The sequence below is a fragment of the Prionailurus bengalensis genome, chromosome A1 (assembly GCF_016509475.1).
Source record: "Prionailurus bengalensis isolate Pbe53 chromosome A1, Fcat_Pben_1.1_paternal_pri, whole genome shotgun sequence".
Taxonomy (NCBI): domain Eukaryota; kingdom Metazoa; phylum Chordata; class Mammalia; order Carnivora; family Felidae; genus Prionailurus; species Prionailurus bengalensis.
Window position 1 is genome coordinate 110008148 of NC_057343.1, and position 144179 is coordinate 110152326.

Here is a 144179-nt window from a genome sequence, read left to right on the forward strand (position 1 = left end):
CGGTCCAAAAAAGTTAGGCTTTGTTGCATGGGGTTTACATGAGTTCCCTTCTCCCACACGTTTATTTTTCACTTGTTCCTTTTCCAGGAAACCACCTCATACAGAGCTATAATTTTCATACGTAAAAGAAGTTTATGTAATTTCTGAGGAGGGTTACAAATGATATAAATTAAACACTTCACCAAAAGTAAAGTGCTTATGAAGTATATAATGCAGCTACATTACTGAGCTCACATCAAAATTTCCTTTGATAGTTCTAGCCAGTAATTTTATTCTGTTTAGAGTAATGATATCACATGTTTAACATTTCATTATGACCATGACATATTTCAAATGCATACAATTTTATTAGAGTTAAAATCGTTTAAATATGTGGAAATGACTATTGATATAGGACAGTCAGTGTATATTTTAATGTCTACTGACCATAATTCTAAAAATATAACCTTAAGTTGGCTAGTATTTTCAGAAAGACATAGAAGTAAGGAAAGCAAAAGATAGTCAGAAGTGAATGGAGACGAGGAGGCACCTCTCACTCAATGTGGAATTCTTCTGGTAAGAACGCCTGACATGAGGCTCTTTGAGATGGGGAACTGACAACATCAAAAACGGCCTGATCCAATTGCTTAATGGATTCTACTTAATATTGTAGAGTCATTCCTAATGCCATTCCTAATGTTCATAAGCACATACATTGGCATCCACACATATAAAAACAAAATAGATACAATTAAACTGTTCCAACGATAACTAATGCTTTATAGTTACAATAGGAAACTTAGTCATGCAATCGTTTTATCAAATCATAATTTAACTTACATTGTTATGTTCAGGAGTAGGAATCATCAGGTTCTGAAAAGGAAAGGAAATACATTCATTTTTAACATATTATAAGGTTCATAACTTGTAATAAAATGCTTGCCAGTAACATGGTTACCAATGATATATTACCAACAGTCATAATTTCATTATTAATAACAGGTCTTTAGAAGTTAGCCAACACAAATGATTACCCATGCATTTTAAAGACCGTAGGAATCAAAAAGAAAATTACCCCGTCGCCTATCAGTAGAGTTCGATGAGTGGAGAGCAGTGCCAAGGTCTCTGCCACCAGCCTATTCATGGGACTTTGTACAGCAATGGCAGAAACATAGGCAGCCCCAAGAGCTAGCAAACTCAAATGCAGAAGCATTCTCATGGCTCTCAAATGCTCAGTGTTTGCTTTGGGCAAAGAAAGTGCATAGTACAAGATTGCATCCTCAACCAATTTATTCTCTATCTTTGAGGAAATGAATAATTTCTAACAATCAGATAGGGAATGCCTAACAATGGCATATCATGAAACTAAATGTTTCCAATGCCTTGTTTCTTAAAAATAATTTTACTTTTATCTTTTAATAATAATAAAAATCCCTATTTTCCCCCTTTAAAAACATTTTCTATTACAAAGAAAATCTTTGGGTGATACATCATTGCCCCACATTTGCATTTCTTAAAATCAGAAGATTGAATTTCCTCTTAAAAGATGTGTGTAAAAAAAGGTATAATGCACACCATTGAGTTTAATGCCAAAATGTATAAATATTGGGAATATGTTTTTCAGGTTGACTAAATTCCATCACCATTGTTACTAGACTGGTCTGTCTTAAAAGGAACTCAAAATACTGGTGGAAAAATGGTAATTAGAGCTGAGACTGTCCAAACTTAGCAGGTTCAGGTTCACTGGAGTCTAAGTTAGGATCCTTTCTGTTGCCAGAGACCAAAAACCTAACCCAAACTGGTTGAACCTAAAAGGGAATTTATTAGATCATAAAACCAAATGGTCCAGGGTAGAGGCTCCTTTATATCTAGCTTGCCTCTGTGATCTTTCATTGGCTCCCTTCTTGGGCAGCTCTCCCACTGTGGTCCCAAGATGATGTCAAATCTCCTGGATCTGTATGTATCCTGTTCCTGAGCATCAGGAGAAACCAAACTGTGCCTTTCTGACTGCTCAATCAAAAGTCCTAGAATTCAGCTTCCTTGTGACAAAGGATCACAGGTTCACCCTTGAACTGTGGTTAGGGATATGGATATACTGATTGGCTTTCCCTGTAGCTAGAAGTAGGCTTCACCCCACCCACATCACTAACTGGCTGTGCAAATTAGTGAAATGCACAAGGTGTAACACAACAAAGGTGGTGAGGCTACAGTAAACTGCAGCATGCAGGACCTTTCTAAAGGCAGCAGGTCTACTCAGCTTCAACTGATTGTTGCCATGGAACACCCTTGGACTTCTGTTGCTAGATCATTCCATTTTTTTAAGAAGTCAGAAACCCTAATTATTATTTATAACCTGTTGCTTTTTTTTTTTTTAATGTTTATTTATTTTTGAGACACAGAGAGACAGAGCATGAACGGGGAAGGTCAGAGAGAGAGGGAGACACAGAATCTGAAACAGGCTCCAGGCTCTGAGCAGTCAGCACAGAGCCCGACGCGGGGCTCGAACTCACATACTGTGAGAACGTGACCTGAGCCGAAGTCGGACGCTTAACCGACTGAGCCACCCAGGCACCCCTATAACCCGTTGCTTTTTACGTGCTGGCAATTCATATTTTAAAAATCTGTATTGAGGGGCACCTGGGTGACTCAGTCAGTTAAGTGTCTGACTCTTGAATTTGGCTCAGGTCATGGTCCCACGGTCATGAAATCCAGCCCTGTGTCAGGCTCTGCGCTGAGTGTGGAGCCTGCTTGGGATTCTCTCTCTTCCTCTTTCTCTCTGATCTCCCCCACTCATCCTCTCTCTCTCTCTCTCTACCCCCCCTTCAAAACAAACAAACAAACAAACAAACAAACAAACAAACATTAAGGGGCACCTGGGTGGCTCAGTTGTTTGAGCGTCTGACTTTGGCTCAGATCATGATCTCACAGTTCCTGATTCAAGCCCCACATCAGGCTCACTGCTGTCAGTGCAGAGCCTACTTTGGATCCTCTGTCCCTCCCTCTCTGCCCCTCCTCTGCTTGCATGCACTCTCTCTCTCAAAAATAAATACACATTTAAAAAATAAAAAAACTGTATAGAGTACCACTGTGCAACCTCTGATTTACAGTATAACTGTGGGTCTAGTTGGAGGGCTTGTTATTAAAAAAATTCTCTATTCAAAATAATATTTCTCCTACAAATATTGTATTATGGTAAAATATACATAGCATAAAATTTAACATCTTACCCAAGATTAAGTGTACAATTCATTAGTGTTAAGGACATTCACAATGTTGTGCAGTCCATCTTCAAAACACCTTTTATCTTGCAAAACTGAAACTCTACACCCGTTAAACAACAGGTCCCCATTTCCTCTCTCCCCAGCTCCTGGCAACCATTCTTCTATTTTGTATCTCTACTAATTAGACTATTCTAGATAACTCATATAAGGGGAATAATATGGCATTTGTCTTTTTTGTGACTGGCTTATTTCACTTAACATAGTATTGTCTAGATTCTTCCACATTGTGGCGTTTGACAGAGTCTCCTTCCTTTTTTAGAGCAGAGTAATATTCCATTGTATAAATTTATCATTATACACACACACACACACACACACACACACACACACACACATATATATATGTAGTAGACTATGGATATGTGGGTTGCTTCCATCTCTTGGCTGTTGTAAATAATGCTACCATGAACATGGGTGTACAAAATTATATTTCTTAAAATGCTGTCACAAGGCATTAATTTTTCCTCAGTGACATTGATGTCCCAAACCTGACTTCAAACTCTCTCATAGCAAAGATTATAAAATAAGTGTTTGAAAGTCCTTTATTAATGTAGAACTCCCTACAAAAGTTAATTATTTTAATGTTCTGTGCAGGAGGAGAGCTCCAAGTAATTTTTGTTGATATTCCACCTTCACAGAAGTGGAGCATAGTCCCCCTGAAGTGTGGGACACATGGTGACTTCATTTTAAAGAATATATTATGGGAAGGAGATTATAAGAAGAGTAACTCTGAAATGGAGAAACCTGGTAAACCTCAACCAGATGACCAGGGTCAACGTTAGTGATAAGTCACGTTAATAGAATCTACCCTTAATGTGATGTGATGAGAAGGGCATTTTATCTCTGGTCTTCCTCCTCAAATCCCATAACCTCTATGTAACTGTGAGGAAAACATCATACATATCCAAATTGAAATGGAAAATACCTGACCAATGCTCCTTAAAATTGTCAAGGTCATCAAAAAGAAGCAATGTCTGAGAAACTGTCACAGGAGTCAAAGGAGTCCAACCATGGTGACTAAATGTAATGTGGTATCCTGGGTGAAATCCAGGAACAGAAAAAGGACAGTAGGTAAAACTAAGGAACTCCAAAAAACAGTGGAATCTAGTAAGGTGCCAATGGTGGTTCCTCAGTTATGACAAATGTACTATAGTAATGTGCACAATAGAGAAAACTGGGTGCAGGGTGCACAGGAACTCTACATAACATTGCTGCAACTTTTCTGCAAGTCCAAAACTATTTAAAATAAAAAGTTTATTAAAAATAACATTGCATGGGTGCTTGGGTGGCTCAGTTAAGCGTCCAACTTTGGGTCAGGTCATGATCTTAAGGTTCATGAGTTGGAGCCCCTCTTCAGGCTCTGTGCTGACAGCTCAGAGCCTGGAGCCTGCTTTGGATTCTGTGTCTCCCTCTCTTGCTGTCCCTCCCCTGCTTACTCTCTCCCTCTCTCTCTCTCCCTTTCTCTCTCTCAAAAATAAACATTTAAAAAAATAACATTGCAAGTTGAAAAAAGTTAATGATTTTTTCTATTACTATTAAAAATACTTTGCATCCTATAAATGTGCACTTGGGACCTTTTTACTGGACTGTGAGCTCCTTGAGGATAAAGATTTTATTTAATTGATCTCTATGCCCTCAAGGATTAGCATTGTAGACACTCAAAAAAAAAAACTGAATGAAGAAGCAGGCACGTGGTGGTGTTAGTTGAACAAATTAACAGGAATATTATGGAAATTCAAGGAGTCCATTCTCTGAGGCTGGGACTCTGACATAATGGGCTCTGACAAAATGGGCAGACTCCTAGGGAAAAAAAGCAAAACTTTAAGGCTCTGCTATAGACATCACATCAATGTGAATGACTATGGCATTTTAAAAAACCCCACATTATTTTAGAAGAATAGAAAATAAGCAACCAGTGCTTGGAATTTTTAAGAATTATCAGTAATTATGTAAAAGGACTTTGAATAGTGTTGAAAAGTTGTATTCATGGGTAACATCCAAATTTTTGCCGTAAAATCTTTATCTCTATTAGTGGTTTCCAAATTGGCAACCTGCTTTTTTTTTTAAAAACCTGGTAATTGTGGTTTTTACTAACTATGTAGTCATTTAAGGTCAAATGATTTTTCTATGAACTGATTCTAATCAATCAACTGGGCATGATGCCACACATTTTTTGTGGTGACTAAATGTGAAATGATAGCATCTCTTTTTTTTTTTTTGACCATATTCTAACCTCCATGCTTTCAATCCTGAAGCATATCTTTAAAATAATTCTTTTATTGAATAAATAACATTATAGGAAGAGAAACACAGAACTTCATCAATATAGCAATTCTCAGTATTTTGATGGCCTCTTCCAATCTTTACTGATACATAGATAGCTTTACAAAGTTGTAATCAATGAATATGTGCCACTTGTGTTTATCTTTTTTGCTTATTGATACCTCCCTTTCATGTATCTACTTATTATCTTCAAGGTTACCTGCTAATAGATGAAATTGATATCTACAGTTTACTTCCCCATTGGATCGTTTCTAGTCTTCCATGACTAAAAACAATGCTACTAGAAAGCTCTGTGTATAATTTTAAAAAATATTTCCTTGTCATAAGAAACTTGTGTGACCATTTTTATAGCTCATGTTACATTTCATGAGATCACTCCTGTGAAAATAGTCAATGCACAAAAATAAATCCCTTGTATTTTTAGTGTTTTATAACTGACAAAGCACTTTCACAAAAATAACATTGTTTAATCCTGATATCAGCACTGTGGGATAGATTTCTTTCCTTGATAGAGTTTAATAGTTTTGTTGATGTAATGAGCAAAATGAACCTCCATGAAAGGTGTGATGCAAGAAGAGGGGGTAATCAAACAGATTGGTAAATATGTTGGTAAACCTAAATAAATAATGCTTGTTAAAAATAACTTATTTATGGGATTTCAAGACAATGAGGAATAAAAATACTAAACAATGATAATGTGGGAGATGGAGTGATCAGTTGGTGCATTTCACTGTTCTTATACTGTTTAGAAGTTTTCTAAAGATCTTAACGTTACAGTTTATTTATTTATTTATTTATTTATTTATTTAGAGAGAAAGAAAGAGAGAGAAAGAGAGTGAGAAAGAAGGAGGAAGCGAGGGAGGGGAAGTGAGAGAGAGAATACCAAGCAGGGTCAGCACTGTCAGTGTGGAGCCCGGTGTGGGACTTGAACTCACAAACCGTGAGATCATGACCTGAGCTGAAATCAAGAGTCAGACACTTAACAGACTGCACCACCCAGGCGCCCCCCAGAGATATTAACTTTAGATTTCAAAATAGGTATGTGAAAAATTTAAGAGTAACCACTTAAAGAACAGGAATAGAATGTACAGCTTCCAAGCCAGTAGAATAAGAACAAGAGCATAAAAAAAGCTCAATCAATCCAGAAACCAGGAAAGGAGAAAAAGAAGCAAAGAAAAAGCACAGAAAGAGGTACGAGAAATATATCCAAATTTTTCAGTAATCACAGTAACTGAAAATAGATTAAACTCATCTATTAAAAGGCAGATAGTATAAAATTATACTAAAAATCATCTATCAGCTATTTTCAGGAGACATACTTCATGCAAAATGACATTAAAGGTTGAAAAATGAGGGATAGAGAGATATACTTGGGGAAACACTAATCAAAAGAAAGCTAATGTATCAAAATATCAATAGCAGAAAAAATTTATGTCAGAAAGTACTATAAGGAAAGAGATTCACTATTAAGTATAAAATAGTATCTCATAATCATTTTATTTTTCATCTCATCAATTATGATACAAGCAAAATAAAACATTCTCCAGTAATAATTTACTGAGAAATAAGAACTTGACTGTTTTGTCTTTTCAGTTCTTTTCATTTTAGAGATTAATCTTTTTTATTGCAAACCATTTCCACCCCTTTCCTAGGATTGTTTTCTTAGTTTTATAGTTTCCTACTGTTACAAAGTTGAATTTTTTTGTAATGGAATCTGGCTACTTTGTCCTATCAATTTCTTCAGCTTGCTACTTTTTCCTGAAGTATTTTTAAGTAAACTACAGGAAGCAACACACTCCATCATTAACTCCCATATGCACCTCAAAAAAGAATCATTTTCTTACATAGCAAGATACTTTCACATTTAATATAATGAAATGAACAATAATAAAAACTTGGTATTTAATTTCCAGACTACATTCAAATTTCCCTATGTATTCCCCAAATTCTTTTCACATGTCTGTGTGCTAACCATAATCCAACCCAGGACCATGTGTTGCTTTTTTTTTTTTTTTTTTTTAAGTCTTTTACAATCTATAGCAGTCCTTTTTTTTTTTTCTAATTTCTTTAATGTTTATTTATTTTAGAGAGAGTGAGACAGAACATGAGTGGGGGAGGGGCAGAGAGAGAGAGAGAGAGAGAGAAGGTCTGAAGCAGGCTCAAGACCCCCAGCTGTCAGCACCAAGCCTGCTGTGGGGCTTGAACTCCTGAACCATGAGATCATGACCTGAGCCAAAGTCGGACGCTTAACCAACTGAGCCACCCAGGAGCCCCAGCAGTCCTTGTTTTAATGACATTGATCTGAGTTCCTGGGCCAGTGTCTTTTAACACACTGCATCTTCCATATTTCCCTTTTCCATCCTTGTGGTATTACTAGCTTAATCCTTAATTCCTGTGAATTGGAAGTTAAATCTAAAGATGTGATTAGATTAAAATTATTATTATTATTTTTTTCAAGTAGGCTTCATGCCCAGCACAGAGACCAACACGGGGCTTGAACTCAAGACCCTGAGATCAAGACCTGCCCTGAGATCAAGCCCTGAGATCAAGACCTGAGCTGAGATCAACAGTCAGATGCTCAACAGAATGAGGTATCCAGACGTCCCTCAAGTTAATTTTTTTAAACCAAACTGCATATGAGATCATGTTGGGTACTTTGTGCTAAGATCAAAGTGAAATATAGTCAATAATGTATTAGGGTTGTATGGCAACAGATGGTAGCTGCACTTGTCGTGAGCATAGCATATAGTATAAATTTGTTGAATCACTATGTTGTACACCTGAACTAATGTAACAGTGTATTAGCAATACTTCAAAAAAAAAAGATCACAGCAGGAGACATATAAAGTCTGGTAATTTTATTGCTGTTAATTCCTGGTAATTTCATTGCCAATCATTGCTAATTTCCTATGTTACTTTGAGTCATAAAATTTTCCTTTAAAAGTGGCGGTGGGGCACCTGGCTGACTCAGTCAGTAGAGCATGTGACCCTTTATCTCACTGAATTGTGAATTTGAACCCCATGTGTAGTGTAGAGATTGCTTAAAAATAAAAAATATTTTTAAAAAATAAAAAATAAATAAAAGTGGGGTAATTACATGTTGGGGCTTTACTTTTATTGCTGCCTGAAAAAAAAGATCTTCATCACCTGAAACTTAGAGTGATAAGTAAAATAAGATAGAGGTTTGCTTTTTTCTTCCTACTGATATTCAAATATCCAAGCAATACAAATGGTGGTAGTGGGGAAAAAAATGGTCTTGGTGGTTACACAACTATTTACTTTTTTCAAAAGTCATAGAACTGTACTCTGGAAAAGGAAGAATTTTAGTGTATGTAAATTTTGCTTAAATAAACTGACTGTAAAAATAGGCTCTAATCTTTATTCATCTTTAAAATTACATTTAGTTACATAAAGCATTACTGTATAATTTCAATCTGTTGTGTTCCATTAGTAACTTAAAATATGTATTATGATAACTAAGGCTTTCATGTTTCTTAGTACAGCAAGAGACTTCTTACTGGATTTCCTCACTTGCATCCTTTCATGTGAATTTTTTAGTTTATGTATTAAGTTCTGTAATGATTGTCTTGGGATTGTGTGATTGGAGGGCATTTCCTACATTTTTCTAGTTCAATAATCCAAAGTTTTTGTTCTGTTAATGCCTTCCATTATTGTTTTGCAATTTCTGTAATTTTTCCTATAGGCCCTTGCATAGGATATCCCTCCATTAACTTGGGTTCCAAAAAGCAACGTTCATTTTTGAGTAATTTCTTTCCCTTATTTTGAACTTTTTTTATCATACAAAAATTAAAATTTAACATACAATAAGATGTACATACTTCATACAACTTGATGACTTTGGAGATAAGTATACACCAGTGAAACCATCACCATAACCAATGCTAATGGTATATCCATTACCTCCAAAAGTTTCCTCCCACCCTCCTTATTGTTAACTTTTGTGTGATAAGAACACTTATCACAAGATCTACCCTCTCAGCAAATTTTATAGTGTTGTTATACAATATAGTATTGTTAACTAATGGCACTATGGTACAGCATCTTGCATAACTCAATCTCTTACAAAGGTGTCTATTTTTCTGTCCGTACTTACAGGAGTGGATTTCTTTCACATCATACTTGCATACCGTTTTGTAGTTTTGTAACATCATTCGGCTTTTGGTCTACAATAGTTCTCAAACTTTTGGTCTTTAACACCTCTCTACACTCTTAAAAATTACTGAGGACCCCAAAGAGGTTTTACATGTGAGAACTATCAATACCTAATTGGAAATTAAAATTGAGGGTTTTTTTTTTAAACATAATACTATACAATCACACATTCTATCACCCATCACTGCGATGGCGTCACCACACGTCACGTATATTAAGGCGCGAAAGATCATGAAAAAGGCAAATACCGTGTTAATATTATTGGAAAATGGTTTCGACATTAGAGGACACCGCACTCCTTTCCATTCCCGGCGTCCCGCGATCACATTCTGATAACCACCGTTTATCACAAGTGTTCGTTGTCCTCAGGGTTACAGCTTCTCAAGGCTACCCGGCACCCACCAAATTTCGGCATTACGCACCCACGGGACAGAAACCCGGGTACGCAAACCACTCGACCGGAACTACTTCCGGAAACCAGAGCTGCGCACGCACCGCGAGGCTCCGACTTCCCGGCATGCCCCTGGCCTGCGGCGTAAATGCACGCTGGTCGTGGCGGCCCACGTGATCCGCGGGGCGGCCGCGGCGGGAATCTGTGAGTGCGCGGTAGCAGGGGGTCCCTGGGTCTGTGGTGTGTGTCTGCCGCGCCTAGCCCCGGCCCGGCCCCCACCTCCGCTCTCGCTTGTCAGGCGGGAAGGAAGCCGGTGTGAGAGGAGGAGTTCAGCCGGAGCCTTCGCTCCTACGTGGAGCCTCTCGGCCGGGAGACTCTCGAGTCCTCAGGGCCCATCGCTCGCTCTGCTGCCGCGGCACCGCTAAATCCTGGTGCGCCGGGGCTCTAGGCGATTGGTGTTGAGAAAAGAAACATTTGCAGACATGTCCCGGATTGAAAAGATGAGCATTCTGGGTGTGCGGAGTTTTGGAATAGAGGACAAAGATAAGCAAATTATCACTTTTTTCAGCCCCCTCACAATTTTGGTTGGACCCAATGGGGCGGGGAAGACGGTAAGTTCTCAGTAGCAGCCTTCAGTTTACGGGTTGCTACTTCTTGAGAATCTGGAGGATAAGGTGTTTGGAGAGCTAGAACAGTAAGGACCAGAGGCCAGGCGTCCCTGGGGCTCCGCTCTTGGTGCCCGAGGAAAGGCTTGGGCCTCTGGGTGGAGCTCCTGCCGCTGGGCGTGGCCTGGTGTGGCCTTCTGGCCCCAGCGACCTTAGGAGGGGACCTGACTCAGTCTCGTAAGGGTATCCAGGCTCGGGTGGACAAGGTTTATTTGAGAGTCCCAGAAGACCGGGAGCGCTCAGCGACCTTTCTTACATGAAGCCTTTTTGTCTGCGTTGATTTTTTTTTTTTTAACACTCCCCTTGCTCCCCAAACACACCATTCACTTCCTGACAGTTGATCCATTATAGAATTTCCTACACAAGTTATAAAATATGATAAACATAGGGCTTTCTGAGAAGAGTTTCTAAGTATAGACTGAAGTCTAAGCATAATAAATGGGAAATGATAAAATGAAACCAATACCGTGAGGCCTAGTGTAGTTGAAAAACTATGTTGTTAGGATGCCCTTACCTAGTCAAAATAAAAAATTGGAGCATGTACTTTGACTTTTTAAGGCCCAGAGAGTATTTAGAAATTTGAGATGGACCCTGGAGTGACATGCAATTATGGAGGAAAAGTACAGCCTGTAAGGGTGGCTTGAGAAAAAGCAGGGCATTCTAACAGAGAAGACTAAAAAGCATACAGAAAGAGGTCAGGTTTAGAGTTGAACATTGAATGCCATACTCTTGTCTACTTTTGTTTATGTGAAAATGTTACTATTTATAGAATGCCTGTTGTGGCTCTACTTTTGTGAGGGAGCCTAAGGTTTATGAGCACAAGCTGTCTGAATACAGATATTTTGCTTCACCATTTACTAGCTCTGTGACTGGGCCAGGGTGGCCCAAATGGTTTGTGCTTTAGTTTTCTCATTTATAAAATGGAGATAAAAAGAGTTTTCTACAGTCTAGGATTAATGTGAAAATTACTAATGTATGTAAAGGTGGTTAGTACAATACCTGGCACATAGTAAGGCCTGTGTAACTATTAGCTGTTTTTAAAAAATTGAACTTAAAAAAAGTTGTTTTGATTTTATTGAGGTGTAATTGATCCATGAAATCGTAAGATATTTGAAGGGTATGTCAGGGTGACTTAATATACTGTACATTGTGAAAGGATCACTGCTATCTAGTTAATTAACAAGTCTGTCACCTCATTTTTTTTTTGTAAGAACATTTAACTTCTACCGTCAGCATATTGGCAAATTATCAACTATGGTAACCATCTTTTACATTAGCTGTTGTTATTAAATTAAAGGGTTTTAATTGGAAATTGAGGACTTTTTAAAAATAATTATTTTATTTTATTTTCGTATACCTTCTTAATTAGTAGCTTTCCCATGAACTTAAAGCAGTTATTTATTCTTTAACACAGAATCGTATCTGTATTGTATAGATATTATAATGTCAAATTTTATCTGCATATCTTTTTTGGTTCTCTGGTAAATAGTATTTTTATAATAAATTAACATTTTATGATAAACTTCTCTGACTCTCTTGTAACTAAAATAATTTTCTATTTGTTTAGACCATCATTGAATGTCTAAAATATATTTGTACTGGAGATTTTCCTCCTGGAACCAAAGGAAATACATTTGTTCATGATCCCAAGGTAATGATGCTAATAAACTTACGTATCTTTTTTTATCTTTAAAATAAATTTTTAGGGGTGCCTGGGTGGCTCAGTCGGTTAAGCGTCCGACTTCGGCTCAGGTCACAATCTCGCAGTCCGTGAGTTCGAGCCCCGCATCGGGCTCTGTGCTGACAGCTCAGAGCCTGGAGCCTGTTTCAGATTCTGTGTCTCCCTCTCTCTCTGACCCTCCCCCATTCATGTTCTGTCTCTCTCTGTCTCAAAAATAAATAAACATTAAAAAAAAAAAATTAAAAAAAAATTTAAAATAAATTTTTATAATTATAAAAGCAATAAGTTTTATTGTAGAAAACCTGGCAGTGGAAAACTATAAAGAGTTAGAAAAGTCTATACACAGTCTAAGCATCCAGTGACACCACTAGTGACATTTTCATGTATTTTCTTCTCCTTTAAGTACAGACTTAAGTGAAGTCATACTCTAATTTTGTATTCTGATGTTTTTTCCTCACTTAGTATCTTAAGGTTCCATGTCATTAAAAACATTAAATTCACAATCTAGGTGTTTGGCATTTGGGTGCTTCTTTTAATCTTTACATTTTTTATATGTATGAAATATTTCCTACTTAAAACATGTCTCCTATTATGAACATTTTTAATAGTTGCATAATTTTCTTACATTTAGATTGCTGTTAGTTTTTCATTAAAATGTGCCATAATTTAAATCTTTGTGTGTGAATCTTTGTTTGAATTACAGTGTTTATACCATTACTGTGTGTAAAGGACATAGAAATTTCTATACTACGTATTTTGGCCTATAGGTTTTTCTTGTTTTACGTATGTAGTGGTTTCATGTGCCTCTCTCAGTTATCTGCCAGCTCCTCCCTTAACAGTTCCTTGTATATTTCTCCCAGGTTTTTTTCTTTATACAAATGTATCTTTGTGTATATATATAAATACACTCAAACATAAATATTTCAGTACACCAGTAGCATTTTATTTTGCTGTTGTACAAATCAAATATTTAGTGACACACTGCAGATATGTTCGTATATATACACACTTTTTTTTCCATTAGTTTTAATTACTAGAACTAATTACTAATCCACTGAGTTTATATTCTATAGTGTATTCACTTGGTTATTGATGGTTATTTAAATTGTTTCCACTTTTGTATGACTAAAGGTAACTAATTATGAAAGTATTTATAAACTTTTCTCTTAGAGATAGTAAAATCAGTACATTGAGCCCTCTATGCAATGACTATTTCATAAACTTGCAGTATACTCTCCTTACTTGATGATCTTGGCCTGTAATTTGTTGAAAAAATGTAATTTATTGAAAAAAGGGATCAGATAGAAAGTACCTCATTTTCCAATCTTAAAATCTTTCAAACTACTCTTCATTTGTATTCGTACTATTTTTTTTTGGTATTAAGGGTAAATTGTTTACTGTTTTATCTTAAGGTCAACCAACTCTTTGGCTTCTGGATCCAGTCAATCCCTTTTGTCAACGCAAACATTTTGCTTTTCAGTTACTCATCTTCTGCATTAGCAGTTTGTCCTTTATAGAATCAGTCATATCAGCACACTCTGGTAGCTCCAGTCTACAAACAAATAAAACCTCTCCCTTTATTCCAGATCACCTTCTGGCTACTACCTCTACATTTATAGTTAAATTTAGAAGAGGTATATGTACTCATTGTTTTCGGTTCATTGCTTCCCATTTTCTCCTCAGCCTGTTCTGTTCAGATTTTCTTTTTTCTCCCTTACTAAAATTACTACTTACTCTAAGCTGCCAGTAGTCTTCATGTTGCCAGATAAAGTGGTCATTTTCTAAGCCACTTATCAGAAGATTTAATATAGCTTCTTAATTCCCTTTTTAAAAAACATTGCTCTCTTGGCTTCTATGGCACCCTAATATCATACCTCCTTTTTCACTGGCCATATCTTAGTCTCCTTTGCTGAGTCTCTTTTTGCCTAACTCTTCTTGGGTGATCTCATTCATTCTCATGGCTTTAATTATTTGTTATATGCGGGTGATTTCTAACTTAGATATCTAACCCAAACTTCTTTCCTGTACTCCAGAGATAGATAGGTAGATGAATAGATTAGATAGATAGATAGATAGATAGATAGATAGATAGATAGATAGATAGATACAGATACATTGTTTGGATATTTAATGGTCATCTCATGAATATGTTCAAAACAGAACTCATGGTTCCCTGTTCTGTTCTTTCACATTCTCAAGCCTGGTGGTATCTCCATACTCTCAGTTTCATAAATCATATCATCATCTGTACATTTGCTCATGCCAAAACCTGTTGTCCTCCTTTGATTGATTCCTTCATCTTCCCCTGTTGCCAGTTCATAAACAGTTCTTAATCTTCTCAAATATGTCCACAGATACTTACCTGGCAGGGGACATGCCATGATCATGAGAGTGGTTGTCCCAGGTTCATTCATTGCACTAAAAATATGTCCAGCATTTGTCCCTTTATTCCATCTTCACTCTTCCTTCCCTGGTACAGGCCACCTTCCTCTTTCCTTTGAACTATTTTAGTAGTCTCCAAACTTGTTTTCCTGCCTTCATTCTTGAAGTTCTCTCTTTTCCACACAGCAACCAGTTACCTTTTAAATATTCATTCTGGAGGGAATGAGTCATTCACAGTCTGAGAGAATACCATTCCAGTCAGTGTTAATACTAAGTGCAAAGTTCCTGGAGTAGGAGCATGTTTGATGTGTTCACGGAATCACAAGGAGGAGTAAAATGGCAAGAGGCCTGGTAGAAAAGTCACAGAGATAGAAAGGCCTAGGTTCTGCAGGTCCTTGATTTCTGTTCTCGTTTAAATACGAATCTACTGGAAAATATTAAGCATGAAAAGGGCATGGTGTGTGTTTTAAAGCAATCAGTCTGGCAGTGAGAGAAGACCTAGTAGGTGGTAAGTGTAGAAGGGTGGAGACTAATAAAGGAGATTTTTGTGGTAATTCAGGTGAGGTATGTTGGTGGTTTGATTAAGGTGTTAATGGTAGACATGCTGAGAATGCCTGGATTTGGGATGCATTTTAAAGGTAGTATCAACAGATGAGTTAATGAATCTGGATAATGGTGTATGAGAGAAGTAGAAGCAGCAAACATAACTCCCAAGTTTTTTGACTTGAAAAAGTAGATAAAATAGTGTCACTGTTTATTGTAACGAGGAAACTCTGGGAAAGGAAATTTGGGGGGCTTTGGTTTAAACGTGTAGATTTGGAATGTCTTTTAGATATCCAGAATGTCCAGTAGGTAAATGGAAGTATGTCCAGGGGAGAGGTTTGAGCTAGAGAAAGACTAATTAAGAATCATTGATGCATACAGTTAGTTATCTATAGTTAGTTTTAAAGCCTGATGCGATCACATAGGGAGTAAATGTTGAGAAGAGGTGGAAGATCTTAACCTAGAGCACACTGGCATTTAGAAATAGGGATGAAGAGGAGGCACCAAAAGATACTAAAAGAACAAGTGGTAAAGGAGGGAAAACTGGGAGAGTGGGGTCTTGGAAGACAAGAGAATGAAGGGTGAACAAGAAAGAAGATGTCAAACGGTGTCAAATATGTTGATAGCTCAAGTAAGAAGGTTGAGCTATGTGGAGGCCATTGGTCATCTTGACAAAACCAGTTTCAGTGATGTGAGAAAACAAGAAAGTGAAACAGAATTGTTCTGTGAGTTTGCTATGAGTGGAAAGAAGGAAGTAGCTGAAAAGGTTTGTAGGATCAAGGAGCGTTTTATGGCTATTGTTCTTGCTTTGTTATTTTTGTTGTTCTTCTGGATGTTTCCATGTTGATTGATGCTCTAGCATCTCTGACAATTTCAGTCTATCATCCATTCCTTTTTCCAAGTGGAAAGAGCTGTTTTTCTCAGCTGTCTACTCGTGTCCTTCCTCTGGTTCTTCTGGCCTTGATGGTTCATCTTTCCTCACTTAATACCCACTTTTCATCTGCTCTAATTTCCCAGTTCTGAGCCCCCACCCACACTGTTTTATTCAGCTCTTTTTTTTGAGTCGGTCACACCTGCTCTTATGGTTGGAACTATTCCTCTCACCTGGATTGCCCACATCCCCCGTTTTCCTATCCTCTTATATATTCAGCTTTCGGTTCCTCTTATATATTCAACTTCTCTTGGTTTTTTTCTTTTCCTTGCTTTAATTTGTCCCTGCACCCAGTACTGTTTATTTTAAATGCCTGAATTTTTCTGTTGCTCCTTCCTGTCTTTTTTTTTTTTTCTTACCTGTTTTCCATTGTTACTCTCTTCTTAGAAATTTGATTTCCATATTGCTCCATTTGTGTACCTGCCCCCTTTCTCCTCTACTTCTTTCAAATTTTTGGCTACCTCAGTCTTTCCCATTCTTTCTTTGACCTCATTTGCTTCTCCTCAGTTGACTTGAACCCTAAGAACCTCAATTCTCTGTTTTCTGCATCTCATCACTTTTGTTTTGCTTCTGGCTGATTTTGTAAACTAACCAGATGCTTATTTCCACAGCAGTTTCTTCATCACATATTGCTTCCATATTTGTGTGTGTGTGTGTGTGTGTGTGTGTGTGTGTGTGTGTGTGTGTTTTAAGTTTATTTATTTATTTGAGAGAGAAAGAGAGTATGTGTGCACATGAGGGTGCACATGAACGGAGGAGAGGCAGAGGAGAGAGAGAATCCCAAGCAGGCTCTGCTCTATGAGCTCCACCTCAGGAACCAGGAGTTATTGACCTGAGCCAAAATCAAGTCAAGATGCTTAACCAACTGAGCCACCCAGGTGCCTGCCCATATTTGTGATTTTAAACACTGTAGTTTTTTAATTTTTTTTTGATGTTTGTGTATTTCATAGAGAGAGAGAGACAGACAGACAGACAGTGCAAGTGGGGGAGGGGCGCGCACACACACACACACACACACACACAGAATCCAAAGCAAGCTCTAGGCTCTGAGCTGTCAGCACAAACTGGACATCATATCCTGAGCCAAAGTCGGTTGCTTAACCAACTAAGCCACAAGGCACCCCACAAACACTATAGGATTTAAACCATGTGGGATAAATATGGAATAAAGCATATATATGGGATAGAGCATTTGTAGATGGATAGAATGACCCTGTTAGAGGAAAAATATTAATGCAAGAGAGGGGATAATTCCAGAGTTAAATCCTTGAGTAGGCAAGTAGAGATAGGATCCATTGCCCCACTGACAGAGTTAATAGGTGTATGCACTGTTCATCCAGGGTAAAAGGATGACAGACAGAGTATGTAATTTTTGAGTTTAGTGGTGAGAGAATAAATAAATGGTCTTTTGACTGTTTCTATGTTCTCAGTGGAAAACAAGTGAAATTGTTAGCTGAAGGTGGGAGAAGGGGTTGATTGAGGCTAGAAAAAGTGTAAGAGCTCAGAGGGTAAGTTGATTAGGGAAGTGTTACAGGGTTACATGACAGTGTCATTGGGTCACCTGAGGTTTGTGGGTGAAAGTTTGTAAGGAGACCAGTTGTGTTTCTTCTGTCTAGTTCAGCAGCTCATTGGTAAGCACAGAGCAAGTTGGAAAGTTGGATTTAATCAAGCATTGGGTAAAGTTGGAAAGTAGGAATTAATCCATTGCTTGGTAAATAGAAGGAAGAGTTTAAGAGGCAACTTCCCCATTCCCCACCTATGGACATCTTACTCAGCCTTCGTAGTCTCTGATAATCTTTACCAGCTGGCCTCTTGTAGGTATGCAGTCAGTAATCTACGATCTGAATTACCCAGCACACTTTTTCCTTCTTTGAATTCCCTCAAAGTTGTCAGGCTCTGAAATCCCACATTATGCCTTCCCCCATTTTGGATACCCTCTTTCCCCTAAGCTGGCTCATCCCTACTCATGGATGTCCTTTGCATCCTGTTTGAACTCTGACACCCTTGGACTCTTGAAACCTTGTGGCAAGGTGCCCGTGTGGACACCCTTCTCAGCCTAAGCAGTTGTACTGTTTTAGGCTGAGTTTCTATGTCCCTCAACTTCAGCCAGCATGAATACATACATTCTTCTGCCCCATTGTTGGAAAAATGGTTTTCTGACTAGATTGTTTGGAAAGGGAAGGGCTTATATTATTTTTTGTTTTATTCTTTTAGATAGAAATTGTTCTAAAGTTAGTATGTATTTTTCTGCCTTAAATCTAGATTACTCTTTTTGAAGAACCTCTTCTCAGTAAGCTCACCAACAATATTGTGATTGAAATGCTGCAAGATACCTGTTGCTTAAATTCTTCTTAATTTGATACTTTTCTCGTAGCCAAGTCATAAAAGGGTAGATGCCATGGAAAATGTATATGTGTATTTGACCTACTGGTAGGACATGTTCTAAACAAATTAACTCGTTTTGTAGTACATAGATGCATAATTACTTTGCAGTGAATTAAGACCTCAGCAACTGTTTGCCTTGGGCTGAAATGATAGCATCAAGTCCCTGGGCTTTCACAGCTAAATATCATTGGCCATTTTCTTCACTGAGATGTTCAAATCCTAAGAGGCTACTAGTTTTTTCTTCTTTTATTAAGTTTTTCTGTTTAAATATAGTTGACAGTGTTATATTCAGCAGTGTTATATGCACCTAGTGATTCAGCAGTTCTGTATGTTACACGGTGGTCTCCACTATAATTGCAGTTAACAGCTGTCACCACACTAAAATGTTACTACAATATAATTGACCTCATTCTCTATGCTGTACTTCTCATCTCTGTGATTTATTTATAACTGGAAGTTAGTACCTGTTAATGCCCTTCATCGATTTTACCCATTCTCTTACCTACCCCTCCTCTGGCAACCACCAGTTCTCTGTATTTATGAGTTTGATTCTGTTTTTTGGGTTTTTTTTTTAGATTCCACATGTAAGTGAAATCATATGGTGTTTGTCTTTTTGTGTCTGACTTACTTCATGTAGCATAATACCTTCTAGGTCCATCCATGTTGTTTCAAATGAAAAGATTTCATTCTTTTTTTATGGCTGAGTAATACTCCATTGTATGTATATACCACTTCTTTATCCATTCTTGTCTAGATGGGCACTTTGGTTGCTTTCGTATCTTGGCTACTCTAAATAATGCTGCAATAAACATAGCTGTGCATTTTATCTTCTCATATTATGTTTTCATTTTTGGAGGGTAAATACCCAATAGTGGAATTACTGGATCATAGAGTCCTTCTATTTTTAATATTTTAGGAGCTTCCATACTGTTTTCCACAATAGTTGCACCAGTTTACATTTCTCCCAACAGTGCATGGGGTTTTGCTTTTCTCATCCTCACCAGTACTTACTCGTTCTTACCTTTTTGATACTGGCTATTCAGACTGGAGTAAAGTGCTACCTCATGGTGGTTTTGATTTGTGTTTCCCTGATGATTAGTGATACAGAGCATTTTTTTCCATGTGTCTTTTGGCCATCTGTATGTTTTCGGGCAAATATCAGTCTATTCAGGTCCTCTGCCTATTTTTAATCTGATTATTTGGGGGGAGGGGTTTGGTGTTGAGACGTATGAGTTCTTTATATATTTTGGATACTAACCTCTTATCAGATATATCATTTAGAAGTATCACTCCCGTTCAGTAGGTTGCCTTTTTGGGTTTTTTTGATGGTTTACTTGGCTGTGCAAAAGCTTTTTATTTTGGGGTAATACCATTAGTTTATCTTTGCTTTTTTCCCCCTTGCCTGAGGAGACATATTCATAAATATGTTGGTAGAGCTGATATCCACAAGATTACTGTTTTCTTTTAGGAATTTCATGCTTTTAGGTCTCACATTTAGGTCTTTAATCCATTTTGAATTTATTTTTGTGTATGGTAAAAGAAAGTGGTCTGGTTTCATTCTTTTGCAAGTAGCTGTGCAGTTTTCCTAATACTGTTTATCGATGAGACTGTCTTTTCCCCCATTGTGTATTCTTGCCTCCTTTGCTATAGAATAATTGACCATGTAAGTGTGGGTTTATTTCTGGGCTCCCTATTCTGTTGATCTGTGTGTCTGATTGTTATAGCTTTGCAGTATTTCTTGAAATTTGGGATTATGATACCTCCAGCTTTGTTATTCTTTCCAAGATTGTTTTGGCTATTCAGGGTCTTCTTTGTGTGGTTCTATACACATTTTAGGATTATTTGTTGTAGTTTTTTGAAAAATGCTATTGGCATTTTGATACGGATTGCATTGAATCTTAAGGTTGCTTTGGATAGTATGAACATCTTAACATTTAACATTTCAATCCATGAGCATAGCATATCTTTCCATTTTGTCATTTTGAATTTCTTTCATCATTGTCTTACGGTTTTTAGATTATAGGTCTTTCATTTCCTTGGTTAAATTTATTCCTTGGTATTTTACTCTTTTTGGTGCAGTTGTAAACAGAATTGTTTTCTTAATTTTCCTTTCTGCTATATTGTTATTAATGTATAGTTTGCAGTGGATTTCTGTATGTTAAGTTTGAATCATGCAACTTCTGAGCAGCCAGTCCAACAACTTCTCACTCCTTACCTCTACCTCCAATGCTGAAGCTCTTGTGTAGGCTGTCTTCCTGTTTCTCCTGGAATACTCTCTGCCTCCTGTCTTGCCTCTGTTAGTTCAGTGTGTTTACCTTAAAGGCAAAGTGATTCATTTAAAATGCACATCTACTGCATGCCTTTCCTCTGGATTAAACCCCTGAAGTGGTTTTCCATTGCTTTAAGTTCAAAGCCCTTAACATGTTTCAGAAGGCTCTTAATTACTGGAACCACTTTCTGTCTTCACTCCCTTTCCCCTTTGTTCTGCACCATACTTTCTGAAATTACTTTAGCTATTCAGTGACTCAGATCTTTTCATCTGGCTAACTCCGGCCCATCTGTCAGTTCTCAGTTTAAACATTCACTTCCTTTAGAAGCCCTTCCCAGAATTCTACCCTAGGTAGATTAGATGCTTACTTTGTGCTTTCAAAGTATCATGTACTTCTCTTGAGACGATGTTTAACACCACTTTTTTACTTTTCTGTTTAACCTGTCTTCCATACTTCAAAGGAGAAAGTGTCTTTCTTTTTGAATCAAAACAATGCATGTAAGCTACAAGTGCGTAATAAGTTGGTGCTTAATTTTTTGAATGATTTGACCAGTTAATATCATAGTTATGTTTATGCCAAAAAGTTATTAAAAGACCAGTAAAAGGTAGTCTATGATTTAAAAAAAAAAAATGCAGGATTCATGACTTGTGGTTTTGGTTACAGTCGAGGAGTATCATATTTGTGCTCCCAGTAGAAACACCTATAAAACCGGAACAAAAAAATTGAAGCAACTATTTTCAGGCATTGGACAACAGATAGCACAGGGCTGTGATCTTTGAGAAAAGAGAAATGTATGAGGGACTACACATTCATTTTAGCTTTCTCCCTAGGGAAATTTTGTACACTTTGGCATATAGAATTAAAACCCCAGCAGAGAATAATAGTATTACCAGCTAGATGAAACAAACGTAAAAGTGTGGGTTTGCTGATGTGACTATAAATTATGGAATAAGATACAGGAGAGGGGTTGCTGTGCAGAGATGGGCACCAGAAATCTGTGTAAGGGACTATCAAATCTTTGGCCAGATACTAAGCTACACATGTCCAGGACAGGAATTATTGAGGGCTAGCAGAGAATAAACTATGGGGGTAGAAGAGTGGGACTGTGAGCTGAATGGATATTCTAGAGGTTACACACTGCTGGGTGACATTTGAATTGTGATATGCCAGAGTAAGGAGGCCTTATGGAACTCTCTTTTGAGTTCTCCCTTTTGATAACATTCTTTTGAGACCTCAGAAGGGCCATCAGTGTCTCCCTGTTTTGTAGGAAATACTGATGGGACATCAAATCAACAACTTAGTCTTAAGTGGTTCAGGGGAGAAAAGTTTTGTACACTTCATTTCTGCTTTTCTGTAAGCTTGTATATGTTTTGAAAATTATTTTGGAAAACACTTGCGATACTTAAGAAGCTAAAGTTTATTTGAAAAACTCACACACCTGGTCTCCTAATGCTGAATAACAGAAGTAGAAAATACTCAGTTTTAGTAAATCAGTTAAAGAGTGTTCTTGGGGTGCCTGGGTGGCTTACTTGGTTGAGCGTCCAACTCTTGATTTCAGCTCAGGTCATGATCTAATGGTCATGGGATCAAGCCCTGCATCAGCTCTCTACTGGGCATGGAGCCTACTTGGGATTCTCTCGCTCTCGCTCTCCCTTCTGTCTCTGTCTGTCTCTCTCTCTGTCTCTCTCTCTCTCTCTCTCTCTCTCTCTCTCTCTGTCTCTCTCTCTCGCCCCTCCCCTGCTTACACACATACACTCGAACTGCCCGCCCTCAAAAAATTTTTTTTAAAAAAGTATTTTTTTCTCTTGTATATTTGAATAGCATGTAAAAATGACACTCATTTTGATGTTTAAGTTTTTGTCATTTTTGATAAGATTGCTCATGTCGTTTCTTTTGGAACTAACATTCTGATGCTTATTAAGGTAGCATAATCTTTCCCTGTGTACCTTTAAAGGTTGCTCAAGAAACAGATGTTAGAGCCCAGATTCGTCTGCAGTTTCGTGATGTCAATGGAGAACTTATAGCTGTGCAGAGATCTATGGTGTGTACTCAGAAAAGCAAAAAGACAGAATTTAAAACCCTGGAAGGAGTCATTACTAGAACAAAGTAGGTGTTTACCTTATATTTGAATATCTATTAATTTTCTGTTATTTAGGTTTATAAGACTGTGGGTTTTTTTCCCATTACTTTATTTTAGAGCAGCATAATAATTTTTTTAAAGACTTTATTTTTTTGGAGCAGTTTCAGGTTCTCCGCAAAACTAAGCAGAAAATAGAGTTCCTGTAATACTCCCTGACCCTATGCATGCATAGCTTCATCCACTATGAACAGTTACTGTTGGATCTTTTATCGGTTAAACAGAATGATCCCATCAAAGATTTTGTGATAATGCTGCATTCCTTTGAGTAATTTATGAACACTTGTTCAACTGAAGGTACACAATCACTCAAATATAGATTGAATGAATGGAAAATGCTAGTATTGTGTGTAGGAATGTGTGAAATGAGAAGCATACAAAGTGTAACCCTTTGAACTGTCACCTTTATTAGAGTCACATTATCACCTTTAATGGGTTTGGATTTTGGAATTAGCCTACCCTGGATTCAAGGCTTTATCCCTGTTGTACAAATTACTTAACTATCACCTTACGCCTTTCACTTGTTTATTTGTCAACTAATTAAATAATTCTCTTAATTAATAACATTTGTCACCTATTATGTGCTAGAGGCAGTATATTAGCTATTGGCTTCTCAAGCAGGTTGGTTTCCTTGGCATTTAAATACACTCAGGTGGATTTCATTCCACACCAGTTACTGTTTGTCTCTATTTTCCCCTTCACAGTCAGGCTTCTCATAAGAGTTGTTGATAATCACTGTCTCTATTTCTGTTTTTCCTCCATCCTCCTCTAGCCCCATTCCTTTACTGAAACAGCTCCAACTGAGGTCAGAAATACCCTCTGTGTTAATTAGGATAATGCTATTGCTTTACTAAATAGATCTCTTTGCAATCCTGTGGTTTTTTTTTTTCACTTGTAAAATAGGGATTCATTTTTATTATATATATCTTAGAAGGATTGAGCTAATGCATGTAAAATGAGAGCTCATGTATTAGTTTTCTTTGCATAACAAACCAAAAACTCAGTGGTTTAAAACAACAGACATTTATTATCTTATAGTTCTGTAATTTAGGAATCCAAATTGGGTCTCACTGGCTTAAAATCAAGGTGGTGGCCAAGCTATAATCCTTTCTGGAGGCTCTAGGGAAAATCTGTTTCTACATCCTTTCTGGGTCTTTTGCAATCCACCCACAAAACTTGGCTCATGGCCCTCCATCTTTAAAGTCAGCAATAGTGGGCTGAGTTCTCATAGTACATCACTCTGACATCCTCTTCTGGCTCCCTCTCCCACTTAAAGACACTTGTGATTGCGTCGGCCCCATCCAGACAATCCAGGGTAATCCTTTTACTTAGGGTCCAGATGATAAAGCAACCTTAACTTCATCTGTAATCTTCATTCCCTTTTGCCATGTAACCTGATGCATTCACAGGGATTAGAATATAAATATCTTTGAAGGGCCATTGTTCTGTATACTGTAACTCAGTAAATGGTAGCTATCAATAACTTCTTGAAGATCTTTTTCTGGACTTGCATGACATGACACTGTTCTGTCTCTCCCTCACAGCTACATCCAGCCAGCTAATAAAGGTAGCTGGTTCCACGGGCTCAGCCCTAAATCCTCTCCTATTTTTGCTCTGTATTCTCTTCCTAGATAATCTCATTCATACCCATTACTCAAATTACTCTCTATTCATAGATGACTGACAGATTTGGGTCTCCAGACCTCTGTTTTTAGACCCATATATCCACCTGTGTCTCTCATTTTCTACCAGCCCTTTCAAAGACACCTCAGATTGAACATGTCCAAAACCAAGCTCATGAGTCCCCTTGACTCCTCTTAAAAAATCTCCCACAATGTGATCCTCTTGCAGTGCTCCTCATTGTAGCAAATGGGGTACCCCATCCATCCAGTGACACAAACGAATACACTCTCTATATCTTGACACCTCCTTGCTCTCTATATGTAGTTCATTACCAGGTCCTCTGGCTTTAACCTAGGATTTAAATGTCTGTTGAGTCCATTTCTTTTCCTTCTGTACAGTGACCTTTCTAGTTCAGGCTACCATAATTTTTCCCCGGTCTAATGTGATCACCTCCTGGTCTATCTGTGTCCATTCTCTCCCCCTACAAAACATTCTCGGTGTATTCAGTGTAATATTTTCAAAATATGTATTGGAATATATAAATGACAGTAAAGACAGATACTTTACTAATCTAGCTATTAACAGATAGTGCACAGAAAATATAAAGAAAATGTTGAATTTGTCCTCCTGATGAAAGATACTGAAAGATCTCTTGAAATCCAAGGGCAGAGATGCTCCTGGCCCTAGGTATAATGATGTAGGGGACTCTTTAAAAGACCCTAAGATACTTCTCTGTAGTGGATTGCTTTGTCACTGTGACCTTAGAAGTTGAGGTCTACTGATTTGAATTTGCTTAAATGGGTATCACTAAAGTTTGCCTTTATTATCCTTTTACATTGTGTTACTGAACAATCCGTATCTAAACACTATAGTCTTTAGATGTTTTTGTTTAAGGCACAATTGCCTGTCTTCTGTGAATCATCATGTTTTATTTTACTTTTGTTAAAGTCTGTTTTCTTATTTTTAAGTCCTGGGATTGGAAGATAGTTTATTTTTCTCTACTTATTGTCTGTAAATATTTTATATTACTATATTTAAAAATCCAAACGTAAAAAAAATTAGTTCTGGCATCTTTTCCTGTCCCTCCCTGTTTTACATACTTTTTCATCATTGAACTCCTGAATCCTTAAGAGTTAAACTTTTTACCATAAGAAAGCTATTGTAACTGGGGATGCATGAGGGAACTTTTTTTTTTTTTTAACAAGTACAGCATAAAGGATTGATTAAGCAATTAGAATAGGTACAACAGGAGGTTTTTTTTACATAAATTCTTGATTTTCATTTTCTGTAGGCATGGTGAGAAGGTCAGTCTCAGCTCTAAGTGTGCAGAAATTGACCGAGAGATGATAAGTTCTCTTGGGGTTTCCAAGTCTGTACTAAATAATGTCATTTTTTGTCACCAAGAAGACTCTAATTGGCCTTTAAGTGAAGGAAAGGCTCTGAAGCAAAAATTTGATGAGATTTTTTCAGCAACAAGGTTTGTAGCCTTTAATGAGACTTTATAATCTGTCAAGTTATTGAGCCATGGTTGCAATTTGGATATTTCTTTTTTAGAAGAGACAAAGTCTTAAAAGTAAAGTCATCAGTTATTACCTTTCATCCAGTGGCAACCAGTGGGCATATTTTCTTTCTGTTTTCTTTCTGTGCATTTTTATTTACCTGCTTAACAGTTTATATGTAATGTTTTCATTTACCATTATATCATAAGCATTTTCTAAGGTATTAAAAGCTCTTTGTAAATGCAATCTTAGCAACTATATAATATTCCATTGTTGGAACCTATGTAATTTACTTGGAAAGAAGTTTGATTTTTATTTAATATCTTCAAAGGTACATTAAAGCCTTGGAAACGCTGCGGCAGGTACGTCAGACACAAGGTCAGAAGGTAAAAGAATGTCAAACAGAACTAAAATATTTGAAGCAAAACAAGGAAAAAGCTTGTGAGATACGTGACCAGATTACTAGTAAGGAAGCTCAGTTAATATCATCAAAGGAAATTGTCAGATCCTATGAGAACGAACTTGATCCATTGAAGGTAATTTGATTTCTTGAATAAGAAGACTCACTTTTTATGATGGTAGCATTCACTCCTAAAACACTTTATTTTTATATAAATTTGAATGGTGTGTATATTTCTTGAAAAAATTATCAAACATTATGTAATGTCATGGTTTATATTTTAGGTCTTTATTAGATGGTTTATCTTTTTTTACTATTTTTTTAAATCTTTTTTAATGTTTTTTTTTTAAATTTATTTTTGAGACAGAGGGAGACAGAGCATGAGCAGGGGAGGGGCAGAGAGAGAGGGAGACACAGAATCTGAAGCAGGCCCCAGGCTCTGAGCTGTCAGCACAGAGCCCGACGCAGGGCTCGAACTCACGGACTGTGAGATCATGACCTAAGCTGAAGTCGAATGCTTAACTGACTGAGCCACCCAGGCACCCCTAAAGGATGGTTAATCTTAAAGTTGCCCAAAGAACTTGGATTTGAGAGTAAACAAATTTGTACCATCTTAGTAAGCTACTCGTATAGATCTTAAATATCACTGTAATGACCCAACCTTACATTTCTGTATTCTTAAGATTTTTTTTTAATTGACATATCTTTCCAGGGAACTTTTATAACTTGCAAGATGTTATTTGGCTTTGTAAAAAATTTGGAATTGATACATATATTTGCAAATAAGTACAGCTTTCTAAACTCCTGTGGTCTGTAAGAAAGAATTTCATTTATTTCCTAAATATTTATTGAGTGTTTCCTGTGTGTGAGGGCATATAGTGTATACTGTGCTTAGGGCTGCAGGTAGTAGGAGAACCACAATGGTGTCCTTGCCCTTAAAGTGTTTCTATTCTAAGTAAGAGCATTCTTGAAAGTGGGTATTTTCTAGATTTCACATAGTAGAAGAATTCTTTTTACCCATTTAAAAGTTACTGATTTGGACTTTTAAATTTATCTGTAAATACTGGTATAGTTTATTTATTTAAATTTTTAAAATTTTTCCTCTGGTGCTCGTCGTGACAGGTATACTCCTTCCTCCCCATCATCTCTTTCACCCATCCTCCAACCCACCTCCCCTCCGGTACCTATCAGTTTGTTCTCTATAGTTAAAAGTCTGTTTGTCTCTGTTTTTCCCTTTACTTGTTTGTTTTGTTTCTTAAATTTCACTATAAGCGAATTCATATGGGATTTGTCTTTCTCTGACTTATTCCACTTAGCATTATACTTTCTAGCTCCATCCATGTTGTTGCAAGTGGCAAGGTTTCATTATTTTTTATGGCTGAATAATATTCCACTGTGTATATATACTACATATTTATCCATTCATCAGTTGATGGTCACTTGGGATGCTTCCATATCTTGGGGATTATAAATAATGCTGCTATAAACATAGGGGTACATGTGTCCCCCTCGAATTAGTGCTCTTGAATTCTTTGGGTAAATGCCCAGTAGTGCAATTGCTGGATCATAAAGTAGTTCTATTTTTACCTTTTTTTTTTTTTTAATTTTTTTTGTTATTTTTTTTATTTTTAACTTTTTGAGGAACCTCCATACTGTTTCCCACATTGGCTGCACCAGTTTGTATTCCCACCAGCAATACACAGGGGTTCCTTTTACTACACATCCTCACCGGCACCTTGTGATTTTAGCCATTCTGACAGGTAAGAGGTGATATCTCATTGTAGTTTTGATTTGCATTTCCCTGATGATAAGTGATGTTGAGCATCTTTTCATGGGTCTGTTAGCCATCTGGATGTCTGCCTTGGAAAAAGATACTTGGGGGGCGCCTGGGTGGCGCAGTCGGTTACGCATCCGACTTCAGCCAGGTCACGATCTTGCGGTCGGTGAGTTCGAGCCCCGCGTCGGGCTCTGGGCTGAGGGCTCAGAGCCTGGAGCCTGTTTCCGATTCTGTGTCTCCCTCTCTCTCTGCTCCTCCCCCATTCATGCTCTGTCTCTCTCTGTCCCCAAAATAAATAAACGTTGAAAAAAAAAAAAAATTAAAAAAAAAAAAAAGATACTTGGATATTTGTTTTTTTGGGTGTGAGTTGTATCAGTTCTTTATATGTTTTGGATATTAACCCTTTATCGGATATGTCATTGGCAGATAATTTCTCCCATTCCATAGATTGCCTTTTAGTTTTTTGTTTTTTTTGTTTTTAATTTTTTTTTCAACGTTTTTATTTATTTTTGGGACAGAGAGAGACCGAGCATGAATGGGGGAGGGGCAGAGAGAGAGGGAGACACAGAATCGGAAACAGGCTCCAGGCTCTGAGCCATCAGCCCAGAGCCTGATGCGGGGCTCAAACTCACGGACGGCGAGATAGTGACCTGGCTGAAGTCGGACGCTTAACCGACTGCGCCACCCAGGCGCCCCTGCCTTTTAGTTTTGATTGCTTGAAGCTTTTTATTTTGATGTAGTCCCCATAGTTTATTTTTGCTTTTGTTTCCCTTGCCTCAGAGGACCTGTCTGGAGAAAAGTTGCTATCATTGATGTCTGAGTAATTACTGTCTGTGCTTCTCTTCTAGGATTTTTATGGTTTCAGGTCTCAAATTTAGATCTTCAACCCATTTTGAGTTTATTTTTGTGTATGGTGTAAGAAAGTGGTCCCGTTTCATTCTTCTGCATGTTGCTGACCAGTTTTCCCAGTACCCATTTGTTGAAGAGATGGTCTTTTTCCCACTGGATATTCTTTCCTGCTTTGCCAAAGATTAATTGACCATATAGTGGTGGGTTTATTTCTGGATTTTCTATTCTGTTTTATCAATCTATGTGTCTACTTTTGTGCCAGTACTGTACTGTTTTGATCATTGTAGCTTTGTAATATAACTTGAGATCTGGAACTGTGATGCCTCCAGCTTTGCTTTTCTTTTTCAAGATTGCTGTGGCTGTTTGGAATTTTTTGTGGTTCCATATATATTTTAGGATTGTTTATTCCGGTTTTATGAAAAATGCTGTTGGTATTTTGATAGGGATTGCATTAAATCTGTAGATTGCTTTGGGTAGTATGGACATTTCAACAATATTTGCTCTTCCAGTCCATGAGCATGGAATTCTTTCCACTTTGTGTCATCTTCAGTGTTTTTCATCAGTGCTTTGCAGTTTTCAGAATACAGGTTTTTGGTTAGGTTTATTCCTAGGTGTCTTATTATTTTTGGTGCAGTTGTCAATGGGACTGTGTTCTTATTTTCTCTTTCTGCTGTTACATTATTGGTGTATAGAAATACAATTGATTTTGGGCACATGGGTGGCTCAGTTGGTCAAGCATCCGACTCTTGATTTCAGCTCAGTTCATGATCTCATGGTTCATGGGTTTGAGCCCCACGTTGGACTCTGTGTTGACAGCATGAAACCTGTTTGGGATCCTGTCTCCCTCTCTGTCAGTCCTTCCCCCTGCTTGCTCTCTAACTCTCAAAAAAAAAAAACAAAAACCAAAAACCAGTCGATTTTGTATCCTTCAGCTTTACTGAATTTGTTTTTCAGGTCTAGGAGCTTTTAGGTGGTCTTTTGGGTTTTCTCTGTATGTATAATATGTCATCTGCAAATAGTGAAAGTTTTACTTCTTCCTTACTGATTTGGATGCTTCCTATTTCTTTTTGTTGTCTGATTGCTGTGGCTAGGACTTCAGTACTATGTTGAATAAAAACAGTGAGAGTGGACATCCTGCATTGTTCCTGACTTTGGAGAAAGGCTCTCACTTTTTCCCCATTGAAGATGATGTTAGCTATGTGTTGAAAATCTGTGGACTTTATTATGTTGAGGTTTGTTGCCTCTAAACCTACTTTGTTGAGGGGTTTTATCATGAATGGATGCTGTACTTTGTCAAATGCTTTTTCTCATCTGTTGAAATGCTCCTATGGTTCTTATCCTTCTTTTATTGATGTGATATGTCATGTTGATTGATATGCCGATATTGAATCACTCTTGCAATTTAGGAATAAATCCCATTTGATTGTGGTGAATGATTTTTTAATGTTTGTTGAAATCAGTATTTTGTAGAGGATTTTTGCATTTGCGTTCCTCAGAGAAAATAGCCTGTAAATCTCTTTTTTTATGGTGTCTTTATCTGGTTTTGGTATTGGTAATGCTGGCTTCATAGAATGAATTTGGAAGTTTTCCTTCCTTTTCTATTTTTTGGGATACTTTGAGAAGAATAGGTACTAACTTGTCTTTAAATGTTTGGTAGAATTCACCTGTGAAGCCATTGGTTCTGGACCTCTGTTTGTTGGGAGGGTTTTTTTTTTTTGTCTGTTTTTTATTTTTAGAGAGAGTATGAGTGGGGAAGGGGGTAGAGGGGGAGAGAGAATGTTAAGCAGCTTCACACTCAGTACAGAGCCCAACTCAGGACTTAATCTCATGACCTTGGGATTGTGACCTGAGCCAAAATAAAGAGTTAGACATTCAACCAAATTGAGCCACCCAGGCACCCCTGTTGGTTGGGAGTTTTTTGATTACTGATTTATCTGCTGGTAATTGATCTGTTAAAATTTTATGTTTCTTTCTGTTTCTGCTTTAGTAGGTTATATGTTTCTAGTAGTTTATTCATTTCTTGTAGGTTTTCCAATTTGTTGGCAAATAAATTTTCATAATACTCTCTTACAATTGTTTGTATTTCTGTGGTGTTGGTTGTTATGTTTCCTCCTTTACTAATGATTTTGTTTATTTCAGTCCTCTCTCTCTCTCTCTCTCTCTCTTTTTTTGATGAGGCTGGCCTAGGACCTTACCAATTTTGCTGAAATTTTCAAAGAACCAGCTCCTGGTTTTATTGATATTTTTTTTTTTTTTTTTTTTTTTGGTTTGTGTCATTTATTTCTGCTCTAATCTTTATTATTTCCTTCCTTCTGTGGGTTTTGGGATTTATTTGCTCTTTCTTTTTTAGTTCCTTTAGGTGTAAAGTAAGGTTGTCTATTTGAGATTTTTCTTACTTCTTGAGGTAGGCCTGTATTGCTGTAAACTTCCCTCTTAGAATCACTTTTGCTGCATCCCAAAGGTTTTGAACTTTTGTGTTTTCATTTTCATTTGTTTCCATGTAGTTTCTTTTTTTTTAAGTTTTGCAATAATCTCTACACCCAACGTGGGGTTTGAACTCACAACCCTGAGATCAAGAGTGCATGCGCCTTCAGCTGAGCCAGCTGGTGCCCTTCCATGTACTTTTTATTTCTTCTTTTATTTCCTGATTGACCTATTTATTGTTTAGTGGCGTATTATTTAATCTCCATGTATTTGTCCTCTTTCCAGATTTTTTATTGTGGTTGATGTTTAGTTCTATAGCATTGTGGTCAGAAAAGATGCATGGTATGACTTTGATCTTTTTGAATTTGTTGAGACTTGTTTTGTGGCCTAATACATGATCTGTTCTGGAGAATGTTCCGTGTGCACTTGAAAAGAATGTGTATTCTGGTGTTTTAGAATGAAATGTTCTGAACAGAATAAAATCTTGGATTGCCAGCAACTTGTTCTGCAAGTGTTCCACAAGACAAGCAAACATTTGTAATAAATTTTATCTTGCTAAACAAGTGATGTCTTGCAATATGAGTAGTACGTGACACCAAATGTCACATGATCACAACTGAGCCAATGGTTCTTCTCTCTTTCTCTCTCTCCCTTGCTGTGAGATTATGGGTGATTGTCTCCCATGTTCGGATGCTCAGTCTCAGGCTGTGATGTTTGGCAGAAATCAGTGATTTTTCAGCATGTTGGAAGGTTCTCCCAACTGGCACTAGTGTAGTTTTTGTCACTTCAAAACACCTATGGACAGTCCTTTGCTTTTCCATAAAAGAGTAAGCTTAGGAATGCTTTGCTTCATTCTAGGTCAGGCTGCCTGCAGATATAGACCCTTTCCTCTGCTGCCTTATCACCAGTTACATGAAATACAGTGTAAGAAAGAGTTTATTAATACTGTAGTCAACATCTGAAAGTGAAAGTCGTCCTACACAACCCTTCTCTCTCTTGTCTTCCTCACACCAGCCACGAAGGTTTTCAAAGGTTAAGTGCAGGTTAATTTATTTATTTTTATTTGTATTTTGTATTTTCTTTATTATTTTATTACAATATTACAATATTACAGTATTTTAATCATTTTTATATGAATGTTTTTGGGTTGTGGAATGAATCCTGAGTTTCCATTATTTCTTATGGGGAAATCCGCTTTGATATACAAGTGCTTTGGATTACAAGTATGTTTCCAGAACGAATTATGCTCACAATCTAAGGTTTTACTGTGTATCTGTTAAATCTACCTCTTTCAGTGTGTCATTTAAGGCCATTGTTTCCTTGTTTTTCTGTTTAGATGATCTGTTTATTGATGTAAGTGGGGTGTTAGAGTCCCCTACTATTATTGTATTATTATCAGTCAGTTCCTTTATGTAATTAACTCGTTTATGTATTTAAGTGCTTTCATGTTGGGCACATAAATTTTTACAATTTTTATATCTCCTTGTTGCATTATACCCTTGATTACTGGGTAGCCTCTTGGTCTCTTGTTACAGTCTTTGATGTAAAGTCTATTTTGTCCAGTATAACTGTTGCTACTGTGGCTTTCTTTTGCCATTCACTTGCATGATAAATGTTTCTGCAAACCCTTCCTTTTTTTTTTTTTTTTTTTAATATTTGTTTATTTTTGGGGCGCCTGGGTGGCGCAGTCGGTTAAGCGTCCGACTTCAGCCAGGTCACGATCTCGCGGTCCGTGAGTTCGAGCCCCGCATCAGGCTTTGGGCTGATGGCTCGGAGCCTGGAGCCTGTTTCCGATTCTGTGTCTCCCTCTCTCTGTCCCTCCCCCGTTCATGCTCTGTCTCTCTCTGTCCCAAAAATAAATAAAAAACGTTGAAAAAAAAATTTTTAAAAAAATATTTGTTTATTTTTGAGAGAGACAAATTGTGAGCTGGGGAGGGGCAGAGACAGAGGGAGACACAGAATCTGAAGCAGGCTCCAGGCTCTGAGCTCTCAGCACAGATCCTGACACGAGGCTTGAACTCCTGAACTGCAAGATCATGACCTGAGCTGAAGTTGGACACTTAACCAACTGAGCCACCCAGGAACCCCTCCATACCCTCACTTTCAATCTGCAGGTGTCCTTAGGTCTAAAATGAGTCTCTGGTAGGCAGTAAACAGATGGGTCTTGTTTGTTTGTTTGTTTGTTTGTTTTTAATGTTTGTTTATTTTTGAGAGAGAGAGAGAGACTTGTGAGGAGGGGAGGGGCAGAGAGAGAGAGAGAGACACAGAATCTGAAGCAGGTTCCAGGCTCCAAGCTGTCAGCACAGAGCTCATTGTGGGGCTCAAACTCATGAACTGTGAGAGCATGACCCAAGCCGAAGTCTGACACTTAACCAACTAAGCCACTCAGGCGCCCCTGTTTTTTTTTTTTTTTAATTCCTTCTACAACCCTGCATCTTTTGATTAGATCATTTAGTCCATTTTCATCTAGGGTAATTATTGATAGATATGTATTTATTGCCATTTTATTACTTGTTTTGTGGTTATTTCTGAAGATTTTCTCTGATCCTTTCTTACCTTTCTCTCTTTCATGGTTTACTGGGTTTCTTTAGTGATATATTTGGATTTCTTTTATCCTTTGCATATTTATTAGTGGTTTTGATTTGTGGTAACCATTAGGTTTGTATATAACCTCTTTTGCATATAGCAGTCTATATGAAGTTGGTAGTGGTTTAAATTTGAACCTATTCTTTACTCTTCCCCTCCCTACTTTTTGTTTTATTTGATTTTTAAAAATTTTTTTTTAAATTTCTTTTTTTAATTATTTTTTGAGACACAGAGACAGAGCATGAGCAGGGGAGGGGCAGAGAGAGAGGGAGACACAGAATCTGAAGCAGGCTCCAGGCTCTGAGCTGTCAGCACAGAGCCTGATGTGGGGCTCAAACTCACAGACTGTGAGATCATGACCTAAGCCAAAGTCGGACGCTTAACCAACTGAGCCACCCAGGTGCCCCTATTTTAAAAATTTTTTTTTAATGTTTATTTATTTTTAAGAGAGACAGAGACAGAGTGTGAGTGGGGGAGGGGCAGAGAGAGAGAGGGAGACCCAGAATCTGAAGCAGGCTCCAGTCTCCAAGCTTGTCAGCACAGAGCCTGACATGGGGATTGAACTCACAAACTGTGAGATCATGACCTGAGCCGAAGTCGGACACTTAACTGACTGAACCACCTAGGCGCCCCTCCCCTCCCTACGTTTTCGATATGTGTTGTCATAATATTACACATTCTTTTATTTTGTGAATTTCTTGACTGATTTTTTTTTTATAGGAATATTTATTTTTACTGCTTTTGTGTTTCCTACTTTCATATTATCCTTTTTGGTCTTTCCACTCAGAGAGTCCCCTTTAATATTTCTTACAAGGATGAGTTAGTGGTCATGAACTTTAGTTTTTGCTTGTCTGGGAAGCTGTTTATCTCGCCTTCTATTCTGAATGACAGCCTTGCTGGATATAGTATTCTTGTCTGCAGATTTTTCCCATTCAGCACTTTGAATATATCATGCTACCCTTCTGGTTTGGAATGTTTCTTCTCAAAAATCAGGTGGTATCCTGGGGCGCCTGGGTGGCGCAGTCGGTTAAGCGTCTGACTTCAGCCAGGTCACGATCTCGCGGTCCGTGAGTTCAAGCCCCGCGTCAGGCTCTGGGCTGATGGCTCAGAGCCTGGAGCCTGTTTCAGAGTCTGTGTCTCCCTCTCTCTCTGCCCCTCCCCCGTTCATGCTCTGTCTCTCTCTGTCCCAAAAATAAATAAACATTGAAAAAAAAGAAAATCAGGTGGTATCCTTATGAAGTTTTCTTTGTATGTAAGTGTTGTCTTTTGTCTTGCTCCTTTTTTTTTTTTAAGTTTATTTATTTTGAGAGAGAGACAGCATGAGCAGGGAAGGGGCAGAGAGAGAGGGAGAGAAAGAATCGCAAGCAAGCTCCGTGCCATCAGCACAGAGCCCAAAGCAGAGCTCAAACCCTAGAGTTCATTACCTGAGCTGAAAGCAAGAGTTGGATGCTTAACCGACTGAGCCATGCAGTCGCCCCTCATCTTGCTGCTTTTTTTTTTTTTTTTATGTGTATTTACTTTTGAGAGAAAGAGAGAGAGACAGAGGTGTGAGTGTGGGAGGGACCGAGAGAGGTAGACACAGAATCTGAAGTAGGTTCCAGGCTCTGAGCTGTCAGCACAGAGTCTGACACAGGGCTCAAACCCATAGACTGCAAGATCATGTCCTGAGCTGAAGTCGGACACTTAACCGACTGAGCCACCCAGGCATCCCTCATCTTGCTGCTTTTAATATTTTTTTTATTTATCAGTATATTTTGCCTTTTTACTTACTTTTTAAGAAATTTTTTGCCTTTTTAGTTATAATGTATCATGGTATGAATCTGCTATTTTTGATTTTGTTGGGGGTTCTCAGCACCTCCTGGATCTTGATATCTGTTTCCTTTTCCAGATTTGGGAAGTTTCGAGCTGTTATTTTTTCAAATAAATTCTCTGCCCCGTTTTCTCTCTTTTCTCCTTCTAGGACTCCTATAATACGAACGTTAGTATGTTTGATGGAGTCATTGAGTTCCCTAAGTCTTCCCATTTTGCATAATTCTTTTTTCACTGTTTTGTTCAGCTTGGTAACTTTCCATTAATCTGTCTTCTAGGTCACTATGTCTTTGCTTCTTCCAGCCTGCTGTTCATTACATCAGATGTTTCTCATTTTGTTTATTGAGCCCTTTCTCTCTCTTATTTTACTCATTATCTCTGTTCTGTGTTAATGGTCTCACTGATGTCCTCCACTCGTTTCTCACGTCCAGTGAATGTCTTTATGATCATTGCTTTAAATTCTCCAAGAGGCACGTTACTTATATCTGTTTCACTTAGATCTCTAATCATGGCCTTGTTCTGTTCTTACATTTGGGACAAATTCATCTGTCTTCTCATTTTGTGTAAGTCTCTGTGCCTGTTTCTGTGTGTTAGGAAAGTCACCTATATTTTTTGTTATTGGGGTAATGGCTCTATGAAGAAGAGGTCCTTTAGTGCCCTGCAGTTTAGTTTCATCTGTTCCCCAGGGCCTGGTGCTTCTAGGAGTGTCTCTAGTGTGTACTTCATGTGCTTTGCTGTTGTGTCCTGGCTGCTTTATCCTTTGGGCCAGTCTCTTTGCCTGTATGTGGGCAGCGTTCGGTCCCTGGCCTGAATGTGATGTGTTTTAATTAGGTGTACTCTGTTCTCCTTGTGAAATGAGACCTGTCCCCACCACTGTTGGGACTGAGGCTCTGAAAAACTTCCAGGTCAGGAGATCTGCTGTTAGCGGGGGTTTGGGCCAGTCTTCTTGGGGAGGGGGCCCATTGCACTAGGACTGAGGCAAGCGTGACTGGGAGCGGCAGTTTCACTGGGGTGTGGAGGGTTGGGGCTTGGTGTAAGCAAGTTAGGTAGCAGTGTCACAGCTGGGCTGGTTCCCAGAGGGGTCTCTGCATGAACATTGCCTCTCTAAGACATGCTCCAAGATGAGCAACTAACCCCACTCTTTGCCCCAGGTGCTCCTCAGATCGCTGTTTCCATACTGTATTTCAGTGGGCTGTTTGCCCTGCATTTTCTCCCAAGCAGCCCCAGTACCCTCTGAGCTCTATCGGAGCCAAACACTCTGACTTTTAAAACTCTAGGCTTTATCAACAAGAGCCAAAGTATGGAAAGAGCCCAAATGTCCATCAGCAGATGAATGGATAAAGAAGATGTGTGTGTGTGTGTGTATATATACACACATACAATGGAGCATTACTCAGCAATCAAAAAGAATGAAATCTTGTCATTTGCAACTACATGGATGGAACTAGAGGGTATTATGCTAAGCGAAACTAGTCAGTCAGAACAAGACAAATATCATTTGACTTCACTCATACGGGGACCTTAAGAAAGAAAATAGATGAACGTAAGGGAAGGAAGGCAAAAATAATAAAAAACAGGGAGGGGGGACAAAAACATAAGAGACTTTTAAATATGGAGAATAAACAGAAGGTTACTGGAGGGGTTATGGAAGGGGATGGGCTAAAGAGTAAGGGGCATTAAGGAATCTATTCCTGAAACATTTTTGTACTATATGCTAACTAACTTGGATGTAATTTAAAAAAATAAATAAAAATTAAAACAAACAAACAAACAAAAAAAACTCCAGGCTTTAAGCCCTGCTGGTTGTAAGAACTCAGGAAATTCAAGCCCTCTAGCTTTTTAAGCCTATTGCTATGGGGATTTATTTTCTGCTTGTGCTTACCTGTGTGTTAGTCTCTCTATCCCCCTTCTCTGCAGTTGCAGCTCCCTCCCCACCCTGGGGGTCACAGTCTGTCACTCTCCCAAACTGTGTCTCTGTACTTTGTACTCCATCACCATCTTCCAAACTCCTGGTATAGATCTTTGAATTATAAATTAGAAAAACTTTGGTTTTGTTCTGTCCTGGTGCCCACTAATATTAATGCATTATTTAGTGAATATTGTTTTGTGTGTAGCACTGTGCCAGGTATTTTGGGGGATAATGAAGCCAAAAACTTGGACTTTGCTTTTAAAGAACTTAAAATCTACTTAGAAAAACAAGGAAACTATTTTAGAAGATAGGGAGGATCTCAAATGAGTAATTTGAAGAGTTATGTAAATGGTACATTTGAAAACATAGGTTCTTTAGGAGCTAAAAGGTGGTGGCTGTAGCACAGTGAGGAAAGAAAAAATAGATAAATTGGACTTCCTTGGGGTGCCTGGGTGGTGCAGTTAGTTAAGCATCCAACTCTTGATCTTGGCTCAGGTCATGATCTTACAGTATGTGAGTTTGAGCCTCGCCAGGATCTGGTGGACTGGCTGGATTTAAGGAATGAAGCTACCTAGAGTTGTCACAATAGATCCAAACCACCAAGAGGCCATAATAGAAGCTGAGAAGTTTCTGAGTGGAGTACCATAGCTGAGATGTTAATATCCAATGCTTTTAAGAATCAATCCTGTTCTTTTTGTTGCTGCTCAAAAGATATTTTCTGAACACAAAATTTTTTTCATAAGTGATAATGAATGGTCCAGTCACTGAACAGGGTGTTTTAAAATGCATTATGTGAACTCCATAGTAATCCTGTGAGGTTTTATAGGCAAGAAAACTGTGGCACAGGTGTTCACATTGCAACCATGGTGTGGAACCAGGGTTAGAGTCCAAACCTCTCTGAATCCTAAGCCCATACTTTTTGTTTTAAGTTGAATTTATTGAATGGGGCGCCTGGGTGGCGCAGTCGGTTAAGCGTCCGACTTCAGCCAGGTCACGATCTCGCGGTCCGGGAGTTCGAGCCCCGCGTCGGGCTCTGGGCTGATGGCTCAGAGCCTGGAGCCTGTTTCCGATTCTGTGTCTCCCTCTCTCTCTGCCCCTCCCCCGTTCATGCTCTGTCTCTCTCTGTTCCAAAAATAAATAAAAGTTGAAAAAAAAAAATTAAGTTGAATTTATTGAAGTGTAATTTAGATAGGTCAGTCTTTTTTATTTTAGCCTTTATAGTAGATGAATGCTAGTATCTTGAGTGGTTTTTTTTTTTTTTTCATTATGGTTTTATTTTGCACTTTTCTAATGTTTATGGATGTTAAGTGTCCTTTTAAGTGTTTATTTGCCATCTGAGCATCTTTGGACAAGTGTCTATTCGATATTTTGCCTATTTTGAATGGGATTTTTGTCTTACTTGGCTGTGAGAGTTCTTTTTATTCTGGACGCAAGCCCTTATCATACATGTGTTTTGCAAATATTTTATTAACTGCTTTTCCAAGGACAGCAGTTTTTGATTTTGATGAAGTTCAGTTTATCAAATTTTTTCTTACAGTTTGTTTTTGTTTCCTGTTTAGGAAATCTTTGACCCCAAATTGCACAGATTTTCTACAGTGTTTTCTTCTTGAAGTTTTGTAGTTTGAGTTCTTACATTTATGTTCCATTTCAGGTTAATTTTTGAATGTAGTACAAGGTAAGGTTGAGTTTTTCCTTCTTCCAGCACCCAGAGCCTACAGTGTTAACTATTATCCCACCCTGCCTCCAGTCTTAACCTCCCATCATTAAGTATGTGCCTTCGTGCACATGGAGTCCTCCAAGTCTCCTACTTAGCAAGTACTCTCACAAGAGTTAGAGTGAATGGATAGCAGCATCTTGTACAATGTCTTCAATATATTAGTCATTCATTCAGTGATAGCTATGAATTATTGGTAAAAAATTTATTCTTCCATTTAGCTAACATAGAGAACATCAATTTCTTGTGGGGGGATACATTAGTGAACAAAGTTCCTGTTTTTATGGTGGTTACATGCTACTCATTAATCTACAAATCACAAGATAAGATACTACTGTAATTTTATTAAATGACTAATATTAAAGTTGAGGGTGCGTTTAGGTGCAACAGTGAAAGCTTCAAGTTGATATCTCAGCACTCTAATGTTAACGTTAGTTTAATAAATTAGGTTTTAAGAATATCTTAGAAGAGGAATAGGTCATCCTTGGATTTGTAGAGACAAACATTAGAAGAATATCCCCAGCAGAGCCTGGTTTCACCTATTCCTAGGAGATTAGGCAACCAGCTGTCCTTGGAAGCAGGCCAAGGAGATCATTTATCACACTTAACTTGTTCACATTTTTTCTGTGCTTGAACAGACTTTAAATCAAAGCATAGTTTTCCATGTAAGTTTGGCCTTCAGATTCACAATGCACTGGTAACTCACTGTGAGTTTCTAGTCCACTCACTAATTCTGTTTATTTTTTAAATAAATTAAATCGTCAGCCTTTTAAAGATTAAGTTTTTATAATGTACTTTACATAATGTGACTCTACCCAGTGACTTCTCTGGGACATGTTGAGGGCAAAGCAGTTTATTAGTTTTGTTTTGTTTTGTTTTTTCCTAGCTGTGAGGAGTTGGACAAGTTACTTAATGTCTCTGCTTCTCAGTTTCTCTGTGCCTCCTATAATTTATAGCCTTGCTAGCATTAAATGAGATAGATCACTTTTACTAAGTATCTAGCCCAGGACATCTTAACTTCTTTTCATTCATTTGCATTATAAACTAGTGAAATTTATGTATTTATTTTCAGAATCGTCTAAAAGAAATTGAACAAAATCTTTCTAAAATAATGAGACTTGACAATGAAATTAAAGCCTTGGATAGCCGAAAGAAGCAGATGGAAAAAGATAATAGTGAACTGGAACAGAAGATGGAAAAGGTTTGTGGTGGTAGAATTTTGTTCTCCAAAATTTTGAGATTATTTAATGAACCTCATTTGAATCCATTGTTTCAGTCATATCTCAGAAAAAACACAAATCTTGTTGTTTGTGTTATTTCCATGTATATGTTAAAAAGAAGGACATTGAGCAGGTGCCTGGGTGGCTCAGTCTGTTAAGCATCCAACTTTGGCTCAGGTCATAATCTTGCGGTTCATGAGTTCTAGCCCCACATCGGGCGCTGTGCTGACACCTCAAAGCCTGGAGCTTGCTTCTGTTTCTGTGTCTCCCTCTCTCTCTGCTGCTCCCCGGCTTGTGCGTACTCTCTCCCCTCCCCCAAAATTAAAAGAAATTTTTTTAAAGGGTATTGAAGTTTAGTTCATATTTTGTACCTCAGAATGATAACTTCATATATTTACTCATTAAAGCTCTTTATTTTGATTCCATACAGGTTTTTCAAGGGACTGATGAGCAACTAAATGATTTATATCACAATCACCAGAGAACAGTGAGGGAGAAAGAAAGGAGACTGATAGACTGTCAGCGTGACCTGGAAAAGTTAAATAAAGAATCAAGACTTCTCAATCAGGAAAAATCAGAACTGCTTATTGAACAGGGTAGGACAAAATGTTAACTTGGTCTCTTTTCCTGTTATAATATTAAACACTTTCTGCATGAATAATGAATCTCCAGGAAATTATGCTAAGTGAAAAAAGCCAATCTCAAAAGATTATATACAGTATGTTACTATATAACATTTATATAACATTTTTGAAATGTCAAATTTTTATTTTTATTTTTATTTTTTTAATTTTTTTTATTTATTTTGAGAGACAGAGCAAGTAGGGGAGGGGCAGAGAGAGGGAGAAGGGAGAATCTCAAGCAGGCTCCACACTGTCAGCACAGAGCCCAACATGGAGCTTGATCCCACGAACCATGAGATCATGACGTGAGCTGAGATCAAGAGCTGGACACTTAACTGGCTGAGCCACCTAAGCACTCCTATTATTATTTTTTTTAAGTTTATTTATTTTGAGGGAGAGAGAGAGAACGTGTGAGCAGGGTAGGGGCAGAGAGAGAGAGGGAGAGAAAATCCCAAACAGACTGTACCCTCAGTGTGGAGCCCAGTGCAGGACTTGATCCCATGACTGGGAGATCATGACCTGAGCTGAAATTAGGAGTCAGTCATGTAACCTACTGAGCCACCCAGGTGCCCCAAAATGTCAACATTTTACAAGTAGAGGACAGATTAGTGGTTGCCAGGGTTACTGAGTAGGAGAAGGGACAGGAGAAAGGTTAGTATGGTTATGGTTATAAAAGCACAAGAGGTACTATTGTGGTATTGGAGCTGTTCATTATGTTCACTGTCTTGGTGGATGTGTGAACTTATGCAGTTAATTATATAGAACTTAATACACACAAACAGACAAAAGTAACACTGGGGAAATCTGAATAAATCTGACGGATTGTATCAGTGTCATTATCCTGACTGTGAAATTGTACTGTAGTATTGCAAAATATTACTAAAGAAAACATTGTTTTTCTACTCACAACAGTTCTGACACCAGTTGTATGGGTTTTTCCACATCAAGCAATTCTCCCACTTCTCAGTGGATAAGATTACATTCTCACACTAATTAGAGTTAGGGCATTCCCCAAGAAGTCCCAAAAGACTGCCTCCCTAACTCAGATTCCAGTTGCAAGTCCCAAGTTGCCTGTCACATATAATTCTGATCAGTTGACTATAAATTAGGGGTCCCCACAACCCCTTTCTGAGGTCTAATAATTTGCTATAATGATTCATAGAACTTAGGGAAACAGTATTACCAGTTCATTCTAAAGGATACCACTCAGGAACAATCAAATGGAAGAGGTGCATAGGGCAGGGTCTGGGGAAGGGGCCTTCAGCTTACATGCCCTCTCTGTGTGCAGCACTCACACATGAACAGGCACCTTGATGTGTTCGCCAACCTGAAAGCTCTCTGAATGCTGTCGTTGAGGGTTTTAATGGAAATTCCATTACGTAGACATGGTTGAATAAATCATTTTAGTCATTGGTGATTCAACTCCATCTTAAGCTGCTCTCCAGAGTTGGGGATGGGGGTACTGAAAGTTCCTACTCTCTAATTACATAGTAGGTTCCTTTGACAACCAGCTCCTCTAAAAGTCACTTTATTAGAATAAACTGAGATACGGCTGAATAGGATTTGAAATGAATAACAAAAGATGCTTCTTTCACCTGTATCACTAGAAATTCTAAAAATTTTGCGTGCTTTATGCCAGGAACCAGGGACAAAGACCAAATATGTATTTCTTTATATATATATATATATATTTTTAAAAATGTTTATTTACTTTTGAGAGAGAGAGAGAGAGCACAAGCAGGGAAAGTACAGAGGGAAAGAAAGGGAAACACACAATCTGAAGCAGGCTCCAGGCTCTGAGCTGTCAGCGTAGTGCCCAGTATAGGGCTTGAACCCACAAACCGTGAGATCATGACTTGAGCCGAAATCAGAGACTTAACCAACTGAACCTCCTAGGTGCCCCTAAATATGTGTTTCTTTTATTACGTCACATTACCATGGTTACTAATGGAGGGAACTGAGCAAAGGATATAAGACATTCTGCTGTTTTTTTTTTATAACTGCAATATGAATATACACTTATTTTAATTTTTTAAAAATCAGTTGATGAAAGAATTATTATGGTTGTGTTTTTTAAAGGTCGTCTACAGCTACAAGCAGATCGCCATCAAGAACATATCCGAGCTAGAGATTCATTAATTCAGTCTTTAGCAACACAGCTAGAATTGGATGGCTTTGAGCGTGGACCATTCAGTGAAAGACATATTAAAAATTTTCACAAACTTGTGAGAGAGAGACAAGAGAAGGAAACAGAAATTGCCAACCAAATGATGGTAAATATTGTTATATTCTTTTGTTTGTATGAGATTCTCTAATTAAAATGTTTTAGGGGCACCTAAGTAGCTCACTCCATTGAGTGTCTGACCTTTGGTTTCGGCTCAGTTCGTAATCTCACAATTTGTGTGATTGAGCCCCATTTCTGTCCTGCTCCATGCTGTCACCAGAGACTGCTTGGGATTCTCCCTCTTTCTGCCCCTACCTTGCCTGTGTACTTTCTCTCTCTCAAAATAAATAAATAAACTTAAAAGAAAAGAAAGAAATAGCTTTTAAAAATTGTGTTAATTTTTGGATGGACCTCATTTTGTCTTTTTTTTTTTTTTTTTTAATGTTTGTTTATTTTTGAGAGAGAGAGAGAGAGACAGAGTGTGAGCAGGGGAGGGGCAGAGAGGAAAGAAGACACAGACTCGGAAGCTGGCTCCAGGCTTCCAGCTGTCAGTACAGAGCCTGATGTGGAGCTCTAACTCATGAACCGCAAGATCATGACCTGAGCCAAAGTTGGACACTTAACCAACTGAGCCACCCAAGTGCCCCCGTTTTGTCGTATATTTTAATTAGTGTTAGAATAAAATCTGTAGGAGATAGAAAACACCTTTATGGAAGCAACTTTTCTGAAGTTCATAAGGATAAAAATATGAAGAAGATACAGACTTATATTTTAAGTTTTATTTATTTTTTAAAGTTTCTTTTGTGAGTGACTATGAGCAGGGGAGGGGCAGAGAGACAGGAAGACAGAATCCTAAGCAGACCCTATGCCAGCACAGAGCCCAGTGTGGGGTTTGAGCTCAGGAACCATGAGATTATGACCTGCACCGAAGTTGGATGCTTAACCAACTGAGCCACCCAGATGCCCCTATTTTGATTTTAAGTAAATTTTTTTTCTTTTTTTCCCCTCATTATTTTGAGAAATAATGAACACATATCATTGTATAAGTTTAAGGCATATGGCCGGATTTACATATATTGTGAAATGGTTACCACAGTAGGCTCAGCTAATAACCATTTCATTATATAGGTAAAAGAAAAGAAAGGGAAAAAAAATTTTCTTTGTGATGAGAACTTCTAGGATCTCCTCCCTTAACAACTTTCCTTTATACCATATGGCAGTGTTAGCTGTGGTCATCATGGTGTACCTTACATCCCTAGTATTTACGTATAACTGGAAATCTGTACCTTTTGACCACCTTGCTCTAATTCTCCCTCTTCCCACCCTCTACCTCTAGTGGCCCCAAATCTGATCTCTTTTTCTGAGTTTGGTTTTTGTTTGTTGAGTTTGTTTTTAGACAATAACATAAGTGAGGTCATACAGTATCTTCCAAAAGTTCTTTTCAAAGGTAATCATAAAAAAAGTTTGCTCATAACTAATAATGATTATCTCAAAATGATGGTCATTACATTTTTTTTGTACTTTTTAAATTTTCTTTAGTGTGCATCTATTAATTTTGCGTTCAAGAAACTTAATAAGTTCAGTGAAAAAATTATTAATGCTCGTTTTCCTCATGTGTATTTAGAATGACTTTGCAGAAAAAGAGACTCTGAAACAAAAACAGATAGATGAGATAAGGGATAAGAAAACTGGACTGGGAAGAATAATTGAGCTAAAATCAGAAATCCTAAGTAAGAAGCAGAATGAGCTGAGAAATGTGAAGTATGAATTACAGCAGTTGGAAGGATCTTCGGACAGGATTCTTGAACTGGACCAGGAGCTCTCAAAAGCTGTAAGACATTATTTGAGTAATCTAATAATTTTAAGGTGTAGATAGGACATTTAGAATCTTGCATTCTGAAGTATTTTATCTACTGCTAATCCTAAGATACTGGCATTTCAATAAAAATGTCCACCTTGTTTAGGAATCTCATAAAATTTAAAAATATGAGTATTATAATTACACCAACTCTTTGATTCTGACACTGGGTGGATTGAAAATTAGAATCACCTAGGAATCTTTTTTTTTTTTTTTTTTCAACGTTTATTTATTTTGGGGACAGAGAGACAGAGCATGAACGGGGGAGGGGCAGAGAGAGAGGGAGACACAGAATCTGAAACAGGCTCCAGGCTCTGAGCCATCAGCCCAGAGCCCAACGCGGGGCTCGAACTCGCGGACCGCGAGATCGTGACCTGGCTGAAGTCGGACGCTTAACCGACTGCGCCACCCAGGCGCCCCTTTAGGAATCTTTTTAAAAACACTTATGCTTAGACCATTCCTAATCAAAATCTTTAGGGTGGAGAATGGAAGGTCCACTCAAAGCCAGGTGATTCTTATGAGTACTTTGGTTAAGAACCACTTACCTAAGTTAAAAGTATTTTCCCTCTAGGTTCCACACACTGTAGATTTTCTATGATTTTTGCCATGTTATCACTTTTTATATGGTAAAAATTTTCTTAGCTCATCTCTTCTTTTTTATGAATTTCCAAATTTTCTTCTTCATTTGTAATCTGTCCCCTTGCTTCACATCTCTGCCACCAAAGTAGGCATTGTAAAGTTTGGCAATTCTCCCTCTCAGATTCCATCTTGATAATTTAAGTAAACATTGCTATTTGCATACATTTCTGTCAATTTAGCAGTTTGTCACAATATTGCCATGTGATGGGGAATCACCCGTCAGAAGAATCACTAAACTATATACTTAGATGTATTTTTCTCAGTTTTACAGTAAATTCTCAGTTTTTTTCCTCTTTGACCTTCCAGGTTTATTTACTAATTCTCTACCATTATAGTAAGGCGGCTTTATAAGATTTTCCTTAAAAATCTTATTTCTTAAGCTTTTTCTCTTGTTGGATAAAAGCAAACAATCATTTTGTCATTGTTTTAACATGAATATATAAATTTGTGTGTTTGAATTTTTGATAAGGAACGTGAGCTAAGCAAGGCTGAGAAAAACAGCACTGTAGAAGCTCTAAAAACAGAAGTAATAAGCCTTCAAAGTGAGAAAGCAGACCTAGACCGGACCCTGCGTAAATTGGACCAAGAGATGGAACAGATAAACCATCATACGACAACACGTACCCAGATGGAGATGCTGACCAAAGACAAAGTATGACCTTGCTTTTTGTTCTGATTATACTTTCTGGTATTTGAAATAACTGTGGAATATTTAGTTCATACTGGCATTATATTTTAGGAGTTAAGTGAGCTTAATACTCTGTAAAATCAGGGCACCTGAGTGGCTCAAGTCGGTTAAGCATCTGACTTCGGCTCAGGTCATGATCTCATGGTTCTTGAGTTCGAACCCTGTGTCGGGCTCTGGGCTGACAGCTCATAGCCTGGAGCCCGCTTCAGATTCTGTGTCTCCCTCTTCCTGTCCCTCCACTGCTTGCACTCTGTTTCTTGCATTGTCTCAAAAATAAATAAGCATTTAAAAAAAAAAACAAAACTGTATACAATACACTTTGGAGTTTAAAAACTTTTTTGTAATTATAAAAATTAATGTAGAGGAATATATACACATCCACATTGCTATTAATTTTTATCATATCTCATACAGAAGTTTTCTTTTTTTTAACGCTTATTTATTTTTGAGAGAGAGAGAGAGAGACACCATGATCAGGGGAGGGGCAGAGAGAGGGAGAGACACAGAATCCGAAACAGGCCTCTAGGCTCTGAGCTGTCAGCACAGAGCCCGATATGGGGCTTGAACTCTGAACGGTGATATCATGACCTGATCCGAAGTCAGACACTTAACCGACTAAGCCACCCAGGTGCCCCTCATGCACAAGTTTAATTTTCATGTTTTCAGACTTGTTACTTTTTTCTCTTATGCACAGAAGGCAATCCCCACTGTAAGACTTTAAGAAATTTTATATTCTAGGGGCGCCTGGGTATCTCAGTTGGTTAAGCGTCTGACTTTGGCTCAGGTCATGATCTCACGGTTGGTGGGTTCGAGCCCCCCTCAGGCTCTGTGCTGACACCTCAGAGCCTGAAGCCTGTGTTTGGAGTCTCTGTCTCCCTCTTTCTCTATCCCTACCCTGCTTGCTCGCTCTCTCTCTCTCTCTCTCTCTCTCCCTCTCTCTTTCTCTCTCTCTCAAAAGTAAATAAAACATTAAAAAAAATTTAAAAATTTTGTATTCTTTCATTTTTAGCATTTTATTTTTTAAGCCTAGAACTTTAATCAGTCTAGAATTTATTTGTTTTCTTAGGGGCACCTAGCTGGCTCAGTTGGTAGAGCATGTGACTCTTGAGCTTGGAGTTTTAAGTTAAAATTTGTGTTCTTCATGTAATGTGGAGATCTTGGATTTCATTAAAAAAAATTTGTTTTTCTATAGTCTGACAAAGATGAACAAATCAGAAAAATAAAATCTCGACACAGTGATGAATTAACTTCATTGTTAGGGTATTTTCCCAACAAAAAGCAGCTTGAAGACTGGCTTCATAGTAAATCAAAAGAAATTAATCAGACCAGGGACAGACTTGCCAAATTGAAGTAAGTATTTGCAACTTGTAGAAATGTAATACAGATCTCTTATTTCATGCTTTTATTTTTTTATTGTTTTAATGTCTTGTCATTTATTGTCATAAAATGGTATGTCTTGTGTTAATTGACTTTGGTTCTACTGTATTTTATGAATCAAGTAAAATGGTGACATTGATTTGGGCCTTTTGTTCCTTGAAAGTTTGCAGAACTTAGAGGATTAAAATTCTCCTTTTTAAAAATGACACCTGAAACTATAAAACCTCTAGAAGAAAATATAGGGGAAAGCTTCATTATATTGAAATTGACAAATATTTTCTTGGACCTGATACCAAAAGCACAGGGAAACAAACCAAAAATAGACAAATGGGGGCCTGCGTGGCTCAGTCAGTTAAGCGTCCTATTCTTGATCTCAGCTCAGGTCTTGATCTCCCAATTCATGAGATCGAGCCTCACATCAGGTCCCTGCTAACAGTGCAGAGCCTGCTTGGGATTCTCTCTCTCCCTCTCTCTGCCCCTCCGGAGCTCATGCCCGCCCTTTCTCTCTCTCTGTCAAAATCAATAAACAAAGTGCTTTTTTTTTTTTTTTTAAAGTAGACAAATGGGACTACATCAAAGTTAAAAACTTCTACACAACAAAGGAAACAATAGTGGGAAAAGTCAACCGACCGAACGGGAGAAAATATTTACAAACCATATATATATCTAGTAAAGGTTTATCATCTAGAATATGTAAAGAACTCCTATAATTCAACAACACAAAAACAGATAATTGGATTTAAAAATGAGCATGGGCACCTGGGTGGCTTAGTTGGTTAAGTGTCCGACTTCAGCTCAAGTGATGATATTGCAGTTCGTGAGTTCAAGCTCCACATTGAGCTCCATGCTGACGGCTCAGAGCTGGAGCCTGCTTCAGATTCTATGCCTCCCTCTCTCTCTGCACCTCCCCTGCTCTCATTTTCACTCTCTCTCAAAAAACAAATAAGCATTTAAAAATTTTTTTTTAAAAATGGGCAAAGGACTTGAATAGACATTTCTCCAGAGGCAATATTCAAATGGCCAGTGAGCATATGAAAAAATGTTCAGTATCACTAATCATCAGGGAAATGCAGCTCAAGGCCACAGTGAGATATCACATCATACCAGTTAGGATGGCCACTACCAAAAAAAAAAAAAAAAACAGAAAATAACACGTGTTGGTGAGGATGCTGAGAAATTGGAACCTTTGTGCATTGTTAGTGAGAATGTGAAATGATACAGGTGATATAGAAAATGGGTGTCCTTCAAAACAGAATTACCAGATCCAGCAGTTCCACTTCTGAGTATATATTCAAAAGAATTGAAAATATCTTGAAGAGATTTTTGCAAATCCATGTTTATTATAGAATTATTCTCAGTAGCCAGATGAATGGATAAAGACTCGGTATATGTTTGTGTATAACAATATTAACTCAGCTTTGAAAAAGAAGGAAATCCTGGGCTCCTGGCTGACTCATTTGGTCAAGCGAGTGACTCTTGATCTCTAAGTTGTGAATTCAAGCCCCATGTTGAGTGCAAAACTTACTTAAAAAAAAAAAAAAAAAAAGTTTATCCATCAACTTGGATGAACCTTGAAGGGTATTATGTTTAGTGAAATAATTTAGTTTCAAAAGAACGAATACTGTATGATTCCACTTAAAAGACCTACCCAAATAGTCAAACTCTTAAAAACAGAAAGTATAATGGTGTTGCCAGGAAATGGGGGAAGAGGGAAAGAGGAATTGTTGTTCAGTGGTTACACAGTTTCAGTTTTACAAGATGTAAAAGTTTTAGAGATAGGTTGCACAATAATGTGTGTATAGTTAACACTGTATTGTGCACTTAAAAGGTTAAGATGGTAGTTTTTATGTGTGCTTTTTACTACAATAAAGAAAAAGTGATCACTTTTTTCTAATGTCACTTTGAGTGGTGGTTGGATAAGAGTCAAAAATTCCTTACAGATTTTTGAGGAAGATAGTGGATTTGGCTTTGACCATGTTTAATTTGTGCTTGTTGTGGAAATATCTCTTAGGGAGATACTGGAGTTTGAAGTTCAAGAGATTGGAAATTGTTGCTTTGTAAGGAATAATTGAAGTCATTAGTATAGGCAGTATCACTTTAAAGGGGTTTATGCAAAGAGAAGAGAAAAGGTTATGGTCTGATGCCTCAGAAACAGCAGCATTTACTGTTGGTAAGCAATGAAGAAGAGCAAGTAAAGGAAACTAGAATTAGGAGAGCTGGGGTGAAAGCCAAACAGGAGTGGTTCTTGTTCTTGATGCCTTGAGAAAATAGACTTTCAAGGAAGTGGCCAACGGTGTTTGGTGCTAAGATAGTGGTGTTGATGAGCATTGCTCAGTGACTAGGATGATCAAAGCATCATCTGTATTAGTTACTTTTATTTTTCCAGATTTTTACTGTGTCTCAAAATGGGAAGTATCAAGATACAGCATACATGCATTCATACACACTCATCTGAAACAAATTTCTCAAAATAGTACATGTCCTAACTATGTTCATTCTGCTCCAATATATTTTATTGTTTCATTTTTTAAGATAGGCTGAATATAATGCATTATATTGATTACATGCCTTGCCTAGTGCATCATAACCTGCAAAGTGAAAAACCCTGATCTTTGTCAGTATGGAGGTTGGCTAGGATGATATTTAAGAGTTGGAATGGAGGGGTGCCTGGGTGGCTCAGTTGGTTAAGCATCCAACTTAGGCCTAGGTCATGATCTCATAGCCCGTGTTGGGCTCTGTGCTGACAGCTTGGGGCCTGGAGCCTACTTTGGATTCTGTGTCTCCCTATTTCTCTGCCCTTCCCCCGCTCACACTCTGTCTCTCTTTCTCTCTCAAAAATAAACATTAAAAAAAAAGGAGGAATGGAGATAAATTGTACTAGTGAGCGAAATCTTCCATGAATGAGAGAGAATGGATGATGAGACCTAAGTAGATGACAGCAACAACGAAGGGATGAAGGAGAAGTTCTTATAGGAGAGAAGGGAAGTGCTATTGTGAAAGGGTCCTACCTACCTACTCAAACTTTTCAAACTGATTTCTCATGTTTTAAAATTGTAATCTATATTTGTTCTTATTTTTAGCAAAGAACTAGCTTCAGCTGAGCAAAATAAAAATCATTTAAATAATGAACTAAAAAGGAAAGAAGAGCAGTTGTCCAGTTATGAAGACAAGCTGTTTGATGTTTGTGGTAGCCAGGATTTTGAAAGTGATTTAGACAGACTTAAGGAAGAAATTGAAAAATCCTCAAAACAACGAGGTAAGTTACCTTCTTTTTTTACTTTTTTATATGTATGTTTATTTTTGAGAGAAAAAATATTCGGAGAGAAAAAAATATTATTGGGAGAGACAGGGAGAGGGAACGACAGAGGATCCAAAGCAGGCTCTGCACTGACCACAAAGAACCTGTTGCGAAGCTCAAACTTATGAACCATGAGATCATGACTCGAGCTGAAGTCGGACACTCAACCGATTGAACCACCCAGGTGCCCTAAGTTACCTTCTTTATAATATTGAGGTACTTTGACACTTGTGAATTTTCACTCACAGGTAACTGTTAAGGATGAGAGATTTAAAAACTTGGTTCTGGAGCCAAATGGCTTTAGTCCTGATTCTACAACTTGATGGCTGTGTGACTTTGGGCAAATTATCAAATCTTTCTTTTACTTCAGACTTATCATCTGAGGACATAATTACCTACCATTTAGGGCTTGAGGGAAGAGTAAATGAGATTATTAGTATAAAGCTCTTAGAACAGTTTCTGGCACATAATATGCTCTAAAATTTTGTTACAGTTTTTGTGTGTTACCAGAAAGTAATTAATACAAATCTGAATGTATTGTGTCCTTTCAAAGATTATGTAAATATCAGAGAATTTTTATTTCTATAATATGTTTATAAAGGAAGAATAATCATATACATATGGGAAAGGATTATAACCATCATGACAAAACTATATTTTATATTCCTCTCACTGGTAATAATATTTATTTTCTTAAAATAGCCATGCTGGCTGGAGCCACGGCAGTTTACTCCCAGTTCATTACTCAGCTAACGGATGAAAACCAGTCATGTTGCCCTGTCTGTCAGAGGGTTTTTCAGACAGAAGCTGAATTACAGGAAGTCATCAGTGATTTACAGTCTAAGCTGCGGCTTGCTCCAGATAAACTCAAGTCAACAGAATCGGAACTAAAGAAAAAAGAAAAACGGCGTGATGAAATGCTGGGACTTGTCCCCATGAGGTGAGAATATGGGTTTACCATTACTGTACATGTAACAGCACCGTAAAAGTTACTCATCCAGGGGTGTCTGGTTGGCTTAGTCAGTTAAGCACTTGACTATTGATTTCAGCTCAGGTCATGATTTCACATTTCACGAGTTTGAGCCTTGCATCGGGCTGTATGTTGACAGTGCAGAGCCTGCTTGGGATTCTCTCTGTCTCTCTCTCTCTGTCTCAAAAATAAACAAACATTAAAAAAAAAAAAAAAGGTACCCATCCAGTCCCTGGCCATATTTTAGGTGTTGAGTAATGTGTTGAATGAGTAAAAATTCAAGTCAGGATTCTCAGCCAGTATGTCCCCTTTCATGTTATTTATGTGATAAGAAAAAATAACTGTTTTGTTTAAAGGTGAGCAAACTTCTTAAACTACTCACAGGGTAGATATAATCTTAACTTTTTTTTGTTTTGTGTGTATGTTTATTTAATTCCTGAGACTTGGCTTAGGAACAGAAATTTTGACAGATTTTGAATTGTTTGCTAGTATGGTACTTTCTAAACCTAGCAAAAGAATTAAAGTCTTAGAAAGCTCCCCCAAAAGAAATTTTAAACTATATTTTTATGTCTTTCCCACTTTCAAAAAGAATGAATCATAGTGATTTGTATTATTTATTTTCCCTCACTCAAGAAATTCAAATGATGGTCTCTTTATAAATCAGATCAAGTCAGAAAGTCTGTGATGATATCTTGTTGTCTCCCACAATATAAAGCATGCAGCTGGTCACAGAGACCAATATGACATAGTCTCTAAGGAGCTGATGCTCTAAGTAGATAAGCTCTCAGAATTGAATATTTAGAAAGCAGGGCTTAATAAAGTACTTAATTGGTTCAGACAAATACATTAGTTAAGAGAGAAGCCAGTGGACTATAGAATGAGAATAAGATTTTGAGAACGAGATGGGAGGAGAATATAAAGCATAGGGAAGTTGGTTCAACTCTATTAACAGAAGAAAAGTGGAAAGAGAAATGAGGACAGTGTGTGAAGGGGAGAGGAGCATACCTGTGCTGCAATAGAAAGGTGATCTAGAGTTGGAAGAATCATGTGGGGAGATAGATTTCCAAAAGTTAGGAAGATAGGGCTACATTATGTTCAGACCTAGTTACAACTCCCTCTGATAGGTCATAGGGAGTCATCTTTAGGGATTTATGAAAAATGTGTTTTAAGAAATTAATCTCATGTTAATATATTGAATGGATAAGAGTGAGAACAACTCAGTTAAGTATCTGACTCTTAGTTTTCGCTCAGGTCGTGGTTTCGCATTTCATGGAATTGAGCCCTGTGTCAGGGTCTGTGCTGACATCCTGGAGCCTGCTTGGGATTCTCTCTCTCTCCTTCTCTCTGCCTCTCTCCCCCACTAACTCACATGCTTTCTCTCTTTCTCTCAAAATAAATAAATACATACTAAAAAAAAAAATGTGGGGTACCTGGATGGCTTGGTTAAGTATCCAACTTCGGCTCAGGTCATGATCTCACAGTTAGTGAGTTCAAGCCCTGCATCGGGCTCTGTGCTGGTGGTGCGGATCCTGCTTGGGATTCTCTCTCTCTCCCTCTCTCTGATTCTTCCCCACTTGCACACTCTCTCTCTCAAAATAAATAAACTTAAAATCATTAAAAAAAAAAAAAAAAAGAGTGAGAACTACTCTTGAAGCAGAAAAGCCAGGAGGGTATGTTGTCCTGGAAAACCAAAGAGAAATTTCAGGAGAAAAAGTCAGAAAAGTCTAAGCAGATAGGCTTTGTGGTAGCCAGCCTCCAAGATGATCCCCAGTGATCCCTACTTGCTGGTATTCATGCTCTCGTATAGTCTTCTCCCACGTTCTAGGACTGGTCTGTGTAACCAATAAAATATGACAGAAGTGGTAGTGTGTCCCTTCCAGGATTCAGTTATATAAGACACTACTAGCTGCCTGCTCGCCTTTTCTTTTGGAAATGGGTGAAGCCATCTGCCATATGAGCAGCCCTGTGGAGGGCCCCACTTGACAAGGACCTGAGGCCTTCAAACAACCACACGAGTGAGTACCACTTGGAAATTGATTCTCCAGCAGTCAAGCTTTGAGATGACTATAGCCCTGGCCAGCAGCTTGACTGCCATTTCAGTGAGACATCCTGAGCCAAAAGTACCCGGATGGCTGTTTCTGATCTTAAAATAAGTGCTGTTGTTTTGGGCTGCTGAGTTTTGGAATGTTTTGTTATGTAACAATAGATAACTAATATAGTCTTCAGGGTGAAAACTAGATTATTGGAGGCTATAGAGAGAATGTGATAAGGAGACAAAAGCAGTAGTTTGAGAATGAAAAGGAGGGAAAGGAATAAGGCAGTATCTTGAAAGGAAAAAGATTAAGTAAAAGGTAAAATGTCAAGTTGGTAGAAAGTGCACTTAGAGGAAATGTGAGCTTAGTTCTGTGTCATATTGATATAAGTAGCAGAAATCAACATTGTATTATATTTTAGGACCCTTGCCATCAGAACTCCCCTTCTCAGAGTAGGGTACATACTTTATTCATTGCTTTACTTCCTTAATTCCTTCTGTGTTGTAATACTAGTAACTATTTGCCGAATGAATGAGAGCTGTAGTATCTGTTCAGTTATTTACTGTTCGTGACAACCTCCTCAAAACTTAGTGCCTCACAACAACCATTTATAGGATTTTCTGTGGCATGACTGGGCTTAGGTGGGTAGTTCCTCACTTAGGGTTTTTCATGCAGTTGCAGTCAGATGTTGGCTGTAGTCATCTCAAGTCTCTACTGGGCTCAGTGTTCAAGATGGCTCACTCAGATGACTTTCAGTGACACTGACTATTAGCTGGGAGCTCAGCTGGGGCTGTCAAACACAATGCCCTTGCATGGCCCACACATGTGTTTTGGGCTTTTGGCAGCAGAGTGGTTGGATTACCAAATGAAGGATCCTAAGAGCGAGTAGTACAAGATACAGGCAATAGAAACTGCTAGTATCTGAAGGCCTGGGCCCAAAATCTGGCACAGTGTTACTTCTGCTGTTGACTATTTGGTCAGCAGTAGTCACAGAGCCTGCCAAGATTCAATGAGAGGACACAGACTCCACCTCTCATTAGGAGGAATGTCAAAGTACTCGTGGCTGACTAATCCATATAGTACCCTAGTATCTGGAGTGGCCACTATATGTCACTCTGGTCACTACACACAAAGTAAGATATCCTGAAGCTAGAAAAATAAATATGTAGTCTGAGAGGTAAATCAGTGCCTTGGAGAAAAATATATAGCAGAGTAAGGAAGTACAGAAGACCTGAGTGGTGGTGAGAGGGGAATTGCTGTTGAAGGTGACAACTGAGTGTAGACATGAGAGAAATAAGGGAGCTAGCTAGAGAAATAAGGGACAATATTTGTCCAGCAGAAGAGCATTCCAGGCAGTCCAAAATCCCTGAGGCCAAAGGGAAAATGATTGACGATGAGCTCAGAGAGGTAGTGAGGAACCAGATTTTGCTTATCCTCTTTGAGGGAAATTTTTTTTGTTCTTGTTAATATTTATTTATTTATTTATTTATTTATTTATTTATTTATTTTTAAATTTTTTTAACGTTTATTTATTTTTGAGACAGGGAGAGACAGAGCATGAACTGGGGAGGGTCAGAGAGAGGGAGACACAGAATCTGAAACAGGCTCCAGGCTCTGAGCTGTCAGCACAGAGCCCAACGCGGGGCTTGAACTCACGGACCGCGAGATCATGACCTGAGCCGAAGCCGGCCGCTTAACCGACTGAGCCACCCAGGTGCCCCTATATTTATTTATTTTTAAGAGAGAGAGAGGGAGACACGGTTCCAAAGCAGGCTCCAGGCTCTGAGCTGTCAGCAGAGAGCCTGACGCAGGACTCAAACTCACGAACCATGAGATCATGACCTGAGCTGAAGTTGGATGCTTAACCAACTGAGCCACCTAGGTGCCCCAAGGGAAATATTTTTATTTAAAGGCCAAAACTCATCAATACTTAATATATTAAGACCATCATCGTGAATGAAATCTCAGATGAATATATACGTGTTTATCATTTTGCTTAGTACTGAGTCAGGTTTATTTATTATGACAGCTCAGTAAAAACTCATTATTTTTCCCCATTGCTTTGAAAGATGTTTTCACCCAACCATATCTGTATTGGTTTCTTTTACTTAAAAGCCCCTTGGAAAAGGAATGCTGTCACAAAAATAGAACTGAGTTTCTGAAAATTTTACACAAAAGAACACAGTCCTAATCTCAATACCCCATTCTTTTGGGAAACGTCTTTATTCTTATGATACTTATTTTAGCATCTTAGGTAATCATCAGAAAAGAAGGCATCAAAATCTGGACCACATTGATTAGAGGTTTTTTGTGTGCATGTGAAAATGTAAAAATAGGGTTACAATTGAATGGATACCTGTAGTTTTCCACAAAGATGTCCCCAGTCAAGTGAATGCTTGACTGTCTTTGGGGTATCGTAGCCATGTCACTGTCTAGGTACTAGGAACATACTTTAAGACCAACTCCTGGTCTATGACCACAAGATTCAGGAAGTAATGTGAACATGGAATTACTCTGAATCTGCATACCTTCATAATTACTCAGGAAATTTTTTCATCTCAGTGGCATAACAAACTCTAGGTCTTCTGTTGCCACAGATCAGTTCAGATTGGCGTTTCTTGGTCGTAGTGTAGACTTTTAAAAATTGTTAACTCATAGCAGTGTGCCAGAGCTAACTCTTGAGTTTCGGGTTTTTCCTTTAGTTTACTGTAAGACTCCACTAGAAATCAATTTAATTTATTGTACTCACTTTTAATTAAGAATTTGGAATTTTTCAGAAATAAAATTGATATTTTTTTTTTTTTAGGGTTAAATACAAATTTTGTTTCAGAGGTTCAACAAAGTTAGATGTGGAGCCAGCCTTCCTGCCACCAGAGTGGTAGTCCATTAGCTACAGCAGGTGCGATGAACTGGCTAACAGCTTTTGTACCATAATCCCATGTGGCATTTGGCTGAGTGGTCTCCTTCCTTTTTTCCCTCTTTTTTTTTTAAACGTTTTATTTTGAAATAATTGTAGACTTAGAGAAAAATTACAAAAAATAGTACAGAAAATTCACCTCTACCCTTCACCCAGCTTTTCCTCATGTTCACAATTTATGTAACCATAAACTAGTTATCAAAACCAAGAAATTAACATTTGTGTGATGCTGTTAACTACAAACCATGTTCGAATTTCAGCACTTTCCATTAATGTTGTTTTTGTTTCAGGATCCAACCCAGGATCCGACGTTGCATTGTTTTTATTTCTCCTTAGGCTCCTGCAGTCTTCAGCATCTCTTCATTCTTTGTTTTTCACCATCTTGATACTTTTGATCAGTATGGTCAGTTAATTTATAGAAAATCTCTGTTTGGCAAAGTCACAGTAATACAGTAGTCACCCTTATGTGCAGTTTCACTCTGCTGTTTCCATTACCTGAGCTCAACTATGGTCCAGAAGCAGATGATCCTCCTGACATATATTAACAGTAGCCTCACTTGAAGTCACAAGGCCTACATCATTCTCCTCACTTCATCTCATCATGTAGGCACTTCATCATCTAACATCACCACAAGAGGAGGAAGGGTACAGTACAATAAGATATGTTGAGGGGCGCCTGGGTGGCGCAGTGGGTTAAGCGTCTGACTTCAGCCAGGTCACGATCTCGCGGTCCGTGAGTTCGAGCCCCACGTCAGGCTCTGGGCTGATGGCTCAGAGCCTGGAGCCTGTTTCCGATTCTGTGTCTCCCTGTCTCTCTGCCCCTCCCCCGTTCATACTCTGTCTCTCTCTGTCCCAAAAATAAATAAACGTTGAAAAAAAAAATTAAAAAAAAAAAAGATGTTGAGAGAGACCACATTCATATAACTTTTATCATAGTATATTGTTATAATTGTTTTATTAATAGTGTTAATCTCTGTGCCTAATTTATTTTTTAAAAAAAGGGGTTTTTTATAGTGTTTATTTATCTTTGAGAGAGACACAGAATCTGAGGCAGGTGCCAGGCTCTGAGCTGTCAGCACAGAGCCTGACACGGGGCTCCAAACTCCCAAACTGTGAGATCATCACCTGAGCCAAACTGACTAAGGTTAAGGTGGTTGGACACTTAACCAACTGAGCCACCCAGGCACCCCTGACTGTGCCTAATTTATAAACTCTATCATAGACTTGTCTATATAGGAAAAAACAGTATATATAAGGTTCAGTTTGTATATAAGTGGGTTTGAGGCATCCACTAGGGATCTTGGAATATATCTCCTGTGGAGAAGTAGGGGGGAATATTGTAAATTTTGTGAGTAAGATCTGCCATCGGATACTAAAATGAGTGGGCAGAAATTTGAGGGGCACCTGGGTGGCTCAGTCAGTTGAGCATCCAACTTCAGCTCAGGTCATGATATCATGGTTCATGAGTTCATGCAAGCCCTGCATCAGGCTCTCTACTGTCAGGGCAGAGCCTGCTTTGGATCCTCTGTCCCCTCTCTCTCTCTGCCCCTTCCCTGCTCACAATCTCTCTCTCAAAGATAAACAAGCATTTATCTCATCTATCTCAAAGATAAACAAGCATTTAAAAAAAAAACTTTTCTTAAGTTTGAGAAGAAATGAGATAATGACATAGTCCCAACATATTTCTCCTAATATAAGTTATTAATTACAAAGAGAAAAATAGTAACATTATAGCAGATAAATCTGGCTGATACCATGTTACCTAAGTTAACAAGATTAACATCTCTAGTAATAAGATGTAATGACATCATGTCCTCACTGATGAGATGCCCTGAGAAGGTACAGTCACTTCTATGATATTCTTGCCAAAAATTTAGGACTTCCGTTTCATGATTAAAAAAACATTAGATAGCTTATTTTTAATAGTGTGTTCTCTGTTAAGGCAAAGCATAATTGATTTGAAGGAGAAGGAAATACCAGAATTAAGAAACAAACTGCAAAATGTCAACAGAGACATACAGCGCTTAAAGAATGACATAGAAGAACAGGAAACACTCTTGGGCACAATAATGCCTGAAGAAGAAAGTGCTAAAGTATGCCTGACAGATGTTACAATTATGGAAAGATTCCAGGTAAGTTTATTATAATTTAAGGCAGAATAAAACTTGTTTCCTGGTGTTTTAAATGTGAAATGTTAGAGTGGTAAAAAACAGTACATCGTGTTCACGTATAGTTTGCATTTAGAGTTCCCTGTCCTGAACTGCAGATAGTCTGAGTGAGTACTGCTTAAACTTTACATTCCTGGGTTTCGATGTTTTGTTTTATTCATAAATATGAGAGTTAAGAAGTAGTCCTGTTTATTTTCATTTTAGTCAGTTTGCTTTTGTCATTTAAGTTATTAAAATTCATTTCATCCTATTAAACTTTGTTAAAATTATATCTGAAATCAGTTGCAGATTTAGATTTTAAAATAGCAATTAATTTTTTAAGATTTTGAATAATTATAACGTAGCAAGTTTGTTAAAGGAAATAACTGTTTTATTCTTAAGATGGAACTTAAAGATGTTGAAAGAAAAATTGCACAGCAAGCAGCTAAGCTGCAAGGACTAGACTTGGGTAGAACTGTCCAGCAAGTAAACCAGGAGAAACAAGAAAAACAACACAAGTTAGATACAGGTAATAGAGTCTGTCTTCATGTACGCATAGAGACTTGATATCAGCTTATGCTTTTTATCATAAATTTTGTATCTGTTATGTTCTTCCAGTCCACAGTATATCCACTCTTTTCTCAAAAGAGAAAAGTTTCCTTGCTTTGCACAACAGATTTTAAATGATGGGAGATTTTGAATGATAAGTGTCAGAGGAGCTCTACTGTTTCTGCCCTGTGATCCTTACCCATGGCTGGTAAAGAGGGGTTTTGTAGCACTTTTACTACAGGGGGTGGGACCCATGGAAACTCAGGCTGTGTGAATTCCATAGAATCCATATAAGGAAGGTTGCTGTTTGTAGTATTTTCTGTATCCTTAACATTAGTCACGGTGTGAATGTATTTTGATGCAGTTTCCAGTAAGATTGAATTGAATCGTAAGCTTATACAGGACCAGCAGGAACAGATTCAACACTTAAAGAGTACAACAAATGAACTGAAGTCAGAGAAACTTCAGATATCCACTAATTTACAACGTCGTCAGCAACTGGAGGAGCAGACTGTGGAATTATCCACTGAAGTTCAGTCCTTATTCAGAGAGATAAAGGTAAAAATATTCATACATACATATATGTTTTTTACCTTAGTTCAAACACATGAAGTGCTCTTTATTGCTGTAGTGGCTAAAACTATGGATATTGTGAGGATCAAATGAAAATAGTATAATTCTTTGCATGGCTCCTAGGTGATGGAACTTGTACTAATAGGTAAAGATGTCTGAGAGGATTTTGGCCATAATAAGCAAGAATTGGCTGCCTGGTTAATTAGTGAATTTCCTGTCATTGGAGGTGGTCAGCGCTTGGCTGGCTAACTACATACATGATTGTATGGGACATTTGTCTTACCTGCAGATTACTCTATCCATGGCAGACACTGCCTCCCACTCATAACACTTTTTCTGTTTGATTCGAGATGTAGTCTCAGAGTCCTTCCCAGTGTAGTGAGCAGGCACATGGAATGGAAATCATTTGGCATTCCTTATCTAGATTAATCAAAATAACAATCTTACCTAGTTTTTTTCATAATTATAAACATTCACTGGGCACTAAATAAATTACTGAACCTGTCATTAAATGTTATAAATGTTTCTTAAGTATTTTTTTACTATAAATTATCAGAGGCTTAGAGTGTGATATAAAATAGTAATATCTTGGGGCGCCTGGGTGGCTCAGTCAGTTAAGCGTCCGACTTTGGCTCAGGTCGTGATTTCACGGCTTGTGAGTTCAAACCCCACGTTGGGCTCTGTGCTAACAGCTCAGAGCCTGGAGCCTCTTCAGATTCTGTGTCTTTCCCTCTCTCTCTTTGCCCCTCCGCCGCTCACACTCTGTCTCTGTCTCTCAAAAATAAATAAACATTAAAAAAAATTTTTAAATAGTAATACCTTACATTTGTATATTTTTTTTTCTGTTTATGAAGCCCTTTGACATTAAAGAGTTCAGTGTCTTAGTAATCCTTTTGAGATATGTGGCTATAATCTCTTTTATACAAAAGAGATTGAGACTTAAAGATGTCCCATGTCTTAGCCAAGTTCATGCAGCTAGTAGGAGGCAGGGTTTTCAGATAGGTTTTCAGTGTCTAAGACATTGGACTTCACACTACACCATACCTCTTCTCGTTACGAAAACATATACCTAACACTCAAGTAATACTAAAGAATTGTCTCTACTTTTATGGGTTCATTAGATAATTTCATTAGTTATCTTAAAGTGCTTGAGGCTCATGTTTTGAACATTGATTATCATGTAATTATGCTATAGAGGTGTTACAAGGCTGAATAATGTAGACTCCTGATTAGTAAAATAGTTTGTTACTTTCCTTCCAAAATAGGTGTGGACACACCAACATCATTATACCTGTATGTTTTTATTACCATAAAATATCTATTTAGCCTTAGCAAAGTAAGCTTAAGGACAAAACTATCTTTTATCATCATATTCCCATCTGTAAAAGAGAGGCCTGACCTGAAAAGCATTCCTCTTCTTTGGCCACTTAGAGTTGACATGTGCCCCTACAAACTCATAAAAACTTATGCCTGAAGGCACATGCCCATATAACTGGGAGCACATGGCCTGGATTAGGAATCAAGTCATTGGCTGAAGTAGTATATAGCATAAGGGCTAAGAAGAAGACTCTGGAGCTAAACGAAATTTGGATACTGGATTCTTCATTTACTGGCTGTTGTGACCTCAAATCATTTGTATGCCTGTTTACTGATCTGAAATATGGGATGGTAGGGTTTATATAGAGTGTTTGGAAGGAGCAAATGAGTTAATTTTTAAAGCCTGGTACATACAAAGTACTTTGATTAGGGCTATAAAGTCTGACACTTGAAATAAGATAATGGAATATAATATAAAATTCTGTATTTTGTATTTTTAGGATGCTAAAGAGCAGTTAAGCCCTTTAGAAACAACATTGGAGAAGTTCCAGCAGGAAAAAGAAGAATTAATCAATAAAAAAAATGCAAGCAACAAAATAGCACAGGATAAAGTAAGATTTCATTTATATTTTTGTTATCATATATATATATTAAACTTATGTTCAGAGCATGATGTTAGATACTAGCATTTCACATGAAATTAAAAACATAAATAGTATTTTGAGATTTGTGACATAATCCTGACATTAAAAATTCTCATTAGTGGTGCCTGGTGGCTCATTCGATTAAGCGTCCGATGTCAGGTCAGGTCATGATCTTGCACTTTGTGGGTTTAGGCTCCACATCAGGGTCTTTAGTGACAGCTGGAGCCTGGAGTCTACTTCAGATTCTGTATCTCCCTCTTTCTCTGCCCCTCCCCTGCTTGTGCTCGCTCGCTCGCTCTCTCTCTCTCTCTCTCTCTCTCTCTCTCTCTCAAAAATAAACAAACATTAGGGGCGCCTGGGTGGCTCAGTCGGTTAAGCGTCCGACTTTGGCTCAGGTCATGATCTCACAGTTCGTGAGTTCGAGCCCCACGTTGGGCTCTGTGCTGACAGCTCAGAGCCTGGAGCCTGTTTCCGATTCTGTGTCTCCCTCTCTCTCTTTGACCCTCCCCCGTTCATGCTCTCTCTCTGTCTCAAAAATAAATAAAACGTTTTAAATAAATAAATAAACAAAAATTAAAAAGAATTCTTGGGGAGTGCTGCCTGGGTGGCTCAGTCAGTTAAGCGTCCATCTCTTAGTTTTGGCTCAGGTCATGGTCTTGAGGTTTGTGGGTTCAAGCCCTGTGTCAGGCTCTTCACTGACAGCACAGAGCCTGCTTGGGAGTCTGTCTGTCTGTCTGTCTGTCTGTCTCTCTCTCTCCCTCTCTCTCTCTCTCTCTCTCTCTCTCCCTCTCCCCCTCTCCCCCTCTCCCCCTCTCTCCCTCTCCTTCCCTCTCCCTCTCTCTCTGCCCCTGCCCCGCTTTCTCTCTCTCTCTCAAAATAAATAAATAAACTTATAAAAATTAAAAAAATTCTGGGTGCACCTGGGTGGCTCATTTGGTTAAGTGTCTGACTCTTGGTTTCAGCTCATGTCATGATATCATGGTTCGTGGGTTTGAGTCCCACACAGGTTCTATGCTGACAGTGCAGAGCCTGCTTGGGATTCTCTCTGTCCCTCTCTGCCTCTTTGTCTCTCTCTTCCCCCCTCTTTCAAAATAAATAAACTTTAAAAACTTCTTGTTAGAGTAAGGATTAATATTAAATTATTTTGCTTCTTGATCTAAAATAGAAGTTGAGAATAGAGATTTCTTTAATCCAATCCCATAGACAGGGGAATTATCTCAGATTATAACATTTGCAGTTGATGGAAACTGGAGCACAAAGCTCCAGCTTCTAAGCCAGTGTTTCACTGTGTTCATCTATGAAGTTTTTGTTACCTTATTTCCTTGGAAATAAATCTTCTTAAATGCTCTGGTATAAATAAACATTAGTATTAAATAAATACTAAAATATTTTTTCACAGACGAATGATATCAAAGAGAAAGTTAAAAATATTCATGGTTATATGAAGGACATTGAGAATTATATTCAAGATGGGAAAGATGACTATAAGAAGGTAATTTAAAACTTAAAATTATTTATTTACTTATAATTTTTTCTTTTGTAAAAATTCTTCAAAGAATTTTCTTTTTTGTAGCAAAAAGAAAATGAACTTAATAAAGTGATAGCTCAACTAAGTGAATGTGAGAAACACAAAGAAAATATAAATAAAGAGATGGGAATCATGAGACAAGATATTGATACACAGAAGGTAGGTCTTTTTTGTTAGTAGCTTATGATATCACTTATACCAGTCTTTATGTTTTCATTTTTACTTTTACTTTCAGTAGATCCGTTGGATAAAAATACATACAGAGAAAAGCAGTTGTAAGAACATAGTCTTTTCTTCCTTTCAATTTTATTTCTCATAAAAGACACATTTAGTAAAAGTGTAAACATAAAAGATTTTAAATATAAAATTTTAAACATAAAATTAAACTAATTTTATAAATTAAAATTCTCCCTCCCCTCTGCCAATTCCCGGTCTCACTCCTGGATGTCATTACTGGTAACAGTTTTTTGTTTGTTCTTATAGAAGTTGCTTATTCATATCAACAGGTGGGTAGATCAATATCTGTGTGTACGTGTGTGTGTGTGTGTGTGTGTGTGTGTGTGTATATATATATATATATATATACACTTTTTACATATGGGATCATACCATTGATATTCTACACCTTTTTTCACTTAGCACAATTTGGTCTTACATACCAAGTCATCTCATCCACCCACCACATTCTTTGTAATGATGATGAAATACTCGATTTTGTGTGTGTACCGTAAATTGATTACTTTTTTCTTATTGCAAGTGGTGGCAATGAATATCCTACATATATCTTTATTTTTTATTTCTTTTCTTAATGCAAGATAAAGTCACACAAAACAAGGATGGAGGTATAATAATCTTAAAAGTTACAACTAAAATGTCTATATATTAAGTCATTTTTCAATTGATTCCTATTTCATTTTCCCTATTAAGGAAATTAATTTCTGCATTGTAATTAAAATCACATTGAGAAATTATCTTGTTAAAGATAATTCCTTATCTTATGTAAGCATTGTAGTTAATGTCTTTAAAAGCTCTATCATTTCTTTCCTCCTGCTGTTTTAAACAAAATTTGCTATATGAGTGCTTTAATCACCTAGTTATAAATGATGGTTAAAAATCTTTTTGAAGATTAGCTCTATCACCTTTCTGCAGGGCTTCTAGCCATAGTGCCAGGTATTTCAAATATATAAATATTAGTGAAAAGTAAATCTCTACCACCTAGGGGTGCCTGACTGGCTCAGTCAGTGGGGTATGCAGTTCTTGATCTCAGGGTTGTGAGTTCAAGGCCCATGTTAGTTGTAGAGATTCCTTAAAAATAATAAAGTTTTTTTTTGTTTAATAAAATCTTTTAAAAAAAGTAAATCTTTGCCATCTAATAAATGCTGAATAACTATAAATATATGATGGTATGTATAATAACGTTTAGTTAATCACTAGTTTACATAGGGATGGTCTATTTAAAATCACAGTCTATAAATCGTTAATGTTCCTCCATATATAAACATATGTAGAGGTCATTAAGATTTACCCATTTGTGACCCTTAAGTTGATGGTCTAAACTTTAGTAGATCTGACTGTATTAGTTTACTTTTGTAACCTTCCTTGTTCCAGAAATTATTTAGTAAGTTATATACATAGAGCAATGCCAAATAACATTTTAAGTTAGTGGAAAAATGAGACTCTATGGAAATATGGACAAGAAGGTAAAACCAGGAGAGTAATAAGTATATAAATGTAGCCCATGAAATGTGATATGCTTGTTAAAGATTTTAGTAGTCACATGAAGATGGGAAGTTACAAAGTTAAGATTTACATTGTCTCAGCTGAAAGGAAACCAGTTCCCTGTAATCAAACCAGAGAAAAATGTCTCCCATAGGCATTTATGGCAAGGAGGACACTGTGTAGATTAATAAAAATAGGTCTTTAGCAAATGTCTTGGGGCTTTTAAATTTTTTTAATGTTTATTTATTTGGGGGGGCAGGAGGCAGAGAGAGAGAGGGAGACACAGAATCCGAAGCAGGCTCCAGGCTCTGAGCTGTCAGCATAGAGCCTGATGCTGGGCTGGAACTCCCAGAACTGTGAGATCATGACCTGAGCCAAAGTCAGATGCTTAATCAACTGAGCCACTCAGGTGCCCTGCTTTTTTTTTTCCCCCCACACAGTGTGTTTCAGCATCTTTTTTTATCTTTCCTTGATGAGGTGTTCTTTGGAAGGTGGTGTGATTAAAGCCTAAGATAAATGTTGGAGTGTTTAGAGAACTAGGGGCACCCATTAGAATCACTTGGGTTTACCACTCCCAGGATACAACCAAGAAAATTTTAAACATGTTCACATAAAAACTTGTATAAGAATATTCATAGCAGCGTTATTCACAGTAGTCAAAATATGGAAATAACCCAAATGGTCATCAACTGATGAACGGATAAATGTGGTATATCCATATGTATTAGGGTTCTCCAGAGCAACAGAACCAATAGGATATATACCTATATACAAATTTATATAAAGGAGTTTATTAGAAGGAATTGGCTTACGTGATTGTAGAGGCTGAGAACTCCCAAGATCTGTAGTTGGCAAGATGGAGACCAAGGGAAGCCAATGGTATAGTTCCAGTCTGAGTTTGAAGGCCTGAGAACTAGGAGAGCCAAGGTTTCAGTTCAAGCCTAAAGGCGGGAAAAGACCACTGTTCCAGCTTATACATTCAGGCCAGCGAAGTTACCTCTTACTTGGAGGTTTTTGTTCTTTTCAGGTCATTGTCAGTTAATGTGATGAGGCTCACCCACATTGCGGGGGCGGGGGGCTGCGGGCAGGGGGGACAGTCTGTTTTAGTCTCCCAATTCAAATGTTAATTTCAAGACATACTCAGAATAATGTTCCACCAACATTTCCAAACATATGTCTAAGCACCCCATGGCCCAGTCAGGTTGACACATAACATTAACCCTCACTCATGGAAAATTATTCAGCCTCGAAAAGGAATAAAATATTGATATATGCTACAACATGGATAAACCTTGAAAACAACATGCTAAGTGATCAAAGAATCCAATCACAAAAGACCACATACTGTATTATTCTTTCTATATGAAATGCAGATATCCATAGGGACAGAAAGCAAATTAGGGTTGCCAGGGGCTAGGGGAAGGAGAGAGAAGGGAATCAAGTGACTGCTAATGTGTTAGTGTATTTCCTTCGGGGGTGGTAAATGTTCTGAAATAAGATAGTAGTAGTTGTGGCATAATCTTGTGAATATACTAAAACCACTGAGTTACACACTTTAAAATGGTGAATTGTATGGTATATGAATTACATCTCAGTTTTCTAAAAAAAAAAAAAAATCACCTGTGTTATTAAAAATATACATGTCTGAGTTTCCATTATAGGCCAATAAATCAGAATTTCTGGGGCATGAGCAGAGGCATGTATGCTTTGTTAAAGTTCCCCAGGGGTTCTGATCTATCAGTCACTGAGCTAGAGCATTGCGAGCTTCCAAGCTATCCTCTAGAATTACATGGTCTTTTTCCCAACCAGACTTGATGGACATTGAACTGCATCTATTCAGTGTGCTATTCTATCACAGTTGCCTAGAAGGCAGCTAATTTTTAGGTTTGCTTTAGGTACCCCACTGCATGCATTAACCGTCATCTGAGCTGGATGACTGGAGTTAATATTTAAAATTGAGCTTAACATTATTTCATGATTAAGCTCTACTAAATTTAGTCCACAGAATAAAAAATTTGGTAGTTTAATAACCTGCCTCCCTCCTTTTTTAGATGAAAGGAACTGGAGGTGACCTGTCTTGCCCCAGGTCACAAAAGCAGCAATAGAAGGAGAACTTGACCGTACATTGTGAAATTGCTCCTATAACAGAAAAACAGTTCTGTTGTATTATAACTGTATCTGGCTTTCTTTTCTCTTTCTCCAGTAGTTTGTTTTGTAAACAATAATTGGAAAACTTAAGGACACATTTAACCCAAAAAGCTTTTCCCTATCAGTTACTGAGCCGGGCACTGTGCTGGTTACATATGTTCACTCATTTAATCTTCGTATCAGCTCTGTATGACAGGTGGTATTATTACCACCGTCTTATAAGTAAACTGAGGCTCAAAATTTAAACTAATTTGCCCAAAGTCATCAAATATGAAAGCTTTGTAATGGTGAGATTTGAGCCTAGGTGTACCTGAGTCCAAAACTTTTGCTCCTTAACTACCGTGCTGTATACTGTCTTCCAGAATGACAGTTAAAGGCAACTAGAAGCTGACCTAAAAAAAAAAAAAAGAAAGAAAGAAATGCTTAGCTTTCTGTTACTAATAATTAAAAAGTCCAAGCATAGTCTACTATGGGAGAATTTTTGAAAGTCACAGCAGCTGCAGTGGTACATTAGGTTACCTTGGCAACAAAAGGACATTTACAACTGTATCATTTATATGTATATTTGTATTACTGTTTGCAGGAAAACTGAAGGTGGCCTTAATGACAGTTTAAGAAAATACCTATCTCAAATTACTGAATCATAGATGGGAGACTTAAGCATGTGACAGAAGTACTGGGCTTCCCTTTTTCTTACCCACCTCCCAGATCCTTATTCCTTAGTAATTCCTGTGCCATTACTGTTGGCAAGAAGATAACTGCCACAAGTCTGCCCCTCCCTCCCACTTCCCACACCACTGAGTTTATTTCATTTGCAAGGATTACTGCAAGAGGGTCCTAGCTTCCTCTTTGAAAAGTCCAGACTGTGAACTTGGGATGCGTTTCCTATATTCAGGCTTTTATGAGCCAAACCTGTTTCTGCAAGATTTTTTTGTCTACATTCCAAAGAGTCACCTTATAAGCTATTTGTTTTGGCTCTTGACAGCCTAGTCCACAATCACCAGGGTAATTACTGAAATAATTATGTTGGTGTTGCTGCTGCCGCTAAGTGACTGGGTTTCTTTTTTAAGGACAGAAGTACTCAGAACAGCCAACTTTTAAATTTTTCAATTCAGTTCAATGGCCAGGGAAAGTGTCATCACTATGTAGATATATACTATTTTTGTGAAATTTCTGACTGTCTTGTGACTGTCATTTGTCGGCTTGAAAGTAAAGGTCTATCTGACATATCTAACGCTTCTTACAACCTTGGCACGTGTTAGGGGACAGATACAAATAGGGGAAAAAAAGTGGGGGAGACTGATAGTATATTTCTCTCTTGTGATCTTTTACATCAGTAGTCTCTCTTGTGGGGTTCCCATGCAAGATGATCCAATGAGGCATTAAGTATAAAATACTAAAACATCTAGTTATATTCTTTTATTTCATCTTTTAAATATCTGTTTTGTGTATTTATGAGCCAGACAGATTTTTCCAGGCCTCAAGATCCCTTCGCACTGGCTTATTCCCCCTCTGTTGAGTTTAACATGATCCCAAGTAAAGGCAGAATTAGTACCACCTGTCAACAGCTGTATATTGAGTCTCACGTTGGTAACTTGATTGTTTTTGTTAACCAATTTAATATTATTTAGATACAAGAAAGATGGCTACAAGATAACCTTACTTTAAGAAAAAGAAATGAGGAACTAAAAGAAGTTGAAGAAGAAAGAAAACAGCATTTGAAGGAAATGGGTCAAATGCAGGTCTTACAAATGAAAAAGTATGTTTTTAAAAGGAGCCTTTAAAGGTCTTTTTATTGAAATGTAAACAATATTCAGTATATTTTTTACAAAAGAATTTTAGCATAAGTGTACCTTGAGGCTTACAGGGAGATGAATGGATTTTTTTATGCAACTATATGTCAGGGCTTTACGAATTGAATTACCAAAGAAGTGATAAAGAATTTGTAGTCATACTGGAGTGATGGGCAGGATTAAAAATGCGAAGTCCCCAGATCTCCCCAGTTAGCTATTTAAAAATCTCTTTCATATATTGAAAAAGTCAAACTTTATAACTGGAAGAGCTCTTCATCTTCAGTCTCATTTTTAAAGCATTAGGACATTGAGACCCAGGAAAAAAAATCGACAGGAAATTATGATGAAGGGCTGGAATGTGACCCAGATATCCTAGCTCCCAAGCCTCAGCTCTTTAACATTGCATTGTTAGCACTCCCAGTGTTGAAGTTGAAAGAGTGAAGCTTTTAGAAGATACTTAAAATCGAAACAATTTATTCTTTGCTACTGAAGAAAAGCCAGGTATTTTTATAATTTCTTCTGTGCCTGGTACATAACAGTGATGTCTATATTCATTCAGACTACTAAGTAGGTCTGATCTTTTTCCAATCTGTCTTCAACTAGCATGCAACAGAAATATCAACAAAACATAATCAGGCCAGTTCTGTAAGAATGTCCATAAACCGGAGAACAGTGCTTAATAAGAGGTGCTTAATACATAACTGTTAAATGAGTAAGGTTTTTAAAACACATATTCAAATCTGTATTACCTCCCAACTTATCAAAAAAGTTTGTGTATTTTACCTTTTGGGGTTATAATTATGCTTCTATTTGGGCAAGTGAGATTTTGTAGATTACAAACTTTTATTAATACCACAGAAACTAATAGTTTGAGATGAAATTGTATTTTGTCTCTGATGTACTGTGAACAAAATGATGACCCTTCTTAGTAACTTCTCAGTGTTGATAATTGTGCATTCTTGGTTCACAATCAGAATTTTGTGAATTTGTAATTTAATCACTGACAGTACTTTTTTTTAGGTTAGTGCTTAAAGTAAGGAATTTGTTCAGTGTTCAGGGTTCCTTATTCGGCACACAGAAATCAGCTGTTTAGAAACCTGGATGCTTCAGAGATTTGGGAAGGAAGAAAATTTTCTTTAGTACTAAAGCCTTAAGGAGACTTATTATATATCTAAAAAGATCCAGCTTTTCCATTTCAGGCTGCTAAAAGCTGAAAATTGTCCTTAATTGTCATTTTTACCTTCTGTAGTGAACATCAGAAATTGGAAGAAAAAATAGATAATATAAAAAGAAATCACAGTTTGGCAATAGGGCGACAGAAAGGTTATGAGGAAGAAATTATACATTTTAAGAGAGAACTTCGAGAACCTCAATTTCGGGATGCGGAGGAAAAGTACAGGGAAATGATGATTGTCATGAGAACAACAGAGCTTGTGAACAAGGATCTGGACATTTATTATAAGACCCTTGACCAGTAAGTATTGGACTGGGGATTTGGTTTCCACGGCAGTATCAGCTAGCATGTTTTAGTCATATTTTCCCTTTTTTTTACTTATTATATATAGTTGATACATAACAAAGAATGGAAATAAATGTGTGTGTGTGTGTGTGTGTGTGTGTGTGTGTGTGTGTACGCATACACATGCATGCTTAAGTTACAAAGTTAAGTTTTAAAGCATTAAAATCTTAAAGACTACTCCTGATACCACCCTCCACACCCATTCCAAGAACTCTTGCATTACTACTAGGTGGGATCCACTTAGTAGCTCCTCATCTCAACCTTCTGTCCTCTTCGCTCCCCAGAACCACTGACATAGATTTTTGCTTTCTCTGCTTCAAAATAATAATAATAATAATAATAATAATAATAATAATAATAATAAATTTTATCATATGTACTTTGGGGTGTTTTTTTTTGAGCTTTTAAAAAAAATACCATATTCTGTGTCCTCTTCAAGGATTTGCCTTTTTTATCTGGTTTTTATATACTCAGGTTGTTTATAGCTATAGTTCATTCATTTTCACTGATGTACAAAATTGTGTCATGGAAATACACCATGCTGTATCCATTTTCCTAGAGATGGACATATTGTGCTATTTTTAGGTCTTTACTGATAGAACCTTTGCTGCTAGGAACATTCTTGTGATGTCTTCTAGAGCAAAAGTATGAGGTTGTCTCGGGCATACGTAGGAGTAAAATTTTTGGCACTAAATTTTACAAAATAATGTTAAATTTGTCTTCCAAGGACTTTAAACTACACTGCTAGCAAAATGTAAAGGTTTTCTCTGATGCATCGTCTGACACTGATTTTGTCAGTTTATTAGTTTTAGTGAATCTGATGGGTTTACAATGGTAAATCATTTTGGTCTTCATATGCAGTCCCCTGATTTCTGATGATCTATATCTTCCTTCCTTCTCTTCCTTCTCTTCCTTCCTTTTGTTCCTTCTCTTCCTTTTCTCTTTCTTTCTTTCTTTTTTTTTTTTTTTTAATTTTTTTTAATGTTTATTTATTTTTGAGACAGAGATAGAGCATGAATGGGGTAGGGGCAGAGAGAGAGGGAGACACAGAATCGGAAGCAGGCTCCAGGCTCTGAGCCATCAGCCCAGAGCCTGACGCGGGGCTCGAACTCACGAACCGTGAGATCGTGACCTGAGCCGAAGTCGGACCCTCAACCGACTGAGCCACCCAGGCGCCCCTCTTTCTTTCTTTCTTTCTATTCAAGTTAGTTAACAACATACAGTGTATCTTGGCTTCAGGAGTAGAACCCATTGATTCATTTCTTATATATGACACCCAGTGCTCATCCAAAAAAGTTTTGTGCCCATCATCCATTTAACCCCACCCACCTACCTCCCCTCCACCAGCCCTCAGTTTGTTCTCTGTAGCATCTTTCCACGTTTAATCTTTTTTTTTCCTGTTTGAAATGCTTGTGTCTTTCACCTATTTTTAATGTCTTAATGAGAGTGGTAGTGATCTGCATATGTTCTTTATCTCTTCTGCATTTCAATTTTTTTTAGTTATATGTATTATAAATATCTTCTCAAACTTTTTATGTTTATCTTTACACCTTCTTACAGTGTCTTTTAATGAACAGGTTTGATTTTGAGTTAGTTGAATTCACAAATCTTTTTTTAAATTTTATTTATTTATTTTTAATGTTTATTTTTGGGAGAGAGCACGTGAGAGCGCGAACAGGGAAGGAGCAGAGAGAGGGAGACAGAGGACCCGAAGTGGGCTGTTTAATGAAAGTGGAGAGCCCACCAAGGGACATGAACTTACAAACTGTGAGATCATGACCTGAGCCAAAGTTGGATGGTCAACAGACTGAGCCACCCAGCCACCCCACAAATCTTTTTTTTTTTTTAATTTTTTAAAATGTTTATTTATTTTTGAGAGAGAGAGAGAGAGAGAGGAAAACAGAGCACAAGCAAGGGAGGAGCAGAGAGAGTGGGAGACACATAATTAGAAGCAGGCTCCAGGCTCCAAACGGTCAGCACAGAGCCTGATGCAGGACTCGAACCCACAAACTGTGAGATCATGACCTGAGCTGAAGTCGAATGCTTAACCGACTGAGGCACCCAGGTGCCCCACAAATCTTTTCTAATTAGTTCTTTTGGTGTCTTAAGAAATCCTACCCTACTACTATATTTTCTTCTAAAAGTTTTAGTTTTTGCTATTTACATTTAAGTATTTAATTCTAAGTTGAATTTTATCTAAGTGAGAGGTTGGAATCTAGTTTCATTTTTCCCTTGATAACCAGCCATTTTGGCTCTGTTTATTCAATAGTCAATCCTTAATGATTTGAAGTGTCATCTCTGTTATATATCAGAATTCCCTACGTGCGTGAGTCTGTCCTGGGTTTTCTGTTCTGTGTCGCTGGTTACTTTGTCTTTTTGCCATTACTGAGACCGACTTAATTACTACTATTCAACAAATAGCAGAATTTTGTTTTTTATTCAGTCTGACCATCTTTGTGTTTTTTTCATTGTCATTTTAATTCATTTTGGATGATAACTTACAGAGTTGTATTTAGTTCTCCACCCCCCCCCCCCAACTTACCTGCCTTTGGTGGGATTGATTTATTTTTGTTTATTCATTTTTCCCTTCTCTGGGTTGTAAATGATACAGTCTCCCTTACTTATTTGGGTATTTACCTGTAAATTTTTAATATGTGTATTTGACTTAAAATTAAGTGCTGTTGATTTTCGAAGAGGTCCTGAAGCAGCATTATCAGCCTCACCTTGGAACTCCTTAGAAGTGCAAATTCTCATCCCCCAGCTCCAGAGCTCTAGACCTGTTGGATTGGATGTGTTGGGGGGACAAGGCTAAGCAGGTGGTATTTAAAAAAAATTTTTTTTTCTATGTTTTTATTTTTACTTTTGAGACAGAGACAGAGCATGAGCAGGGGAGGGGCAGAGAGAGGGGGAGACACAGAATCTGAAGTAGGCTCCAGGCTCTGAGCTGTCAGCACAGAGCCAACACAGGGCTTGAACTCACGGAGTGTGAGATCATGACCTGAGCCGAAGTCGGACACTCAACCGACTGAGCCACCCAGGCACCCCAAGCAGGTGGTATTTTAACAAAACTTCTAGGTAGTTCTTATGCACATCAAAGTTTAAAAACCATGGCTTTAATGTGAATTGCTTTATCTTCTTCCTGAATATGGATGATCTTCTCTGCAGTGTTTTTGTTGTCAGTGTTTTGTTGTATTTTCTTTTCTTAGTGTTTCTCTATCCTTTCAAAGTAGTGATAATTACTGCTGTGGTGGTGGTTCATACTTAGTGTTTCTTTGAAATTTTTTTGTTTTATTTTTGAGAGACAGAGCATGAGCCGGGAAAGGCTGAGAGAGAGGCGACACAGAATCCGAAGCAGGGTCAGGGTCTGAGCTGTCAGCACATAACCCATTGCAGGGCTTGAAGTCACAAACTGTGAGATCATGACCTGAGCCAAAGTCAGACACTTAACTGACTGAGCCACCCAGGTGCCCCGCTCAGTGCTTATTTGGATAAACCCTCATGTTTACCAGTTTTTAAAAAATTCTGCTCTGCTTTTTTAGGTTCCATTTCCCTTCCCCCCCCCCCCCCCCCCCCGAAGTACCACCCTTACTGATTTTTTTCAGTGTAGGATTGTTGGTAGTGAATTCTCTTTCAGCCACTAAAAGTCTTTGCTCTCAATCTTGATATATTAGCTGGGCAGAGAGTTCTAGATTGAGAGGTGTGTTTTTTTGTTTTCCTGCCACTTTGAAAATATTCCATTTTATCCTGGCCTCTATGGTTGCTGTTGAGAAATCAGTCTAATTATTCCTTTGGAGGTAATATGCCTTTGTTCTCTAGTTTTGTTCTCTTAAGGTTTTTATTTGTCTCCATCATTCTGCATTTTTCTTTCATCTGTTCAAGTACTGTATAGATCTGAGGATGGATAGCTTTCATCACTTTTGGAAAGTTCTCATGTATTATCTCCTCAAATACTATCCTTTCTTCATTTCTCTCTATTCCCCCCTTTAGACAGAAATAGACTTTCTCATCCTTACCTACAGAGATTTATATATACTGGTAATAAACTGGCCCGCTTCCTAATAAATATTTTCCAGGTCACAAATTCTTTAGCTGCTATTTGTGCTCCCTATTAACATAGACATAGAGTCAGTTTTGGTTTTGATCTGCTAGGAGTTCCAGAGATAACACTAACCTGGGTCAAGTTTTTATGTTAATTTCTCAATTTGGGAGTTATTGAACTACACTGGTAGTAAAATACTGAACCTTAAACCCATCCTGCTATGACTCGTGATTTTGACTCAGGTCATGATCTCATGGTAGTGGGATCGAGCCCCGCATTGGGCTCCACACTGAGGGTGGAGCCTGTTTGCGATTCTCTCTCCGTCTTCCTCTGCCTCTCTCTCTCAAAAAGAAAAAGAGAGTCTCAGCCTTTAAGTTGGGAATCACTTCTAACTTTGTGCCTCACTTGGGCCCGTGTCTCATCTTCTGGTTGATAGTACCCAATCCTAAGGTTATGAAAATAATAATAAAGTTTAGCTGCAGTATCAGATGATTATTCTGGTTTTCATTTTCTTCTTTGTCTCCATCACATAGGGATTTCCCTTTATTTCTTATGAACTCAACTATGAATATAAACTACTTATTGTTAAAAATTTGATCTTGTTTCTAGGCATTTGTAGCAGAAGTATCAGTTACCTTAGATTTTGTTGTTTTCTGAAAAGGAAAATATCTTCCTCAGTGGTAAGAGAACTATACAGAAGGATCTCTTCTAAGTTTTCGTCTGGTCAGAAAGTACATAGTCAGCAGACCGGCCTCAGCAGTGACATTCAGATCACAGGACTCAGGAAGGCAGGAGGACCTTGCTTTTAGTATGAGGCTATTTTAGTTGATGATGAAAATAAAGGTGGCCCCAGAATCACCTAGCCATAACCTGGGATGATACAAGTTTGGGGAAGCTCATAATATTTTAAGACAAATTAGATCCTTTTACTGTGAAAACTGGGAATCAGCCAATTCTGTTGGTCATTTTTTTTAATTCATTTTTTAGAAATGAATACTACTAAGACTTTTGTTGAATGAAGTTAGAGTTCCAAAAACTCTTAGTGGGGTTATTGGTTATTCTAGGGATACATCTTTTGTTTTCTTTCATTGTGAGTGATAGGTTAACATTACACAGCTTCCTGGGTCCAGAAAGGCTCATGGAAATGTATGCATGCACCAAGCGGGAACTCTTTGTTTTTTAACCTTTGTGAATCTTGAAAACTCCCCTAGTTTTATTTTATTATTTTTTTAAGTTTTTAAATTTATTTTTGAGAGAGAGAGGGAGAGAGAGAACAAGTGGGGGAGGAGCAGAGAGAGGGGAGACACAGAATCCAAAGCAGGCTCCAGGCTCTGAGCTGTCAGCACAGAGCCCCACACGGGGCTCAAACTCACAGACCCTTGGGATCATCACATGACCTGAGCCAAAGTTGGACACTTAACCCACTGAACCACCCAGGTGCCCCAGAAACTCCCCTAGTTTTTAGACCCAGTAATTTAAAGTGTTGAAATTTAAGATTTTTTTTTCCAGTTTATTCATTTTTGTTTTTGTTTTTAATGGTTATTTTTTATTTGGGAGAGTGTCAGCGGAGGAGGGGCAGAGAGAGAGTGAGAGATAGGATCCAAAGCAGACTCTGTGCTGACAGCAGAGATCCTGATATGGGGTTCAAACTCCCAAACTGTGAGGTCATGACCTGAGCCAAAATCAAACACTTAACTGAGCCACCCTGGCACTCCAAAATGCTAGGTTTTGAAACAAGAACTCTAGCAAGACATTAAAAATCCTTGCCCAGCAGACTGTATGTACACACATTGTCTTCTCCCCCCTCCCCCTTTTGCCTTTCAGATTCTTTTTAGTCTTTTCAGCTACCTCCTATATTTATGCCTTTAGGAAGCTTTTTACTTTTTTAGTTCTTAAGCAACAGATGCTGCAGATGCCCAGTAAACTTGTCAAACATTTTCTGAGCACTAAGAAATAGGAGACCTACTCCTAGTAAGGCAAGTTTATTTCAAGAGACAAGAATCCTAAGAGATTTTTATGATTAAAAACGTCTTTTATAGAGTAGAGTAACTTAAATAGGTTGTCTTGAAAAAATAAAAACCTTACAAAGTGGAAAATGTTTTTGTAAAAGTTGGCAAATTCTTCCTTTTTAAAGCATCAAAAATTTGTAATAGATGGTTAAAAGTTTTTTCTATGGAGACTACTTTAATTCATATTCTGACGTTTGACATTTAGCAAATTATTTAAGTGTCCTGGGGTTCAGTTTTCTTATCTATAAAATGGAAAATTTTTTTAACTCAGTTATAATAGTATAGAGTCAGAGTTATAAGGAAAACTAAGAGGCCATTTAAGGCAGCTTTCTTTGTTATCTTCCATTCTTTAATATAAATTATTTTTTTAATGATTTTAAGGTATTAAAGTTTATTTTGAGGGAAGAGAGAGAGCGAGCACGAGGGGGGAAAGGGTGGAGAGGAGAGAAAGAATCCCAAACATATGCGGGGTTTAGTCCCACAACTGTGAGACCATGAACTGACCCAAAATCAAGAGTCAGACACTCACCCAGCTAAGCCACCCAGATGCCCCTGTATAAATTCTTATACTGTCTATTCTTTACTAGTACTGTGGAACTTGAAGAACATGTAGGTTTCTCTTCCTATTTAAACATTCTTTGAGACCAAATTTTTCAAGGGTGGGAGCTAAACAGAAGGGACGTTTAATGTTAATTGAATACTGTTAGCCTTAATCTACCTGTAAAGATCAAGTATTTATCAAGATTGAGAAGAGAGTCCAAGATTACCCAAAATTAACTTCAGTGATAGGTGTAATTCAGGGGCTACTTGAGGTCTTTCTAAGGCAACAGAATGTGGCATTTAAGCTGGGGCCTGACTCATGACAGGGAACAACATAGGCAAAAAGCTGAGATGCAAGCCTTCCAGGTGGAGAGAATATCTGATGTATAGGCCCCAAGACTAGTTTGAACAGGAGGAGTTCAAGGACTAGGAAGAAGGCAAGCATAGCTAGAATATAGTGAGCAGGGGAATGAGGTCAGAGATAGATGGTTCCCAGACTGTGTGGTGCCCTTGCATTTATTCTCTGTATGATAGGTAGTCCCTGGTGGGTTTGAAGTAGGGAAGTAATATAATCTGATCCATAGTTTGAAGAAATTGTACTGGCTGCTATTTGCAGAATGTATTGTAGGGGGACAAGAATAGAAATGAGACTAGTGAGGAGACTGTTCTATTAATCCAAGAGATGGTGGTGGACTAGACTAGGGAGGTAGGAGTGAAAATGGAGAGAAGCAGATGGACTCAAGATTTGTTTTGGAAATGGAGTTGACTGCCTTGCTTCTGAATTGAATGCAAGGGAGGAAAAGGAAAGAAAAAAATCAGAGATTGCTCCTACATAATTTTACTTAAGCAAAAGGTGGAATAAACTGCGATTCCTTGAAATGGGCAGGATTTGGAAAGGAAAATCGAGAGGCTTTTTAGACACTTTTTTTTTTTTTAAGTTTATTCATTTATTTTAAAAGAAAGAGCAGGCGGGGGAGGGGCAGAGAAAAAGGAAAGGGAGAATCCCACGCAGGCTCCACACTGTCAGCCTAGAGCCGGAGGGACCTGATTCCACAAATGAGATCATGACCTGAGCCAAAATCAAGAGTCAGATACTTAACTGAGAATGAGGTTCCTATAGGCACATCAAGGAGTTGGATGTATAGAGTCTAGACTTTAGGAGTAAGGTATAAATTTGGGAATCATCAGCGTATATGTAGTATCTAAAGCCACGCAGATTACATGAGAGAACTATAGATAGAGAAGGGAAGGGTCCCGTGACTCTTAATGTTTACAAATCAAATGAAGTAGCTCATGAAGTAGAAAAATTTTTATAGATACGGTATCCTCGGTGACTCGGTTGAGCATCCAACTCTTGATTTCAGCTCAGGTCATGATCCCAAGGTCCTAAGATCGAGCCCTGCTTCAGGATCTGCGCTGGGCATGGAGCCTGCTTAAAATTCTCTCTCTCCCTCTTTTTCTGCCCCTTTCCCCTACTTGTGTTCGCTTTTTCTAAAATAAAATAAAAAATAAAAGGCATGGTATCTTAAAAACCAAGTAAAGAAAGTATTTCAAAAATCTAGTGTTATTGAGAGATCAGATGAGATGAGCACTTACAGGTGACCCCTCATTTTGACAAATGGAGGTGTTAATGATTTTGAGGAGCAATCTTAGTGGCATGGTTTGAACTGAAGCTTTGAAGTTGGATGAGGAGAGAGTGAGGTTAAGAAGTAGAGACAGTGAGTATAGATAATTCTTACAAAACGTTCTTTGAAGGGGAGCCGGAAAGTGGGGTGATAGGTAGAGGGGACTGAGGGGCCAAATTAGGTAGGCTGGTCTTTTAAATTTTACTTGCATGTATTCTACCGCAAGGTAACTCTGTCTTATTACACTGACTTCCAGACTTAGGGTTTCATATATGTTAACTGAATAGAAAACTAGACCTAGGACCCATCAAGCAATCCCTGCATACCCTAAGAGGCATTGGCAGCAGGAAGAAGAGGAATTCCCTAAATTAAGGCACATGTTTATTCAAAAATCCCTGTTAGTATTTTCTTGTCGAGCTCTGGGGAAGATGGGAATAACATACCCTATGCCTCCTGCAAACTGCTAATGGTCCAGTAGTGGAGACCATGGTAGGTGCTCCACAGTCTGTATTTGACCTTGGCCTTGAATAATGAACAAAGGGCACTTTAGTAGACAAAAGTGCCTCAGTGCCACAGCCATCACACAGAACAGTGTGAGGGGGCTTGATGGGGCCAGTCAGGAGGAGCTTGTGGGGGCGGGGAGGTGCAGAGGTGCTTTCCAGCAATTTAGGCTTGCCTAAGGAACAAAGCCAGGCTGTTTACTGAGTTCTGTTATCTGGTAATCAGATGGATTCTTCTAAATGAGAAGAAAACTGGTACAGATTTCCCCCAAATTGAGGCTCTGTGGGCTTGTGCTTGCAAACAGTGGCCTTCTTAAAGTTTATACTGTGAGCCTTAAATTTGCCTTCTCACCTAGAAAGGTCCAAAATTTCCCTCATTGTTTCACCTCTTAGAATGAAGCATGCAATCCGTGTATTGTTGCATTCGACTGTCTATTTAAGGTAACACAGGAAATTAGCAGTGCATTTTCAAGAAAAGCCGATTACCATCTGTTATTAGTAATCATCTAAAAACATCACTGATTATAAGCATTGTCAGTGGTCAGAGACACTTCTACTAGATGAGAAGGGGGAAAACTACATCATTTAGAATATATTATCCCTTACCCCTTTAAAAGAAGATATCAATTAAAATTAAATGATTTTTGGAATGTATCACTTAAAAGTGCAGTAATCTATCCTATGCCCCAAACTTTCCACTGTCATTTTTCCCCAAATGTAGAATGTTGCATATTAAGTCACACTTCTTCTAAAACTCAATGAAAACATGTAGCTTTTATAGTTTTGCAGCCAAGGCAGCCAACTATGTGAGTCTGTTTAGAGCCTGGCTCCCTGTACTCAAGGAGAGCTTACAAGAGGGCTTGATCCAGTGCTCGCCTCATGGCCACCATTCTCACCCTCACTGTGCGCACAGTGCAATTTCACACCAGTAGCCTCTCTAGCATCAAGCAGGTAGATTACAAAACCAGAAGATAGCTAGTAGTATTTCTCACTCACTGCAGTTTTTTTTTTTTTAACTAAATGTTTATATTTCAGTGTGGTTGAACCACTGCCTGAATTTTAAAAGCTGGTATTTAGGAGTCTGGCTAAAGGCAATTAGTTCAGTAGTTTTAAGTGTTTTAGGATATTAATTTAATAGTCTTTAAGGGTTTCATTTAGAAAAAAGAAGTCATTTTTCTTTTAAACTTTACAGCTTCAGTTTGGTAAATGACAGATTTTGAGTTTTGCTTAGTAGTGAAAATCACTGTTAGTTCAGAACATGATACTCAGTAGAACGTGACACTCATGATATCATTCCTTTCTACAAGAGCACTTCCGCTGACCTAAATGTAGGAAGACAGGAAGTTCTGACAGTGATAAGTACTAGGGCAGTAGGGAAGAGTATCCAGTGTAACCATCAATAGCTGTGGCCCTAGCCAGTTATTTTAGCAATTTATATATCTCAAAATCTGGTACAATTTTAAATACAAGGATGAGGATAATGTTGGAAAATGGATTTTGAAGGTATAATCTTTTTACTGCTTTTTTCTAATCTAAGTTGGTTAATTTTCATGAAGTTAGTAGTTTTTATCATACTCCTGAACTGATTTTTTTCTATTAGTAAGGCATGTATGTATTTGGCCCTCTTAGTTAATGTTTTATTCAGTGAAATAGCTGAGACCGGGGGGGAAATCCAGTTCCCTCTACCATTTTATGCACACTTCAGGTTTTGAGCATCACTTCACATTTTGCAGAATGGTAGTTTTTCTTTCTTGGTATCTTTCACTCTGGTTATGGTTTAAATAATGAAAGAAGTAAGAACTAGAAAGGTCTTTTCCTGACAGGTGAAGTTTTCGTCTGTTGGTGATATTTTTCCAACCCCTCAGATACCTGTTCTCGAATGTCTGCTTTTCAGGTGTTCTAGTGCTAATTCAGGTTCAGGTGCTTTTCAGGTGTTCTCTGCTAATAGCTGATTCCTGAAATGATTTAAAAAGTGGCATCAGAGCAGCAGTAAGTGGACTCCCTTAGTGTTCTGGGGAGGCCTAATAACTTCACTTGTGACTTCAAACTGGAACCCACATAGACTTAGGAGGACAGTTACTCAGATGCTTACAGAAGCTTTTTATTAAAGGTCCAAGAGCAAGAGGCAAGTGTGGGAGAGTTGAACAACTTACAGCCGAAAGGAGGATTACCTAATTAGTGGGGCAGAAGCCATGGTGCAAAAAGGTGCCAGAGGACCATATAGACAGCCTGGCATTTAAAAGATGCGCCTCTGTGAAGAAGGAAGAGGGACATGGATGGAAACAGCCCACATGCTATGTTGGCACAGATCTCTCTCTCTCTCTCTCTCTCTCTCTCTCTCTCTCTCTCTCTCTCTCTCTCTTTTTTCAAATAGACTATTTTAGAGCAGTTTTAGGTCCACAGCAAAACTGAGCAGAAAGTACTGAGATTTGTCATATACAAACCACCATTCTCCCGCCGTTCTCACACCACAACTATAGCCTCCCCCACTGTCACCATCCCTCACCAGAGTGGTATTACACTGACACATCATAATCCGTCAAAATGTGTAGTTTACATTAGGATTCGTTCTTAGTGTTGTACATTCTATGAGTTTGGACATAGATCTGCCACTACAGTATCATGCTGCGTAGTTTCACTGACACATGTCTTTTTGTCTTCCTGGCCTCATAGTGCCCCCTTTCAAATAGAAATAGGTTAAACCTTTGTCATTTGTGAGCATCACATTTTAACACTTTTATAGATCATCAGAATATAAATACCACTAAAGCCATAATTTGTCCTCATAAAATGCAACTATTACTGAAATTTTTAAGGAAATCTCTTACATGTTTAGGAGCATTTAAATATAAGATTAAATAATTTATAAACAAGTCTTTCTTGGAGCGTCTGGGTGGCTTATTTAAGCATCTCTTTAGGCTCAGGTCAAGATCTCACAGTTTGTGAGATCCGAGCTCTGGCGCAAGTTCTGTGCTTTTATGTGGAGTCAGCTGGGGATTCTCTCTTTCTCTCTTTGCCCTTCTCCCATTTGCATGCATGTGCTCTCATACATTTTTAAAAAATAAAGTATGTTTCACAAGACATACTAATTCACAAGAGTGAGTATAAATGTAACTGAGTGATGTCCACATTCCAGGCACATGGTGGGACTGATGTAACTACTCAGATGACCATTTACCTACAACAGTTTCCGGCCCATGAAATACATATCTTTGCCTAAGCAGAATAATAGTTTCCTATAGGTCATGGATTTTCAAGATCATTCTTAAATGTTCATTATCTATAAAGTCCAGGGGCTGCACGGCATGTGAGGTTAATCTTTGGGTTTGTGTCTGTCATCTTCCACAGGGTCCTGCCCTGTCTCAGAACTGCTTTTCTTCCACAGTCCATGCCTACCTACTCAGTCAGACCCTCCCACTCTTACCTGTATTACTGTGGTAGCTTCCACCTCTTTATTCCTTCCTACTCCTGTTGTACTTCTACCAGGTTTATTTTTCTAAAGGTAGTGGTCCCTGTTTGCTTCTAATTTTAGGAAAGACTTTCCACATCTGGTCTTTCCCATTTCATGTCTTACTACCCACTATATTCTAACCAAACTGAACGAGTTTATTCCCTTAAGATATCTCACATTTTCCTGTGCTGCTTCTCCTCTAGGAATGTTACCTTGTTGAAGTGCTTCCCAAACAGTGTAATTTTTTGTTCCTTTATATTCCATATTTGTATCGCTTGTACCATTTAGCCTTATATTATAGATATTTATGCTTTCCTGTTCTCCATTACTATGTAAATCACAGAACAAGCTTCACATTGGACTTGACATTTCCATGTCACATTTCCATGACAGTGACTGACATTTATTGAGTACTTAAGTATTATTACTCTGGTGACATATTTTCATTTCCCTCACAGGGCTTTTTGCATGTTACATACACAGAAATAGATCTTTGTGTGTAGATCTATTACTGTATATAGATCTATACTGTGTATAGATCTATTACTGTGTATAGATCACACTGTAGGTATTTTTCTTTTACGTCACTTAACGTGATGAAAATCTTTTATATTCAGATATATAAGTACCTTGTTATTTTTAATGGCTGCATAATACTCTATAAAATGGATGTTACCTACTTGATCTGGATATATAAGGAAGATTTTAAATGTTTGATACTACAGATAATGCTATAGTGTATGTCTTTGCACACTTGGGCAGAGGTACCAGAAAGATAGCTTCTTAGAAACAGAGTTAATGGGACAGAGTATATATGCATTTTTAACTTGTTAGTGCCAAATCACCTTTGAAAAACACAAAATTTATGTTTCTACTAGTAATGTGTGAAAGTGCCCATTTCTCCATGACTGCATTTCACATTATCAGCCTTTTTACTTTTTGCCAATCCACTGTACAAAAACATTCTCACTTGAGTTTACATTTCCTTATTTACCTGTGAGGTTAAATGTCATTTCATATGTAGGCTATTTGTAGTTCTTTTCTTAGAATTTCCTGTTCATAAATCTCTTTACCAGATTACTATTAGGTTGTGTTTTTCATAGTGATTTGTACCACGTTTTTATAGATTTTGGATGGTAATCCTTTTCACGTACATTGCAAGTAGTTACTCCCAGTTTGTCATTTTACCGTTAACTTTATGGTATTATTTGTGACATTTAATTTTTAGGTAGGCAAACCTTTAGTCTTCTTATTTATAGCTTCTCCCTTGGAAAGAATTCCCAGTCTCGGGCGTGGTTCAGTTGGTTGAGCAGCTGACTCTTGATTTCAGCTCAGGTCATGGTCTCATGGTTCGTGAGTTTGAGCCCCACATCAGGCTCTGTGCTGACAGTGTGGAGCCTGCTTGGATTCTCTCTTTCTCTCTCTCTCTCTCTCTCTCTCTCTCTCTCTCTCTCTCTGTCCCTCCCTGCGTGTGTCTCTCTCTCTCTCTCTCTCAAAATAAACATTAAAAACAATTTTTTAAAGACTTTCCAGTTCTGAATTATAAAACTGTTTTCTTCTGATAGTTTTATTTAACTTTTAATCCTTTAATTCATTTGGATTTTGAGGTTTAATAAAGATAGTGATATAATTTTTCCCTCCTTCCTCTACTATTGAAACTTTTCCCACTGACTTGAAATAAGTTATAAACTAAAGTTCTCCATGTATTTGGGTTTGTTTCATCTTGATTCCTGTCCCAGTACTTTGATTTTATTCTTTTACGTTATGTCTGAGATCCAAACTTTAGAGTCATTTTATATATTTCATTTTTTTTAATCATGTTGGGAGTTCTATTTGGATTGTATTTGGTTCAATGGATTACTTGAGAATGGACATGTTTGTAATATTAAATCTATTATGCACTGCATAGTAAGTTTCTCCTACTTAATCAGTTCTTGTTTTATTGTAGGGTTTGTTCTGTTTTATAGCTTTTCCCTCTAGATCCTGTATCATTTTGTTAGATTTCTTGGTAGGTATTTCATAGTTTTTATTACCACTGTGAATAGGATCTCCTTTTCTATTATGCTTCCTATTGGATTTTGCTTACTGCATGATAATACTAATATTTTTTTATGTTTATTTCTGACCACCTTGTTAGTCTTAGTAGTTTTTCAGTTGATTTTTTAGTTTTTCCCTTTTTTTTTAAAGTTTATTTATTTTGAGAGAAAGAGGGTGCAAGCACAGGAGGGGCAGAGAGAAAGGAAAAGAAAATCCCAAGCAGGCTCAGTACTGTCAGTGTAGAGCCCAACTCTGGGTTCAAATTCACAAACCAGGAGACCATGGATGACCTGAGCTGAAATCAAGAGTTAGACACTTAACAAACTGAGCCACCCAGCCACCCCTCATTTTTTAGATTTTCTAAGTGCACAGTTGTATCACCCACAGAAACAATGACAAGTTTTCCCCCCTCATTTATGCATTTTTTATTGTCTTACTGAATTGCTAGGGATCTCTAGGACATTATTGGAGAGTAGCCATAAGAGGCATCTTTTTGTTGTTCTTTGGAAGTACTCCTTTATGTATATTTTAAATGTTTATTTTTGATAGAGAGCAAGCGGGGGAGGGGCAAAGAGAGGGGGACAGAGAATCTGAAGCAGTCTCTGTGCTGACAGCAGAGAGCCCGATGCAGGGTTCGAACTCAAGAGCCATGAGATCGTGACCTGAGCCGAAGTCAGATGCTCAACAGACTGAGCCACCCACGTGCCCTGCCATGACTGATCTTAAATTATTTTTCCTGTTGCACAAGTCTTACTTGGGATAAATGCTACTTGGTCATGATACCACTGATACCATGATACTACTTGGTCTTTTTAATACTTTACTACTAAATTTGACTTTATGTAGAATGTTTATATCTGTATTCATAAGCAAAATAGGCCTGTGCTTTTTTTCCTTTTTTTTTTCTTCTATCTTTCCTTGGTGTGTAATACTTTATATACTTGGGAGCTAACATTTACTCATAAAACTATCTGAGCCTGGTGGCTTTAAAGATGGCATTTTGACTGCCTTTTTAATTTTAATTATGATATTCAAGGGTTATTAACATCCTAACCAATTTTCTCTAATTGGGACCAAGTTACTAATTTCATCAAACCTCAGGGTTTTTTTTAGTGTTACCAAGAAATGATTGGCATACATCACTGTGTAAGTTTAAGATGTACACCCTGATGGTTTGATTTACATAATACTGTGAAATGTTTACCACAGTGGGTTTAGCTAACATCCATTGTCTCATACAGATACAATAAAAAGAAAGGGGGAGAAAATTCTCCTTGTATGACAACTGTTAGGATCTCCTTCCTTAACATCTGTCTTCTGTATCATATGGTAGTGTTAGTTGTGGTCATCATGGTGTACCTTTCATACTTAGTACTTACCTATAACTGGAAATTTGTACTTTTTTTTTTTTTTTTAAGAGAGCATGCCTAGCAGGGGAGGGGCAGAGGGAGAGAGAGAATCTCTAGTGGGCTCCACCCCCAGCAGGACCTGACAAGGGACTTGATCTCACAACTGTGAGATGATGATCTGAGCCAAAATCAAGAGTTGGATGCTTAACCAACCGAGCCACCCAGACGCCCCAAGGATATTTGTATCTTTTGACCATCTTCCTCCCAATTCTCCCTCCTCCCACTTTTCACATCTGGTGACCACAAATCTGATCCCTTTTTCTGTGAATTTGGTGTTTTTGTGTAGATCCCACATATAAGTGAGATCATAAAGTGTTCTCTTTCTCTGACTTAATTTTATTTAGCATATCTGCAGGGACCATCCATATGTCCTAAATGGTAGGATTTCCTCATTTTTTTAATGGCTGAGTAATAATCCATTGAATATATATAATATACACCACACATCTTCATCCATCCATCCATCCACAGGCACATAGGTTGTTTCTGTGTCATGGCTATTGTAATAATGCTGTGCAGGTGCCTGGGTGGCTCATTTGGTTAAGTATCCAGCTTGATTTCAGCTCAGGTCATGATTTCATATATGTGAGATCCAGCTCTGCATCAGGCTCTGTGCTGGCAGTGTGGAGCCTGTTTGGGAGTCTCTCTCTCTTCTCTCTCTGTTCCTCCCCTGTTCGTGAGCACCTGCACACCTTCTCCCTATCTCAAAATAAACATTTCTTTAAAAAATGTTGCTTTGCATAAGAGACTCTTAAAAACTGAGAACAAACTGAGAGTTGATGGGGGTGGGAGGGAGGGGAGGTTAGGTGATGGGCATTGAAGAGGGCATCTTTTGGGATGAGCACTGGGTGTTGTATGGAAACTAATTTGACAATAAATTTCATATAAAAAAATGTTGCTTTGAACATGGGGATGCAGATAATCTGTTTGACATAGTGTTTTCATCTCCTGTGGATGTGGAAATTGCTAGATCCTATGGAAATTCTATTTTTAATTTTTTTAGGAACCTTCATAATGTTTACCATAATGGTACACCTGCTTATAGTCCTACCATCAGTGGACAAGGGTTCCTTTTTCTCCAAATCCATGCTAGCATTTAATTGGCTGTTTGTGTTATGGGTAAGGCCTCTTCTGGTCAACAATAAGCTATTAGTGGTTGGGTTTTGGGAGGAGGGGGGTCAAAAGTTATCCATGGATTTTGTGTGGCAGTTTGGCACCCCTAACCTCTGTGTTGTTCAAGGGTCACCTTTTTTTTTTTTTTTTTTTTTTTTTTTTCTTTTTTTTCTTTTTTTGCTGTTGAATTATAGGAGTTCTGTATGGATTTTGGATATTAACCCCTTATCAGATACAGGGTTTGCCAGTATTTTGCCCATTTTGTAGGTTGTCTTTTCATTTTATTGATGATTTCTTTAGCCATTCTATAATTTCCAAAACATCACATCAAAGAACTCACTTCCTATGTTTTCCTCTAGGAGTTTCATTGTGTTAGGTCTTATACTTAAATGAAAATCTTTACTCCATTTTGAAAAGTTAATTTTTTTTTAATTTTTAAATTTTTTTTTGAGAGCGAGCGAGCGAGCAGTTGGGGGAGGAGCAGAGAGAGGGAGACACAAGATTTGAAGCAGGCTCCAGGCTCTGAGCTGTCAGCACACAGTCTGACAGGGGGCTCAAACTCAGGAACCATGAGATCATGACCTGAGCCTAAGTTGGAAGCTTAACCAACTGAGTCCCCTGGCGCCCCTTGAATCAGTTTTTGAGTGGTGTAACATAGGAGTCCAGTTTCATTCTTTTCCATGTTAATACCCAGTGATCCCAGCACTATTGGAAGAGACTTGCCTTCTCCATTGAGTATTCTTGGCTCCCTTGGCAAATTTTAGTTGAGTGTTTATGCTTGGGTTTGTTTCTGGGCTCAGGATTCTGTTCTTTTGATCTGTTTGTCTATTTTTATGCCAATAATGTTTTGAAGACTGTAGCTTGAAATCAAAGTGTGATGCCTCTTCCTTTTTGTTCATCTTTCCAGGATTTCTTTGGCTATTCAAGAGTCTTCTGTGGGTCTATATAAATTTTAGGAGTGTTTTCTCTATTTTTGTAAAATATGCCATTGAAATTTTGATAGGGATTATGTTCAATTTATAGATGGCTTTTGGTAGTATTGATATTTTAACAATACTGATTCTTCCAATCAGTGAACATGGAATATTTTTCCATTTATTTGTGTCTTCTTCTATTTCTTTTATCAGTGTCTTAGAGTTTTCAGAGTAGAGATCTTTCATCTCCTTGGTTAGATTTATTCCTAATGACTTTATTGGTTTTGATGCTGTTGTAAGTGGGATCAATTTCTATTTCAGAAAACTTATTATTACAGTATCAGTTTTCTTAATGGTAAAACAGAGATAACCAAAGCTAACTCCCAGTATTTTTGTAAGGATTAAATGACCTATGATTGTTTATCATAATTTTTTTAAATTTCTTTTTTAATGTTTATTTTTGAGGGGGTGGGGGAAGGGCAGAGAGAGAGGGAGACACAGAATCTGAACCAGGCTCCAGGCTCTGAGTTGTCAGCACAGAGCCCAACGTGGGGCTCAAACTCATGAGCCATGAGAGCATGACCTGAGCTGAAGTTGGACCCTTAACTGAGCCACCCGGGGAGCTCCTGTTTACCATAATTTTGCTTCACATAAGGTAAATGTTCTTTAGTAGTAACCACTAATATCACTGTTATCCCTCAAGTGGGTTGAATGTCGTTTACCTTAATCATCCCCTGCTATTGCACAGTGGGGCTATAAACTCCATACTGGAGAGAGATGATACAAAGCTAAGCTAATGATGGCCTAGTCAACAGCAGTAGGCATCAACTTGGTGTGCACCCCTTGGTGAGTCTAGATTTCCCTCAGGACTTGAGCTGCTTGCAGTGCTGTTTCTCAGCAGACCCTACACAGGCCAGGATGCACCACCTCTGTCGTACAAGGAGTCCATGGCGGAGGCTGTGTGCACCTTGGACACCCCTGCCCCCACCTGGAGCTGGCTGTCCACCTTGGGAAAGCTGACTAAGGTTATGAAAGATCTTTCGGTTGAATGGAAAAATGACCTTTTTAAAAATTTATATGAAAACTCAGGATTGTAATGTGTAAAGAGCTATGGATTACATGATTGGTTCCAAGAACATTCTCGGGGGGGTTTATTGTTTGTTTGACAAATACTTAGGTTTTGCTCAGTCCTTTTGAAAGGAGTGTAAAATGTCAGGCCGAGACAGATGTATAAAGTAGAAAATGGAGACGTGCTGCATTCTCATCAACAAGCACAATATGGTTTTTTCCAGTCTTTATTACTTCAAAATCCTTCATCTGATATTTAAAATGTATTTATGTTGAGTCATTTCTCTCTCTCTTGCTGGCGAACCAAAGATCATGAAATGATTCTGCAGAGGTAGTAGCATTACGTTCAGTTTCTTTTTTTGTATATATCAGATAAGAGGCTTGCAAATGGAAGTAAGTCCGCCTCACATCCTCTGTATGGTCATGGCCATGATGTTTGCCTTTTTGTCACTGATGCAACATTTATTAGTTCATAAAACCTTTTCCAAAGAACCTGAGGGCTTTTTGGTGAAAGGTGACCATAGTAAGAACAAAGTTAGTTATTAACAGTCTACTTTTCTTTCTACAAACATTGCTTTGCCTCTTTTTAGTATTTAGAAAGTACTAGTTTTTTAAGTGTTGTGGGGTGGGGGTGGGGAGCCTGACAGGCCAAATGGAAATGAATGCACATATTTGGAGTTAGAATTTCTTAATCCTCAACTAGGAAGGGAAAATAAAAGTTTTGAGGTTCACCTCAGTTTAAGCCTCTTAAGTCGCTCTCTCTGAACCATACTTTCTGGTTGGTAAAATTCTCACAGATCTGAGGCATTAAAGCACCTTAAGAGGCTCACTTTCTGCAAAACCTGAAGAGTAACAAGAGAAAAAAGGCAGCAGTTCCAGACTTGCGCATATGTCCCCCAAGACTAGGGGACCCCTGTACAACTTGCCTGCTGTCTTTAACCCCCTGCCATCCATTTAATCAGCAGGTCTTCCTGTAACTGGTAGGCTACAGTGGCTATAATCCTTCCAGTAAGCCCAAGAAAAAGTCTACCAGAATATCTGAAATTTTCACAGAATGTCAATGTTTGAGAGTATTTGTCCTGTCAGAGAGAGTGAAAATGGAAAAAGGTAAGGACTCTGGAGCACTGGGCACATCCCTGGCTGTATTCATTTGTAACTAAGCAGCAGTATTTTTGTTCTGTTTATTTTTTCTCGCTCTTACAGTATTCTCCTTTTATCATTGGAAGTAATTCGTCATTTCAGGAGATTATGATGATACATATGGTATATACATTATGTATTTCATATACTTTTAATATATACTATTACATGTAATTAGTGTTATCATTATACTATTTTTCCTTTTAAGTATCAGTGGCTTCTTTTTCTAGAGCAATCATGAAATTTCACAGTATGAAAATGGAAGAAATCAACAAAATTATTCGTGACCTTTGGCGAAGTACCTATCGTGGACAAGGTAATTTACATGGTTTATCACGGATCTTTTCCAAGGCCCCGTCCCTGGCTTTTTGCACATATTATCTCTCATCATGCCAGTATTACCTCCTGGACCCCTTTGTGAACATCTCTTAAGAGATTTTCTAAGAATTCTTATCTTGACAATAATCTTGTAACAAGGAAAGAAAATGCAGTTTTCTATTCCAAACCCTGATGAGACTTACATATTTGGCTATGGTACATATTATATTTAACTGATGACCTAATAGATTCTGTTGAAGTGTAGATAGGGATAAGCTGAAATGTGATAAGAAGAAAACCAGCAGGAGGAAACTCTTTTAATAGGGGAACTAAGCAAGGCAGAGCAGAGACTGAGGGTTGAGACATCTGGGTTGCTTCTTTCTCATGAACCCTCTCAGCCACTTTTAATGGTAATGTCACGTTGCTTCTTAGGCTTCCTTGATATTTGCAGATGACAAAAGGCTACAGAGTATAGGTTGCTCTGAAATCTTCTTTTTGTGTCAGATATTGAATACATAGAAATTCGGTCTGACGCCGATGAAAATGTATCAGCCTCTGATAAAAGGCGGAATTATAACTACCGAGTGGTGATGCTGAAGGGAGACACAGCCTTGGATATGCGAGGACGATGCAGTGCTGGACAGAAGGCAGGTATCTCAAGCCCCTAGGAAGCCCACAGATAACTGACAGAAACTAGTGTCTGTGCAGTGAAAGCACCCAGAGCTGCTGGGGAATATGGTGAGAAGACCCTCACAGCACTCCTTGTTGCCACATAAAGTTAGCCAGACACAGCTACCCGTTACCCTCTTCCAGTTTTAACCAGCATTTCCTGCAACATTAGATAATCTTTCAGGAGAAGGGTCTGAGAAGTCCTCATGTGATTAGCCTAACAGAGAACCATTCATTGCTTCATAACTCTCCTTATGAGAATAAAGTTACTTGTGTTATCAATTGTAAGACATACCTCTGTTTTATGTGCCACCAAGAAAGAAAGAATGCAGTTTTAACTGCAAGAATGCATCCTGATTTCAGAGCAGTCAGAAGTGGGGGAGGGGCATTCACCAAACCACATCCCAAGTTGAGCCACATGAGGCATTAAAATAACTAAGTCTCATTGAAAAGCAGCCCCATCACAGGACTGTGTCCCTGCCCCCACCTAGCCTTTGGACCTGCAGACCCTCTAAAAGAAGGGTTCTTGCCAGGAGCACCTGGCTGGCCCAGTCAGAAAAGCATCTGACTTTTGATCTTGTGGTTTGAGCCCCATGTTGGATGTAGAGATTACTTTAGAACAATGTTAAGAGAAGCGTCTGTTAGACCAGAGGCCCTGACACCCATAGCTGCCCCTGCATCCCTTCTCCCCCCACTGCCTAGACTCAGCTGCTGGGTCAGGCCATCTGGCTCTAGATGAGGCTCTGAGAGGACAACCTGTGTTGTTGGATAGGGAGCACAGAGCAAATCAGAGGAATAAAGCTTTAAGGGATTAGGAAAATTGGACCTTCATCCTTGGGGAACAAGGCTGGGTCCTTTCACTGCACATAGGTTTATAACCAAGATGTCATGGATGCGTGAGCTTACTCTTTTTAGATTAGAAGCAGATTATATGGGATAAAAATTCCAGACCCCTGATTTTCTTTTAAAAATCTTAAAATTCTAGAAATGGGTGCTCACATTATATAAAGTATTTTCATAAACAGTTTTTCTATTTTTGCTTGAAGACAATCCTGTGTATATGTATTTTTTGTCAGCCCAGCTGATACCAATTTAAGGCATATGCAGATTATTATCTTAATCATAGTCTGCAAAAATGACAACTTTGTGATCTATAACCAGTATTCCTACTTGCTTTGGTGGTTTTCAGTGGTTATTATGAATAAGAAAATACAGAGTTTGTAACATGTCCCTTTGTATTGAAAATGCTTTGAAAATTGTTTTCTAAACAAAGTAGATTTCCTATAGATACTCTAAATTATAAAAATTAGCAGTAATTGCTTCCTTGGTGTTGGGTTGGGGGAGAAGACAAAGACTTTGGTAAAGCTTGGCCAGGAACATCATTTAGACTCTTAATATGTAGGGTTGCAGGTGGGGGCTGTATTGGCGTTCAAATACAGGAAGGAAGTGTCTTCCCCAAAGGGCCAAGCTATGATCCTGGCTTCTGCAGTCTTCTAGCCTTCCCTGGACATCAAAGAGAAGCTGTAAACTGCTCTGAAATCACAACTCACTCACTGATGCTCCTTTATTCATAGATTCAAGGGGAGGGGATATGGACAGCTCATGCAAAAGTAGTGGATACTCTGTTATTCTTAATTCTGTGTCCTTTGTGCCCTCAGATGGCTTCAGCTGGGGCTGAGGGTTTTAGTATTAGGTTTCTACTAACTGGGAAAGTGTTCAGAGTTTCAGTTCCTTGGATGTCCTATAGTTTAGCTTAAATAAAACTGTACTTCTGTACTCCTGATACACTGACCTGGGAATATTCTTTCTGTCTTGGTTCCCTCAGAATTATAAACACAGACATTTAAGTATAGGTTAGAATGCAATACCTGGTGCCCCTCTGGGACCCCAGAACATACAGATTTAAAAGTAACTCGGGAAGAGTGGGTGAGAGGTTGTTAATCTTACACAGTTAACTAAAATGATTAGTTACAGATAAACAGTAATGCAGATGACAGGCTGAGATACAACATACCTGATGGTTCACTTTCTGGAAGGGTTTAAGAGTCTGGTCACAGGGCCAGGCTCTCCCAAATAAAAGAGCAACAATTCACCTAAAGTCGCTGACCCGATGACATTGCTCCCTTCCCTTATAAAGACATTAGGCCAGGTGTGCATGCTTTCCTAACGTGAATGAGAAAGAGGTCTGTGTGGTACAGCTCAGCTCTGGTGCTTTCTTCCAGGTATTAGCCTCACTCATCATTCGTCTGGCCCTGGCTGAAACATTCTGCTTGAACTGTGGCATCCTTGCCCTGGATGAGCCAACAACAAATCTTGACAGAGAAAATATTGAATCTCTTGCACATGCTCTCGTTGAGTAAGTATCTCAAATTTGGGGGCAGGCTATGATAGTAATATATATTACACTTAGAAAGTAACGTAGAGTTCTGTGGTGAAAACCTCTGCATGTGTCTTCCTTGGGAAAGCTAGTTGGTGTCAGACGTTAGGCTTTGCCTTTGATAGTAATTCTTCAGATACTTAAAAAGAACTAGGTGGTGAACAGCAGCCCCAGACACATCCTGCAATCTCCCTAGGTGTGCTGAAGGGTTTCCTGGCTTGGTTTGCTTTCTCTGTAAACCCACCACAGGTGCCCACAGGTCATGTAGAGGAGTTAGCATGCCCTGCTTAAAACATTTCTAGGTGCTAATAGTGGATTTTGGCCCATCTCCCCAGTTTTATGAGGAATGACAGCTCCTATTCAAAAAGTATAATAGTGGTTATGTAGAATCTAGAAAGTAAAATTGCACACAGCTTTTGCCACATTCATGTGTGGTGGGTGCAGACCCCAGAAATGGGCAGCCTCTCCTGTGCTGGCAGAGGAAACCCACTTTTCCCAAACTAGAGAAGCTATTTTGGGTACTCTGGCTCAAGATAGATTCTTTCTGGCAGAGACACTAGCAGGAATGGGGCACCTTTCTCAGCCACCTCTCAGTCATCCTGCATGACCAGCACATAAGGGCTAATACTTTTCAAAGCTCAGTGCATTCAGCCACGGGTAACCGATAAACAAATGGTTAGTTAAAAAGTCTGATTTCAGTCTCATAGCTAGTTACCTCAGCATATAATGAGCAAAAATGTTCCCAGTACACCCACTCAGGCCTCTTGTGTGTCATACTAATGATGCATCTAGTGACTGGTGGTGGCAGAATTCTAAGTAGACCCAGCTCCTAAGAAGGCAGCTGGGCTTGCATATGTAATTTCCCTTGCCTGTAGTTGGTTTGTTTTTTTTTTTTTCTTCCAGAGATAATTAGTAACAGGTCAGGAAAACCCCAGACAAAGGAATAAGTAAGACTCCTAAAGTTGAGCAGCTCAGATATTAAGGAAAATTTAGTAAAACATTTCTGCCTGTTTTAATAAGAACAACTTTGTGTTCTGGAAGAAACTAGATCATGTATTCTCATCAGTCCCTGAGTCAGACCTAGAGGAAGAGTCCATCACCCTCACTGTCTGGATCGGACATGGGACTCCTACCTGGCTGGGCTGAAGGTCTGGGTCCAGCTTCCCCTCTCCAGTTTCCTCCAGGGTTGTCCTGTGTCTGACAAGGTTCTCAGTGTCTTTTTCATATAAAGGAGAGGATTATTTATGCTCTTCAGTAATAAAAGGTTCTCAATATATTGTTTCAGGATAATCAAGAGTCGCTCGCAGCAGCGTAACTTCCAGCTTCTGGTAATCACTCACGATGAGGATTTTGTGGAGCTCTTAGGGCGTTCTAAATATGTGGAGAAATTCTACAGGATTAAGAAGAACATTGATCAGTGCTCAGAGATTGTGACATGTAGTGTTAGCTCTCTAGGTTCTTATGTGCATTAAAAATAGTCAAGATTTTGGGGCGCCTGGGTGGCTTAGTCTGCTAAGTGTCCGACTTCAGCTCAGGTCATGATCTCAACAGTTCGTGAGTTCGAGCCACAAGTCAGGCTCTGTGCCTACAGCTCAGAGCCTGGAGCCTGCTTCTGATTCTGTGTCTCCCTCTCTGTCTCTCTGCCCCTCCCCGACTCATCCTCACTCACGCTCTCTCGCTCTCAAAAATAAAAACATTAAAATTTTTAAATAGTCAAGATTTTGCCTTAGAATCAAGTCCTCGGGCAGCTGTTTATTTCTGGTTTCAACTAAGTCAGTGCAAAAATCTGTCCTTTCAGAGGAGCTTTATGTCTAGGATTTTGAATGTCTGAGAGGTTCTACCATCATTAAAATTGTTTCTCATGACATTTGGACTGATTTCCTGAAATTCATCCCCCTCCAGGCAGCCTCCGTCAGGCCTGGGGGTTCAGTAGCAGCACAGTTGGACTCAGCTACTCTGTTTCCCTTCCCAGCACAAATGAATGATTCCTGGTACTACCAGAAGCTGTTACCTTTCACTTCAAAGCACTGTTAAGAAGTAGGTTTTCACTGCCTTGATAATTAATGATTGGGCATTTAAAAAAAGTGTTGGGGCACCTGGGTGGCTTAGTTGGTTAAGTGTCCGACTTCGGCTCAGGTTATCATCTCTTGGTTGGTGAGTTCGAACCCCCCATCAGACACGCTGCTATCAGCGCAGAGCCTGCTTCAGATCTTCTATCCCCCTCTCTCCCTCCCCCTCCCCTACTCTCTCTCAAAAATAAACGTTTAAAAAAAAAGTGTTACCTCTGAATTTCTTTGGATATGATTTTTAAAACCTGAGTTATTAGCACTAATATCTGAAGATGACTGGAAATCATGAGGTTTTAATATTTGGCTCTGCTCCATTTTATAAATACCAGAAGTAACCTTCCTCACTGGGACTCAGTTTCCCAAAGTAAAATTAGTAGTAGTCCTATGGGGCATCAGGGTTTGAAAGGAACCATAAGTAATCATGTAATTGAAACTCACCATCTTCCCCCCACCCCATACCCCTGCCAGGTAGTCACCCAAACTTGGGGTTCTCTCTAGACAGAGGAAGTTCTCCACTGTGCACATCCACCTTTGGAAAGCTCTGATCAATAGCAGGATTCCCTTTGCTTGAGGCATGATCTGCCATCATGAAGAAGTCTGGGGCTTTCCATATATCTTATGTACATCTCTGCCTCACCATCAATCTTGATGGTTCACCAAGTGCATTCCAGCGTGGAAGGCAAGCAAGGCTCACTCATGGAGTCATAGCCTTCTCCCAGGGGGCTCTGACCAGACCTGGAAGAGCAGGCCTCATCCTCATTCCAGATCTTATTTCCATTAAAGGTCCAATCACACCTTTTCCCTGGGATTGCCAGCTGACACCAGAAAGCTTTCCCCAAGCATTACACACAGAATGCTACCAAGCCACGCACTTTTGAGTTAGACTTTTTGGAGTTGACTTTTTCAGAGAGTCTTGTCAGTCATGCGGCACAATCAGTTTTGTGCCATCTGCAAATCTAGTGAGTATATGGTATAGATAGCCCTTCTTAACCATAGTATAGGGAGAATTAAGCCCTAAGGACCTAAGGTATCTGCAATAGGCGGAATAAAGACCTCCAAAGATACCAAATCCTAATCCCTAGAACCTCTGAATGTTACCTCATTTGGCTAAGGGACTTGACAGATGTGATTAAAGATAAGGATCTTGACAAGGGGAGATTATCCAGGTGGGCCATAAATGTAATTACAAATGTCCTAAGGAAGCAGAGAGCAAGATCATGCAACCAGCAAAGGCAGCATGTGGATGGATGCATAGACAAGTTCTGTGCTGTGAAGGTAGAGGAAGGGCTGTAAGCCAAGGAATTCAAGCTACCAGGAATGGCCGAAAAAAGCAAAGGAATGCTCTCCCTTCAGAGCCTCCAAAAAGGAATCAGCTGACACCTTGATTTAATGAGCCCTGATTGGGGCTTTTGACCTCCAGAACTGCAGAAGAGAATAGATTTTTGGTGTTTTAAGCTACTTAGTGTGAGCTCATTTACTACAGCAACAGTAGGAAACTCCTACGGTATCCATCGTAATCCATTTCTGTGCACCTCAAGTGACCTTACAGTTGACGCTTGAACAACATGGGTTTGAACTGCGTGGGTCCACTTACATGTGGGGTTTTTGCCACCAACAGTACGGTATCGTAAATGTATTCCCTTTTTCTTACGAGTTTCTTGGTATTTTCTTTCCTCTAGCTTACTTTGCTTTATGAATACTGTATATAATATACAAACAGAATACGTGTTTATCAGCTGTTTACGTCATCAGTAACACTTCCAGTCAGCATTATAGTATCAGTAGCTAAGTTTTGGGGTAGTCAAAAGTTACACAAAGGTGTTTGCGCTGAGGGGTTGGCTCCCCTAACTCCTGCGTTCATTTTTCAAGGGTCAACTGTAGTTATATATGATCATCTTTTGGGAGAACGGAAAAAAAGTGTTACTCAAATCATTTTGTGTTCTGTTATTTACATGAAGAACCCTGGTTGAGAAAGTCTGGTCCAGACACTCTCCTACTGCCTGGATCAAAGGGCCAAGGAACACAGCCACCACTCCAGCCAACTGCTTCCTGTCCACTGACTGAGAAGTTTCAGTCATCCTAATTGGCTTTGAAAAACTAAAATTACCTATTTACCACACTAGCATGAGCTCCACAAAGGTACCATGGGGAAAAACTGACCAGTTTCAGAACAAAGATCCAGGAACTTGTAAATTAATACAAGCACTTCATTTCTAGCCATATATTAAACATACACAATAACCAAGATTTTTTATCCCAAGAATGCAAGATTATTTCAAAAAGTCATAAATCTGTTCATAAATCACCATAATAAAGCCAAAGGGTAAAAATTCTGATAGACACCAAACATGGACCATTTTTTTTATATATACAATTCAACATCTCTTAGCTTTAGCCAAACTCCTAAAACTACCATCTTCTTAATGGTATTTGTGTCACCAAGTCAAAATTAAAGTCATCTTAATAGCAAAAGATGAAGCATTTCTCATTAAATAAAAAATTATCTTCTATCAAAAGGTTTCTGAAAGCACTAGCCACTACAACATGGAATGACAATAAAGGCCATACAGGATAAATACGGGCAAGGAAGCAAAGTTATTTACAAATTAGAGATTTCCCATCTCAGCTCCCTACTCCCTGAGGTCCGTGGAGCTTCCCTAGCCGCCCATCTGACAGTGGCCGTTTTCACATTCCCCTTGTAACCTACTTCTCACTGGTGCTTCTCGATCATTATCCATTAAACACCCACCCCCCCCCCTCCTCCACACATGGGATGAGTAGACATCCCAGTGTCGAGATTAAGAATAGGAGCCAGTGTCCCAAGCACCACCAATCACTAGGTTCTGGGACCTTGGGCAAGTTATTTATTCTCTTTTAGCTCTGATTCCTTATCTTTAAAGTAGGTAAGACACCACCTCTATTGGGGAGTTAAGAGAATTAAATGCCTAGAACTGCTTACTGCTTAGAACTGCTTAGAATTGCCTGGCACAAGAGTAAGTACAGTAAAACCTTGTATTGCAACGAACTTGTTCTGCGAGTGTTCCACAAGAGAAGCAAACGTTTCCAATAAATTCTAACTTGATACATGAGCGATGTCTTACAGTACGAGTAGTACACGATGCCAAACGTCACAACTGAGCCAATGGTTCTCTCTTATCTGCGGGACTGTGGGTGATCGTCTCCCATCCTCAAATGCTTGGTCTCAGGCCGTGGTGTTTGGCAGAAATCGTTGATTTTTCAGTATGTTGGAAGGTGCCAACAACTAGCTGAGTGTATTTTTTGTCACTTCAAAGCATCTCTGGACAGTCCTTTGCTTTTCCATACAAGAGTAAGCTTAGGAATGCTTTGCTTCATTCTAGGTCAGGCTGCCTGCAGACATAGACCCTTTCCTCTGTTGCCTTATTGCCAGTCACATGAAGTACAGTACATGACAAGAGTTTATTAATACTGTACTGTATTCACTACTGTAGTCAACATCCATGCGAGTGTATACAATGGCCCCCATGCAGAAAAAGGGTGAAAAGAAAGGCAGTAAGGAGATGATTACAGTGGAAGAAGGATATCCTAAAGAAGTAAAAATGAGGTATGTGAGTGGCCGAAATTACAAGATTTTATAAAAAGCCTACATCTGTGTCTGGTCGGCAGAGGAGGAGGAGTAAAAGACAGAAGAATCCCTCAATTCAAACGAGATTAGTGAGATGTGTAAAAGGTGGGAAGCAGTGCAACATTTTGTAGAAAAGCACCACCCAATGAAGCGTAAGAGCTACGAATCTGTTTCACGACAATGCAATGTGACATTTCCACAAAATCCTCAAAAGGAGGCAAAAGCAAATGTCATTGGATAGGTTCCTTGTTAAAGTTGCACAAAAAGAAAAAGATTCCATTGAGCCAATAGATAGCAGTGATTCCATTAATGATAGTGAAATTCGTCCTACACAGTAACCCTCCTCTCTGTCTCCCCCACACCAGCCGTTCCAGCTCGGGTTAGCGAGTGGCTTGCCATGTGCACCTTCCACTGAGCTGCCTTTCACGGTTTAAAAACAAAAAGTAGGAAAGAAAAGCCTTTTGACAAGATACAGGTAGCAGCCACAGACAGAAGTAGGCTGGAGCACATGCGAAGTTCTTACAACAGAGGCAGGCACTGACAGCTCTCTCCACAACCCTCTAGGTGCTGACTTCTCAAGTGTGTCCAGTCTAGATCTTGTCTAAACTCCTGACTCAGAGTCAGCTGCCTACTGGACATCTAGTTGCCCTTGAATATCTAACCGACATCTGAACTTTAAAATGACAGTCTTTCCCCCAGAACCTCTACCTCCCATAGGCTTTCGGTTAATGGCAACTCCATTCTTTCCATTGCTCAGGCAAAAATCTTGGCATCATCCTTCATATTTTATCTCATACCCCACATCTAACCCACCAGTTTAACTATGGGCTCAACTTTGAAAATGTAGCCAGAATCCAACCACGGCTTACCTTCTAAACCACTGCTGCCCTGACCCCAGCCACCATCATCTCTAACGTGAATCATCTGAGGAGCTACCTAAATGCTTTCACTGGTCGGTCCTGCCCCCGGCACTGTGTTCTCAACACACCGGTCAGTCATCTTTGAAAGAGTAAACCAATTCTCTGTTTCTCACAGGAGGGTGGCTCACCAACTCTGAAGCCACTTTATATACACAAATCAGAGAAATACACACGTATTGTAGATGATAAAAGCCAAGTTTCTGTTAGAGAAATGTTTGTATATCATTAGGAAAGGGGGAAGACTAAAAACAACCCTGAAATATCATGCTGAATCCAAAGTATCTGTATATTTACAGTTTTAGTATATAAAGGATTTCTACTTCGTTTAGCAAAGTAAAGGGAGGGAATAACGGGTGGAGGAGCGGGGTGGGGGGGGGAATAAGAATAGTAAGGACTGCCAAAAATCTGCTCCTCCATAGGAGCCATGAGAATGATGACCAAAGCTGTTACACTTTTTCAGCACTTTGGAAATTAACTAATGGCCTGCATTAAGCCAAGAAGTGTGTATTCAAGCAAAACAATCTCAGCGAGAAAAGCCGGTGGCTTTGTCCCACCCCCTGTCTCTGTGGTAGCTTTGAAAACTAGAAGCCCCATGACTACAGTACCTATGAAAACCAGCAGTGACTGGAAGGGCCAGAATAGACTGGAAGTCTCCAAAACCGTTTGCCCCAGAGAACTGCTGAGCGGCGTGGCAGCTCACTGAAAATCTCCATCCTCGGGGCTGATCTTTATTTGAACGGACTCTGGCTCCGCCTGCAAACAGCCCTAACTGTGGTAGGCTATCCCTCTTAGCGGGCAAGCACTGCAGCAGCCTGGGGTAGCATGACCAAGTGGGGCCGGCAACAGGGTAACCAAACACCTAAAAGAAGAAAATCAGACAAGGAGAGGCCTGTGGGAGCTTTGACATGCCACCACACATTCCTGGGAGTCTACAGGTTCGTGTGTGAGTCACAGTTTCGTGAATGCTCAGGAGGACCCTGAGAAGACCCTAAGCTCTGACCTTGAAACTCCACTCACACAACCTGTGAAGGCTAAGGCCTTGCAAACTGCCTGCTGGAGCACCAAGGACACGACAGAACAAAATCTCCCGGTCCCACAGACACATGCACAGCCTTTCAACTAAGGCTTAGAAACTTTTTAGTTCAAGACATTAAATGAAATCTCTGTACAATCATTTACTTAGCACCAAGCTGAGAATTCAGTGACCACACATAGCAGAGAATATAGTTTTACAAAGTTAGTCCAGGAAAGGAGGCTTCAGGTCTAAGATGTCAATGTAGGAAGACCTTCAACTCCCCTCCTCCATGGATGCTCCAAATTCATACCTATTTGTAGAAAGATTCCTCTTAAAAAAGAACCCAGGGCTGAATGAACAGCTTCAGCACAATAGAAGTGAAACCTTACTCCTGACCCTACAAAGCTCAGCGGTGATGGAGAATACTGAGAGACCAGGAGCAGATTCAGCTGCTCTGCGATACAGAAAAAAACCCTTGATTTAAAAGAGCAATTAGATGGGGCACCTGGGTGGCTCAGTCGGTTAACAATGCAATGCTTGATTTCAGCTCAGATCAAGATCTCACAGTTTTGAGACAGAGCCCAGCATCAGGCTCCGCGCTGAGTGTAGAGCCTGCTTGGGATTCTCTCTCCCTCTCTCTCTCTGCCCCTCCCCTGCTTGTGCTCTCTCTCTCCCTCTCTCAAAACAAACAAACAACCAAACATTAATTAATTAAGCAACCTGAATATAAAAAATCAAGTCCCAGAACTCCGCCACAGGGCAGGGAAGCTGCTGGAACTCTCTCTGGCTCAGAGGGTCTGGGTCAAACCGATGTTCATGTGCCCCTCCACCCTGATAAGGTGGATGGGAGGAGGGTCTGGGCACCTTACCCAGCCTGCTTCTTCAATGAGCCCCAAGCCTTTATCCCACACCAGCCCAAACTATCCCCCAAGGTGGCCCTAGCATGGTACACACCGGGACGCCTCTGCTCAGCACTCACTACAGTTGCAGCCATCTTGCCAAGGTGACACAGTTGCAGGGCTCCCAGGAACACCCAAGCCCACACTAGTTTGGCTACAGATGAGTTGCTCTGGCACCTGCTGTGTGCAGGACCACCTCGACTCCAGCCACTCCACTGGGATGCCCCCTGCCTGGAGCACCCCAGGGCACCCTGGCTTGCACCCACATCAGTTGCAGCTGTCCTACCAAGGCACCCTCTGCATGGAGAGCCCTGGGAACTCCCCAGCTTAAACCCATCTCAGCTTCAGCTGTCCTATCAGGGTACCTCTGTGTGGAGAGCCTCAGGTCCACCCCGGCCCATGCCTACTCCAATCTCACCTGTCCCTCCAGGACAGGCACTGGGGATGACCATACACAGGACTGTTCCTTCAAGTATAGGACAAGTAGCTGTTCCACCTGCCTGACAGAAACACACACAGAAAGTCAAGCAAAATATCAAAAAGATATATGCACCACAATGTTCACCGCAGCATTATTTACAATAGCCAAAACATGAAAGCAACCTACACATCCACTTATAGATGCATGAATTTTACAAACATCACACACACACACACACAGAGACTGGAATATTACTATTATATTATATTATATTATATTATATTATATTATACTATATCAGCCATAAATAAGCAGGAAATCTTGCCATTTAAAACAACATGAATAGAACTTGACAGTATTATGCTAAGTGAAATAAGTCAGAGAAAGACAAATACTGTATGATCTCACTTATATGTGGAATCTAAAAATAAAAACAAAGTGGCAAATGGGTGAAGGGGATCAAAAGGTAGAAACTTCATTATAAAATAAATAAGGGGAGCCCAGGTGGCTCAGCTGGTTAAACGTCAGACTTCATTCAGCTCAGGTCATGATCACACGGCTCGTGAGTTCAAGCCCTGCACAGGACTCTGTGCTGACAGCTCAGAGCCTGGAGCCTGCTTCAGATTCGGTGTCTCTGTTTCTCTTTGCCCCTGCCCTGCTTGCACTCCATCTCTCTTTCTCTCAAAAATTAACAAACATTTAAAAAAAATTTTAATTAAGTCATGGGGATGTAAGGTACAGTATGGTAACTATTGTTAGCATAGAGTCATGCATATCTGAAAGATGCTAAAAGAATAGATATTAGAAGTTCTCATCACAAGAAAAACGATTTTGTAACTATGTATGGTGACGGATGTTAACTAGACTAATTGTAGTGATCATTTTGCAATATAAACAAATACTGAATCATTAGGTCATACACCTGAAACTAAATGTAATATGTCAATTATATCTCAATTTTTGATAAACTAAAAGAGGGGTGCCTGGGTGGCTCAGTTGGTTGAGTGCCTCTTGGTTGGGACTCAGGTCATGATCTGCTGGTTCATGGGTGTGAGCCCTACATCAGGCTCCGTGCTGACAGTGTAGAGCCCACTTGGGATTCTCTCTCTTCTCTCTCAGCCTCTTCCCCCTCACACATGCTCACTAACTCTCTCTCTCTCAAAATAAATTTTAAAAAACTTAATTAGGGGCGCCTGGGTGGCGCAGTCGGTTAAGCGTCCGACTTCAGCCAGGTCACGATCTCGCGGTCCGTGAGTTCGAGCCCCGCGTCGGGCTCTGGGCCGATGGCTCAGAACCTGGAGCCTGTTTCCGATTCTGTGTCTCCCTCTCTCTCTGCCCCTCCCCCGTTCATGCTCTGTCTCTCTCCGTCCCAAAAATAAATAAACGTTGAAAAAAAAAAAATTAAAAAAAAAAAAAAAACTTAATGAAAAAAAAAAAAACCCAGGGGCGCCTGGGTGGCTCAGTTGTTAAGCATATGACTTCAACTCAGGTTATGATCTCACAGTTCATGAGTTCGAGTCCCACATAAGGTGAGCTTGAGCCCCGCTTCAGGTGAGTCCCACTTCTCTCTCTCTTGCTCTCTCTCTTTCTGCCCTTTGCTCACGTGTGCCCCTGCTTCAAAAAATTTAAAAAAATAAAAAACTCTATGATATTTACATTTAGATGCATCACAAAGTGTCAAAAAAAAAAAAAAAAGAATCCTGGAACTGTCAATAGAAAGCAGCAAAATGGCCTCAATAAAATGAATAGCTGGTTTCTCCTTAGGAAAAAAATGGAGGCCAGAAGCCAGTGGGATAACAAACTAAAAGTGCTGAATGAAAAAGATTGCAACCAAGAATTCTATATCCAATACAACTATATAGATAAATGAAGATGGAGATATATGGAGATACACATCTGTCTCCACCTATTAGAATGTATCTCTCAGGTAAGGACTGTTGTTTTGTTTTAGTGCCTGACACACAGTAAGCACACAATAAACATTTACTTAATGAATGAATGAACTTATAGTTGTTGTGTGAAGTATTCATACTTATTTATTTAAAATATGTCTTCAAGGGGCGTCTGGGTGGCTCAGTCAGTTGAGTGTCTGACTCTTGATTTTGGTTCAGGTCATGATCCCAGGGTTGTGGGATCTAACCTCTGTGTTGGGCTCCACACTGAGCATAGAGACCGCTCGCTTTCTTCCTTCCTTCCTTCCTTCCTTCCTGCCTTTCTCTCTCTCTCTCTCTCTCTCTCTCTCTCTCTCTCTCTCTCCCCCTCTCTCCTCCTCCTCCTCCTCCTCCTCCTCTCCCCTGGTCACACACTCTCTCTCAAAATAAAATAAAAATACAAAAATAAAATACATCTTCATACTAGGTTGAAAACTTACAAAGCAAAGATTTCATTTTTAGTTCAGGAATAAAGTACTTATCATATACAGATCCACCTGTGAGAATGACAGACACCAAGATGTTACAGTGATTATTACCTCTGGATGCTGGGGTTGTGGGGGATTTTTCTTTATTTGCACATCTGCACTTCACACAATAACATTTTTGTGTAATTTTTTAAAGTGCAGAATATTGATGTAGGAAAATGCTCTTTATACATTTTAAGTGAAATAAGGTGGTAAAAGTTATAAAATGTATTATCCTGTAAAATATAAATGTGCTTTTAAAAGGACTGTAAGTAGTCACTAAGGTGTTATCAGTGCCACAGGTGCAAAGATTCATGCTTGCTTCTCATTACTGGTCCCTTCAACAAATTCCCTACGTTGAACACATATATTCCAAGTAAATTCAATGGAATGGATACATTATCTCCCACCTGATGATTTGGCAAAATGATAGGAGCCAAATTTTTAAAAGATGTAAACACACCAATATGGGAGAAAAAAACAATAACAACAGCTTTTTGAAAGGTGGAAAGCAGACTGACAGGAGGGACACTGGGTGGCTAACCCAACAACAGTGAATCCCAAACCAGCCACAGAGAAGCTGGGACCTAAAATGATGTAGAGATTCCCTAACAATGCTCAGGAACTTGCAGAAGACCAAGTACTTCTCGATGACGAGTGGTGAAAACAGGTTGACACTTGGTTTAAAAAGCAATTAGAGGGGCACCTGGGTGGCTTAGTTGGTTGAGCGTCCGATTTCAGCTCAGGTCATGATCTTGCGGTCTGTGAGCTCGAGCTCCGCATTGGGCTCTGTGCTGATAGCTCGGAGCTTGGAGCCTGCTTTGGATTCTGTGTCTCCCTCTCTCTCTGCCCCTCCCCCACTCATGCTCTGTTTCTCTCTGTCAAAAATAAATAAACATTAAAAAAAATTTTTTTAAAGCAATTAGAGGGTGCTTGGGGGGCTCAGTCGTTTGAGCCTTGGACTTCAGTTCAAGTCATGGTCTTGTGGTTGGTGAGTTCAAGCCCCACACTGGCTTACAGCTGTCAGCACAAAGCCTGGTTCCCCTCTGTCCTCTGTCCCCCTCTCTCTGCCCCTCCCCTGCCTGCACTCTCCCCACAATAAATAATTTTTTTAAAAGATCCGTATTTCCATTCCTCAGAGTTAAAGGACTCCACTCCAGTAGAGACAGAACTATTTTTTCTCTGAAGAGGGTATCTGGAGAAAGAAACACTGGGCACAGTTGACTGTGGCCTAGTTGTGCTGAAATCAGGGCACTAAGTAAACAGTTAATACATGCTGAGATCCCCCTCGCCCCGCATTCTACCTGCCCCTGGCGGCCAAAATGCTGTTAGCCACACTGGAGATAGGGAGATTCTCTTCTGGGAAATCTGCCCCGTCAGCCAAAAAATGACCCAAAGAAGCTGGCATGGGAGGTTCCCCCCTCCACCACACTGTGAAACACAAGCCAATGGCCCTGCAGTGAACCTCCCCCCTACACACACACAAACACACACGCACACACACACACTTTCTCTCTCTCCCTCTCTGTCCTCTCTCTCTCAAGGTTTCCAAATTGCTATTAGTCCCCCACTCCTCAATATGAGCAGGGAATCCAGGATCACCTGACATCCAGGGAAAGCCCATAACATGAAAGAAAAAGATCAAATTAAATTAAAAAGAAAAAATGTGAAAGAAATAAAGACTACACATGAAGAGGGAAACTTTTAAGTTCTCAGATTGCTAAGGTATCCCATCAATGAAACAAAAACATGGTGCCATTAGACACGCATTCATATCCAGAGAAGAATACAATACCCTTGGGATGGAATATAATCTTAGAGAAAAAGCCCAGAGAAGACAATATTTTTTGAAGGAAAAAAACAGAAAAAATAAAATAAAAGCACTACTCCAGGAGGTATATAACAAGAAAATGGTAGTTCCAGTAAGAGAGAAGAGAAAGAATGGAGAGAAAAACATCATAAAAATAATTTTTAAAAATGTTCCAAGATCTCTAAGTGTGAATATAGAAATATCTTCTTATAAAGATATGTGAGAGAGGTGCCCGGGTGGCTCAGTTGGTTGAGCTTTTGACTCTTGATTTCAGCTCAGGTTATGATCTCAGGGTCATGGGATCAAGTGCCCTGTCAAGCTCTGCACTGAGCGTGAGGCCTGCTTGGGATTCTCTCTCTCTCCTTCCCTCTGCCCCTCTCCTTTGCTCACACACTCTCAATCTCTAAAATAAACAAATAAATAAAGATATGTGAGAAAAAGCAAGCTGCAAAAGGTGTACAGGATGCTACATCATATGCAGGAATGAGAAAAAAAAAAAAAACAACTGTATCTCCATACCTTCTTATAAACTCAGAAAGGATATACCAAAAAAACTAATAAGAGTGATTATTTGTGAGTGGGGTTGATGCATCCCACTGAATTTTTTCATATATACAGTTTTGATTTTTGAGCCATGTGAATAGAACTGCAAAATTAGAAGTAAAAATCAAAATACTCTGCAGGAACCAGTGGTGAGGTAGAGAAACTTAAATTCTAACTGATGAGTTGCTGGAGGCTCATCATAGACAAGTCGGAGATTAAAATCTGAGAGCCCCAGTCATCAGGGCCCCACCCCCAGACTTTTCTGAGATGTGCCTCTAGTAATTCACCATTTCCTTGGTGAATATAAGAGAACAATGCCCTGTGCTTCCAGCAGAGTGAAGGGAAATGAAACATTTTGAAACATGCCAGAGCACTGTGTTTCTTCTTAATAATGTCTGCTCTGAGGAGAAACTATTTTATCAAAGCCCAACAAACCTGCTGGAGTTTTATCAGAGCCTAACTGGCCTGGGGGGTGGGGGGAGAGAAATACCCAGCTCCAATAGGCTCTAGGTTTCCACGTGGAGGAAGGGAGATACCCGATTTCAGCCCACTCCAGCAGTCCCATCCCATGGAAGGTCCAGGGGGACTGAGAAGCATGTGTGAAGTTCACAGTACAGAAGTACAGGCTAACTAAGAGGAAATCCTGCTACTCATGGGCCCAATAAGAATACTTCTCCTCCCATCACAAAACACAGTTAGAAAAGACAGCAAGCATTAAACCACACTCACATATGGCAGAGATATTGAGATGGTCAGCCTAGAAGTTTAAAACAAGTATGATTTAAGATGCTAAGCATCCTCATAGACAAAGTAGACAGCATGCAATAATGGATAGGCAATATAAACACAGACAGACATTCTTCTTTTTAAGTTTATTTATCTTCCAAAGACAGAGACAGGACGTGAGCAGGTGAAGGGCAGAGAGAGAGAGGGAGACACAGATTCCGAAGCAGGCTCCAGGCTCTGAGCTGTCAGCACAGAACCCTATATGGTGCTCAAACTCAAAAACAGTGAGATCATGACCTGAGTCAAAGTTGGACGCTTAACTGAGCCACCCCAGGCACTCCGAGAAATAGACATTCTAAGAACAAACAATAAAAGAAATGCTAGAGCTCAAAAACACTGACAAAAATGAAAAATGTCTTTGATGAGCTTATTGATCGACTACACACAGCTGAGGAAAGAATCTCTGAGTTTGCCAATTTCTCAACAGAAACCACCAATACTGAAAAGTAAAAAGAATAAAAGACTGGGAAAAAAGCAAAAACAAAATATCCAAGAACTGTGGGACAGCTACCAAAAGTGTAACCAAAGCATGATCAGAATTCCAAGAGCAGAGGAAAGAGAGAAGGGAACAGAAGAAATGCTGGAAATAATGACTAAAAATTCCCCAAATTAATGTCAGACAGCAAACCACAGATCCAGGAAGCTCCAAGAACAGCGAGCATAAAAAATGCCCCCATCCCAATTTACCTAGACATAGCATTTTCAAACTTCAGAAAACCAAAAATTAAGAAAAAATCCTAACAGATGTCAGAGGAGAAAAAACAAAATACTTCACCTATAGAAGAGCAAAGATCAGAATTACACCTACTTCTCTTTTTTTTTTTAATTTTTTAACATTTATTTATTCTTGAGACAGAGAGAGACAGAGCATGAACAGGGGGAGGGTCAGAGAGAGAGGGAGACACAGAATCTGAAACAGGCTCCAGGCTCTGAGCTGTCAGCACAGAGCCTGACACGGGGCTTGAACTCACGGAGTGCAAGATCATGACCTGAGCTCAAGTCGGACGCCCAACCGACGGAGCCACCCAGGTGCCCCACACCTACTTCTCTTTAAAAGGCAAAGCAAGAAGATACCAAACTGCAATATTTTAAATGTTGAGAGGAAAAAACCACATGAATATAAAATTCTGCACCCTGTAAAATTATACTTCAAAACTGAAGGAGAAATAAAGACTTTCTCAAACAGACAAATATTTGAGGCAATCTGTTTCTAGTAGACCTGCCATGCATGAAGTGTTAATTAAAAAAAAAAAGAAATTCTTAAGACAGAAGAAAAATGACAAAATTCAGATCTATATAAAGAAAGGAAGAACATTGGAGAAGGAAGAGTGAAGGCAAAATAAAACCACTTATTGTTGTTATTCTTCATCTAACATAATTTGTTTGAAGTAAAAGCAACAACATATTTGATTATTTTTACTTATATGTAAGACTATGTAAGTGTATACACACACACATATATGTATACACATACATACTTATATATAAGTTAAATGAATGCCAACAATGCGAGAAGGAATGGAAGGGGGGATTTAGTATTATTATAAGTTACTCACACTAACCATGGAGCAATATAGGGTTATTTTAAAAATTGACTTGGATTAATTCTAAATGTATATTACCAACTACAGACCAATCACTAAAAAAAAGTTTAAAAAGTAGTATAACTGATGTACTAATAAAGGAGAGAAAAATGAATAATCTAAAGTGCTCAGTTAAAACCACAAAAGGCAGGGACATCTGGTTGGCTCAGGTCATGACCTCACAGTTTTTGAGTTCGAGTCCCACACCAGGCTCTCTGCTGTATGTCTCCCGCTCATGCACTCTCTCAAAAATAAAAAATAAACATTAAGAAAACCACAAAAGGCAGAAAAAGAGTGGTGGACAAAAATAAGAACAAGGACAACAAATAGAATCAGTAACAATTATGGTGGATATTAATTAAACTACATCAATAATCACTTTGAACACCAATGGCCTAAATGTACCAATTATTTACAGATTGTCAGAGTAGGTCAAGAAACAAGACCCAATTATAAACCTATTTTAAATATAAAGACAAATCTAGATAAATGTTAGTAGATAGAGGAAAATGTACCATGATAACACTGATTTAAAAAAAAAGCAAGAGTAGCTATATTAATACTAATAATATAATAATTTCACACAAAGCAGCCTTCAAAGCAAAGAAAGTTATCAGGGATAAAAAAGGGCATTACATAATTATAAAGGAGTCAATTCTCCAAGAAGATATAACAGTCCTTAATACCATGCTTCTAACAACACAGTTTCAAAATGCATGAGACAAAAGCTGTTAGAACTGGGGCGCCTGGGTGGCGCAGTCGGTTAAGCGTCCGACTTCAGCCAGGTCACGATCTCGCGGTCCGGGAGTTCGGGCCCCACGTCAGGCTCTGGGCTGATGGCTCAGAGCCTGGAGCCAGTTTCCGATTCTGTGTCTCCCTCTCTCTCTGCCCCTCCCCCGTTCATGCTCTGCCTCTCTCTGTCCCAAAAATAAATAAACGTTGAAAAAAAAAATTAAAAAAGAAAAAAAAAAAAAAAGAAAGCTGTTAGAACTAGGGTATTGGATGAATCCAGTATTATAGCTGAAGACTTCAACACGTCTCTATCAGAAATGGGTAAGTCCAGCAAGCAGAAGATGAGTAAGGACAGAGTTAAATTCAAGAGCACCATCAATCGACTGGACCTAATGGACACCCAAAGACTATTTCATTCAGCAACAGGATACACATTCTCTTCAAGCTCACACAAAAAGTTCACAAGACAGAGCACCATTTTGAGCCACAAAACATACCTTAACAAATTTATAAGAAAAAAGATCTTCCTCAACTCTGGATGGAGTTACAGCCTGATAAACTCATTGTAAGTTGAAAGTAAGTCCAAAATGCATTTAATATACCTAACTAACTGAACATGATAGGTTAGGCTAGTCTACCTTAAATACACTCAGAACACTTACATTAGCCCACATGTGGGCAAAATCATCTAACACAAAGCCTATTTTGTAGTAAACTGTTGAATGTATCATATAATTTATTGCACACTATCCTGAAAATACAAAAAACAGAATGACTCTTTGAGTACAAGATGGTTTTAAGCGCATCCTTCGATTACCCTTGTGACTGTGTGGTTGACTGGGAGCTACAGCTCATCTCCCCTGCTCAGCATCACAAGACAGCAGAGTACCACAAAACGATAGTCTGGGAAGAGGTCAAAATTGAAAATGTCAAGTGTGGTTTCTACTGAATGTGTATCATTTTCATACCACCATAAAGTCAAAAAAATCAGAAGTCAAACCACTGTAAGTTGGGCACCATCTGTAGAAATCATACAATGCCTAACTCTCATGGAATTAAATTAGCAATCAATAAAAGAAAGAGAGTAGAAAAATTCCAAAATATGTGGAGATTAAACAAAAAGTTTCTAAATAATACATGGGTGAAAGAAGTAATCTCAAGGAAAATTAAATACTATTTTGAACTAAAAGGAAAGTGAAAACTCAAGTTGCCAAAATTTGTAGGATGCGGTGAAAATAGTGCTTAGAGGAAAATTTACAACATTAAGCACATCCATTAGAAAATAAGAAAGATAAAAAATCAAACATCTAATCTTCTGCCTTAGGAAACTAGAAAAAGAAGAGCAAATTAAATCCAAAGAAAGCAGAAGAAAAGAAATGAGAATAAGAATAGAAATCAATGAAATTGAAGATGAAAATCAGTACACAAAATCAATAAAACCAAAACCAGATTCTCCTTAAATATCAATAAAGTCAATAATCCTCTAGCCAGGCTAACCAAGAGAAAAATAGATGACATTAATTACTAATAACATAAGTAAAAGAGGGATATCACTACAGACACCATGGACTTTTTTTTCCAGGCCCCACAGACATTAAAAGGATAAGAAAGCAATACAACGAAAAATTCTATGCCCACATTTTTTTTTTAATGTTTACTTATTTTTGAGAGAGAGAGAGTAAAAGCAGAGGAGGGGCCAAGAGAGAGGAGGACCAAGGATCTGTGCCAACAATAATGAGCCCAAAGCAGGGCTCAAACTTACGAACTATGAGATCACGACCCAAGCCAAAGTCTAACGCTCAACAGACTGAGCCAACCAGGCGCCCCAATGCCCACAAACGTAATAATAGAGATGAAATGGATCAATTCCTTGAGAGATACAATCACCTAGAACTCACATACCAGGAAACAGGCAATCTGATTAGGCTTATATCTATTAAAGAAATTTAATAATAATTAATAACCTTCTAAAACAGAAAGCACCAGACCCAGATGGGTTCACTGGTGAATTCTCCAAACATTTAAGGAAGAAATTATACCAATTCTCTACAACCTCTTTCTATGAGGTCAGCATTACCCTAATACCAAAATGGACAAACACATTAAGAAAACTACACACCAATATCTCTTATGAAGATAGTTGTAAAAATTTTCAACAAAATATTAGTAAAGTGAATCTAACAATGTATAATAAGAATTATACCCCATAACCAACTGGTATTTATCTCTGATAGGCAAGGCTGGTTAAATATTCAAAAATCAATTAATATAATCCATTACATTAACAGTCTAAAGAAGAAAAACCACATGATAATATTAATAGACACAGAAAAAGCATGTGGCAAAATCTATCACCAAGTTATGATAAAAAGTCTCATTAACCTAAGAATAGAGGGGAGCTTCCTCAACTTGATTTTTAAAAAAATACAAAAACCTGTAGCTAGCATCATACTTCATGGTGAGAAACTCAAAGCTCTTCCACAAAATCCAGAAGAAGGCAAGGATATCCCCTCTTACTATTGCTTTTCAACATCATGCAGGAATTCTTAGCTAATGAAACAAAACCAGAAAAGCAAATAAAAGGTATACAGGTTAGGAACGAAAAACTAAAACTGTCTTTGTTCGAAGATGACATGACATCAAAGTACAAAATCCAAGAGTGAATCAAAAAAAAAAGTGGAACAAAAAAGCGATTATAGCAGTGTTTCAGGATACAAGGTTAACACACAAAAGCTGATCGTTTTCCTATATACCAGCAATAAGCAAGTGGAATTTGAAATTAAAAACACAATATTAGCAACCCCAAAATGAAATAAACATATACAGGGGCACCTGGATGGCTCAGTTGGTTGAACGTCCGACTTTAGCTCAGGTCATGATCTCATGGTTCATGGGTTCAAGCCCTGCGTGGGGCTCTGTGCTGACAGCTCAGAGCATGGAGTCTGCTTCAGATTCTGTGTCTCCCTCTCTCTCTGCCCCTACCCTGTTTGTGCTTTGTCTCTCTCTCAAAAATAAATAAATATTAAAAAAATTATTTTTAAATACACATATATACTATATGTATATATATACATAATCTAACAAATATGTATAAGATCTATATAAGAAAAACTAGAAAATCTTGATGAAAGAAATCAAAGAACTAAATAAATGGAGAGATGGCCAAATTCATGGACAGGAAAACTCAATATTGTCAAGATGTCGTTCTCCCCAAATTAATCCACAGATTCAATGCAATCCCAATCAAAATCCCAACAAGTTATTTTGTAGACATCAAGAAAGTGATTCTGAAGTTTAGATGGAAAGGGAAAAGACTCAGAATAGACAACACAATATTGAAGGAGAAGAAAAAGTTGAAGAACTGATACCACCCAGTATCAAGACTTGCTATAAAGCTACAATAATCAGGACTGTGTGATACTGGAAAAATATAGACAGGTAGATCAAAGGAACAGAATGAAGAGCCCAGAAACAGACCGCCATAAATACAGTCAACTGTTATTTGACAAAGGAACAGAGGTAATTCACTTGAGCAAAGATAATCTTCAATAAATGACAATGGAACTGGACATTCACATCCCACCCCCCAAAAATAGACACAGACATTACAGGTTTCACAAAAATTAACTCAAAATGGATCACAGACCTAAATATAAAATGCAAACTATCAAACTTCTATAAGATAATATAGGATAAAATGTCTATGACTTTGGGTTTGGTGATGACTTTTTATGTGCAACACCAGAGGCACAATCTATGAAAGAAAGAAATGACAAGCTGGACTTCATTAAAAGTAAGAATTTCTAGCCTGCAAAATATACTGTTAAGAGAATGAGCACAAGCCACAAACTGGGAGAAAATATTGCAAAAGACATATAGATAAAGTATTGTCCAAAAATTCAACAATTAGAAAACAATCCAATTTTAAAAAGGGCCAAACATCTTAATGGACACCTCACCAAAGAAGTTATACAGGTGGTAAATGAGTACATGAAAACATCATATATTATCAGGAAATTAAATTAAAACCACAGTGAGCTACCATTACATACCTATTAGGAGGGTTAAAATCCAAACCGCTGACATCACCAAAATTTCATGAGGATGTGGAGCGACAGGAACTCTCTCATTTGTTGCCAAGTGACAATGCAAAATAGTGTGGCCATTTTGGAAGACACTTTAACAATTACAAAATGAAACATGCTCTTAACATATGATCCAGTGATCACTTTCCTTGGTATTTATGCAAATGAATTGAAAACTTATGTCCACAGAAAAACCTGCATACAGATGTTTAATAGAAGCCTTATTTATAATTGCCAAACCTTGGAAGCAAACAAGATATCCTTCAGTGGGTGAATGGGTCAATGAACTTGGTACATCCAGATAATAGAATATCATTCAGCACTAAAAAGGAGACACCAAGTCATGAAAAGACATGAAGGAATTTAAATACATAGTACTAAATGGAAGGAGTCAATCTGAAAAGGCTAGACATTGTATGATTCCAACTATATGACATTTTGGAAAATGCAAGACTACGGAGACAATAAAAAGATCATTGGTTGCTAGGGGTTAGTAGGGAAGGAAGGACAAAGAGGTGGATTACAGAGGATTTTTAGGGCAGTGAAACTACTCCATGTGATATTACAACAGTGGTTACATGCCATCATACTTTTGTTAGAACTCACAGAATATGCACCACCAAGTGTGAACCCTGAAATAAACTATGAATTCTGGGTGATAATGATGTATCAATGTAGACTTATCACTTGTAACAAATGTACCACTTTGGCAGGGAATATTGATAATTGGGAAGGCTATGTATGTGCAGGGTCAGGAGTATATGGTAACCCTGGACTTTCTGTTCAATTTCGTTGTGAATCTAAAACTCCTCGGGTGCCTGGGTGGGTCAATCGGTTGAACATCAGGCTTTGGCTCAGGTCATGATGTCACGGTTGGTGGGTTCAAGCCCTGCATCGGGATTTGTACTGACACCTCGGAGCCTGGAGCCAGCTTCAGATTCTGTGTCTTCCTCGATCTCTGCCCCTCCCCCACTCATGGTGTGTTTCTCTCTGTCTCCAAAATAAATAAACATATAAAAAATTTTTTTAACTCCTCTAAAAAAATCTATTTTTTAAAAAGCAATGACTCTACATTTTTTAATCTAACTTGACATCTAATTTTTTAAATTATTTTTTTGAGAGCAAGAGAGAGAGCGAGAGCAGGAGAGAGAGAGAGAGAGAGAGAGAGAGAGCAGGGAAGGGGCAGACAGAAAGGGAGACACAGAATCCGAAGCAGGCTCCAGGCTCTGAGCTGTCATCACAAAGCCCAATGCGGGGCTCAAACTTGTGAACAGGGAGATTATGACCTGAGCCAAAGTCGATCACTTAACCAACTGAGCCACCCAGGCGCCCCCATAAGACTTTTTAAATAAAATAAATTAAAGTTTTTGGTTTTTTTTTCCAAGAAAGAAAAGTGCCCAAAACTTAATGACATGTCTTCAGTTTAAAAGGACCCACTGTGCATCTGACACCCTAGAGGAAAACAAAACTACCCCAAGGTAACTGTAAAATTTGGAGCATGGGAGTCCAGAAAATTTCCTACAAATTTCTAAAGAGACAGCTAGAAAAGATGTGGATTCAAAATGCATTTGGACTTCTGAACAGCAATATTGGAAGATAGGACACCATGGTAAAGGCATTAAAAATTCTAAAAGAAAATTATTTCCTGCCTGAAATTCTGTGTTGTTAGGATGCGTTTCCCCAACAAAGAAGAAGACCTGAAATGCAAGGATCAGGAAGGTCACACAGGAGAGAGGCAAAGGGAAGTCTCAGGAGGGGGGTGACAGGAGACCTCAGAATGACAGCCAGCCAAGCAAGTTGTCAGAGGGTGCTGTCCAGGTCAGTCAGAGCAACTCAGCAGGCTCCAGGGCAGACTTTTTGGAGAAAATGAAATTGTGCGAATAACTCATTTGCCCAAGTCTAATGAGAAGATATTTATATAAGCGGCCAAGAATGTAGGGTCAAATCACAGAGGAAAAGAGAATGAAGCAAGTGGAAAAAAACTATTCACTCCAGAAGAAAAAGCTTTGAGGGGAAATAAAAGTAATCTCATTGTAGTTAACTACACGTCCCAGCTTTGAATATATTGGTATTATTATGCAAATTGTAAAAAAAAAAAGGGTCTGACTGACAGGGAACTCTGATCTACTGTATAAGGAGGATGAGAAAAAGGGAAGGATGCAAGCGCAAGAAGGAAGGCAAGGAGGAAAGAAAATTAAATATTCATCATAGACCATAGTAAATGCCTACCCCCGAAAATCAAGAAAATTGAGAAACACAGAGGACATAAATTCCAAAAGAAACAGTTAAAATCATGGCTCCTCAGAGAAGGGGCTAATGGGGTGGGGGGAGGGGGCTGGGCTGCTTGTCGGCAACTCAAGGCTCTGCCATTTTATCTCCCTTGCCAGTTAACAAGGTAACTAACAAGTTCATGGATGCTGGCAGGTGACGGGAGACCCTTGGATCAGAGACAAAGAGGAGCTTGTAATGCACGATAATAGTATTAGAGCATTATTTTTTATTTTGTCCTCTGCACCGCAGTTCTCACAGTGTGGTGCCCAGGATCCCAGCCAGCACCTGTGCACACTGTGGGTTGCAGTACAGGAGAAGAAGCCTGAGCTTAGGGAGACAAGTTCTGATCATGGACAGTAAGTCTGCTGCCTTTGGTTTGTGAGGAAGGTGCTGCTGTGTCCAACACTGATTGGCATACAAACATCTTTCAAAAGACACTAAGGAACAAAGAAGGGCACTTAGATCCTTGCTCACCAGTCATACAGAAATCCAACAGACCCACGGGGAACTGAAAGTCAAAACTGACATTTTTTACAACCAACCTCCCTGAATGATTTTTTACAAATTACATGCATGTATAACTTTAATTTTAAAAATTCTACTAAATTAGTTATTTTAGATTATTAAAACAATTCGCCTAACCCTTATTCCCACTGACTGGGCATCTTTTCTTTCCATAGGAGAAACAACTCGAGAGAAAATTGGAAAAGGATGTTTGGCGGAACTTCGCACATAAAGGGCTGGTCCCGAGGCTGGGCCATCTCAACCCCAGCGACCTGACCAGGGACAAAGAGCAAGGCGCAGAGGCCACGACCCCGCCCTTCCCTAGTCTTCGCCGCGCCTCGAGCAGGCTCCCCCCTCCAGCCACCCCCAGGCGGGGAGCGCGTCCTGCACCTGCGGGGCCAGGATCTGGCGCCCACGCCTCAGGCTGTAGGACAGTAGCAAGCCCTGTGTCGAGTGCAGGGAGCAGCCCATTCGTAGTTCGTGTTGACCGCAATTATCCAGTCTGTGAATGGAGCCCCCTGAAAATCAGATACCAACAAGAGCATTTGTTACGCAGCCAGCCAGCTGGGGTCTCTCTGCGGGCCAAAGGCCAGGACGGGTTTCTTGAACCCGGCCGGGAGGCGCGGTCCCGATGTCCTTGGTGGCAAGGCAGGAGTCGGGGCGGGCAGGGTCCTCGGCATCAGCAGATGCCCGGCCAGTCGGCGGGCCGGGCGCCCCCCTCGCCGGTGCGCACAGGCGCTCGGGGTACCGGGGTGCCGGCATGTGTAGGCGGCCCGCGTCACGCCTGGCGCTGGGTCCCATCACTCCCACCTTGGACGCTCCCGCGCCCGGCCTGCGACCCGCGTGCACGCGAGGAGGGGGCGGACGCCTCATAGCCTCGAGGAGTCCGCTCCCACCCGTCCCTCCCGCAAGGCCACCGCCCGAGGCAGCGGAGGAGGGCAGAGCCGCGCAGAACCTGTTTATCAGCCCCATCTCTCATTACATAAGGCCTCTATCTCCGCGGGGCATCGCCGCGACTGTCAGGCCAGCGCGCCTTCTCCCACGCGCGGGGGCGCACCTGCCCACAGTTCCCCGCCTCAGTTTACACGGTCCGCGATTGAGGGTCCTTGGCTCCTCTTGGCGCAGAGCTCCGGGATCGCACAGCGGTTCCCTGCTCCTTCCCTCAACACAGAGACCCAATTCTACAGATGAGGAAACTAAGACCCACAGCGGTGTCACACAGCCTAGTGGCAGCACTCCAGGCACTGGGGGGGGGGGGGGGGGAGGAGCGGGGGGGTCGGGGAGCACAAGAGGCAGGGGCTGGCTCAGGACCTACAATTGTGCTGCGAAGTTTGGTTTGGCCTGAAGAGAGGGTGGGAGGAGAGAGTGGGCAAGGCTGGGAGGCTTGTGAACAAGAGCCCCAGCAGTGGCCCTTCATCCCTTCAGAGACCCTTGTGAGGAGGTTGAGCCTCACTGAGGGTAGGACAAAGGGAGCCTGAGCAGACAGAGAGGGGCCTGGAGGGGAAAGCACTGGTTTAGGGGAGGAAGTGGGTGAAGGAGCCAGGCTGACATCAGTAATCAACAGGCAAATAACATAGTTTCTGTTGCAGGGGTTTCTGGAGGACTTCTAGAGAAAGGAGTGAAAAGCAGGTTATGGGCCAGTGTCCCTGAGGGAGAGGGCTGTTCAGGGAAATCCTGGAGTGGGGGCAGGCCCTGAAACTGCCCTCCACAGCCTTCAATCTGTAGAAACTTGGGTCCCTCAGTGGGGAGAGCTTTGTCCCACAGATAACTGGTGAGCAGAGGTGGCCACCCCAGGTCTCAATGGCACTGGGAGCAGTCACACTTTCCAACCTGGGCTAAGGCTGGGTCCTGACTTGTGCCAGTCTGGCATGTCAAGCGTTTCCCATCAGGACGGGCCCACGCTGAAGGCCTGAGTTGTGCACCCCGTTTTTAGGCTGTCCATATTCAAAGTTATAATCAAGGCAACTTTAAAAAGAAAAGGTCCCAGGGAGGATCTCTGATTCTGACTGGATCTTTCAGTGGAGACCTGGGAATCTGAACTTTTTATCATCCTTTCCAGTGAGGCCAACAGGGAATCAGGCAGATGAAAAGGAGTGAACTTCACTCTTCTCTTTTTATCCCATTTGAATTTTGTATCCAAAGCAAGTATTACTCTGGTAATGCAAGAGACCACTTCACTGAAAAAATAAAACCCCTCAATTCCCACATCTGGTAGACTGTGGTCATAGCACTGTCTGCCTAGCACTTCTGGTGACCCAAAGGGTCTCAGGACAGGAGCTGGGCAGGCACTCGGGGCCGTCACCAAGCAAAACTGCTAGAGCTCCAGCTGGCTTGGCCGACACCAGGCTGCCCTCTTCCCTAATGCTGGAGTAAGCCCACCCATATCTTGAAAATTGCCCCAGACCCCCTCGCTGCTAAGTCCACAAGAAATCAAATTCTTTCCTTTATGTGACACTGGATTTTCCACAAAGTAAAATCAAGATGAGTAAAGATGTGGTTTCTAGATAGTACCCGACAAAGCGGAGACCAGGGTGGGAGGCGTCACACTTGGCCTATAAAAGCTACCGCAAGAGGCCAAGGCCACAAGCCACTCAGCTTAGGCCAGCCTACGTGTCTGCTCCTCGCTCCTCCTGTGTTAGCTCTAGGCTCCATGGCGCTCTGGCTGACCGTGGTCATTGCTCTCACCTGCCTTGGTGGCCTTGCCTCCCCGGGCCCTCACTCAAGGAGGGAGCTCAAGGAGCTCATTGAAGAGCTGGTCAACATCACCCAGAATCAGGTGAGTACGCTGGTGCTAGGGTGGGTAACTCTCAGGCAGGGTAATTGGTCACTGTTCAGGCCACGAAGGTTGGGCCGTGCCAAGAGGCCTGTGGGGCCTGAAGAAGCCCCATGGACCAGGACAGGCCCAGCCATGAGGGAGAGGTGCTGGGCCAGCGGTTGGGGGAATAGCACAACGGACGGCCCCATAAAGAGATTTGGCTGAGCCCCCAAGGACCACCTGTTCCCCTGTCCTGGCCCTGCCTGCCAAGACCAGCTCCTACTCAGCTGTTCAAGAAAAGAGGTTAGCAGAGAGAGGCCAGCACCCTCCCAGGGCGATTTAGAATTTGCCAAATGTATGTGAACAGAATAATGGGGCCATTATTCGCAGTAGTTTGGTTAAGCCCATTCTTATGGAAAAATTCACTAGTAGTCAGCTCCTGTCCCCAGTGGTGATGGCTCACACTTTGAGTAATTTTTGTGTGCCAAGGCTAGTGCTGTGCTTTTCATGTCATTTCATCACTGCCAACCATTTCAAGAGACAGGTGCGATGACCCTATTCTACTAAGCTGCATTAAGGTTGACAAAAGCCAGATTTAAACCAGGCCTGGGTGACACCGGGTGCCCATATTCCAAACTGCAGTGTCCTCCGATTCGGAAGACAGGGTTTAAAAAAATTTTTTTTAATTAATGTTTATTTTTGAGAGAGAGAGAGAGAAACAGGGCGAGAGTGGGAGAGGGCAGAGAGAGAGGGAGACACAGAATCCAAAGAAGGCTCACAGCTCTGAGCTGTCAGCACAGAGCCTGATACAGGGCTTGAACTCATAAACCACGAGATCATGACCTGAGCCAAAGTCAGACATTTCATTGACTGAGCCACCCAGGGGCTCCTCCAGAAGATAGAGTTTTATACACGAGTGCCTACCGCCTCCCATCTGACTGACCTGGCCTCCCCTCCTCTCTTACCCAATGCTGCCCTGGCTATGGGAAGCTTCACTCAAGGCTGTGTCACTCATATTTTTCTCTCTGCCCCCAAACCCTGTAAAATGGATCTCCCTCAGTATGCAGAGCAGGAAATTAAGTTCAGGAACACTGAGGGGTCCCAGGCCTGCCTCTGTGCTACAACGGGTTGCCTGTGGGGCCTGATTGCTATGGAGACCTACCCTGCAATTTTGCTGTCTTTTTGCTCCTTCAGGTATCCCTCTGCAATGGCAGCATGGTGTGGAGCGTCAACCTGACAACCGGCATGGTGAGGACCCCTTGGAAGCTGGGAGGGAGGTGGCTGAGGCTGTAGGTCTTATGTGTGTCTTTCCTCACTTGCAAGGCTTAGGGGTTCCATGCAAGCACAGTTTAGACCTTCCCCACCACCCAAAGCTACCTCCATCAAGACTCTCAGCCCCCTCCTCCTGTGAAGTCACTGAAGGTGCTGCCTAAGCCATACGGCTGGGGGTTCCCAGCAGGGCCTGACACCCCCGTGTTCTTCTCCCAGCAGTACTGTGCCGCCCTAGAATCTCTCATCAATGTCTCTGACTGCACTGCCATCCAAAGGACCCAGAGGATGCTGAAAGCCCTGTGCACTCAGAAACCCTCAGCAGGGGTAAGGTGCCCTGCCCTGTACCCCTCAACCCTGCACCCACTCCTGCCAGCCCTGGGCTCACCCTAGAAGCTCCTGGGGGAACCTAGCTGAGCATCTGAGGCAAGCGTCCACCCGGGGGGTGGGTCCACGGTGGCAACAGGAACATGGCCTCCGGGATTTCCAAGACCTGGTCTTGAGAGCTTCCGACTCCCACCTGAGCTTCAGTTTCCATATCGGTGAAATGTGGGCACTAACAGTACCCGCCCCATGGGGCTTTTGTGAGGATTAAATAAGCCAGTTCCTGGAAAGCCCCTGGCAGAGGCTGGGCATCTTGGCTCTGGAGTCCCATTAATGCCCTGGCCTCTTTTTCCCACAGCAGATTTCCAGTGAGCGCAGCCGAGACACCAAAATTGAAGTGATCCAGTTGGTAAAAAACCTGCTCAACCATCTAAGGAGAAATTTTCGCCATGGAAATTTCAAATGAAGGATGAAAACCTAGCATCGCTATTTGCAGAGGCAGACCTGACCGTTTAAGTTATAGATTCATTTTTCTTTCAGAAGTTTCAAATTTCTTGGGGAGATGGCAGGGGGATGGGAGGGGGGCAAGATTTCCTTAGCTTAGACCTCAGCCTGTGCTGCCTGCCCTCGCCTAGCCGACCCCAGCTGCCCTTGCCTTGGTACACAGGGCCCTCCTCCATCTGGGCTCTGAGTTCTGTGAACAACCAGGGGCAGGGGTGGGGGAGGGGGGGCGGAGCACTGCCTCTCACGACTGCCCCCTCCTTAGAGGGAACGGCAGCATTACACCAAGGACACCACCTTGGCAGACACGTATGGGAGGCGGACCTGCTCTATACGGGGACAGCTAAGGCAGACAGCGGCTCAGGCATATCTTCTTCTTGGCCTTATTTATTACTGTGTGTTATTTAAACAAATGTTTGTCTGTGCTGGGGACAGGGAGGGACTGTCACCACCAGAACCTTGAGCTGGGGGCCCAGTGACTTGGGCTTTAGGAGTCCCTGGGAATAAGCACTGTGTGCAAAATTCTGCTACCTCATTGGGGTCCTGGGGCCGACACAGGGGTCAGGAGAGAGGGCTGGAGTAGCTGCTCTTGTCTGCCAGCCAGCAGTTGGCCCTCAGCCAAGAAGTAATTTATTGTTTTTCCCTGTATTTAAAGTTAAGAAATAAAATGTTATCAAAGAGTTAATAATATATAGAAGAGCAGCCTAGAATGCTGCATCTGGTGTGTGTGGACTGTGGGGAGGGGTCATTGAATGTCTTGTTTCACTGACTTTGTCAAAGGAAGCCAGAAATAAAGACAGTGACAAGAGACCTGATGATGTTTGTCTTTTACTGTGGCCTTTGGGAATCCTGGCCTATGTTCTTCTGGAGGCAGGGCAGTGGGAGTGGCGGGGGAGTTAGGGACAGGACCTGGGCTGGAAGGAAGTAAGCGACCCCCCAGGGGTGTGGGCTGCCACCCACAGGGAGGCAGAGGAAGCCTGGGCCCTGACTTCTGGGTTCATGGAGGACATGAGAGGAGGAGGAGGAGGAGGAGCAATTAGGGACCTCAGAAGTCATCTTATGATCACGGTTATGATGAGTGGCCAGCCTATGTGTAGCACCACCCACACAACCCCTGGTGTTTCCCCCACAACCTCTCTGAGGCTCAGGGGAGAAAAGGCTATATGCCCAAGGTCACACACCTGGTGAGGAGCAAAGCCAGGATGAGAAGCCAGAACTCACTCCAACTCCAAAGCCCATACACTAAACTACCCAGCCTTTCTCTGTCCAAATGTCATCTCACCTAAATGTATGGCCTTTATCATACTGGCATCAACCTATGCGGGTACCTCCCCCGATGGGAAGCTCACTTTCTAGGGAGAGCACAGGCAGTCCTTGGACAGGTGTCATCATTAGTGCATACTCACCACCTCTCTGAACAACTGATTTATGACCCCTGAACTATGGAGTGATGAGTAGAGACCTCAGGTCACAGGGGCCTGGTCAGACTGCTGCCCCAACCAGGTCTTCCTGCCTCTCCCTTGGCCCAGGCCAGCACTAGGAGCACCAGAAGAAGAGGCCTCAGCAAACCACAGCTAATGCTCATGTCTCTCAGGAGCGGTTTACACTGTGAATCTGAGAGGTGCCCATAAGGAGAGGATGCTTTTGCAGTGAGTGGTAGGGTCTTCACAAACCAGTCTCAAACACTGGGTGGCGGGCAGGTACCCTCCCTGAGAAGCCCCAAGCCCTGTGGGAACATCCACAGCAATGTTCAGAAACCAGGGGGGGCAGTCACTTGGGAGCAGTGAGAGGTGATGCTGTGCACGACTCAGGCAACAGAAGCCGTGGCAGGACCTGACCAGGGGAACACAACCACAGGGGCAGCTCCAGGAGCCACTGAAACAGAGTGGACCCCTTGCACCCAGGTAGAAATGAGGGAGGACTTGTGGAGGGGGCACAGGAGCTGAGCGTCCCACAGGCTGTCCGGAGCAGGGGCTGGATCGTCTCTGTGGTCCCACAAGGTCTCAGAACCTGCTGAGTCCCACTATATTTGCTGAGGACTGCCTGCGGCCTATACTCCTCCTGCCCTCTGGGTTGGCAATGACTAAGACAGCACATGCACTCAAGGTTTAGCCCCAGAAAGAAGTCTGTAAGCAATGGAGGGTCTGGAGAGGAGAGCTCTACCAGGAAAGCAGGCAACTCGGGGGTGGGGGTAGGAGGTAAGAGCTCTGCAATTCCTCTCCATCCAGAGGTTCAAGAGTTTTGAGCCAGAAGATATTTATGGAATATGGATTTTGTGTTTATACAAAACTTTTTAGCAATCCAGTCTCTGGCAGCATCACCTCTGACCCACATCCTCTGCCCAACCAGAGCACTGGCCGGTCGGTCCGAAGGAAGATGGAAAGCCTTCAGGTGAAACTCCATGTGAATCTTTCAAGAAGACTGGAAGTGAGGCTGGACTGGGGCAGGGTCCCTTAGGATTTCCTAAGGATGCATTTACTCCAAGTGGTAGTCAGGAGGGTGTACAGCACCAGCAAGGCCACCGGGGCCCCACCACTAGGGGTCCACAGTGCGCCACATCTGCAGGTACCCACAGCTCCCTGCCTGCAGCACTGAGACTGTCCCCAAGACAAGGAACCTGTGGTCACGGATGTGTGCAGTCAGCCAGAGAGGGCTCGGGCCCTGTCAGGAATGACGGACCTCCCAGAGCCACAGAACCAAGCCAGTGCAGGTGGCAAAAGGGAGGAGGGCCCAGCCAGGAATGAGAGAGAAAGAAAAAGATGAAAGAGGAAAAAAGCGTATGTGTCAGCTATTGTGGCTGGGAGCACCACTACCTGGGGACTAAGCCCGGGGTATTTGCTGGGAGTTTCTCTAACCATATGGTCTCACTTCTTCCATGCGAGAAGCAAACCCTGAGCAGGTCCCAGAGAGAAGGGGCGTCGGGAAGAGACAGAGTGCTTGCTGAGTGGGAGGGAGATGCTGGTCATGGGGCCCAGGGTGGGGAGCCCCTTTGCACCCCACGAACCCCAGGCCCCGGAGGTTTCACTGGAAGAGGGGCTGGGGCTCAAGTGAGAAGTGAGACACACTTGAGTTTCCGGTGAACTTGGCTCCAACACCCTCTGTTTGCTGCTCAGATGAGGTGTCAGAAAACACTTCGAGTCACTGCTGGGGTTTCTCTGAGGCTGGCCCTCTCTGAACTACTCAGGACTCAGGAGGACAAGGGCTTTTGTCTTGTTTCCTTGTGACCCGGAAGCTTGAAGGCTGCGGATCATCAAATCCATCAGCCTGTGGCTTTTTCATTATTATCAACAGGAAAGTGCCTTCTGCGTATTATCTTAATTTAGCTGGTCAGTTGGAGCAAAACCAAAAATCGTTCCTCCCTTGAGCTGACTCCCTTCTAAGCTGGCCCAGCCGAGTCCAAGCTGACCATGTTCCAGGCTGGCCGATGGCCTGGGGACTCACTGGCCAGGCCTCTGACTTTTCCGGAAGCCCAAACCGGTGTCAGAACTGGGGACTGTATCCACGGTCACCCCTCCCACACACACGCTGCCCACTCCTACACTGAAAAATAAAAGTCATAAAGCCTCATTATCTTCATTCGTTTCTCAGCTCCACCCAAAAGCAACAGAGTAAAGGGTTTGCAACGAACTTTCCCAGATCAACTGATTTCTCAGCAGCAAGGGAGGGCCCCATGACGAAGCCATTTGAAATCCCAGAAGCAATTTTCTACCTACGACCTCACTTTCTGTTGCGCCCTCTCCCTTCCCCTGCACAATGCCTTGTGGAAAGTGGTGCTCTTAAAGCGTCCTTCAGAAACGCCCCCAGCCCGTGCACAACCCAGGCGGACGCTGCTGTGTGGTCACCGGTGACGCAAACATCAACATTAAATATAGCAACCTTCGTCAGTTCCGCTCTCTGCATTACTTGGACAAGCAAGCAAGCAAGCAAGCACGTGGCGAGGGCCATTCCTGAAAGCCAGTCTGCTGTGGAGGCTCCCACAGACCAGAGGGTCGGCGCCCCCTTCTGAGCGCAAGGCCCTAGGCCACAAGAAGCCCCAGCGATACCCCATTAGAAAAGCAATTTTTCATTTAGCATCTCCTTTTTTTGTCCTCGTCTCTGTCTTCCCACCTTTTCTTTAATCAGCATTTATTCATTTCCCACCGAAGGACAAATTTAACTAAGAAAAAAAACTAAAACAAAACAACATGAGAATGGTGTCTGGTCCATGAGAGTCTGGGAAGGGCCCCAGGATTGGACTGTTGGGGACCTGAGTTCAATTCTAAGTGCGCTGGGGGAGCTGGCTGTCTCAGGAGCAGATCTGGCACCTGCAGGGGTCCCGCACAATTCCTCCCACGGGCCCATCAGATGCTGTGTTGCCAGTGAGAGAAGAAGGCACACCATTCTTGGGGGGTTTTCACGCAGCCCTGGCCTGCCAGGCTGGTGCAGGGGAATATGTGGGGGATGAGATGGGAAAGGTGGGTCACCAGTCCAGCTCTGAGGCTGAAGTGGCATCGATGCCCCGGGGACAGATGGAGAGGTTCTGCAGACTCCTCAGACAGCTTTCCTCTCTCAGGAGAAGAACCTTCCACCTGCTTCTCAAAGAAAAGAGAAGCCAGGAGCCGATGGAGCTACTTCACCTCCATTAGAGAAGCCAGAGTGCACCCTCCTCCCCCTACTTCCCTCCTTATGAGGGGTCCTCCTTGCAACTTTGCTCAGAATCCCATTCCTTGGCCTTCACCAGGAGCTGGGACAGACATTACAGGGTCCAAATAAGTCCCAGCTATGCCTCTAACTTCCCTTGCTGTTACTCAGGCCAAGTCTCAGCTCTCGCTTCTGCGAAATGGAGGTTCGTTCGTTCATTCATTCATTCATTCATGCATTCATTCATTATCTACGGAGAACTTTACCAGGTGTTCTAGATGCTGGGGATCCATGATGAACAAAATAAGGTTACTTCTAGCGGAGGGACAGAGTGCACAAACAAGAGAACACAGATGCAGAGGTGGTGGTGAGTGCACTGGCGGCCAGTGAATTAGGGGGAGGGGTGGTTGCTGTGAGGGTGGGGTAGGTGCTGCCTAACTGTGTGGGGAGGTCAGGATGCAGATCTGGATGAAGTGAGGGATGGAGAAAACCATTCACATAACTAAGGAAAACGTCCAGGGAGAGGGGAGGGCAGGTGCTGACGTCTGGAGCAAGAATGCTCCTCCCAGAATCAGGGTGTAGGGAGCAGAGGCCAAGGGTGGGAGCAAGAGGAATAGGCAGTCAGGGCTCTGGGGGCAAGATAGCTTTGCTCTGGCTCCCGCATAGCAGAAGCACTCTGTGTGAAGGACACAACGTGGGGACAAGGACGGGAGTAGGAGGGCCAGTTAGGACACTCCTGTGGAGACCCAGGTGGGACATGATGGTGGAGGACTGGATATGGTCAGGTTCTGGAGATGTGTGTGTTATCTACATGATATACATTTATACATCACTTCCACAAACATTATGACATCTGAGGTTATAAATATATGGATATTATGTAACATATAAATAGTAGCTGTATAATTTTTTAACCATAAGTCTTAAAATTCCTTTATTGTGGGAAATTTCAAACACATACACAAGTAACTCCCCATTACTGACAGCCCAACAATTAGCAACTCATGGCCAATTTAGTTTTGTCTCTGTCCCACCTGGTCCCCAAGTCCCGCCTCCCACCTCCACCCAAGTTTCCAAACCAGAGGCTGCAGGATCAGATGTGGGCACAGAAGGTTTGTACCATGGTGTGAGCACCATGAAGGATCAAGTCGTCGTGCAATGATCTGGCGAGGCCTGTGCTCAAGTGTGTCCCCATATAAAAAATTTTTTTACTTGTTTATTTATTTTTGAGAGAGAGAGAGAGAGAGAGAGAGACCGACCACGAGCGGGGGAGGGGCAGAGAGAGAGGGAGACACAGAATCTGAAGAAGGCTCCAGGCTCTGAGCTGTCAGCACAGAGCCCGACACAGGGCTCGAACCCATGAACTTTGAGATCATGACCTGAGCCGAATTTGGACACTTAACCAACTGAGCCACCCAGGTGCCCCAAGGGTGTCCCTGTTTAAAAGCTACTGATCACATGGGGCACTGGAGGGCTCAGTCAGTTAAGCATCTGACCCGTGATTTAGGCTCAGGTCATAATCTCACAGTTTGTGAGATGGAACCCGAGTGGTGATTGGGCTCTGGGCTGACAGCACAGAGCATGCCTGGGATTCTCTCTCTCTGCCCCTCCCCACCCCCTCTCTGCCTGCCTCTCTCTCTCTCAATAAAAAAAAATAATAATAACTATCCACACATGGAATCCCCCACCCCCTCGCAGCAAGCACCCCAGCAAAGCCTGCCCTCTCAGATGCATCCACACCACTGTTTCCATTTCATGAGGCCTCCTCCCCATTGGGCACCTGCCCCCATGGCACTCCAGAAGCTCTCTCACTGATGTCAATGATTGTCTCCTATCACTAAATCCAGTGGAAACACTTCGGCCTTATCTCGCCCGCCCCTGAAGAACATCTGATGCCGCTGACCACATGCTTCTCCAAGACTCTCTCAAGCCTGCATCCCCTCCCAGCCCCCCTAGCTGCCTGCCTCCTCTCCCTCCTTCCCTTCTTCCAGCAGCACCAGAAACGCCACAGTCATTTCTTGTTCCATCTCTTCCTGAGTCTGGGGGCAGTACCGTTCTTCCCCTTGGCTTCCTCGCCGTCTGTGTCGACAGCCCAGACTCTCCTCTGCTCAGGGCCCCCCTCTTCCCTCTGAAACTGTCATCTCTGCCAACAGCAGCTCCCATGCCAGAAACCTGGGGTTCTGTGTGACTTCTCACTCTTCCTCACCCCTATATTCAGCCCATTCCAAGTGCTATGATGATGATAATGATGGTAACGAAAGTTGGGAGACTTCCTACAGGCCGGGCACCACACTGAACACTGTTTTGATCACCTCATATAATCTTCCCACAGTCCTTTATTAGTTCAGTTCTACAGAGAAGTGTGGGCAGGGAAACTTTCCCGAGGTCACCTTGAGAGCAAGGGGCAGAGCTGGGACTCGAAGCACCGGGCCCCGCTGACTGCAGGATGCATGGCCTTCAGTGATAGTACACTACTGGGAGCCACCCTCAGACCCGTGGCTGCTGCCGCCCCACGCAATCCATGATCCGTGAGCCATGCTTCATGATCCACGCCAGCTACCAGCTCTGAGCTCACAGTGACCTCTGACTGCAGTCCTCCAGAAGGTTCTCCTCCCAGGCTGCTGGCTCACCCAGTTCCTGCAGGGCCCCAGGGAGCGCCTGCCTACTGGCCCGCCATGAACTGTCCCCACACCCCCTCTAAGGCCTACTTATTCCAGCGTCTGCTAGATAGAGCTCCTTTGGAGGAGTCTTATTTTCATCATGAATAAGCCTGTGAGAAGGTCCTGGAAAGGGCTCTTCTCTCTGTGTTGTGTCACACAACTGACCCAAGAGGACGGAAGAGGATGCATGCAGGGTTCAGGGTAGGACAGGGCGCTGGGGATGGCTGCTGTGGCAGGACTCCTCAGCCAGGGCCTGGAAACTGGGCTGCTCTGGGTACTCTCACCTGTCCCTGTTCTCTAGGGAGCTGTGGCAGATGCCCCCTTCCTGTGCCCGGAGCGGGAGGTTAGGTTTTCTGCAGGAGCAGTGCTAGGGGTGCTGGGACATAGCAGAGGCAGCAGCCCTGGGGTCCCCGGAATAGAGCTCCAGCAGTGCAATCTTGAACTCCACACCAGCGGGGCAGCCCCAGGGCTGGCACTCCTTCCTGAGGGTCATTTCTTTAGAATTCTGGCCCCAACCAGGAGCCTGCTCCCCCACGCTCCCAATATGTTCACCAACACCTACTTCCCTGCACTGAGTGCTCTCTGTGTAAGGTGCTCAGTGGTACCTACTTCCTGAGCGGACTCCAGAGACCTAAGTATGAGGGCTGCAGGGTGTCAACTAACACTCACCCTCCCCAAACAAGAATAAGGCCTCAAAGACTAAAAGGGGGACACATGCAGGAGGGATGTGGGTGGGGTAGTATCCAGCAGCAAAACTTCCAGTGGCCCTGTCAGACGCAGGTTTGCCAGGTAGATGAAGTACCACAGTCATGGGACCAATCAAAGATATGATTAATAACAATAATAAAAATAAAAATAAAATATTAATAATAATACTATCACAGAGCACACACTAGGTACCAGGCACCATTCTGACTACTTAAAAACATTAACTTATTTATTCCTCACAAGAGCCACATGAAGGAGGTACCACGATTGCTCCCACTTTACGGAGAAAGTTGAGAAAGCAGAGCAGCCAGCCCTGACAGGCGGCCTGGCTGCCCATGTGCTGAGGCGGCCTCCAGAAACAGCCACCCCTCATGGAGTAATACGTGCCCAGCACTTTGCATAGAATCTCTCTCACACCTCACAGGGATCTTATGAGCAGGAGCCACATCATTCCCACTCCACGGGTGAGGAAACTGAGAACCAGACAGAGTTAGTGATCTGTCCACGGCGACAGAGTGGACAAGTGGCTTGTTTGATGGATTCCAAAACCCAGTGTTCAAAACTGTCACGTTCTAGGGCCTGAAAGGACAGTTCTGAGGCCACACAGAAGCCAGGGCTGGTTCTCAGCGCTCACACAGGGTGAAGGGAAGGGGGTCTATGCCTGACACAGCCAGAACCTAGCAGAGTCCTCAACTTCTCTCTGAGCTCTGGTGCCTGTCTGCCTTGTATCATCACTGCCTGTGACTCCTGATGGCTGGGAGAGGCTCCTGTGCAGGTGGTAGCTGTCCTTGTCCCTGATGGGCAGGCTCCATCTTCCAGGCCTCTGTCCAGCCAGCTACATGCACAGTGCCTTGGGCCACAGTGCAGAGAGAACAGCTCCTTTTCTCCTACCCTTCAAGGGGACCTTCTGGTCACTCCGTGATGTTCTGCAAAGTTCACCTATCCCTGGATTTATCCAACCACTGAAACAAAACAAAACCAAAAAAAAAAAAAAAAAAAAAAAAAAAGGCTTTATTCTGCTTCTGAGCTACTAGTTCGCATATTACAAATCTCTTCTGTTTACATCTTTGCCCCCAGAGCCTTAAACCTGGGGTGTAGCCCCCAGGAAAGGCATGTACTCAAAAAAGCCACCACCGAACACAGGGACAGCTTTTGTATCCTGCTGACCTCCCCTTCTCTCCAGCTCTCCCGCAGCCCCAAGGTTCTGACACGTGTGTTCTGCACCATGAACTCTCCTCCAGGACGTCTGCACTTTCAAGTTTTAACTTCCTGTTTTAACTTGGACCTTTCCTCAAAAAAGGAGTATGCACCATTTACTCCAAACAACAGTTTATCTGGATGTGAAGTCTCCATCTGTCCTGGAAGGAACTCAACCCTTCTTAGTAACTCTCCTCAACTCTGTAGTGAAGACCTAACTTGCCCTAGCAAGAAACCCAAATAACCCAATAAAAAATGAGCAAAGGACCTAAATGGACATTTTTTCCAAAGAAGATACATGAATGGTCAATAGATGCATGAAAAGATACTCATCATCACTCATCATCAGGGATTTTCAAATCAAAACCACAGTGAGATGCCACCTCACACCTGTTAGGATGATTATTTCAAAAAGGCAAGAAACCACAAGTGTTGGTGAGGATGCGGACAGAAGGAAACCTCTTGCACTGTTGCTGGGAATGCAAACTGATACAGCCGCTGTGGAAAACAGTATGGAAAATCCTCAAAACATTAAAGATACAAATACCATATGACCCACTAATTCTGCTTCTGGAAATACATCCAAGGGAAATGAAAACGCTATGTTGAAGAGATACATGAACCCCTATGTTCACAGCAGCATTATTTACAATATGTCGAGATGGAAACATCCTAAGTATCCATTGATGGATGAATAGAGAATTTGTATACACACACACACACACACACACACACACACACACGCACGCACACACAATGGAATATTACTTGGCCATAAAGAGGAAACCCCACCACTTATGACAACATGAATAGACTGTGAAGGTGTTATGCTAAGTGAAATATTAGAGAAACACAATACTGTATGATCTCACTTATATGTGTAATCTTACAAAAACAAAACAAAACCAAACCCAAACACCCAAATTCATAGTAAGAGAGATCTGATCTGTAGTCACCATAGGTAAAGGGATAGAGGGAGGGTGAAGAGAATGACAGTGGTCAAAACCAACTTCCAGTTATAAAATAAATAAGTACAGGGGATGTAATGTACAACATGATGACTGTAATTAATTAACACTGCTGTATGGAATCTTGTTAAATTGTTAAGAGAGTAAATCCTAAGAGTTCTCATCACAAGGGAAAAAACATTTTTTCTTTTTTTTGTTCTATATAAATGAGATGATGGGTGTTAACCAGACTTATTATGGTAATCATTTCGTAATATATATAAGTTAAATCATTATGCTGTACACCTTAGACCTACACAGTGCTATATGTCAATTATATCGCAATAAAACTTGGGGGGAAAACCTATTCAAAAATTTTAAAACGACAGCAACAAAAAAACTTACCCAGAGAGATCTGGCCTTTGTCCCAGCTCTTGGGAGGTAACTTCTAAGCCCATGGAATAAAGAATTTGTAACCGGTTCCTGGGAAGGAGCCCCTAAATCCTTGGGACTTCCCAAGGTATAAGAGTGTCAGGGCCTTAAGAGTTTATGCTAATTAGGCCACTCAGGGTAGGGACCAGCATCACCTTGAGGCCATAGTGGTATCAGCCAAACCTCCAGGGCGGGGCTGGAGGATGAGGTCAACTGAAGGGGTCAATGATCCAATCAATCACATTTACAGAATAACACCCCAGTTATATTCTGGACAGCATAGTTCAGGTGAACTGCCCTGGTTGACAGTACTCTGTGCACTGTCATAGATTAAAGTGCTGGGGAGGTGGCATGTTTGGACCCAATGGGGAGGAAACAGAAGAAGCTTCATGTTTGTGACCTTCCTAGAACTCAACCTCTGTGTCTGTTCTTTTGGCTGGGTGTTACTGGTATCCCTTTGCTGTAACACAGCTATCGCCTTTCTGTATAGTACCTTCCTGAGTTCTATGGGTCACTCTAGCAAACTACAGAGCCTGAGAAGGTAGTGGGAACTTTCGAATTTTTGGCCAAACAGCGAAAAGTGAGGGTGGACTGGCGACCCTCTCTGATGGGAGAGCAGCCTTGTGGAGGCTATGCCCTTAACCTGGGAAGCATAACCCAACTCCGCATAGTTGGTATCAGAAGTCATTGCATGGAGTTTGGCAAACCCACTGCAGTCCAGTGGAAGGATCCAAAATATGGCCGAAGGACCTTCCTCATACACTTATCTGGATCCTCTCCTTCACAAAGCGCCAGGCCCTGTAATAAGCCCCAAAGCATGGGGACAACTTAGCGGTATTCTTTTCTGTGTGAACTGAGGAAATCAGTAGGGAGAGGAAAGTCAGACAGCAGGGAAAGGCAGTGGACAGGAAAGAGAAGGAAAGCCTCGGGAGGAAAGAGCAGTGGTACACCAGGGCCGAGGAGTCCTGTTCCCTGAGTGAGCAGTGGGGGTGCTTGGACCTCAGCAGGGCCCCGGGGATTAGACTCAGGCAGCAGGGCAGGTTGTGGGGTGTTGACAGACAACCGATTTGTAAACCAGGAAGATTATGGCTCTTTTTCGTAATAAGCTGAGGACATATTTAAGTTCCATTTACAAAGTGGTCATTCCTGAAAACCCGAGATAGACATGTTTTGTGAAGGGGCTCCTTATCGCTAAAGGCCTATGGACTGGAGGTGATCTGGACTGACCCCCACCTGATGTCACTCATCTTTTGCCAAAGTCCTAAACCTGAAGGAATGGCATGCCCGAGTGCCAAGACAGGAGAGAGTCTTTGCCCATTACGTTCCTTCTACCCAGAGAAAGAACCCCAGATCAACTTTTCCACAAGAGCAGAGTTTCCAAGATGCCACCCGTACTTGGAAGAAGCCAGGCTGAAATACTATTCAAGTCAAACTTTCTTGATATTACTCTATCTTTCCCCAGGAGGACTGCACTAAAACAAATTCGGACACCTGTGGCCTCTTCCTTCTGTGCAAACAAAAAGCCAGCAGCAACCCCAAGCTGATAAGATTAATCTAAAGAACAAATTATGGTGTAATTTCCTATGCTGATACTTTGTAGTTAATTTTAAAAAAAGGTTTCATTTTCCTATTGGTATGATTTCACAGGAACATTTTACCTGTTTCTGTGAGGTATTTTTTCTCCTGGAAGAGAGGTGCTGATTGGCCCCAAACGAATGACAACCTGGTGTAATGAAAATTTCCAATTTCCCTCATTTTCCCTCAGTTTCAGCAATTTTAAATCTATATATAGAGATATCTTCGTCAGAATTGCATTGTTACTCTCTTTTAGTAAACGGATTTGTCTCAGATTGTCACTGCAAATAGAGTTCTATTAATGGATCTCACCTCCCAACTGATTCCAGCTCTGGTCTGCTTACTAGCATTTACCAGCACCTTCGTCCACGGCCAGAACTTCAATAATACGTTGAAAGAGATCATCAAAACGTTGAACATCCTCACAGCGAGAAACGTGAGTAAGATATCTGGCACCATCTCTCCAGATGTTCTGGTGATGCCGTGGGTATTTCTTAGACTATGAGAACATCAGGACTTCCAAAGAAGTTGATGGTTGGTGACAGACAGGGAGCTGTGCAGAGATTTCTCTGCAGGAGCTTTTTGGTCCTGAGGGATGGTAGGAAATTTACTTGGTTGGAGGGAGGGAGAGCTGCCCAGCAAGGATCCCTCCATACAGTCGGAAGTGACTCTGTCTCTTGCTCTCTCTCGTTCCCGTCGGGGCCAGGACTCGTGCATGGAGCTGACCGTCATGGACGTCTTGGCAGCCCCAAAGGTAAGAGCTATCCCAGGGTCTGCTTTGGCAGATTAGTGACTTGGGAAAGGAAGGCCAAGTGTTTCTTGTTTGAACTTTTAGAAACTTCTTTTACACAGAAAGTGAATGGCCCAAATTAACTATAAGCTGTTAGATGTTTTTAAAGAATGAGAATTCTGATCTTTACTCTCAAACATGTTTTGGTGTTTCTGGTTTCACTTGATTTACAAGATGGGTAATAGGAAGCTTGGATTTTGTCATCTTAAATCAGATCCTGGTCAAGGAAAAGTTCTTTCTTTTCCTCCTACACTGCAGCCCAGTACCTGGAATATAGGAGGCACTCAGTAAAGGCCTGTTGAAGGGGAGAGTTTTTCCGGCCCATACATTTCTGAAAAACCAAATACCCTCACAAAAAGAGATATGGAGATTACAGGTTGAAGGAGCTTTCATTTTGTCTAAGAGACTTCCTATGGCAACAGAGGAGGTATCGCCAGAGCCCCTCCTTTTCCGCAGCCTGGTCACCTAACAGCCCACCAGCTCCCGGGGCGGCTGTCCAGAGACCCTCAGCTGCTCTGTCCTGCCAAGCCCCTTCCAGCCTGGTCCAGAACGGCCCAGCTGCATGGGGACCCACACATCCCTGGCTTTGGCTGCTCGGGCATCTCGCCTTTCCGCCTCCTGTGCCGTCTCACCCCCGCCCCTCTATCTTTAGTGGGAGGAGACAGATTTGACAGCTGATAGTGCATTTTCTCTGACAAACATATGACTACAGCCATGTCAATAGCTTTGTGCACATCAGTTCCTGTTTTCATGGAAACACAAGACTGAGAATGAAAAACCCAAAGCTTCAATTTACCAGTGGTCTCCTAACCACTTGCTTTCCACGTGGACCAGAGGGGATCAGTTGGCCAGGAGTGCAGCCATGCAGGCTGGGCATGGCCACACCCCAGCACCTGGGCCAGAGGACAGACCCATCCTTCTGGGTGAGGAAAACTGTTCTTCAGGCTTTGTCTGGACTATTTCATTTCATTAAAGATTAGTCCCGGAGTCTGATACACAATAATATATAATACTATAATCATATATATAATATTGATGCATAATGTATTATTATGGAATAATATATATATAATATATTATGTATACATTATGCAATTTTGTCCTTTAGAATCTCATCCCATTTCAGACTCTGTCCATCAGGAAGGAGGTTGGAAGAACTTGAAGATTTTATACATACATAGAATTCTATAATACATATATAATATCTATTAACATGTTATATATATATAGAAATAGCCAAGAGTCCACTGGGCTGTGCTCTGGGTTCTTCAGATGGCAGTGCACTGCTGAAGGGGCTCCATCAAAGCCAAGGGCTGGGTCCCAAAGTGCTAAGGGTCTGGAAGTGACACAGCCTGTCGTTTTAGCCACAGTTTTGCCATTAACTAGCTATGTGGCCTTTGGCCAGTCTCCCTATCTCTTTGTGCCTCAGTCTCCACACTGGAAGATATGAAAGTGATTTTGACAGTTGGCTGATGTCCAATTCTTGAGTCAGTGGAACGTGTTACTGTAAAATGATGTAACTCTTGGTTAAAGGCAAAAACTGGTTATAAAGGAGCAGTAATTCTAAGGAGGGGCCAGGGGATAGAAATGATCCAACCTTCTGTGACTTCATGCCCAGGGGCAACTCCACTCCAGGCCATCTCTAGAAGGCCAGGCCTGCCCTCAACCCTGCTGAGGCGCAGGCCAGGACATGCCACTGTCCTGCCGTTCTTGGCCTTCCTCTCCACCAGTTACCACATGCTCCCCTCACCACATGGGTAGACATCTGCTAAAAAAGTCCCTGTTGTTCTGCTTCACTCCTACCTGCCTTCCTCAAACTGCTTCTACCCCTCTGGCATTAACCATCTTCATTGTTCCCTTTTCTTTTCCTCAAAAACACAGCACTGCTTTCTTATCCATTAAGATATTACAGAATAAGGAAAGGCTGCTATTTTCTTTGTGTTGCCAAAGAAGGACATCTTTCCCAAATCCCATGTATTAGTTTCCTTTCTTTGGGGGATCAAGAATTCTATTATCTCCAAGTTGGGTGGGATCCTGCTATTGGCAGTGGCTGGAAAGAAAGTGCTGATCTACCCAGGTATCTATGAAATTAAGGTGGTCTGAGATAGATCAAAATGGAGAACAAGCAAGCTGGCTGGTCCAAGATGGATTTCTTAGGTGGACCATTAGTTGGAGGTATTTCCTGCTTTCCAAAGAAAGCTCAAGTCCATGATTCCTCAGAGAACTCTATGCCAGCCCTCGACAACCACCCCCCCCCCTTTTTTAAGTAAAAGTGAAAGACTTTTCACAAGTAGTATTTGGGCAGAAGTGGAGATAATGAGTACAACACAAAGGGGACTAGATTTTTACGGCCCTCAACGAAGCTAGTCAAGGACCACGTTAGAAATCTAACAGTCTCTGCCACAGGAGAAAGCCTGGAAGGTATTCTCCCATTTGCTTCTACTCCCATGAGGGTCAGGCTTGTTTCCAGCAAAGGCCTAGGCCCCCCTGTTGAAGCTCCTTTCCTTGAGCAGTCCTAAACTACAAGGCCCACCAGGCTGTCCGAGCGTGCCCCTTGCACTAGGCAGGACACGCTCGGGAAGCAAAAGCTGGAGAAGCAGGGAACAGCATCCTGTAGCTGCGATACCATTGCAACTGAAACTTTGAGGTCTTAACTAAAACTTCCTTTAGAATTAGTGCTTTTAAAGTTTTTCCATGAGATTCAAACTCTTTTCAATTCCTATTTTATCCTAGTGACCTTTAGAACATCCTTTGAAGAATGTGTTCAGAGACAATTATATATAAGGCCATATACTCAAAACTGACAGGGTTTAATTTCTTTTTTTTTAAGTTTTTTTTTTTTAATTTTTAAATTTTTTAATGTTTATGTTTTAGAGAGAGCAAGAGAAGAAAGAGCACAAACAGGGGAGGGGCAGAGAGAGAGAGGGAGACACAGAATCTGAAGCAGGCTCCAGGCTCTGAGCTGTCAGCACAGAGCCTGATGCGGGGCTTGAACTCACAGATCATGATATCATGACCTGAGCCGAAGTCGGACGTTTAACTGACTGAGTCACCCAGGGGCCCCAAGGGAGCTTAATTTCTAGGCTCTAAGCCAAAGTTTTAGAAAAGTTTTCATTCCGTTTTGAAGAGAAAATAAGCAAAGAGGCTCTTGTCTTCTTGGTCTTCCTGAACCTCATTGTTCTCCCAGCAGCACAGCTGGGGTCTGCCTTCCCTTTGCCTTCACCAACTCGGCTCACCCACTAAGCCTCCAAAGACAGGGAGATTTACGGGAGGTTTCTGGACTCTCAGAGCCCAGAGATACTGGTACTGCTTTCAAGTTTCCAACTAGAATCAGAGACCAGGAGGGCTCCTGTCTGGTTCGTTAAGTCCACGTCCTCCCAAAGGCCTTGCCCATGGGCCACGAAGGCCCACAGGGCAAAGGGGAAGCTTCTGTAGTCTGGGATTCTAATGCCTCTGTCCGGGTCTGGGTCTTCCCGGAAAAAACCCTAAATTATGAAATATACTTCTAGAATTTAGCCTAAAGAAATACGAGATGAACATAAAGATTTACACAGATGACTCACTGCCACTTTATTTTACGGAAGCAAAAAACTGCAACGATCGGGTATGAACCAATTATGGTACAAAGATGCCACGGGTTCCCATGCAGCTCTCAACCCCATGGTCTTAAACACTAGTGAATACTTAATGTTTATACTATCTAGTGTGTGAAAAGGCTACAAAACAGTATCAATAGTTGATCTCCATTTTTAAAAAAGTATTTTTAAAGGGGCGCCTGGGTAGCTCAATTGGTTAAGCCTCCATTTCTTGATTTAGGCTCGGGTCATGATCTTATGCTTTGTGGGTTTGAGCCCTGCATCAGGCTTTGCACTGGCCATGGAGTCTGCTTGGCATTCTGTCTCTCCCTTTCTCTGACCCTTCTGCGTTTACACTCTCCCTCCCTCTCTCCCTGTCTCTTTCAAAATATATAAATAAACTTCAAAAAACATTTAGGGGCGCCTAGGTGATTCAGTTGGTTAAGAGTCCAACTTCAGCTCAGGTCATGATCTCATGGTTTGCAAATTCAAGCCTCACATCTGGTTCTCTGCTGTCAGCGCAGAGGCCACTTCAGATCCTCTGTCTCCCTCTCTCCGCACCGCCCCCTGCCCCCCCACCCCTGCTGGCTTGCATGTGTGCACACACAGTCTCTCTCTCAAAAATAAACATTAAAATAAAATTTTTTTAATAAAAAATAATTTTAAACTGTAAGGTATTTATCAAAACATCAAAAGTTACCTCTCTCTGGCTGGTGGAGTAATGAGTGAATTTCATCTTTGCTGAATATATATCACCTTTATAGTAGACATATATTACCTTAATAATCAGAAAAAAAAATGCAGGAACTTAAAAAAAAAAAACAAAACTGCCCAGACAGTACTTGTCATATAAATCCCCTGGAGATTTTGTCAATGGAACTTGTGATCTAGTGCGTCTAGGGGGCAGGCTTGAGATTCTGCATTTCTAACAAGCTCCCAGGCGATGCCCGTGCTGCTATTTCATGGACCACACTTTGCGTGGCAAGGGACCAACAAAGCATGTTCTCAAAGAGGCTAGAGACAGCTTTATCTGAGCTGGATCAGGTTCAAGCTAAGACCACTCTCCACGCTCTGTGCTTTTTGTTCTTCAGTGCAAAGTGGGAGGACACACTGGGCCTGATTCAGACTGAGTTACAATCCCTCTCCCAGGTTCCCCAAAAGAGCTGTTTTCCCCACTGGACACTCCCTCTTCTAAAGCCCGAATGTCCCCACGAAGAGTCATATAATCAGACACACATCAGGACTACTGCATCCCACCAAGGTTCTCATGCTGCACATCCCAGACCAAAGGCCTCTACAGAAGCTGTGTCCACAGCCCAGCTCAGGGGCACCCTCTCCCAGAAGTTTCCTCTGATCTCACACCTAGCCCCGACCCTGGCACACCCCTCTAGCTGTATGGGCTAATGTCTGATCTCCTCACATGGACCCCAAGCTTTGCACACACTGCCATCTCCTGTGGGGAGGGCCAAGTGGAGAATGCTACCCAAAGCACCAGGCCACAGGATGCGCACTCATTTATTCAACAAGCATGTAGGATCTCTTGGAAACCTGGACTTTAAAACCTTATAGCAATGAGACAGAGCAGAATCTGACTACAAGCTCAAGCAGACACCTACAGAACAGCACGTGTGGTGTAGAGAAACAGACGTGGGCTATAGACAGATGGCTCTACATTCAAATCCCTGCTCTGTCACCTACTTAGCTGAGTGACTTTACTCAGGTACCTTTTCAGCAACACCATCTGAGGGAAAAGAGAAGGTTGCTGCACTTGCAGGTAAGTGGGAGAGGATGTTTACTGTGACCGGCAGCCTTCAGTCACATGGAAGGAATTCTTGAGTACCTGATCCATAGTTGAGCAAACTCACTTTCTCCACTTGTCCTCCTGGAAAGAAGCAATCACAAGGAAAACTCTCTCCCCCATGGTCAAAACAGAGCTAGCGCATGGCTAACTGTGGCATTTTTCTTTCTAGAACACAAGTGACAAGGAAATCTTCTGCAGAGCCACAACCGTGCTCCGGCAGATCTATACACATCACAACTGCTCCACCAAATTCCTCAAAGGACTCGACAGGAACCTCAGCAGCATGGCAAACAGGGTGAGCTGCTTGATGCCCAACAGCTTGGCTCCTGATGGACAGGAACCTCACGTCTAAATGTTCCTCCTTCAGAGTTGTAGTAACCTTGCTTAATCAACCCATTCATTCATTCAGCAAGTATTTGTTGAGGCTCTGTGAGTGCAAGGGGCTGCTCTAGGCACTGGGGAAACAGTGCCATCTCTCACAGAATGTTCTAGTGAGTGAGTCAGGAAAGCAAACTAACATGTAATACTATGTCCAGTAGTGATATGTGCTATGAAAAAACCTGTAAGAATAAAGAATAGAAGGGTCATGAGAAAGAGGGCTGATTTAACAATTGATGACATCATCTAAACAAATATTTAAATTATGTGAGGGAGCAGGCCACATGACTAACTGGGGAAAGAACATTCCAGGCAGAGGAAATTCTTGTGCACAGGTCCTGAGGTAGAAATGAGGTTCACATGTTAGAAGATTAGTAGGAAAGCCAGTGTGATTGGATCAGATTGAGCAAGGGGGATTTTAATAGATCACACATGGTCTTTGCATTCTACCCCAAGCATGGGAGGATATATCCACAGGGTTTTGAGCAGAGACTCCAGTCTAATTTATGTGATTTAAAATGATCACTCTGGTTGTTGTGTGGTGAATAAACTGAATGAGACTAAGCACAGAAGCACGCTGGCCCACCAGGTGGCCATCCCACTAATCCAGGTTGGAGGGAACAGCAGTTTTGCAGGTGAGAGCGATACAGGCTGTGAGCTTTGGAATATAGCTGAAAACAGAGCCAGGAGAACCATCATCACGGGTGAGGGAATGAGTAGAAGGTGGCCTCTTGGTTCCTGGCCTGAGCCCTTTGGAAGATGGTTGGTGTTGTTTACAGATTTTGAGGACTGGGTGCGGCAGGGATGGGGGCTGAGTGCAGGATCGGGAGTTCAATTTATAAGTACTAAGTGTGAGGTGCCTCCTGGATAGCCAAGTGGAGATGTTGAGATTGTCGGACTGAGCCCAGAAGCACTCTCACATACAGAGGTCAGGAAGAAGAGGTCGGCAGGAGAGCTGAGAAGTGGCCAGCGAAGCAAGAGTGAAATCAAAGATTGTGTGGTGTCCCAGACAGCAAGTGAACAGACTCTTTTAATAAGGAAGGAGGCATCAAATGTGTCAAATGTACCAGAAGGTCAAGTCAGATGAAGAGGAGAACGGCCAGTGGATCTGGCCTGACAGAGGACGGGGGGATGCCGATATCTATGGAGATTCAGCACTGAAAGCTTGATTAGAGCGGGTTCCGCAGAGAATGGTGGTGGGGAGGAGTGGAAAGCAAGGGGAAGTGAGGACAGAAAACTCCTCTGAGGTGTTTTTCTATTAGGCTGCCTAGAATCGGAACAAGAGCTGAAGGACAGGTGTGGATTCAGGGAAATTCTTTTGAGGTGGGGCATATATGCAGCAGGTTAACACTCCAGAAGGCATGATCCAGGGGAGCGGGGAGAATCGACGGTGTGCAAAAGAGGAAGAGCCAAGAGTAGATGTTATCTAGGGCCAAGTGCAGGAATTGGGGACATTCACCCCCTTGCTGCGCCTGCCCCCCTCATTTGTAAAGTAAGGTAACGGAATCGGGTGCTGCCACTACGCTCATTCCCTCTTTTAATCCTCTTAAGTATCTCATGGAATAGGCACACTTGTCCCCCTTTTATAAGGGAAAACACCGACGCTTTTATAAATGAAGTAGTGTGTCCTAAGCAACCTAATTAATAAAGTGGCAGAGCAGAGCTGAGCCCCAAACTGAAGCAGTGGCCTGGGATCCTTTCCACCCGCGGTGCTGCCAAGCTGGAGGGGTGCTGTTCATGGGCAGGAGAGAGAACGGAACGACTCTCTGTCTCAGCAGACCAGCTGGCCATGCGGAAGGCCCAGGATGGCTGCAGGCAGGTCTGAGGCTCCACCTCACGTTAAGCCCCAAAGCAGCATGGAGTGGTGACACTCTCCCCCCACCTCCCGCAGGGTCTGTGGCACCCCTCAGAGGCTGACAGTGAAGGTAACCATTTCTAGGAGTTTATTAGCATGCACAGAAGAGGCCTGGTGGCAGAGAGGGACTGCCAATGAAACTAGACTGGAGGAGTGAGGAGGCCCTGGTCAGAAATAATTGCTTGGGTAGTAAGGGCCACAGCAGGCTTGACTCAGTAGACAGGCAGGAAAGACAGACTCAATTACTTAGCTAATGAAATTACAAGCTAATGAAATGTTTCTTTTGCAGACCTGTTCTGTGAATGAAGTCAAGAAGAGTACACTGAAAGATTTCTTGGAAAGGCTAAAAGCGATCATGCAAAAGAAATACTCAAAGCACTGAAGCTGAATATCTTAATTTATGAGTTTTTTAATTACTTTATTTTAAAAATATTTATATATTTATAATTCATTATAAAATAAAGTATATGTAGAACCCGACAGTACGGTGTCCCTTCAATGGCATCAGCTGTATTTACTTGACAACTT

General features: G+C 40.6%; 4 protein-coding genes across 5 annotated transcripts in view; 3 read left to right on the plus strand and 1 right to left on the minus strand.

Annotated features, from left to right (window-relative positions):
- Window positions 1-1366, minus strand: part of IL5 (interleukin 5) — a 2141-nt gene extending 775 nt beyond the window's left edge. The window contains exons 1-2 of the mRNA XM_043587360.1: window positions 1055-1366; window positions 820-852 (exon numbers count right to left, since the gene is read on the minus strand). Of these exons, the coding sequence (XP_043443295.1) occupies window positions 820-852; window positions 1055-1198 (177 nt within the window). The 5' untranslated portion in view covers window positions 1199-1366. The remainder of the gene's footprint in view (window positions 1-819; window positions 853-1054) is intronic.
- Window positions 1367-10212: 8846 nt separating this feature from the next.
- RAD50 (RAD50 double strand break repair protein) lies at window positions 10213-96111 on the plus strand. Of its 2 annotated transcripts, XM_043587371.1 has the most exons (25): window positions 10213-10718; window positions 12340-12423; window positions 22919-23070; window positions 26016-26201; window positions 26555-26759; window positions 40764-40892; window positions 41342-41507; window positions 43614-43807; window positions 45323-45529; window positions 46665-46847; window positions 48076-48233; window positions 51341-51516; window positions 52261-52498; window positions 59421-59610; window positions 60028-60154; window positions 60539-60732; window positions 62565-62675; window positions 64108-64200; window positions 64282-64395; window positions 69735-69862; window positions 71146-71370; window positions 91491-91576; window positions 92083-92225; window positions 94470-94603; window positions 95910-96111. In XM_043587371.1, the coding sequence occupies exons 1-25, from the start codon at window positions 10590-10592 to the stop codon at window positions 96094-96096; spliced, it is 3939 nt and encodes a 1312-aa protein (XP_043443306.1). In that variant the 5' UTR covers window positions 10213-10589; the 3' UTR covers window positions 96097-96111. The 2 variants fall into 2 exon arrangements, with proteins under 2 accessions (XP_043443306.1, XP_043443316.1); XM_043587381.1 differs by lacking the exons at window positions 22919-23070; window positions 26016-26201; window positions 26555-26759 and having other exon boundaries at window positions 10274-10718.
- Window positions 96112-119539: 23428 nt separating this feature from the next.
- On the plus strand, window positions 119540-123993 carry IL13 (interleukin 13). The gene is made up of 4 exons (XM_043587394.1): window positions 119540-121040; window positions 122214-122267; window positions 122508-122615; window positions 122971-123993. The coding sequence occupies exons 1-4, from the start codon at window positions 120756-120758 to the stop codon at window positions 123076-123078; spliced, it is 555 nt and encodes a 184-aa protein (XP_043443329.1). The 5' UTR covers window positions 119540-120755; the 3' UTR covers window positions 123079-123993.
- An 11237-nt stretch (window positions 123994-135230) lies between these two features.
- Window positions 135231-144128, plus strand: IL4 (interleukin 4). Its single transcript, XM_043562815.1, has 4 exons — window positions 135231-135688; window positions 135959-136006; window positions 141588-141713; window positions 143941-144128. The coding sequence occupies exons 1-4, from the start codon at window positions 135554-135556 to the stop codon at window positions 144031-144033; spliced, it is 402 nt and encodes a 133-aa protein (XP_043418750.1). The 5' UTR covers window positions 135231-135553; the 3' UTR covers window positions 144034-144128.
- Window positions 144129-144179: the final 51 nt, after the last annotated feature.

Coding starts and splice junctions, on each gene's coding strand:
- RAD50 (XM_043587371.1), top strand. CDS start 10,590: ATGTCCCGGATTGAAAAGATGAGCATTCTGGGTGTGCGGAGTTTTGGA. Junction 40,893..41,341: donor TGGAACAGAAGATGGAAAAG/GTTTGTGGTGGT, acceptor GATTCCATACAG/GTTTTTCAAGGGACTGATGA. Junction 59,611..60,027: donor CAATTATGGAAAGATTCCAG/GTAAGTTTATTA, acceptor TTTATTCTTAAG/ATGGAACTTAAAGATGTTGA.
- IL4 (XM_043562815.1), top strand. CDS start 135,554: ATGGATCTCACCTCCCAACTGATTCCAGCTCTGGTCTGCTTACTAGCA. Junction 135,689..135,958: donor ACATCCTCACAGCGAGAAAC/GTGAGTAAGATA, acceptor CGTCGGGGCCAG/GACTCGTGCATGGAGCTGAC. Junction 136,007..141,587: donor ACGTCTTGGCAGCCCCAAAG/GTAAGAGCTATC, acceptor TTTTCTTTCTAG/AACACAAGTGACAAGGAAAT.
- IL13 (XM_043587394.1), top strand. CDS start 120,756: ATGTGGTTTCTAGATAGTACCCGACAAAGCGGAGACCAGGGTGGGAGG. Junction 121,041..122,213: donor TCAACATCACCCAGAATCAG/GTGAGTACGCTG, acceptor TTGCTCCTTCAG/GTATCCCTCTGCAATGGCAG. Junction 122,268..122,507: donor TCAACCTGACAACCGGCATG/GTGAGGACCCCT, acceptor TTCTTCTCCCAG/CAGTACTGTGCCGCCCTAGA.